General features: G+C 41.2%; 2 protein-coding genes across 3 annotated transcripts in view; one reads left to right on the top strand and one right to left on the bottom strand.

The window, feature by feature from the left end:
• Positions 1–1083, bottom strand: part of LOC100564556 (actin-binding protein WASF3) — a 53031-nt gene extending 51948 nt beyond the window's left edge. The window contains exon 1 of one of the 2 annotated variants that reach the window (XM_062964109.1): positions 802–1083. The gene's annotated coding sequence lies outside the window, so the exon portion shown is untranslated. The remainder of the gene's footprint in view (positions 1–801) is intronic. The other variant, XM_062964108.1, reaches the window with a different exon arrangement.
• A 24421-nt stretch (positions 1084–25504) lies between these two features.
• On the top strand, positions 25505–129831 carry slc16a2 (solute carrier family 16 member 2). The gene is made up of 6 exons (XM_062964099.1): positions 25505–25935; positions 102364–102508; positions 110771–111233; positions 116665–116808; positions 119012–119240; positions 120433–129831. The coding sequence occupies exons 1-6, from the start codon at positions 25584–25586 to the stop codon at positions 120651–120653; spliced, it is 1554 nt and encodes a 517-aa protein (XP_062820169.1). The 5' UTR covers positions 25505–25583; the 3' UTR covers positions 120654–129831.
• Positions 129832–144179: the final 14348 nt, after the last annotated feature.

Below are 144179 nucleotides of genomic sequence, written 5' to 3'. Positions count from 1 at the left end.
AATCTAATGCTTATATTGTGCTATGCTAATAATATATTGTATGTTCATTTGATCTGTAAGCCGCTCTGAGTCCCCTTCGGGGTGAGAAGAGCGGGATATAAATATAGTAAATAAGTATGTAATATTACTAATAATATTACCATATAATGATATAGTACAATATAGTAATCTAATGCTTATATTGTGCTATGCTAATAATATATTGCATCTTCATTTGATTTGTAAGCCGCTCTGAGTCCCCTTCGGGGTGAGAAGAGCGGGATATAAATATAGTAAATAAGTATGTAATATTACTAATAATATTACCATATAATGATATAGTACAATATAGTAATCTAATGCTTATATTGTGCTATGCTAATAATATATTGCATCTTCATTTGATTTGTAAGCCGCTCTGAGTCCCCTTCGGGGTGAGAAGAGCGGGATATAAATGTAGTAAGTAAATAAATAAATAAACTCCTAGGCTTCTGCTCTCCTCAAGCGGAGGCTGTGGAACATGAAGAATAGCCTTACAATAATATGGGGAGAAAATGCCTATTTTCCAAGCAGAGGGAAGAAAAAGACATGCAAGAAGGGACCCAATGCCTCTCCCATCCCAATTGCAAGGCTCCAAATGCCATGATTCGATGCTTCAGATGATGCCATGATGCATGCTCTGGTTCTAGATCAGTGAATGGCACTCCCTATTGCATTTAGATAATATAATAATAATAATAATATATTATGATATTATATTATTATAGTAATAATAATATCCACCTCCTTGCAGGTGTAGATGACAGAAAACCTCCGACCCACCTGGCCTTTCCTTCCTTGCAGCCTTGGCTCCTGGTGAGGCTGGAGTGGGGATGATGGGGCTTCAAAAGGAGCCTCTGCTTCTGCTCTGGACGCCCCCTCTCATGCTCCCCACCCAGGGTTTGGGGGGCTTGCAGAGACTGAGCCCCACCGCCTGCTTCGGCTGCTGCTTCTGCTGCTGCTGCTGCTTCTTGCTGCCTCCTCCGAAGCGCGCGCCCGCCTCCCTCCCCGCGCGTGCACGAGCGCCCCCCCTCCTTCTTGCCTGGTCCTCGCGTGCACGCGCGCGCACGCTCCCCTCCTCCTCTTCCTCCTCCTGGATGGAGTGCTCAGACTCCGCAGTGCGGCGAAGGGCGCATGCGCCTCCATCCTTCTGGCTGAGAGGAGGAGGAAGAAGAAGAAGAAGAGAGGAAGAAGGGAAGGAAGAAGAGAGGAAAGAGGAGAGGAAGAGGGTGAAGGGGAGGGGGGAGGAGAAGGAGAGGAAGAAGAGCAGGCGGGGAAGAGAAAGAAGGAGGAAACAAGGATATAATATTATATTATTATTATTATTATTAATAACATATAATATTGATAACAATATTATAATGGAATACAATATTATACTACTAATAATACAATATAATAATATTAATTATATATTAAATATTAAATGTAATATTACTACAGTAGAGTCTCACTTATCCAAGCCTCGCTTATCCAAGCGTCTGGATTATCCTAGCCATTTTTGTTGTCAATGTTTTCAATATATCGTGATATTTTGGTGCTAAATTCGTAAATACAGTAATTACTACATAGCATTAATATGTAATGAACTACTTTTTCTGTCAAATTTGTTGTATAACATGATGTTTTGGTGCTTAATTTGTAAAATCATAACCTAATTTGATGTTTAATACACTTCTCCTTAATCTCTCCTTATTATCCAACATATTCGCTTATCCAACATTCTGCCGGCCCGTTTATGTTGGATAAGTAAGACTCTACTGTATATAAAAGGGTAATGAAATTTCGGCCTAGGACAAAACAACAAAACTACACATCCCAGAAACACTTCACTTGGCAGCACAACCTGTCATCCATGCCTCTACGTTCATACAACAAAAAGAAAAGAAAAATAAAGTCCTAATTAGAGGGAGAGGAATAATTGTTTCTATCCAATTGCTGCCAGTTAGAAGGCTAAGCTCCGCCCACTTGGTCTCCTAGCAACCTACTCAGCCCAGGGGACAGGCAGAGTTAGGCCTCACTTAGGCCTCTTCCACACTGCCTATAAAATACAGATTATCAGATTTTAACTGTATTACAGTATATGGCAGTGTAGACTCAAGGCCCTTCCACACAGCTATATAACCCATTTATAATCTTATATTATCTGTTTTGAACTGGATTATCTTGAATCCACACTGCCATATAATCCACTTCAGTCTGCATTTTATACAGCTGTGTAGAAGGGGCCTTATATAATCCAGTTCTAAGCAGATAATAAATGATTATAAATATAATATGTAATAATTACTGTGATATAATAATACAGAACTATATAATCTCTGAAATCAGGACAGTAAATAAAGAACAACACTCTGAAAGCATAAGCCACAGCAATGCGTGGCCGGACAAAGCTAGTCTATATATAAAAGGGTAATGAAATTTCGGCCTAGGACAAAACAACAAAACTGCACATCCCAGAAACACTAAACTTGGCAGCACAACCCTTCATCCATGCCTCTACGTTCATACAACAAAAAGAAAAGAAAAATAAAGTCCTAATTAGAGAGAGAGAAATAATTGTTTTTATCCAATTGCTCCCAGTTAGAAGGCTAAGCTCCACCCACTTGGTCTGCTGTCAGTTAGAAGGCTAAGCTCCACCCACTTGGTCTCCTAGCAACCCACTCAGCCCAGGGCCACTTTATTTCCCATACCACCATACTTCGCCACAGCAACGAGTGGCCGGGCACAGCTAGTAATATTATAATGGAATACAATATTATATTACTAATAATACAATAAGTAAAAGTAAAGGTTTCCCCTGACGTTAAGTCCAGTCGTGACCGACTCTGATGGTTGGTTCTCATCTCCATTTCTAAGCCAAAGAGCCGGCGTTGTCCATAGACACCTCCAAGGTCATGTGGCCATTGGCATGACTGCATGGAGCACCGTTACCTTCTCACCGGAACGGTACCTATTGATCTACTCACATTTGCATGTTTTCAAACTGCTAGGTTGGCAGCTCTAGTTTGTAGTGTGGCTTTCTTGTACTGGTTTTTTGTCTGCTGTGCTTTGAGGAGTTTCTGATTTTTGACTTCAATCAAAGCAGGTTCTTCACTTTGCTTTCCATATTCTGCCAGGGCATGTTCTTCTTCTTTGACTGCTTGTTTGACTTGTAAGAGTCCTCTGCCCCCTGACCTTCCAGGCAGATATAGCCGGTCAACATCACTGCGAGGGTGCAGAGAATGATGAATGGTCATGAGTTTTCTTGTTTTTCTGTCCAAATTGTCCAGTTCCATCTGTGCCCAGTTTATAATGCCAGCAGTATATCTTATGACAGGTATGGCCCAGGTGTTTATGGCCTTGATGGTGTTGCCTCCATTGAGCTTGCTTTGGAGAATTTTTCTGACCCTTTGTGTGTATTCTTTGCTGACCACAGTCTTCACATGTTCATGCTTGATGTTGTCCAGCTATAATATGCCCAGATATTTATAGGCCTCTGGCTGGTGACACTTTATTGTTTGGCCATTGGGCATATTTATGCCCTCACTTTCAATGATTTTTCCCTTCTTCGATGCCACTGTTGAACATTTGTCCAAACCAAACTCCATGCTGATATCAGTGCTAAAAATTCGGAGAGTGTCAGTCAGAGACTGGATTTCAGTTTCCGTTTTCCCATACAGCTTCAGGTCATCCATGTACATCAGATGCGAAATTTTGTGAGAATTCTTAGATGTCTGATAGATTATTATTATTATTCTCAAATCTGCAAAAGTCAACACCACAAATGTGGAGGGGCAGCTGCCGGTGTCCTGCTGGGTTTCCTGTCTCTTGTAATGTTTGTGCCAAGACAACCCAGGGCCATTCAGTTCTCCTGGATTTTGAGAGCCATGCCATCCTGAATATGGGATGACTCTGATCTGCTCCCTTTTCATAATGCTACAGGATCCCAATGCTCCAAAATGCCACATTACTTGTATGGAAAGGATACTGTATCTATTCAGAGAACAGTGTTGTTTTTCAGTTGGATTTTTTTATTTTTTTCAGAACTTGTAAGCAAAATGTTTTTGCTTCAGGACAAAACGGCACACCAAACACACACAAGGCTCCCCTTTGTGTTGGGAGGGAGGGAGAGGCTTGGATCACAGCATATGCTTCGCCCAAGGCAGGTCCCATGCTCAGCACACCTCAAGCTGGAGAGATTTGGAAAGAGATACTTCTCATGTTCTCCAAGAATCCTCAAAAATTATTGCCAGCGGCTCTGAAACAACTCCTGCTAGATCCTTCAATTCTCTTGAATGAAAGGGGAAAGATGAGGAAAATATTTGTTTATTGTTTTGGGATGGTAGTTCAGATTGGTATTAGAAATAAGATGATAATAATAATAATAATAATAATAATAATAATAATCTATATATATAAAAGGGTAATGAAATTTCGGCCTAGGACAAAACAACAAAACTACACATCCCAGAAACACTAAACTTGGCAGCACAACCCCTCATCCATGCCTCTAAGTTAATAATAATAATAATAATAATAATAATAATAATAATAATAATAATAATAATAATCTATATATATAAAAGGGTAATGAAATTTCGGCCTAGGACAAAACAACAAAACTACACATCCCAGAAACACTAAACTTGGCAGCACAACCCCTCATCCATGCCTCTACGTTCATACCACAAAAAAGAAAAGAAAAATAAAGTCCTAATTAGAGGGAGAGGAGTAATTGTTTTTATCCAATTGCTGCCAGTTAGAAGGCTAAGCTCCGCCCACTTGGTCTCCTAGCAACCCACTCACCCCAGGGGAAAGGCAGAGTTAGGCCTCACTTAGGCCTCTTCCACACTACCTATAAAATACAGATTATCTGATTTCCCATACCACCACACTTCACCACAGCAACGCGTGGCCGGGCACAGCTAGTAATATATAAATAATAATAATATAATCCCAGGTGACAGTCGCATTGACGAAAAACAACAGGAAAAACTCAGCCGCTATCAGGACCTCAAGATTGAACTTCAAAAACTCTGGCAGAAACCAGTGCAGGTGGTCCCGGTGGTGATGGGCACACTGGGTGCCGTGCCAAAAGATCTCAGCCGGCATTTGGAAACAATAGGCATTACCTTCCTGCCAGAACCTATTGATCTACTCACATTTGCATGTTTTCAAAGTGCGAGGTTGGCAGATGCTGGGGCTAACAGCGGGAGCTCACTTTGCTCCCCCGATTCGAACCTGCAACCTTTCAGTCTGCAAGTTCAGCAGCTCAGCGCTTTAACACACTGCGCCACTGTGGGCTCCAAATATTATTATACAACCTGCAAATGAATTGCTGAGGTTTACGGTGGCGCAGTGTGTTCAAGCACTGAGCTGCTGAACTCGCAGACCAAAAGGTCGCAAGTTCGAATCATGGGGAGCAGAGTGAGCGCCCGCTGTTAGCCCCAGCATCTGCCAACCTCGCAGTGAGCGCCTGCTGTTAGTATTTAATCTAGTATTTAATCTTTGTTCGTGCAAAACTCAATTTTGCAATACTTGGCTGGACGCACTAGGGACTGGGCTCTGTTCTTTGCTGCGTCTGCATTGTAGAATGAATGCAGTTTGACACCACTTCAACTGCCGTAGCTCAATGCGATGGAACGTTGGGAAGTGTAGTTTGGTAAGGCAACAACACCCTTTTGCATACAAGACTGTACGAAGCTGTAACTCCCAGGTTTCCATATCATTGAGCCACAGCCATTGCGGTGGTGTCAATCTGCATTCGTTCTGCAGTGCGGATGCAACCCAAGGCTCTTGGCTGAAACAGAGAAACAGAGAGAGGTCATGAAAGATAAACCGTGGGGTTTTGTGTTTCTGCGTGTGGGCTTTCACGGGCCTCTTCCTCTCCGGTTTGATCCCATTTGCGCTCCTGCAAGATTCATCTGCGACGGGAGGGTTTTCCAGTCCCCGGCTTTGCATTATTGATCGGCCCCGGGAAGTGCTTGCGGAAAAACGAGTTCTCGTCACCAATTATTCAACAGAAGGAACTCTTCAATGGCAGGAGCAAAGTGGGTCACTCCGAAAGAAGCCCAGGGAACATGAGAGGTGGATACAGTTTCTTCTTTCACTCTGAATAAACCACATAAAGGATTGTCCTCATAACAGCCTTACCTACAAAGACCTTCCAAATATAGAAACAGCTGTGTTTATCTGTCGAGCAAAAGCACAGGTAGGTCTTTTGTAAAGCTAACAGGCCTTGGCTGTGCTAAAGAGTTTGTCAAACTACAACTCCCACAATTCAGTAGCATTAATTCTACAGTGTCGCTCAGGCATGGGCCAACTTGGGGCCTCCAGGTGTTTTGGACTGCAACTCCCACAATTCCTAACAGCCGGTAGGCTGTTAGGAATTGTGGGAGTTGCAGTCCAAAACACCTGGAGGCCCCAAGTTGGCCCATGCCAGCTGTTAGGAATTGTGGGAGTTGGAGTCCAAAACCTGGAGGCCCCAAGTTGGCCCATGCCTGGTGTAGCTGCAGCCTTGATCAAGGACACAGCATATACGAGGGTTGAATGAAAAGTAATGCCTCCACCTTCGTTACTTGGGTTTGGTTGGGAATATTTTAATAAATGCAGAAATAATCCTTAGAATGTGCTCTTTAATGACCACTATTCACTTTTCCACATCATCACCAGACAATCGGATACATTTCTGCCAACGATGAACAAGTTTTCTTAAGCCGTCACGGAAGAAGTCGACACTCTGTTTCCGCAACCATCATCTCACAGTGCACAGATTTTCCGAAAGCCAAGCAAAGCAATAATGTGACCACACATTCTCTTGCAACTCTATGATTCTATGATTCTGTGATTCTTGTGAAATGCTGATTATGCTTGACATTTCTCTCTGAGTGATACGGCGATCGTCCTGAATCAATCTGTCAACCTTTTGCTTGTGAAACGTGGTGGTTGCTGTCACAGGACGTCCAAATCTTTGTTTGTCACGCAACTCAGATGTTCCCACCTCAACATCTTTAAACTTACTCGCCCAATGATATACAGGACTCACATCAACATAATCACCATAAACAGCTTGCATTCTCTGATGAATCTCCTTTGGGGTGACACCTTCTGCTGTCAAGAATTCAATGACTGCATGTTACTTAGGTCGCATTGACCGACCGTCTGCGCAGGGTTCCATACTTCGCACTTTAACAACACAACCGTTCAATGCTAAGGCTTCCCTGTTTGCGCAGGGTTCCATACTTGGCACTTTAACAACACAACCGTTCAATGCTAAGGCTTCCCTGTTTGCGCAGGGTTCCATACTTGGCACTTTAACAACACAACCGTTCAATGCTAAGGCTTCCCTGTTTGCGCAGGGTTCCATACTTCGCACTTTAACAACACAACCGTTCAATGCTAAGGCTTCCCTGTTTGCGCAGGGTTCCATACTTGGCACTTTAACAACACAACCGTTCAATGCTAAGGCTTCCCCGTCTGCACAGGGTTCCATACTTGGCACTTTAACAACACAACCGTTCAATGCTAAGGCTTCCCCGTCTGCACAGGGTTCCATACTTGGCACTTTAACAACACAACCGTTCAATGCTAAGGCTTCCCGCTAAATGGAACTGTGGAGGAGAGTCTACTGAACAAGCCATACTAGGACTGCCATCTGTTGAGGAGTTACGAAGGTGGAGGCATTACTTTTCATTCAACCCTTGTACTTTTACATAGAAAATACTTTTTGGATTGCACAATGTGCATCATGAAAGCAACCATTCGATGCCTTTTAAAAAAACTTTCTATCATTTGTGAGCACATTGAATCCACTTCTACAGGCCAATGAGTATGCATTCTACCACATCAAAAGGGCTGCAACACCAAGAACAAGCCACAATGAATTCTATGAATAGAAAGATGGAGTCACCATGGGGAGTCCTCTCAGCCCGGTCATAGCAAATTTCTACATGGAACACTTTGAAAAACAAGCCCTGGAAACTATATGGTTCAGACTATATGGCGCAGGCTGGTGAGCAGCCAGCTGCAGCCAGTTGCAACAAATCACTCTGACCAAGAAGTCATGAGTTCGAGGCCAGCTCAGAGCTGCGTTTGTCTCTGTCTTTGTTCTATGTTAAGGCATTGAATGTTTGCCTTATATGTGTAATGTGATCTGCCCTGAGTCCCCTTCGGGGTGAGAAAGAAGGGCGGAATATAAATACTGTAAATAAATAAATATGTGGATGACACCTTCACCATTTGGAGGTATGGAGAAGAAGAACTCAACATGTTCCTACCGGCTGTTAGGAATGGTGGGAGTTGAAGTCCAAAATACCTGGAGAGCCCAAGTTTGCCCATGCCTGGTCTAGGTGGAAGAAAGGGACAGTTGTCAGTTTATGCCAATTTAATCAACACAGTTTTAAATAGCTAGGTTCAAGTGCCAGTTAGCACCTCCCAAACAAAGGATACCTCCAGGCAACAAGGGCCAGGCTACCTCTGTGCAGATACCCTCAACTGAGTAGCAGCTTCATGGCTAACTCAGTGCTAATCAACCTTGCTAATTGCAACATTCACACTTGCTTCAAACAGACAAGAATGCTTTCTCCCACCCTGGACATTATTCCACAGATAGATACAGATATGCACACACACTCCACTTGCCTCACTGCCAACAGACTTCTGAGGATGCCAGTCACAGGTGCAGGTGAAACATCAGGAGAGAATCCTGCCATTCAGTCCCGAAAACTCACAGCAACCCGAATCCATTTCTCATTGTGGAAAATCTCATTTTGTGGAACCAAAACTATGTTTTCAGCCTAAAAATGCTTCAAGGAGACTTCTCATGCCGCCAGATGGCAGAGTTGCATTACAGGAAGAAAACATGGCTGGGAATTTAACATTTCATCCCCCAAAAAATATTAGTTTCACCCCAAGAAGGGAACTAAGAAGGTGTTCCTTAACAAACAGTTCTGTGCCCAAAAGACTGACTTATTGTTCCAATGGAGAGAAATGGATTTGTCTTACACTGGGCAGAAAAAAAATCCTCTATGAACTTTCCTCACCAATATTGCTTTTTAAGATGAACACATGGGATCTAGTATTAATGCTTCTATTTTGATATCCAACTTGATATGGGTATATATTATGCCTAGCAAATAGCACCTGCTTCTCAGGTGGTAAGGTACATCTATAGTGTAGAATCACTGTAGTTTGGCACCACTTTAACCTCAGTGACTCAATGCTACAGAATTATGAGAAATATAGTTTGATGAGGCCAAATAATTTATCACAGGATGTAGTATGTAAATTACGGAGTTGTGTCAGTTAAATAGTTCTACACATGAGTCTATTGTATCATCAAAGACATAGTTTTTATATTTTATATCTATATATATAAAAGAGTGATGGCATCACAGCGACCCACAAAACAACAAAACTACAGGCCCCCCAACCTCGAAATTTGACAACATAAATCATCATCCACGCCTCTAGTTTGATACAACAAAAAGAAAAGAAAAATAAAGTCCTAATTAGAGAGAGAGGAATAATTTTATCCAATTGCTGCCAGTTAGAAGGCTAAGCTCCTCCAACTTGGTCTCCTAGCAACCCAATAAAAATAATAAAAAAACACTAAAAATAATTTAAAACACTAAAAATTAATACAAGAAAATAATAAAATATAATAAATAAAAAGATAACTTACAATATAATTAATTAAAAAATACAAATAACGTCAAATAAAAACGACACCACAATTTTTAACCAATACCACCACCACTTTGCCACAGCAACGCGTGGCCGGGCACAGCTAGTACATATATATAATTTTATATACATACTAGCTTTGCCCGGCCACGCGTTGTTGTGGCTTATGGGAATCCTTTGTTGGTCAGGTGGATTAGCAGTGAATAGCCTTGCAGTCTCAAAGCCTGGCCGTTTTCTGGAGTATCTGGAGCTTTTTGTTGTATGAACGTAGAGGCATGGATGAGGGGTTGTGCTGCCAAGTTTTGTGTTTCTGGGATGTGTAGTTTTGTTGTTTTGTCCTAGGCTGAAATGTCATTACCCTTTTATATATATAGATATATAGTATACAATAATTTATAAATATACAATATATTGTATGTACTTATAATATTGATAATAATATTATAATGTAATACAATATTATACTAATTAATAATACAATATAATATTAATTAAATATTATATATTAAATATAATATTACTAATAATATTACCATAAAATTATATAGTACAATATAGTAATTTAATGCTTATATTGTGCTATGCTAATAATATATTGTATGTTCATTTGATTTGCAAGCCGCTCTGAGTCCCCTCCGGGGTGAGAAGAGCGGGATGTAAATGTAGTAAATAAATAAATTGAGAGAGAGGGGGTATCATTATACACTAGCGGTTGGATGGGCATCTTTCAGGAGTGCTTTAGCTGTGTATTCCTACATGATGACCATAGGTAATATTTTCTTCTTAAAAATACGCCTACGATGCCACCGAATGTCCATTTGCAGCCTTTCTGTCCATATTAGCCTCAAGGAGCCTCTCAGGACTCTGGAAAATGGGAAAGATGTAACAAGTCCGTGCTTTGTCACCATTATGTTCTCAATATATTCCCCAAAGCACGGCTTTTGCAACGCGAAGCATCTCGCAAGTTTAAAGCCATGCTGCTTCGATGTTGACGGGCGCATCATGTTCCTCCAATTGGCACCAGAAAGCAGAGCTTTTCTTTCCGGATTCGACTGACAGTCTTTGAGTTCAGGGCTGCCATGCCACCTCTCATAATTTTTGCATTTGTGTGCCTTGCTTCTTTAAAAAATAAATAAATATACAACCAGTCCACTTCATTGCTTTGTACCCAAAGCGGCATTTTATAATTTATGGCAATGAAAACACAGCGGAGGCGGCACTAAAAGGGTTGCTTAAAATTGCATGACGGCCCTCTGTCTTGGCGCTGAGCATCAAATGGAGACCAACCTCTCCTTACAATCTGGACAAAAGTGTAGCCATCCTGTTGTCAATCACAACTCACCCCTAATAAAAGTGAGACATAGTTTGACCATAGAATAAAGTTATAGTTTCCTAAGGACAGTGAATTAGAACTCCAAGAGCAGCAAACCCCAGCCGTATGATGTCCATTTCCCTTTCCACGTCCACATTTTGGCTCAGCGCTTTAATCTAAGCTGGGGCCGGGCTGTGGCACAGGCTGGTTAGTAGCCAGCTGCAATAATAATAATAATAATAATAATAAATAAAACTTTATTTATACCTCGTCACCATCTCCCCGTGGAGACTCGGGGCGGCTTACATGGGGCAGAGGCCCAAACAACATAGGACAAAATATAGGCAACATAATACAAATCACACTATAAAAAGATAAAACAGTAATACAATATATCAATTAAAACAAAAATACAGGATAAAAAATTGCATTTAAAATACATAAATGGTAAATCACTATGACCAAGAAGTCATGAGTTCGAGGCCAGCCCCTGTCGCAGTGAGCACCTGACCATTAAAATAAAAAATTAGCCCTGCTCGTTGTTGACCTAAGCAACCTAAAAGATAGTTGCATCTATCAAGTAGGAAATGTAGGTACCACTATGTGGGGAGGCTAATTTAACTATCGTATATACTCGCATATAAGCCAACCTGAATATAAGCCAAGGCATCTAATTTTACCACAAAAAACTGGGAAATAATTGACTCAGGTACAGTAGAGTCTCACTTATCCAAGCTAAACAGGCCAGCAGAAGCTTGGATAAGCGAATATCTTGGATAATAAGGAGGGATTAAGGAAAAGCCTATTAAACATCAAATTAGGTTATGATTTTACAAATTAAGCACCAAAACATCATGTTAGACAACAAATTTGACAGAAAAAGTAGATCAATACGCAGTAATGTTATGTTGTAATTACTGTATTTCCGAATTTAGCACCAAAATATCACAATATATTGAAAACTGACTACAAAAATGGCTTGGATAATCCAGAGGCTTGGATAAGTGATAATAATATCACTTTTCATAATAATAGAGTAAAATAATACATGTAATAATAATAATAATTGCAGGAAAATAATACAAGTAATAATAAATAGAGTAGAATAATAAATGTAATAATAATAATAAGATCAGAGTGAAATAATAAATGTATTATTAATAATAATAAAAATAGAGTAAAATAAATGTAATAGTAGCAACAATAATAGAGTACAATAATAACTGTACTGCGTATTGAATTACTTTTTCTGTCAAATTTGTTGTATAACATGATGTTTTGGTGCTTAATTTGTAAAATCATAACCTAATTTGATCTTTAATAGGCTTTTCCTTAATCCCTCCTTATTATCCAAGATATTCACTTATCCAAGCTTCTGCCGGCCCGTTTAGCTTGGATAAGTGAGACTCTACTGTACCAATAAAATTACATTAATTGAAGTAATCAGTAGGTTCAATGTTTTTGAATATTTACATAAAGCTCAAACTTAAGATAAGACTGTCCAACTCTGATCAAATCATTATTCTCCTTTTCTTCAATGTAAATGTGCTTATGTATCCTTTTAATAAAAATAGAGTAAAATAATACATGTAATAATAATAATAATAAATACAGGAAAATAATACAAGTAATAATAAATAGAGTAAAATAATAAATGCAATAATAATAATACATCACACAGTCCTAAACACTTGGGAAGTGTTCGACTTGTGATTTTGTGATATGAAATCCAGAATATCTATCTTGTTTGCTGTGTCATACAATAAAATAATAATAAGATCAGAGTGAAACAATAAATGTCTTAATAATAATAATAATAATAATAATAATAGAGTAAAATAAATGTAATAGTAGCAACAATAATAGAGAAAAATAATAAATGTAATAATACCAATAATAATAGAGAAAAACAATAAATGTACCATATATTCTCGAGTATAAGCTGATCCAAATATAAGCCAACCAGGACCCTCACCCGAGTATAAGCCGAGGGGGGCTTTTTCAGGCTTAAAAAAAACGGCTGAAAAACTAGGTTTATACTCGAGTATATAGAGTATTTAATCATTCCCAGAAATGTTAGGCCTGAATTTTAATTATTTGAAAGACTGTGCCTCCTGCCATGCATCTGCTCGGTTTATAAAATATTTTAGGGAGGATTTTATCTCCGTAATTCCCTTTGTTTGTCTTGTGTGTATCATTATATGTGATTGTAACAAAGCACTGAATGTTTGCCTGTGTCTATTCATATGCTGTAATCCACTCTGAGACCCTTTGGGGAAAAGGGCGGAATATAACTAAAGTGTATTATTAGTATTGTTATTATTATTATTATTTAACCCAGATATGGGCAAACTTGGGCTCTCCAGGTGTTTTGGATTCCAACTTCCACAAGTCATAAGTCTCTCGCCTTCTGATCCAATTTACAATCCAATATTATGTGTGTTACATCCTCAATTTTAGGTGCTACTGAAATTAATATTCTTATATTGGAAGTAAGGAGCCTCGGTGGCGCAGGGTGTTAAAGCGCTGAGCTGCTGAACTTGCAGACCGAAAGGTCCCAGGTTCAAATCCTGAGAGCGGAGTGAGCACCCGCTGTTGCTCCAGCTTCTGCCAACCTAGCAGTTCGAAAACATGCCAATGTGAGTAGATCAATAGGCACTGTGTGATGTATGCTCGGATGATGTGCACAGATCCCAGTAAAGCAAAGTGAAGAACCTGCTCTGATTTAAGTCAAAAATCAGAAACTCCTCAAAGCACAGCAGACAAAAAATTAGTACAAGAAAACCGCACTACAAACTAGAGCTGACAGCTGGCACAACAAAACATTGCATGGAAAGTTCCTTGACAAAATTGAAGGAAAAGCTGATAAGGAGAAGACCTGGCTCTGGCTCACGAATGGGACCCTGAAGAAGGAGACAGAAGGCCTGATCCTTGCAGCCCAGGAGCAAGACATCAGAACAAAGGCCATTAATAATAATAATAATAATAATAATAATAGAAGACCTGGCTCTGGCTCACGAATGGGACCCTGAAGAAGGAGACAGAAGGCCTGATCCCTGCAGCCCAGGAGCAAGACATCAGGACAAAGGCCATTAATAATAATAATAATAATAATAATAATAATAATAATAATAGAAGACCTGGCTCTGGCTCACGAATGGGACCCTGAAGAAGGAGACAGAAGGCCTGATCCTTGCAGCCCAGGAGCAAGACATCAGGACAAAGGCAATGAAGGCCAAGATCGAAAAATCTGCTGATGACCCAAAATGCAGACTGTGCAAGGAAACCGACGAAACCATGAATCATATCCTCAGCTGCTGTAAGAAAATCGCACAGACAGACTGCAAACAGAGGCACAACTATGTGGCCCAAATGATTCATTGGAACTTATTCCTCAGGTACCACCTCCCAGTAGTAAAGAACTGGTGGGATCACAAACCTGCAAAAGTTATTATTATTATTATTATTAACACACTGTGCCACCAGGGGCCCAAACCCTAATTCCTGATCCCTAATCCTGGTTCATTTTCAGGGCTACCATTATGTACAAGGAGGAAAGTTTGCAGAAAGTAAACCATCCATCAGAATCGGCTCCTATTTTTGGAAGATTTGGAAATGTCGGGTGTGGGATGCTCCTTCCTTCTTTCCTTCCTCCGAGGAGTAAACAAAGCGAGTGCAAACACGTCCGGAGCAAAGCAGCCCCGGGGTTAGAGAAGCAATTCCTGTCTCCCCGCCCTGCCTTCCTGCCCCCCCTTCCCCCCCCCCCCCCCCAAAACAAAGGCAAAGACTCGGTTGCATCTGTGCGCAAGACAGAGACACAGAAGACCTTCCCACGCAGCTGTGTACAATCCACATTCAACTGGATTATAGAGTTGGAAGAGGCTACGTGGGCCATCTAATCCAAGCCCCTGCCATGCAGGAAAAGCACCATCAAAGCACCCCCAACAGATGGCCATCCAGGCTCACAACCTCTGAGGATGCCTGCCATAGATGTGGGCGAAACGTCAGGAGAGAATGCTTCCCGAACATGGCCCTACATCCCGGAATACATACAACAACCCTATCCCTGTGTTGCGCGAAACGTTGGAATTGTTATTGTCACACTTTAAGACTTCCAAGGAAAGAGCTTCCACCAGACTCCGAGGCAGAGAGTTCCACTGCTGAACAGCTCTTCTTACAGTCAGGAAGTTCTTCCTCTCTGGAATCTCCTGTCATTTCAACCCATGGCTCCATTGAGTCCTATTTATTTATTTACAGTATTTATATTCCACCCTTCTTTCTCACTCCAAAGGGGACTCAGGGCGGATCACATTATACACATATAAGGCAAACATTCAATGCCATATAACATAGAACAGAGACAGACGCAGAGGTAATTTAAACCTTCTCCAGCTTCCTGAGGGTATGCTTGATTCCGGCCACAGGGGGAGCATCTGCTTCATCATCCACTGCGACGGCAACTTCCTCATTCCAACGGCGGCTGGGTGATTTTTATGGTGTCGTAAATTAACCTCCCCACATATAAGTGATACCTAATTTTCCTACTTGATAGATGCAACTATCTTTCGGGTTGCTTAGGTCAGCAATGAGCAGGGGCTATATTTTATTTTTAGTTGTCGGGTGCTCACCCCGACACGGGCTGGCCTCGAACTCATGACCTCTTGGTCAGAGTGATTTATTGCAGCTGGCTGCTAACCAGCCTGCGCCACAGTCTGGGTTAGACTGGATGACCCATGAGGTCTCTTCCAACTCTGTGATTCTATGATAATTCACCTCATATGATGATGTTTTGTGCGATCCTAAGGCAAACATATTACAGAATTTGTTTTTTTCCCTGAGGTTGAGAGTATGTGACTCTTTCAAGGTTACCATGGCAAAGCAGAGAATCGGACCCTGATTGCTTTCCTGATATGAAATCAGGTATATAAGGATATGTTTACATTGTGGAATTAATGCGGTTTGACATGCTATAATAATAATAATAACTATCTTTCGGGTTGCATAGGTCAGCAATGAGCAGGGGCTATATTTTATTTTTAATTGTCGGGTGCTCACCCCGACACGGGCTGGCCTCGAACTCATGCCCTCTCGATCAGAGTGATTTATTGCAGCTGGCTGCCAACTAGCCTGCACCAAAGCCCGGCGCAGATCACACTTTGATGGGACTTGGTCCCAAGGCATCCCAGTTCTCGTCTGTAAAAACATTGCATAGTATTACATAGTATGTACACATGTGTCCACCCAGTTTGAGTTTAGACAGGTTTTCTGCCTCGACCTTTTCTTTTTCCCCGGGCTCTGGTCTCTCCCTTTGGCCCTTGTTCCTGATCACTTAATCCCAATGTGTGTTTGGATGCCAGACAGATGGTGTGTGGGTTGAAAACATCCAGATCTGTGAACCTTGAACCGTTTCCCAATGCCATGGCTTCCCACTGGCAGCAACCTAAATGTCACATTCGCTGCTCCAGAAGGCCGGTGTTGAAACAAAAAAATATATAGTTTCACCAGCACAAGGCTAAATATTCCAATAGGATAATAATAACAATAGACATTGACTGGGTGCCGTGCCAAAAGATCTCAGCCAGCATTTGGAAACAATAGACATTGACAAAATTACGATCTGCCAACTGCAAAAGGCCACCCTACTGGGATCTGCACGCATCATCCGAAAATACATCACACAGTCCTAGACACTTGGGAAGTGTTCGACTTGTGATTTTATGAAACGAAATCCAGCATATCTATCATGTTTGCTGTGTCATAATATAATAATAATAATAATGGTAGAAAAAGGAAGAAAAAGGAGGCGATAGGGCCATTGCAAGGAGAAGATGGGGTGATGGCGACAGGGGATAGGGAAAAGGCAGAACTACTTAATGCCTTCTTTGCCTCGGTCTTCTCAGAAAAAGAAAGCCATCTTCAACCTCAGCAACACGGAATGGACGAAGGATTGGGGGAAATCCAACCCCAAATAGGGAAACAAGTTGTCCAGGAACACTTGGCCTCTCTAAACGAATTCAAGTCCCCAGGGCCAGATCAGCTACACCCAAGAGTACTGAAGGAACTAGCGGAAGTTATTTCAGAACCACTGGCAATCATCTTCGAGAGTTCTTGGAGAACGGGAGAAGTCCCAGCAGATTGGAGGAGGGCGAATGTGGTCCCTATCTTCAAGAACGACCCAAACAATTACCATCCGGTCAGCCTCACATCAATACCAGGCAAAATTCTGGAAAAGATCATTAAGGAAGTGGTCTGCAAACACTTAGAAACAAATGCGGTCATTGCTAATAGTCAACACGGATTCATCAAAAACAAGTCATGCCAGACTAATCTGATCTCTTTTTTCGATAGAGTTACGAGTTGGGTCGATACAGGGAATGCTGTGGATGTAGCCTACCTGGATTTCAGTAAGGCCTTCGACAAAGTCCCCCACGACCTTCTGGCAAGGAAACTAGTAAAATGTGGGCTAGACAAAACTACGGTTAGGTGGATCTGTAATTGGCTAAGCAAACGAACCCAAAGGGTGCTCACCAATGTGTCGTCTTCATCTTGGAAAGAAGTCACGAGTGGAGTGCCGCAGGGTTCTGTCCTGGGCCCGGTTCTGTTCAACATCTTTATTAACGACTTAGACGAAGGGTTAGAAGGCACGATCATCAAGTTTGCAGATGACACCAAACTGGGAGGGATAGCTAACACTCCAGAAGACAGGAGCAGAATTCAAAACGATCTTGACAGACTAGAGAGATGATTGGCCGAAACTCACAAAATGAAGTTCAACAAGGACAAATGCAAGATACTTCACTTCGGCAGAAAAAATGGAAATCAAAGATACAGAATGGGGGACGATGCCTGGCTTGACAGCAGTGTGTGCGAAAAAGACCTTGGAGTCCTCGTGGGGAACAAGTTAAACATGAGCCAACAATGTGATGCGGCAGCTAAAAAAGCCAATGGGATTCTGTCCTGCATCAAGAGGGGAATAGCGTCTAGATCCAGGGAAGTCCTGCTCCCCCTTATTCTATTCTGCCTTGGTCAGACCACACCTGGAATCACACTGTGTCCAATTCTGGGCACCACAGTTGAAGGGAGATGTTGACAAGCTGGAAAGCGTCCAGAGGAGGGAGACTAAAATGATCAAAGGTCTGGAGAACAAGCCCTATGAGGAGCGGCTTAAAGAGCTGGGCATGTTTAGCCTGCAGAAGAGAAGGCTGAGAGGAGACATGATAGCCATGTACAAATACGTGAAGGGAAGTCATAGGGAAGAGGGAGCAAGCTTGTTTTCTGCTGCCCTGCAGACTAGGACGCAAGGGAACAAGGGCTTCAAACTACAGGAAAGGAAGGAGATTCCACCTGAACATCAGGAAGAACTTCCTCACTGTGAGAAGGGCTGTTCGACAGTGGAACTCTCTCCCCCAGACTATGGTGGAGGCTCCTTCTTTGGAGGCTTTTAAGCAGAGGCTGGATGGCCATCTGTCGGGGGTGCTTTGAATGCGATTTCCTGCTTCTTAGCAGGGGGTTGGACTAGATGGCCCATGTGGTCTCTTCCAACTCTACTATTCTATGATTCTATGATTCTAATAATAATAATAATAATAATAATAATAATAATAATAATAATAATAATAATAATTCGGCCCTGGCAGAATATGTAAAGCAAAGTGAAGAACCTGCTTTGATTGAAGTCAAAAATCAGAAACTCCTCAAAGCACAGCAGACAAAAAATCAGTACAAGAAAACTGCACTACAAACTAGAGCTGACAGCTAGCACAACAAAACATTGCATGGAAAGTTCCTTGACAAAATTGAAGGAAAAGCAGATAAGGAGAAGACCTGGCTCTGGCTCACAAATGGGACCCTGAAGAAGGAGACAGAAGGCCTGATCCTTGCAGCCCAGGAGCAAGCCATCAGAACAAATGCAATTAAGGCCAAGATCGAAAAATCACGTAGTTGTGCCTCTGTTTGTAGTCTGTCTGTGCAATTTTCTTACAGCAGCTGAGGATATGATCAATGGTTTCGTCGGTTTCCTTGCACAGTCTGCATTTTGGGTCATCAGCTGATTTTTCGATCTTTTTTTCGATGTTTTGTTGTGCCAGCTGTCAGCTCTAGTTTGTAGTGCGGTTTTCTTGTACTGATTTTTTGTCTGCTGTGCTTTGTGGAGTTTCTGATTTTTTACTTCAATCTATTATTATTATTATTATTATTATTATTATTATTATTATTATTATTATTTGGAGATGGAGCACAATTCTTCCGCAGAACAAGCCTGGCATTATTGGAACGGAAAGTGCCTTGCGCTTAATTGGAAGGAAAAAAAGGAGCTTTCGCATTTAGGGCCTGCATTTGCAAGCGATTATCATCTCTGGGTATTTTATGGCGACTTTAAAGGCCATGGAAACAATCCGAGAGTGTACCGAGGCCTGTTTGCTGATGAAACCATTATGCAGGGCATATTTGCTCAGAGCTAAGCTTAATTAAAGTGAACTCCTCAGTGTGTATGTAGGTTTGCAATGTTCATGAGTTGCGTTGCCATTTAACCACTCAGTGCCCATGGCGCAGGAAGTGGAAAAGGATCCAAGAAAGAGAAATGATTGCTTCCCCATTTGCATCATCTTCTTATGAATCCAGTATAGCATAGTGGTTAGAACTGGACTGATAGCTGGGAGATAACAGGAGATAAAGCCTTGCACCTGCTTTTCACAAATGCATCTATAGGCGAGGGCAACCAAGTGCTGAATCAAACAGAGGTCTGAAGTGATGAAAGTCGTAAATTACCATATATACTCGTGTATAAGCCTAGTTTTTCAGCCCTTATTTTAGGACTAAAAAAGTCCCCCTCAGCTTATACTCGGGTGAGGATCCTGGTTGGCTTATATTTGGGTCAGCTTATACTCAAGAATATATGGTACATTTATTATTTTTTCTCTATTATTATTGGTATTATTACATTTATTATTTTACTCTATTACTGTAGAGTCTCACTTATCCAACATAAATGGACCGGCAGAACATTGGATAAGTGAATATGTTGGATAATAAGGAGAGATTAAGAAAAAGCCTATTAAACATCAGAATAGGTTATGATTTTACAAATTAAGCACCAAAACATCATGTTATACTACAAATTTGACAGAAAAAGTAGTTCAATATGCAGTAATGTTATGTTGTAATGACTGTATATACAAAATTAGCACCAAAATATCACGTTATATTGAAAACATTGACTAAAAAAATGCGTTGGATAATCCAGAACGTTGGATAAGCGAGTCTTGGATAAGTGAGACTCTACTGTATTATTTTCCTGTATTTATTATTACTTGTATTGTTTTCCTGTATTTATTATTATTATTACATGTATTATTTTACTCTATTATTAAAAGGATACATAAGGACATTGACATTGAAGAAGATGAGAATAATGATTTGATTAGAGTTGGACAGTCTTACCTTAAATTTGAGCTTGATGTAAATATTCAAAAACATTTAACCTACTGATGCCTCAATTAATTGTCAGAGTAATGCGCACAGCGTAGCAGCAGATGAATGATGTCAGTTGAGCGCAGAACGAAGGAACATCAGAGACGATGTAAAAAGTATGTACAAAGTTTACTTGACAAGACAAACAGACTTGCAGACAATGGACATAGGACTTCCGCTCTAGACAAACAGCAGGCAGAAAATATCTCATTTGAAGCATTCAGCTATATACAAACACACTTGTAGTCTGGACACTCCTCTCTGTCTCCAGCCACATATCCAAGGTCAATACAGCTTCTTACCAAATTAACTCTTTACACACTATAGCATTTCCTGGATGATGCAATACATGCTAGACACAAATTTCATTTAAACACTATCTATACACAAATCCCACATTAACATTAATGTCATTTTATTGGTACAGTAGAGTCTCACTTATCCAACATAAACGGGCCGGCAGAACGTTGGATAAGCGAATATGTTGGATAACAAGGAGAGATTAAGAAGAAGCCTATTAAACACCAAATTAAGTTATGATTTTACAAATTAAGCACCAAAAGATCATGTTATACAACAAATTTGGCAGAAAAAGTAGTTCAATACGCAGTAATGCTACGTAGTAATTACGGTATTTACGAATTTAGCACCAAAATATCACGATGTATTGAAAACATTGACTACAAAAATGTGTTGGATAATCCAGAACGTTGGATAAGCGAATGTTGGATAAGTGAGACTCTACTGGATCTATTTTTATTTCTGAAATTTACCACCCTCGGCTTATACTGGAATCAGTGTTTTCCCAGGTTTTTTTGTGGTAAAATTAGGTGCCTCGGTTTATATTTGGGTCGGCTTATACTTGAGTATATACGGTAGTTCTTCAGTAGGTTCGTTCTCCCATTCCATAGATTTATGGCTAAAAGTGGCTCGGCTGCATGCATCCCCAGCATTCGGATGGAGTGAAAAGAAAAAGAAATCAATACCAAGCTGCGAGAACGCTGAAGATGTCAATATCCTGGCCATCTGTATTTGACTGACGTCGAGACAATAAAAAAAGAACGAAAATCCTTAACACGCTTACAAAGCTTGGAAAACACAACTAGATGAGGAGTTGCAAAGGGATTGATTTTTATTCTTGGCTTTGCGTTAACTTGCAGAAGGTATTGAAACGGGGACGGGAACCATGCGGTTTGCCGACAAAATGGTCCGAAAAGGGCACCTTAATAGAGAAAGTAAACGTTTCCCTGGTAATTCTTTCTTTTAGTAGGAAATTTAGTCCCAAAAGGAAAGAATAGAGAAACGTCAAGAAACAGGAGAGCCTTTCAATGCGCTTCAAGCATTTCCGAATTCGGAATCAATAACATGCCTGGGTGGGTTGGGAAAACATTGCTTAGAAGTAAATAAAAACATTGTGATCCTTCCAGAAACAGCTTGAAGACTTCTTCCCAGATACGTTTGGGAAGGCTTTGTCAACTGAAATCCGTTCATTTGTCATGCCCAAGATACATAATTTAGGTCCCATTCACTTTACACCTTAGGAGCTGTATTACCGTATATACTCGAGTATAAGCCGACCCGAATATAAGCCGAGGCACCTAATTTTACCACAAAAAACTGGGAAAACATTGACTCTATAAGCACGATACCAATAAAATTACATGAATTGAGGCATCAGTAGTTTAAATGTTTTTGAATCTTTTTTTTTAGAAGAGTAATATTGTTTGTGACTTTTATTTTTTTATTTTAAAAAATATATTTTTATTGAAGTTTTACCTTATAAGATAACTAGCTGTGCCCGGCCATGCATTGCTGTGGCAAAGTGGTGGTGGTATTAGTTAAAAATTGCTGTGGAATTATTATTTGACATTATTTGTATTTTTAATTAATTTTATTGTAACTTATCTTTTTTATTTATTATATTTTATTATTTTGTTGTATTATTTTTAGTTAATTTGTTATTATAGTATTTTATTGTATTAATTTTTAGTGGTTTTTATTATTTTTATTGTATTATTTGTATTTATTTTATATTCTTTTATTAACACTAGGCTGAGTGGGTTGCTAGGAGACCAAGTGGGCGGAGCTAAGCCTTCTAACTGGCAGCAATTAGATAAAAACAATTATTTCTCTCCCTCTAATTAGGACTTGATTTTTATTTTCTTTTTGTTGTCGGAACCTAGGGGCAAGGATGGTGGGTTGTGTTGCCAAATTTCTAGGTTCTGGGGCTTGTACTTTTGTTGTTTAGTGGGAGGAACGGACACCATTACTCTTTTATATATATAGAAAGTAAATTAAGATCAAAAGAGTGAGAACATTTGATTGTATAGAAAGTAGGAAAACTGCGATAAAAAAGGATCAAAAAGGGAGAGAGAGAAAAAAAAAACCAAAAACCAAAACCAAAGCTAGTGTCCATATTTATATAAAAAATAAAAATAATAAATCTGAACAAATGGCGATATAAAAATGCAAAAGTACTTGGCAATGTTTTTGAATCTTTACATCAAATTGTAATTTAAGATATGACTGTTCAACTCTGATTAAATCATTATTTTCATCTTCTTCAATGTAAATGTGCTTATGTATCCTTTTAATAACAATAGAGTGAAATAATAAATGTAATAATAATAAATGCAGTAAAATAATAAATGTATTCATAATAATAAAAATAGAGTAAAATAAATGTAAAAGTAACCACAATAATAGAGTAAAATAATACATGTAACAATACCAATAATAATAGAGAAAAATAATAAATATACCATATATACTTGAGTATAAGCCGACCTGAATATAAGCCAAGGCACCTAATTTTACCACAAAACAACTGGAAAAACATTGACTCCAGTATAAGCCGAGATACCAATAAAATTACATCTATTGAGGCCTCAGTAGTTTAAATGTTTTGAATCTTTACATCAAATTGTAATTTAAGATATGACTGTTCAACTCTGATTAAATCATTATTTTCATCTTCTTCAATGTAAATGTGCTTATGTATCCTTTTAATAATAATAGAGTGAAATAATAAATGTAATAATAATAATAATAAATGCAATAAAATAATAAATGTAAAAATAAATAGAGTAAAATAATAAATGTATTAATAATAAAAAAATAGGGTAAAATAAATGTAAAAGTAACAACAATAATAGAGCAAAATAATAAATGTAACAATACCAATAATAATAGAGAAAAATAATAAATATTCCATATATACTTGAGTATAAGCCGACCTGAATATAAGCCCACCAGGACCCCCACCCGAATATAAGCCGAGGCACCTAATTTTACTAAAAAAACCTGGAAAAACATTGACTCCAGTATAAGCCGAGAATTTCAGAAATAGAAACCGATACCAATAAAATTACATTAATTGAGGCATCAGTAGGAAGGAGAGAGAGAGAGAGGGAGAGAAAGAAAGAAAGAAAGAAAGAAAAGGAGAGAGGGAAAGAAAGAGCGAGAGAGATAAAGAAAGAAATGGGAAGAGAAGGAGGGAGGGAAAGAAAGAAAGAGAGAGAGATAAAGAAAGTAAAGAAGGAGAGAAAAGGAAAGAGGGAAAGAAAGAGAGAGAGATAAAGAAAAGGGAAGACAGAGAAGGAAGGAAGGAAAGAAAGAGAGAGGGAGAGAGAGAGATAAAGAAAAAAAGTAAAGAAGGGGAGAGAGAAAAGGAAGGAAAGAAAGAGAGAGATAAAGAAAGAAATGGGAAGAGAAGGAGGGAGGGAAGGAAAGAAAGAAAGAAAGAAAGAGAGAGAGATAAAGAAAGAAAGTAAAGAAGGAGAGAAAAGGAGAGAGGGAAAGAAAGAGAGAGAGATAAAGAAAAGGGAAGAGAGAGAAGGAAGGAAGGAAAGAAAGAGAGGGAGAGAGAGAGATAAAGAAAGAAAGTAAAGAAGGGGAGAGAGAAAAGGAGAGAGGGAAAGAAAGAGAGATAAAGCAAAGAAAGGAAGTGAGAGAAGGAAGGAAAGAAAGAGAGAGGGAGAGAGAGAGAAAGAAAGAAGGGGAGAGAGACAAGGAGAGAGGGAAAGAAAGAGGGCCCGGGCTGTGGCGCAGGCGGGAGAGCAAGCCAGCTGCAATTAACTGCAATGAATCACTCTGACCAGGAGGTCATGAGTTCGAGGCCCGCACGGAGCCTATGTTTGTCTTGTCTTTGTTCTATGTTAAAAGGCATTGAATGTTTGCCTATATGTGTCATGTGATCCTCCCTGAGCCCCCTTTGGGGTGAGAAAGAAGGGCGGGATATAAATGCTGCAAATAAAGAAAGAAAGGGAAGGAAGGAAGGAAGGAAAGAGAGAGGGAGAGAGAGAGAAAGAAGGGGAGAGAGAAAAGGAGAGAGGGAAAGAGATAAAGAAAGCAAAGAAGGGAAGAGAGGGAAGGAGAGAGGGAAAGAAAGAGAGATAAAGAAAGCAAAGGAGGGAAGAAAGGGAAGGAAGGAAGGAGAGAGAGAGATAAAGAAAGAAAGAAAGAAAGGGAGAGAGAAAAGAGAGGGAAAGAGAGAAAGAGAAAGAAAGCAAAGAAGGGAAGAGAGGGAAGGAAGGAAGGAAAGAAAGAGAGAGAGGGAGAGAGAGAGAAAGAAAGAAAGGGAGAGAGAAAAGGAGAAAGAGAAAGAGATAAAGAAAGCAAAGAAGGGAAGAAAGGAAGGAATGAAAGAAAGAGAGGGAGAGAGAGATAAAGAAAGAAAGTAAAGAAGGGGAGAGAGGGAAGGAATGAAAGAACGAAAGAAAGAGAGGGAGAGATAAAGAAAGAAAGAAAGAAAGAAAGAAAGAAAGAAAGAAAGAAGGGGAGAGAGGGAAGGAATGAAAGAACGAAAGAAAGAAAGAGAGAGATAAAAAGAAAGAAAGCAAAGAAAGGGAGAGAGAGAAGGAGTGAGAAGGCAGAAAAGAAAGAGAGACCCAGAAAGGAGAGGAGAGGAGAGTGAGAGCGAAGGAAGGAAGGAAAGAGAGAGAGAGAGAGAGGCGGGCACGGAAGGGGAGGGGCGTGGGGCGGGGCGAGGGGCGGGGCGAGGGGCGGGGCGTGGGCGGGGCCTGGCGGAGAGGCTCCGGCAGCCCGAGGCGCGGGGTGGGCAGCGGCGGCGGCGGCAGCAGTCTTCGCAGCCGGAGCAGCAGCCGGAGCAGGAGCGGCGATGGTGCTGCGCGGGCCGGAGGCGTCGATGCCGGAGGAGAAGGAGGCTCTGGAGGAGGAGGAGGGCGGCGAGGAGGAGGGCGAGGGCGGCGAGGGCGAGGGCGGCGAGTCGCGGGCCGCGGGCTTGGCGGGCGGCTGCGGCCCCTCCTCGGCGGGCCCCCCGGCCTCCTCGCCTTCCTCGCCGGGCTTCTCCCCTCCGGAGGGCGGCTTCGGCTGGGTGGTGGTCCTGGCCGCCACCTGGTGCAACGGCTCCATCTTCGGGATCCACAACTCCTTCGGGATGCTCTACGTCCTCCTGCAGGACGAGCGGAAGGGCGGCGAGGAGAAGGACCCCGCGCTGGAGTACAAGACCGGTGAGAGACGCGCCGGCCCGGCAGGGCGCCCCCGCTGCCTCCCCTCTCGCCGCCAGGCTGCCCACCCGCCCCGCGCTCACCGGGACTCGGGTTCCTCAGGCCAACAGGGGCAAAGGCAGGCTCACCGTCCATCAGAATAGCCGTAAGAGTGATGAGAGGAAGGGTAGCAAGAATAGGGGTGAGAAGAAAGATAGCAAGAATCACCAGAACCATCAGAACAATAACAACAACAACAATAATAGCAATAATACTCAGAATCAGAATAGCCATAAGAGTGATGAGAGGAAGGGTAGCAAGAATAGGGGTGAGAAGAAGGATAACAATAATTACCAGAACCATCAGACCAATAATAATAATAATAATAATAGCAATAATACTCAGAATCATAATAGCAATAATAATACCCATAAGAGTGATGAGAAGAAGGGTAGCTAGAATAGGGGTGAGAAGAAAGATAGCAAGAATCACCAGAACCATCAGAACAATAACAACAACAATAGCAATAATACTCAGAATCAGAATAGCAATAATAATACCCATAAAAGTGATGAGAAGAAGGATAGCAAGAATAGGGATGAGAAGAAGGATAGCAATAATCACCAGAACCATCAGACCAATAATAATAATAATAATAATAATAATAATATAATAGCAATAATACTCAGCATCATAATAGCAATAATAATAATGATAGCAATAATACTCAGAATCATAATAGCAATAATAATACCCATAAGAGTGATGAGAAGAAGGATAGTAAGAATAGGGGTGAGAAGAAGGATAGCAAGAATCACCAGAACCATCAGACAACAACAATAATAATAGCAATAATACTCAGAATCATAATAGCAATAATAATAATACCCATAACACCAGAACCATCAGACTAATAATAATAATAATAGCAATAATACTCAGAATCATAATAGTAAGAATAATAATACCCATAACAGTGATGAGAAGAAAGATAGCAAGAATAGGAATGAGAAGAAGGATAGCAATAATCACCAGAACCATCGGACTAATAATAATAATAATAACAGCAATAATAATCAGAATCATAATAGCCATAACAGTGATGAGAAGGATACCAAGAATAGGGATGAGAAGAAGAATAGCAATAATCACCAGAACCATCAGACTACAACAACAACATAATAGCAATAATACTCAGAATCATAATAGCAATAATAATAATAATACCCATAACAGTGATGAGAAGAAGGATAGCAAGAACAGGGATGAGAAGCATAGCAATAATCACCAAAACCATCAGACAACAACAACAATAGCAATAATACCTGGAATCATAGAAGTAGGAATAATAATACCCATAAGAGTGATGAGCGGAAGGATAGCAATAATCACCAGAACCATCAGACCAATAACAACAACAATAATAGCAATAATACTCAGAATCATAATAGCAAGAATCATAATACTGATAAGAGGAAGGATAGCAAGAATAGGTATGAGAAGAAGGATAGCAATAATCACCAGAACCATCAGAACAATAATAATAATACCGTATATACTTGAGTATAAGCCAACCCGAATATAAGCTGAGGCACCTAATTTTACCAAAAAAACTGGGAAAACATTGACTCCAGTATAAGCTGAGGGTGGTAAATTTCAGAAATAAAAATAGATACCAAGAAAATTACATTAATTGAGGCATCAGTAGGTTAAATGTTTTTGAATATTTATGTAAAGCTCAAATTTAAGATAAGACTGTCCAACTCTGATCAGATCATTATTCTCATCTTCTTCAATGTAAATGTGCTTATGTATCCTTTTAATAATAATAGAGTAAAATAATACATGCAATAATAATAATAAATACAGGGAAATAATACAAGTAATAATAAATAGAGTAAAATAATAAATGCAATAATAATAATAATAATAATAATAATAATAAGATCAGAGTGAAATAATAAATGTATTAATAATAATAATACAGTAGAGTCTCACTTATCCAACATAAACGGGCTTGCAGAATGTTGGATAAGTGAATATGTTGGATAATAAGGAGAGATTAAGGAAAAGCCTATTACACATCAAATTAGGTTATGATTTTACAAATTAAGCACCAAAACATCATGTTACACAACAAATTTGACAGAAAAAGTAGTTCAATACGCAGTAATGCTATGTAGTAATTACTGTATTTATGAATTTAGCACCAAAATATCATGATGTATTGAAAACATTGACTACAAAAATGTGTTGGATAATCCAGAACGTTGGATAAGCGAATGTTGGATAAGTGAGACTCTACTGTAATAATAATAATAATAATAATAATAGAGTAAAATAAATGTAATAGTAGTAATAATAATAGAGAAAAAGAATAAATGTAATAATACCAACAATAATAGAGAAAAATATTAAATGTACCATATATTCTCGAGTATAAGCTGACCCAAATATAAGCCAACCAGGACCCTCACCCGAGTATTAAAAAAGTATTTAAAAAGTCTTTTAAAAAGGGCTGAAAAACTAGGCTTATACTCGAGTATATACAGTAATTATTGTGCCATTGAGTTGACTTGTATTGGGGGATAATAATAATAATAATAATAATAATAATAATAATAATAATAGCAACAATATCAACTGGCCTGGCTCCAATGAAAATCGTCCCATTGGTTTAAGGGGATTGACTTAACTTGTTTTGCCATTGAGTTGTATTGGGGAATATAAATAATAACAATAATAACCATAATAATAATAAATCAACAATATCAGCTGGCTTGCATTCAGTAAAATGTGTCTCATAGGCTCAATGGGATTGACTTAACTACTCTGCCATTGACTTGTATTGAGGATGCTGGTGCATGCAGTCCAAATCACCATGACACTGGCCTGCTTCTCTCTCATTTAAAATAATAATAATATGGGATCCATGTTTTCCTTGTTATTGCAAACCATATTCATCATCCATCTGCCTGTGTTTGAATACAACCGGCATGCTATTCTTCAGTCCCAATGGGAGTAAATCTATTTAATCAACTGTTGAATACTGAATCCACTTGTAAGGAAGTCCCGTTGATTTAATGGGTCCGATCTGTTCAGGAATAACAACCGGGTTTAGCTTATATCCAAAAGCTGTCACAATTCAGTATAGAGACAGGTGAAATGCCAGATACCACTGAAAAACCATGGATTTGCATAATGTCTCATTTATATTCATCCAGCAACAGCCGTGATGGAAGAAAAGGAGTAAATTTTTCATAACATCCCCACAAAAGGCACTGGATGGATCTACCCTGCCATATAATGCAGGTTGAAACCACATTGTATGCTTAGTGTAGATCCATATAATGCAATCTACATACCGTATATACTCAAGTATAAGCCGACACGAATATAAGCCGAGGCACCTAATTTTACCACAAAAAAACTGGGAAAACATTGACTCCAGTATAAGCCGAGGGTGGTACATTTCAGAAATAAAAACAGATACCAATAAAATGACATGAATTGAGGCATCAGTAGGTTAAACGTTTTTGAATATTTACATAATAATAATAATATACTAATATTAAAATATATTGTACAGTAGAGTCTCACTTATCCAAGCCTCACTTATCCAAGCCTCTGGATTATCCAAGCCATTTTTGTAGTCAATGTTTTCAATATATCATGATATTTTGGTGCTAAATTCATAAATACAGTAATTACAACATAACATTACTGTGTATTGAACTACTTTTTCTGCCAAATTTGTTGTATAACATGAAGTTTTCGTGCTTCATTTGTAAAATCATAACCTAATTTGATGTTTAATAGGCTTTTCCTTAATCCCTCCTTATTATCCAAGATATTTGCTTATCCAAGCTTCTGCTGGCCCGTTTAGCTTGGATAAGTGAGACTCTACTGTATCTACATACCGTATATACTTGAGTATAAGGCGACCCGAATATAAGCCAAGGCACCCAATTTTACCACAAAAAAACTGGGAAAACATTGACTCCAGTATAAGCTAAGGGTGGTAAATTTCAGAAATAGAAACAGATACCAATAAAATGACATGAATTGAGGCATCAGTAGGTTAAACGTTTTTGAATATTTACATAATAATATATAATAATATTATACTATACTAATATTAAAATATATTGTATATACATATAATATTAATAATAATATTATGATGTAATACAATGTAATAATAATTATAATTCACTATTATAATTGTACAGTAGAGTATCACTTATCCAACATAAACGGGCCAGCAGAACGTTGGATAAGCGAATATGTTGGATAATAAGGAGGCATTAAGGAAAAGCCTATTAAACATGAAATTAGTTTATGATTTTACAAATTAAGCACCAAAACATCATGTTATACAACAAATTTGACAGAAAAAGTAGTTCAATACGCAGTAATGCTATGTAGTAATTACTGTATTTACGAATTTAGCACCAAAATATCACGATGTATTGAAAACATTGACTACAAAAATGCATTGGATAATCCAGAACGTTGGAAAATTTCAGAAATAGAAACAGATACCAATAAAATGACATTAATTGAGGCATCAGTAGGTTAAACGTTTTTGAATATTTACATAATAATATATAATTGATTGCAGCTGAACTATATATCCCAGTAGCTATAACTCCCAAATATCCAGGCCAATTCCCCTCCAAACCCACCAGTATTTAAATTTGGACATATTGAGTATGCATGCCAAGTTTGGTCCAGATCCATCATTGTTTGGGTTCATAGTGCACTCCTATAAATCCACATACACACATACATATTTTCACTTTTATTATGTTAATAGATATTTATATATCCTATTATATGTATTTCCAGTTTCTCAACCTCTTTCCCAAAAGCTGGGTTTTCAACCCATTTAAACGGCATCTATAGAGGCCTGGGAGTTGTAGTTCAGTGAGGCAGAGAAGGCGAAAGACCTTGTAAAACTGCAACTCCCATAGTATTGAGCCTTGGCAATTAAAAGTGTGGTTTTTGAATGGCAGTAGTGCAATCCAGTTACAACAGCACTTCATTAAAACTGTATGGGATTTCTAGTCTAACCGTACCAGACTGTGTCAACATGGAACATTTTTGGAATAGAGTTGCCCTTAGTGTCCCAATTCCGGCTCGTATTGTTTTGCTTAGGGCTTGTTGCTTTCGTTCTTTGATGATAATATATCTTTCATTTCGATCCCGTAGCGCTATACAAGGTCTCCTAGGATTTGTAGTTTCCGACTTGCGGCCAGAAAGCGCTGGCTGAACTACAAATCCCACAGCAATTCAAATAAGACTCTTGTAACAATGAGACAGAGATCCGGTCTCTTTACGTGTGGAATAAAATTAGGAAAAGATTTGTTTTGCGGTTTTGGGGTGAGCTTGCATGGATTAATGGGGGAAACGTTAAATATGGGTGTTGATGCCAACACAGCTGTGTTTTGATCAAAACAGTGTGGCTGTTGCAACAGAGCGACTTAAACTGTTGTTGTTATTGTTGTTATTGTTGTTTGCCTCCATTTATTCCCCAGCTTTTCCCCCTCAATTGGCTGCATCTACGCGGTGGGATGAATGCATTTTGAGCCTTTTTTAACAGCTATGGGAATGTGGGATTTGTAATTTGGCGAGGCATTAGCACTCTTTTGACTGAAGGCCTTGGGAAACTACAACTCTCAGGATCTCATAGCATAGTCTGGACTAAGGTTTATGTACAAGGTTTTGTGGATGAATGGCTCAAGTATTTTGTATTGTTTTATTTTATTTATTTATTTATTAAACTTGTATACTGCTACTCCCAGTTTGGCTCGGAGCGGTTTACAGAAATAGATTAAAGCAATACACTTGGCTTTAAAATAACAATAAAAACAATAAAAACAACAATAAAAACAGACATAGCCCCGAGTTTTTCACCCATTGAAAGCTTGTCGGAAGAGCAAGGTTTTGCAGGCTTAAATCTGTATTTAACTGCTTATGTTTTTATTCTTTTGTATTGTTGTGTATTGGCATCGAATTCTGCCAGTTTTGTAAGCCGCCCTGAGTCCCTTTGGGTGAGAAAGGCGGGATAGAAATGATGGAAATAAATAAGTAAAATAAATAAATAGTCATGGCAATGGCATCAAACTGCATTAAACCCACAGTGTAGATGCACCATATGGCTCAAGGGTTTTGCAAAATGGGGCTCCCATGGTGTGCATAAATGTCACACTTCACTATCTAAGAGCGTGCAAAAAAGTGTTGAATTGTGGCTTTTGATAAGCCCAGTGGGTTGACAAACGCTTTAACAAAACTGATCCAAATCTAGCCTCAAAATGCCAACTCTGAGCTCAGGAAACGGTGCCAAAGAGGAGCGCCGAGGATGTGCATATTCATAATTATACACTCAGCATTATTTATTTCTGTTGGGTCTGGAAGTTCTATGAATGGCACTGACTCCATCCTGTGGGATCTTTGGAGTTGTAGTCTGGCAAAGTAACAACAATATCAGCAACATAGCAATACATTTTATGTGTAACTTGCCTCTCTTTGCATCTCAAGGTGGGACAAAATACATCACCATAATAAAATGGATATAGTCAAATGCATATGTTAAACACACATTACACTAGCTGTGCCCAGCCACGCGTTGCTGTGGTGGAGTATGGTGGTATGGGAAATGAAGTATTGAGAAATTGGTGGTACAGTAGAGTCTCACTCGTCCAAGCCTCGCTTATCCAAGCCTCTGGATAATCCAAGCCATTTTTGTTGTCAATGTTTTCAATATATCGTGATATTTTGGTGCTAAATTCGTAAATACAGTAATTACAACATAACATTACTGCGTATTGAACTACTTTTTCTGTCAAATTTGTTGTATAACATGATGTTTTGGTGCTTAATTTGTAAAATCATAACCTAACTTAATGTTTAATAGGCTTTTCCTTAATCCCTCCTTATTATCCAAGATATTCGCTTATCCAAGCTTCTGCCGGCCCGTTTAGCTTGGATAAGTGAGACTCTACTGTAGTTAAGGTAAAGCGTAAAGGTTTTCCCCTGACATCAAGTCCATTATAAATGGGTAATATAGCTGTGTGGAAGGGCTTTGAGTCTACACTGCCATATAATCCAGTTAAAATCAGAAAATCTGTATTTTATAGGCAGTGTGGAAGAGGCCTAAGTGAGGCCTAACTCTGCCTGTCCCCTGGGCTGAGTGGGTTGGTAGGAGACCAAGTGGGCGGAGCTTAGCCTTCTAACTGTCAGCAATTGGATAAAAACAATTCTTCCTCTCCCTCTAATTAGGACTTTATTTTTCTTTTCTTTTTTGTTGTATGAACGTGGAGGCATGGATGAGGGGTTGTGCTGCCAAGTTTAGTGTTTCTGGGATGTGTAGTTTTGTTGTTTTGTCCTAGGCCGAAATTTCATTACCCTTTTATATATATAGACACACACACACACATATATACACACACACATACATACATACACAGTAGAGTCTCACTTATCCAAGTTTCACTTATCCAAGCTTCTGTATCATCCAAGGCAGTCTGCCTTCTAGTAGTCATTGTTTTTGTAGTAAATGTTGGAATGTTTTGGTGCTAAATTCGTAAATACAGTAGTTACTACATAACATTACTGTGTATTGAACTGCTTTTTCTGTCAGTTTCTTGTAAAACATGATGTTTTGGTGCTTAATTTGTAAAATCATAATGTAATTTTATGTTTAATAGGCATTTTTCTTAATCCTTCCTTATTATCCAAGATTTTTGCTTATCCAAGGTTCTGCCGGCCCATTTAGCTTGGATAAGTGAGATTCGACTCTACTGCATAATCAAATGCATATGTTAAACACACATTACATACATATATATATATATACACACACAGACATAATCCAACCTTCGCTTATCCAACATTCTGTATTATCCAACACAGTTTGCCTTTTAGTCATCAATGTTTTTGTAGCCAATGTTTTCAATACATTGCAATGTTTTCGTGCTAAATTCATAAATAACAGCAATTACTACATAAAGTTACTGTGTATTGAACTGCTTTTTCTGTCAATGATGTTTTGGTGCTTAATTTGTAAAGTCATAACGTCATTTGATGTTTAATAGGTTTTTCCTTAATCCCACCTTATTATCCAACATATTCGCTTATCCAACGTTCTGCCGGTCCGTTTATGTTGGATAAGCGAGACTCTACTGTATATTTAAATACATGGTGCAAAGATTAAGGTACAGTAGTAATAATGGGATGGTTTCAGATTCATGGTTGAGAATTGACTGGGAAAACAAGTGGTTTCAGATTCCAGCAGAGAGTTGGCTCCCTTTGCAAAGTCACACTCTCTCAGCCTCAGAAGAAGCCTTAGAGCCGAGAGGCTTTAAATATTGAGTCTGCAGGACCCGGGTTCGAGTCCATGCTCACTGCCCATGTCACCTAAGAGACCTGGAACAGCAAACATATCAGAAATCCAGACCAAAGGCAGAGTCAAGCCGTGGCAGCTAAGTGCGGAGGGAGCTCACTCTTGACGTCTTTGCATTTTTCTGCTGCAAGAATGTCTCTCTGATAACAATCCTGAGAATCCAGTTTTGTAGGACTCCCTCTGTTCAGCAGCATGGGACGCTTTCCACCCCAAATCTTGGTAGTTTCACTGCTGGAAGTTTCACTTTCTTCCCTATTTTGCTGGAGCCAAATGGGGAAAATATTGGTTCCTTTTGTGCATGGCTTGCAAATGCGTCTTAGTGTCTTTGTTTCCCATTCGTTCTGCTGACAAAGACCGATCAGGCTGCAAAGTTCAGACTGTTGCTACCTGAAGGTCAAGGCTACATTCTTGTCCTGTTGTCCAGCCTGTGGGTGAATTTATTGCTATTTTCCTTGCTGCAATATTTTGTTGCAGTTTCCATTTGCAAAGGCACAAAACTTCTTTGCCAAAGGATAATAGGATGCCATTGGCAGGTTGGATGGGACGAGTTGTTTGTTTGGCCTAAAAGGACAATGGGTTCCCCTAAACTATGAAGACCAAAATCCACTGCTTGTGGTAATATGAAAATAATCAAACAAACTCAATGTATATCCAAAAATCAATGTCTATCCAAAAAACAGGACTGTCCCAATCGCATATAAGTAGAAATCAGCAGTTCTTCTCTTGAAGTATAAGGACAAGTTTTTCATGTGAGTAAATGTCCTGTTCTTTATTGTATGAGTAGACTCCAGTTTCCATATAACTTGACTCAAACCTGCAACCGGTTTCGACTCACAGGAGTCTTCGTCTTCGTCTGCTGATTTCTACTTATATGCGATTGGGACAGTCCTGTTTTTTGGATAGACATTGATTTTTGGATATACATTGAGTTTGTTTGATTATTTTCATATTACCACAAGCAGTGGATTTTGGTCTTCATTGTTTGTTTGGCCTCCATTGTTTTGTCGAAGGCTTTCATAGAAAAAAACAAACAATCTACAAGTCTCGGGATTCCATAGCATTAAGTTGTCAAAGTGGTGTCAAACTGCATTAGTCTTGCGGTGTAGATGTACTCCATGTCTGGATGGCAGTCTGTCAGGAGTGCTTTGATTGTGTCCTGCCTGGCCAAAGGAGGTTGGACTGGATGTTCCTTCCAACTTCTGTGATTCTGGAGTTCTCTTTATGTCTATTTTTTGGCAAAAAGGTGTGTTGGACCCCACCACCTAACAGCCTGCCTTTCTTAATGGATTGAGCGCTTGGGACATTCTTTGGGGCTTACGTGCGGCTTACTCCTGCGGACAAGTTGTACCGCTGCAAAAATAGGTCGGAAACATCAACAAATAACAAGGTGCAAACTGCAAATCCAACCCAAACAATGACAGAAGGATTAGGTTATCAACTTCTTGAGGTTGCTTTCGAGGCTTGGTTTTGATCTCTGAGGAGGAGTTCAGATCTCGCCCTGAATCTACAAACCGACTTCTTAAAAAACACGGTGAAGTCAATGTGTTTCTTTGTTTACATGTCCTACATGATATATTCATTATGCACTAACTTTCGGAGACAGTGCAGTTAGTGAAACCTTGGCCTTTTTTTTTTCTTACTTTTTATTAAGATTTTTTAAAAATACGATAATAATATAATAGCAATAAAGAAGAAAAAGGAAAAGAAAAAAGAGAAAAAGAAAGGTTAATACAGTAGAGTCTCACTTATCCAACACTCGCTTATCCAACGTTCTGGATTATCCAACGCATTTTTGTAGTCAATGTTTTCAATATATCGTGATATTTTGGTGCTAAATTCGTAAATACAGTAATTACAACGTAACATTACTGTGTATTGAACTACTTTTTCTGTCAAATTTGTTGTATAACACGTTTTGGTGCTTAATTTGTAAAATCATAACCTAATTGGATGTTTAATAGGCTTTTCCTTAATCCCTCCTTATTATCCAAGATATTCGCTTATCCAAGCTTCTGCCGGCCCGTTTAGCTTGGATAAGTGAGACTCTACTGTATATACATATGAAAAAAGGGACATAAGTAGAACAGATTTAAGACTGCAAGTTATAGTATCTATTTTACTATGTATATTACCTACACTAAATTGTTTATATTCTGGAAAAAATTAATTAAGAGTGAGACCTTGGCCTTTTAATGTTGTTTCGATTGCGGCCCTGAACTTTGGTTTGTGCAAAAAGAGACACATTTAACAGTATTGAAGTTTTTCCCTCAATTCAGACTACCCTGCCAGCCTGTAGCCACAAAATCTGATTTACTGAAAATTTCAAACTCCATAAAATATTTGCTCTGAGCTTTTCTTTTTCAAAGGGGAGAGTGGGAAGCGATGATGGATGATAATAATGGCTCGGTCACAACAAGGACAGCAATGTCGATCCATCACTTGGGATTTGTAGTATTGCTCCCTCCAGGCTTGCAATAAATTCTGCACTCAAGTGATTCTATCTGGCATCAAGGCATTGCTGCTTTTTATGATTCTTTATCACAGGAACTTGAAGGCACAACAACAACAACAACAATCCTACTTGATTATCTCATTGGCCAGAAGCAGGCCCACACTTCCCATTGAAATCCTGATAGGTTTACAGTATGTTGGTTAAAAATATTTTTATTTGTAAATATTGGAGTGTTCTTTCATTTACTAATATTGCAAATGAAATATTGTAAATGAATGATATGGTAATAATATAATATATTGTGTATACATATAATATTTATTTATTTATTTATTTATTACAGTATTTCTACCCCGCACTTCTCACCCAATAGGAGACTCAGGGTGGCTAATAATAATAATAATAATACAATACTATAATATTGTAGAATATACCGTATATACTCGAGTATAAGCCGACCTGAATATAAGCCGAGGCACCTAATTTTATCACAAAACTGGGAAAACCTATTGACTCGAGTATAAAACGAGGGTGGGAAATGCAGCAGCTACTGGCAAATTTCCAAAATAAAAATAAACATAGATACTGTACTAATAAAATTACATTATTTGAGGCATCAATAGGTTTTTGAATGTTTACATAAAATTGTAATTTATGATAATAATAATAAGACTTTAATAATCTAAGTCTGATTACCTATATACTTGAGTATAAGCAACCCGAACATAAGCCAGCCAGGATCCTCACTTGAGTATAAGCTGAGGGGAGCTTTTTCAGCCCTAAAAAAGGGCTGAAAAACTAGGCTTATACTCAAGTATATACAGTAATAATATTAAATATATATTATATATTAAATGTAACGTTACTAATAATATTACGGTATAATGGTATAGTACAATATAGTAATATAAAATGCTAATATTGTGCTATGCTAATAATATAATATGTTGTATATAATAATAATAATAATAATAATAATAATAATAATAATAATAATAATAATAATTTTATTTTTATACCCCGCCCTATCTCCCTGAAGGGACTCGGGGCGGCTTACATGCGGCCAAGCCCAGGCATCAAACAATAGAAAAACAAAGCAATAGAACAAATCAATCAACAATAAAACAAATCATAAAAGATCACATACAATAAATATAATGATAAAATCTTAGGTTGGCTCCAAAAGAAACTGGGCCAAAAGTGCAAGTTGTGTCGGTATCAGATCCAAATAGTATTCCAGGGGCTCTTTCATCTATCCTGCTTTTTGGAGTTTGTTTTCAAGCTTTGTAGATATGGGATTCAGAGTATGCACAAATCACAGATTCTGGCATTGTTAGGAGCAAACTTTGTGTAGACTTGTTTGCCAGGCTGGTTCTGCTTTTGCATGGCTTCAATATGGGTCAGGACTGAGTCTTGAACCGGTGACCGATAGGATTAAATCTGGGGACTTTTGCCCGGCTCAGACCCAACGAATGAAGGCTTTGTGCTTGTGTTTGCCGACGAACGGGAAAGCCTCTTAGGAGCAGCCGGTGGTCATGTGGGTTTCCTTGGCCCCGTCAATGGGGCTGAACCGGGGTCTGGGCAATGAGGACTCTTTCTGCTGGGTTGTTGTGCCTTTTCCGGGCAGCATGGCCATGTTCCAGAAGCATTCTCTCCTGACATTTCGCCCACATCTGTGGCAGGCATCCTCAGAGGTTGTGAGGTATATGGAGAAACTAAGCAAGGAAGGTTTATATATCTATGGAAGATCCTGGGTGGGGGGAAGAACTCTTGTCTGTTGGAGGCCAGTGTGAATGTTGTAATTAATCACCTCAATTCGCATTAAATGGCCTTCCCAGCTTCACCTTTAATATCTTTAATGCAGCTTTAATACTGGCTACCAGTATTAAAAAAAACTCCAAAATCACAACAGTAAATAAGAAGCAACACTCTAAAAACAGAAGAATTCCAGACAGGAATCAATCAGGGGCAGCTAACGACTCTGCACAAAGGATTCCCCCAGGCCAGGACGTGAAGCTTGGAAGGCCATTTAATACTAAAACTAATATTAATTTAGCCTCCTACAAAAGAATATTTATTTAGAACATTATCTGACTATTCCAGTTCCGTTGCCCTTAAGAAGAATATAGACCAGGGCCAGGTTTGAACAACTTGGTATTATGATGCAAACCGGTCGCTACTGTAACATCCAAAGAAATGAGAAATTTTGTGTCTGGGGAGAACAAATAGTGGAAGATAACAAACATTTTTTGATTGACTGCCCAGCATATGCTAAACTTTGACACAGATATTTACATCCATTACTATCTAATTTTAGTTCCCCCAACAGAAATGATCTTTTGACAGTCCTTTCACAAGGACGAGAAACTGCAAGTTGCTTCTGGTGTGAGAGAATTGGCTGTCTACAAGGACATTGCCCAGAGGACGCCCAGATGTTTGATGCTTTACCATCTTTGTGGGAAGCTTCTCTCATGTCCTTGCATGGAGCTGGAGCTGACAGAGGGAGCTCACCTGCTCTCCCTGGATTCGATCCAGCGACTTTCAGGTCAACAACCCAACCTTCAAGTTTAGCAGCCAGCGTCCAAGTCACTCAATGGGGTCTCGAGAGTTGTGATTCCCAAAGCATTGTTAGCTCTTCTTGGGAGCACAGACAGGATGAAACGCACCAAACATCGGTTGGACGAATGAAATTTTTTTTCTTGGGATGCGCCTCCACCTTCTTCTGAGAAATTGCAAAATGGGAATCCTTGGTTGGGAGGTGTTAGCTGGCCCTGATTGCTTCTGGAACATGGCCGTGCAGCCCAGAACACTCACAGCAACCCAGTATTTCTATATTGATTGCAAAACTACCACAAACTGGGCTGGAGTTCAGCTCTTTCCTTTGTTCTGAGCCCACCGAAACTGGAGAATGTACATCCTTGGGTGCATCTACATTGTAGATTTAATGCAATTTGAGACCACTTTAACTGCCATAGCTAAATCCTGGGAAATGTAGTTGGGTGAGGACTCAGCACTAATGTAGACTCGGGCCCTGAGAACTGTGAGTCTATACAGGCTGAAACATGTCAATTTGGGGGGGAAAAACTTAATAAAACAACCTTCTTTTGGGCAATTTGAGACACGTCTCTTGTTTCTCCCCTGGAAGTCATTGGGTTCAGGTTCAGCTTTGTTCCTGGTTTGTTTGCAACCCGGTGTTTTATTCGGAGCAGCCAAATGAGGCAAAGGCGAGGCCTGAATGCCCATCGCATTGGCACTCGCAGCATTTGGCGTCATCTCAGGGCCTGGATTCTTCTCCGGTCCAGTTGATGCTTTTTGCACGTTGGAAACAGGGCCAGAAAAGAGGCCGCGATTATCCCCCTTTTCTTCTCCGCATTCATTCCTCGGCGCTTTTTCTGAGCAAAAATGGCGTTCGGTAATTAAGTGGCGCGGACGCTTTTGTGAGCAATAAATGGCCTGCCTCTTGCGAGGCGGCAAAGAGGATGCGCTGGAAGAAAGCTTGCTTGCGATGTGCCAAGGCAAAGGGCCCCTCGGGAGGCCAGGTGCAACCGGGTGCTGCATTGAGAGATCTGTATCAGCCTGGCACATGGCAAGAGCGCAACAGGTTGCAGGAAAAGGCTGGGAAGGAAGCGAGAAACGTGCCAAGGAACCCTGCGTTGGCAGGCAAGACGACAGCCAGGCATTCCTCTCTCTGCAAGTCTATGGCAGTCTTGCATGCAAGGCTCCACTCCGCCCTCCGTAAAGATGAACGAGCGTGTATCTTTTAAACCACCTTCTTACTCCTGTTGCATTGCCTTGCGCCTAACATTTGTTTGGTGTCCTGACTTGGAGACCACCCAGCCCAAGAAAGCCTCCAGGGGCCAGTCACACTCTCTCAGCCTCAAATCCTTTTCATGAAACCTTGGAATCCTATAGTTGGAAGAGAACCCAAGGGCCATCCAGCCCAATCCCCTTCTTATCTATATATATATAAAAGAGTGATGGCATCACGGTGACCCACAAAACAACAAAACTACAGGCCCCCCAACCTTGAAATTTGACAACACAACCCATCATCCACGCCTCTAGGTTGATACAACAAAAAGAAAAGAAAAATAAAGTCCTAATTAGAGGGAGAGGAATAATTGTTTTTATCCAATTGCTGCCAGTTACAAGGCTAAGTTCCGCCCACTTGGTCTCCTAGCAACATCCTCAGCCCAGGGGACAGGCACAGTTAGGCCTCACTTAGGCCTCTTCCACAGATTATCTAATTTGCACTAGATTATATGGCAGTGTAGACTCAAGGCCCTTCCACACAGCTATATAACCCATTTAGAATCTTATATTATCTGCTTTGCACTGGATTATCTTGAGTCCTAATTAGAGAGGGAGGAATAATTGCTTTTATCCAATTGCTGCCAGTTAGAAGGCTAAGCTCCTCCAACTTGGTCTCCTAGCAACCCAATAAAAAATAATAAAAAACACTAAAAAAAATAATACAATAAAATACTATAATAACAGAAAATAACTAAAAATAATACAAGAAAATAATAAAATATAATAAATAAAATATAACTTACAATAAAATTAATTAAAAATGCAAATAACGTCAAATAAAAATTACACAACAATTTTTAACCAATACCACCACCACTTTGCCACAGCAACGCGTGGCCGGGCACAGCTAATTTATTATATTACCCTGTTTCCCCTAAAATAAGACATCCCCAGAAAATAAGACCTAGTAGAGGTTTTGCTGAATTGCTAAATATAAGGCCTCCCCTGAAAGTAAGACCTAGCAAAGGTTTTGTTTGGAATTATGCCCGCCAAACAGAACACCAGAGCATGCAGGATTGGGAAATGTACATATCATAGATTGCTGTACATGAAAATAATGGTAGTAACAAGAAATTCTTGATAGGATTCACAGTTTGTCTGGTTATGCTGTTTTGTGATGATATCTACTGCACAGTCTATATATATAAAAGAGTGATGGCATCACGGCGACCCACAAAACAACAAAACTACAGGCCCCCCAACCTCGAAGTTTGACAACACAACCCATCATCCACGCCTCTAGGTTGATACAACAAAAAGAAAAGAAAAATAAAGTCCTAATTAGAGAGAGAGAGGAATAATTGCTTTTATCCAATTGCTGCCAGTTAGAAGGCTAAGCTCCTCCAATTTGGTCTCCTAGCAACCCAATAAACAATAATAAAAAACACTAAAAAAATAATACAATAAAATACTATAATAACAGAAAATAACTAAAAATAATACAAGAAAATAATAAAATATAATAAATTAAAATATAACTTACAATAAAATTAATGAAAAAATGCAAATAACGTCAAATAAAAATTACACAACAATTTTTAACCAATACCACCACCACTTTGCCACAGCAACGCGTGGCCGGGCACAGCTAGTTTATTATATTATTGTATATTACTAGCTTGGGGACCCAGCGGTGCCCGGGTTATTTGAAGAAGGCATTGTTTGTTTTGGGATGTTAGGTAATACCAATGAAGTTTAGTCTGATGAGCAGATCTGGTCGAAGTCGGCCTTTCATGGTGTTGTCGAATAAGAATAGACCAATACTAGTTTTGTATAAAGAGCAATGTATTCAGAGGACTTGTGCTGTATTAATAAATAGTGTGCCCAGCCCAGTGCCATACAACTTGTCTTTTTGCTCAGTGATGCAAAATGCGTGCATTGCAAAACCCTTTGATATTCATATTACATCAGCGGAAAAGGCTTGGGTTGCTAAATAGGTTCTGAGTTGGGCGGAGAGTATATTTGTTCAGAGTTGTTAGCTGCCCCTGATTGATTCATGTCTGGAACTCCTCTGTTTTCAGAGTGTTGTTCCTTATTTACTGTTCTGATTTTAGAGTTTTTAATACTGGTAGCCAGATTTTGTTCATTTTCATTGTTTCCTCATTTCTGTTGAAATTCCCTAGAAGCTTGTGGATTTCAATGGCTTCTCTGTGTAGTCTGTCTTCTCAAATAATATACTGTGTCCAGGTTGGTTCATCAAGTGCTCTGCTTTGGCTGACTTCTCTGCTACAGATGTGGGCATAACGTCAGGAGAGAATACTTCTGGAACATGGCCATACAGTTTGGAAGACACACAGCAACCCCATTTACGCAAGGTTTGGCGCAGTTAGCATTGATTTGGGAGAGGGTAAATAAGCCGAAATAGGCCAGGTTTTCTGGACATTTGAGCCTGGATTGGAAGGCCAGACTCCCAAGTATTTCCGCCCATTCAGTTCAATATTTTCTTGAGCAGTTTGGGGGTGCCTTGGCAGGGCAGGCCCAAGGTAATTTTCAAGTGTAGGCGAACAGAATTTTGGTGCCCCCCCCCCAAACCAATAACTGAAAAATAAAAACGTTGGATAAGCGAAAATGTTCAATAGTAAGGCGGGATTAAGGAAAAGCCTAAATAAAGAACAACACTCTGAAAACAGGGGAATTCCAGACAGGAAACAATCAGGGCCAGCTAACACCTCCCAACCAGTCTCTGGGCCCGCTAAGCTTCGGCCTGTGAGCGGGCCCAGACCAAAGCCGAGAGGAGTCGGGGTGTGCGTGCGCATGCATGCACGCATGCGCACGCACCCGGGATTGCCTCAACTGCGCCCCCAACAGAATGGCGCCACAGGCAAGTGCCTGGTTCGCCTGCCGGTTGAACCGCCTCTGCGCCTTGGGTTGGTTTCAGGGTGCAAAACCACTCCAAAAGTGGACCCCAAAATGAAATTGGAGCCCCATGAAGTCAATTTGCCAGCCACTGCATTTGGGAGTTCTTTTAAATGGGAATTCAGTCCAAAGGAGGAAACGATTGGTAACATGAAACTCTATGGAACAAATGGCTTCTGGTGGACGCATGCCGTAGAGTTGTGGTGGAGGACTTAGGAAATGAATAGAGAAGAGTGGAAAAAAATCTCTGGGAATGGGTTGCTATGTCGTCTTGTGCTCGTGCAAAATAGAAACAATGATAGGAGGTGGCAATCCCTCTTTTGCACCGTTGGCAAAGGTGCTGAGGGCTGTGACCCCAAGGAGACCCGAAAGTTACATAATCCGTCTCCGATGGAGCCAAGGAGCGGGAAATGGAAGAGCTGAGAGTGCTACGCCAACTCTTTCCTTAAAGATGTAGCATTTGGCAGCAGATTATTCATGGAGCTGTCTCTGCTAATGTGCCTTCGCTATAAATCACCCAAAGGGTGTGTTCTCTCCTAAGCCACGTCCCGAACTCCAAATGCCGAGGGGCGTTTTGGATGCTTTAAAACCCATCAACTCAGCCTTGTTGCCTTGTCATCGCCAGAGTTTTCTTCCTCTTCTCTTTCTCCCCCTTCTCCCCACTTTTTTCTTCTTCTCCTGCTCTCCTGCTTTTATGTGGGTCCCATCTCCGAGACAATGCAAATACATCATGCAAAATCTGATACACACAAAACGCTTTTCAAAGACAGGACACTCAAGGTGAAAACATTAGGAAAAACTTATTCGTGCTAAGATCTGTTTAATGGTAGAATAGATTGCCCCAAAAGATGGTGAGAGGTAGGATGGGCCTCTTTGAGGAATGCTTTAGGTGTGCATTAGTGGTGTGCATTTGTACGGAATCGCTGTTTGTTTCATTGAGTTTCATTTGTTTTTTATCCGTTTTGTATTTGTCCCCCTTTCCGAAAACAGGTTGCCTATACGAATAGAATTTTCATCTCACAAAAAAATGAAAATTTTCAGACCATTGTTCTTATTTGACAACACCATGAAAGGCCAACTTCGAACAGATCAGCTGTCACGGGGAAGCAGACCTCTCTCAGACGCAGCTTGGGGTTCCAGAATAACTATTGCTATTAATATTAATATTATTATTAACACCCATTGGTGCATATCAGCTGTCATGGGGAAGCAGACCTCTCTCAGACGCAGCTTAGGATCCCAGAATAACTATTGTTATTATTATTAATATTATTATTAGCACCCATTGGTACACATCAGCTGTCACGGGGAAGCAGACCTCTCTCAGACGCAGCTTAGGGTTCCAGAATAACGATTGTTATTAATATTAATATTATTATTAGCACCCATTGGTACACATCAGCTGTCACAGGGAAGCAGACCTCTCTCAGAGCCAGCTTAGGGTTCCGGAATAATTACTGTTATTAATATTAATATCATTATTAACACCCATTGGTACACATCAGCTGTAATGGGAAAGCACTCCTCTCTCAGACGCAGCTTAGGGTTCCAGAATAACTATTGTTATTAATATTAATATTATTATTAGCACCCATTGGTACGCATCAGCTTTCACAGGGAAGCAGACCTCTCTCAGAGCCAGCTTAGGGTTCCGGAATAACTACTGTTATTAATATTAATATCATTATTAACACCCATTGGTACACATCAGCTGTAATGGGAAAGCACTCCTCTCTCAGACGCAGCTTAGGGTTCCAGAATAACTATTGTTACTAATATTAATATTATTATTAGCACCCATTGGTACACATCAGCTATCACGGGGAAGCAGACCTCTCTCAGAGCCAGCTTAGGGTTCCGGAATAACTACTGTTATTAATATTAATATCATTATTAACACCCATTGGTACACATCAGCTGTAATGGAAAAGCACTCCTCTCTCAGACGCAGCTTAGGGTTCCATAATAACTATTGTTATTAATATTAATATTATTATTAGCACCCATTGGTACACATCAGCTTTCACAGGGAAGCAGACCTCTCTCAGAGCCAGCTTAGGGTTCCGGAATAACTACTGTTATTAATATTAATATTGTTATTAACACCCTTTGGTACACATCAGCTGTAATGGGAAAGCACTCCTCTCTCAGACGCAGCTTTCATGGGGGTCTGGTTAAATGCAGAGTGCTGACTGCAGAGGATTTAAAAGGTTTGCAGGCTTTCTTTTTGGGAAGACTGTGCTTGTGATCCAGATGCTGGCTGAGCCAGACGGAGGGCTATTCCAGGAGGAAGGAGCAGCTAATCCCAACAGGAAATACCTGTCGGCAGCCTGCATCGCCTGCAGCCGTCTGGGCCGCCTCGTTGCGCCTTTCCTTTCCCTTCCCGGCCTCTAAAATTAGTGACCTGGAAACCACGTCCCCCTCCGCTGCCGCAGTGGGCCCCCCACTTGTGCCTGTTATTCGGAGGCCTTGGCCTGGAGCCAGGGGTCAGGGACTAGAATAACAGGCAGGCCGTTCTCCTCCTCCTCCACCTCGGCGCAGAATGTATAATGTTATGCTATAAATACTGCTAAACCAACACAGCATGGAAACGCCGGCCAGGTTGTTTAGGAGAGCCAGTCCTGACGTGTTATTGAGATCTGTTTTAGACCTCTTTCCATCTCCATCTTTTCCACTTTGAGGACTCCTGGATGTGAAAAGATATCTAAGGCACGTATCCTCAGAGGATGCCAGCCATAGATGTGGGCGAAACGTCAGAAGAGAATGCTTCTGGAACATGGCCACACAGCCCGGAAAACACACAACAACCCAGTGATTCTGACCCTGAAAGCCTTCGACAACACATGTCAAAGAACTTCCTGGCTTAGTTTCTCCATACCTCACAACCTCGGAGGATGCCAGCCATAGATGTGGGCGAAACGTCAGAAGAGAATGCTTCTGGAACATGGCCACACAGCCCGGAAAACACACAACAACCCAGTGATTCTGGCCCTGAAAGCCTTCGACAACACATGTCAAAGAACTTCCTGGCTTAGTTTCTCCATACCTCACAACCTCGGAGGATGCCAGCCATAGATGTGGGCGAAACGTCAGAAGAGAATGCTTCTGGAACATGGCCACACAGCCCGGAAAACACACAACAAACCAATGCTTCGTTGTCTGGATATTTCTGGCTTTCTTTTAAAAATTATAGAGTTTTAAAGAAGTCAAACCTGGATGCAGTCTGTTTCAAAAATGGAAAATGCAAACGGAAAACCTGGTCGGGTTGTGACGCTGAACAGAACTGGGTCCAGGACCGAACCTTCTTCATGGCACCCAAATAGTCACTTCTTCCCAGGGAGAATCGGAGCATGCATGAGGTACCGAAAAACACGCGAATGAAATTTTTCAAAGAAAAATGACACAAAATAAAATCACAATCTATATATATAAAAGAGTGATGGAATCCTGGCGACCGACAAAACAACAAAACTAAACACCCCACAACCTCGGAAATTGACAGCACAACCCCTCATCCACGCCTCTAGGTTGATACAATAAAAAAGAAAAGAAAAATAAAGTCCTAATTAGAGGGAGAGGAATAATGGTTTTTATCCAATTGCTGCCAGTTAGAAGGCTAAGCTCTGCCCACTTGGTCTCCTATTAACCCACTCAGCCCAGGGGACAGGCAAAGTTAGGCCTCACTTAGGCCTCTTCCACACTGCCTATAAAATACAGACACCACCAGACAATGCCACAGCAACGCGTGGCCGGGCACAGCTAGTAATTAATAAAACACAAGTTAAAACACAGCAATAAAGTCATAAAAATGAACTGGACCCAATAAGGTAGCCATATTATTCTGTAACCCACCTCAAGCCAGAAGGAGAGGCGGGTAAGAAATAAAATTATTATTATTATTATTATTATTATTATTATTATTCCCATCTCCTTGCTTCCACAATGTATCAACCCATGTAGTTCTTTAACTAGGAAAAATCACCAAAACCACGCTCTCCCGTGTCCGCACCAAGCCTAGGAAGGAATAATAATAATCATCATCATCATCATAAATCCTGCTTTTATCTTGATAGAGATACAAAGAAATCACTCCCATGAAGATCTTAAAGTCTGGCTAGACCCATATAGGTAGGCATTCTGCCAAATAAAAATATCGCCTCAAAGGGATACACTTGACGGTGTGTTCCAACATGGACAAAGGATAGACTAGATTGTCAGAGTATTTGCAGCGCAGCAGTAGTTGGATGGAAGCAGTGGAACGCAGAACGAAGAGACACTCAGAGATGTTGGTAAAACTATTTACAAAGTTTTACTGTATGCAGCAATAATCAACACAATCAGACTTGCAGACGACAGACAAACACAGGACTGCTCTGTTGTCCAACAGAACTTGACTCGAACTCTAGGCAGACAGAACTCAACTGAACTGATGCAATCGTTATGCACAAACACTTGTGTCTAGATACTCCCTAGTTCCAGCCACACATCAAGGTCATCACAGCTTCTTGGCAATTAACTCTTTCCACACTATGGTACATTCTGGATGATGCAATCAGTTGCAATACAAGCATGGCACAAATTGCATTTAAACACTATCAATGCACAAATCCCACATTAACATAGATGACCTATGAAGTCCCTTCCCATTGTATAATTCTCTCATCTCCATGGGAAGAGCCTTCCAACGTTGGAAGAAAAGCTCCCAAAAAAGGCAACACTCAACGCTTGGCATAATGTATTCTATGCAGGCAACAGAGGAATTATTCTATGTAGGCAACAGAGGAATACAAAACATCGATATTGCACATTGGTTCATACGCATCCCTCTTCAAGCACATTGTTGCAGAAAAGCCATGCATGCCCTGATTCCCTGGGAAAATGGGCTGAAAGCGCAAGGATTCTGGGGCATGTGCAACGAAGCCTGGCATGATATCATCTGTATACAATTTTCCCATCCCACACAGCCTTTGATGCCCCCAAAAGTCGTCATGACACGCAATGGCAAATCTGAATTTATTTTTTTTCCCCTAGAGGAAAAGATTCCTGCGAATCCTTGTGGGCGATGTGTCGTTTGCCTCCCCTGAGCCGTTTTGGAGAGGGATTAGGCTGTTGCAAAACAAACAACAACCGAATTGGGAAAGGGACAGAGAGAGGAAAGACACAAAAGCACTGTGCAAGTTTGGCACCGTTGTGACACTCTTTCCAAATCCCAAATATCCTGGAGTCACCTAGTTTAACAGGTCTGTCCTGGTGCTTTAGTAAGCAGATGTCTCTTTGTGTTGTGTGCGAAAAAAGTAGAGCAGTGTGCACCCAAATCCCAGTGCAGTGTGTGTCAACACTTATGTAAATCCCATTGATTCAATGAACATGCTCTCATTGAGCATGGACAGGAATGCTCTCATTGAGCATTCAGTCTTCTGGTTCGTGTCGGACTATACTTCCCATCATACTGAATGATATACTGCCAAAGGGAGTTGTTTTTGTTAATGTGGGATTTGTGTATTGATAGTATTTAAATGCAATTTGTGCCATGCTTGTATTGCAACTGATTGCATCATCCATAATGTACCATAGTGTGGAAAGAGTTAATTGCCAAGAAGCTATGATGACCTTGATGTGTGGCTGGAACTAGGGAGTATCCAGACACAAGTGTTTGTGCATAACGATTGCATCAGTTCAGTTCTGTTCAGTTGAGTTCTGTCTGCCTAGAGTTCGAGTCAAGTTCTGTTGGAGAACAGAGCAGTCCTGTGTTCGTCTGTCGTCTGCAAGTCTGTTTGTGTTGATTACTGCTGCATACAGTAAAACTTTGTAAATAGTTTTACCAATGTCTCTGAGTGTCTCTTTGTTCTGCGTTCCACTGCTTCCGTCCAACTACTGCTACGCTGCAAATACTCTGAGAATTTTTTCTCCTAATTTTGCTCTCAACTGAATCTAGCCAAGAGTGTATCTACCGCAAAGACGGCAACAGTGAGTTTGTTATCAACTGCTATAGCTTGGTGAGAGGCCTTAGCACTCTTTGGCACACTGGAAGGCTCAGGACAGAGCTGACCCAAGGTAATTTTCAAGTGTAGGCGAACAGAATTTTGGCGTCCCCCCCCCTCCCAAACCAATCGAGCATCGTATTGTTGCCAATTGTGAGGCCACCCTGAGTCCTCTTCGGGGTGAGAAGGGCGGGACACAAGTATGGGAAATAAATAAATAAATAAATAAATAAAATCAGGACAGTAAAAAAAGAACACTCAAAAACAGGGTTCTTGTTTACTGCTTCCCTGCAGACTAGGACACGGAACAATGGCTTCAAACTTCAGGAAAGGAGATTCCACCTGAACATCAGGAAGAACTTCCTGACTGTGAGGGCTGTTCGACAGTGGAACTCACTCCCCCGGGCTGTGGTTGAGGCTCCTTCTTTGTAGGCTTTTAAGCAGAGGCTGGATGGCCATCTGTCGGGGGTGCTTTGAATGCGATTTCCTGCTTCTTGGCAGGGGGTTGGACTGGATGGCCCATGAGGTCTCTTCCAATTCTACTATTCTATGATTCTATGATTCTAGGGGAATTCCAGACATGAAACAATCAGGGCCAGCTAACACCTCCCAACAAAGGATCTCCCCAGGCAGGAAGCAGCCAGCCTGGGTAGGCTGTTGCCATGGAGACCGTCTACGATGGCGGCAGCAGCGGGAGGAAGAGTGGAGCCGCTGGAACAAAACGGTGCTGGTGGCCAGGGTGGTGGGAATGGCGGACATAAGTGGCCGGGCCCAGGCCAGCCCGAAGGCCCGAAAGTGGGTGGCGGGCCCTGACTAAAGTTCCGAAGGAGGAGGAGGTGGGGTGCGCATGCGCGCGCACACCGAAGCGCCTCAACTGCGCCCCCGGGAGGATGGTGCCACAGGCAATTGCCTAATTTGCCTCGCGGTTGAACCGCCCCTGGCTCAAGACCTTGGGCAACTGCAACTCCCTGGATTCCCAGATCCGTGTATTCATCTCCTGTTTTTAACATCTTATTTTGTATGTTGACCTTTTATGACTGTTTTAGTGATGCTGATGTTTTATTGTTGAGTAATTTGTTTTATTGCTGTTGTTATTATATTGTTGTGTTTGAGCATGGCCCCATGTAAGCTGCCCCGAGTCCCTTTGGGGAGATGGGGCGGGGTATAAGAATAAAGTTATTATTATTATTATTATTATTATTATTATTATTATTATTATTTCCTGGCATAAAGTGGGTTCAAACTGCTTTAATTCTGCAGTGTATTTGCACCTTTGGACTACAAGGCATTGTAGTCCAACGCTGTTCCAACGCATGCACAAGAACGCAAGGACTCCTTGGGTATGATGTTTATTATTGCATAACCAGCAATTCCAGCTCCTGCAATTTCCTTGGCGAAGGATGAAGAATCAGCAGCGGTTGCAATGTTCCTGAGGCTGAGCCAGGAATTAATCTTTAGCAAGGAGAAAAGGTCTAATTTCTCAAGCTTTGCGTAAACAATGGCTGCTGGGATGGCCAAGCAGGAGGGAAGAGACTGTTGCGGGCCCAGAACAAACAAGAGAGACTTTACAATGACATTCTGATGGGAAGAAGGTTGCAAGGATGGAGAGGGGTGACCAAGTAAACAACTAAGTCCTTTTTACAAAGAGAGTGCTCTTGTCCTCGGTTCGGAGAGTGTCCACTGAGTGTCCACCCCAGGCTTGTGTTGCTTTTAAAAGGAAACCAAGTCTCATCTCCAAGGAAAACAAGTCAAACTATGGAAAGAAAACAAATTCAAGGCAACCTCTGCGAACACTAGGCCTGTTTTGGATGGAAGAAGCTAGGCTAAAAGCAACAATATTTATCTGCAAAGTGCTATTCAGGGGCCAGTATTGGGTTAAAGTGAAGTGGAGGGGAATGGAGCAGTGCCCCACTGGATTGCAGCACCCAGCGTTCTTGTATTGATTCGACCTAGATGTGGAAATTGGCATCCTTGTGTCATGCTTTCTACTGTCCATCTTTATGAGCTTTCACAGATGGTGCTTACAGTCCCCTGGGATGATGCACAAGGCCTCCTTGCCCCTGTTCCAATGGGGATGATGGTGCTTACAGTCCCCTGGAATGATGTGCAAGGCTTCTTTGTTCTTGTTCCAATGGGGATGATTGTGCTTACAGTCCCCTGGGATGATACACAAGGCCTCTTTGTCCTTGTTCCAATGGGGATTATTGTGCTTACAGTCCCCTGGGATGATGCACAAGGCCTCCTTGCTCTTGTTCCAATGGGGATGATAGTGCCTTACAGTCCCTTGGGATGATGTACAAGGCCTCCTTGCCCTTGTTCCAATGGGGATGATGGTGCTTACAGTCCCCTGGAATGATGCGCAAGGCTTCTTTGTTCTTGTTCCAATGGGGATGATGGTGCTTACAGTCCGCTGGAATGATGCACAAGGCCTCCTTGCCCTTGTTCTAATAGGGATTATGGTGTTTACAGTCCCCTGGGAAGATACACAAGGCCTCTTTGCCCTTGTTCCGATGGTGCTTCCAGTTCCCTGGGATGCTACACAAGGCCTCCTTGCCCTTGTTCTAATGGGGATGATAGTGCTTATAATCCCCTGGGATGATGTGCAAGGCCTCCTTGCCCTTGTTCAAATGGGAATGATGGGATGTATAGTCGCCTGGGATGATGCGCAAGGCCTCCTTATGACCTATCCCATTACTGTCACCATGGTGGCCTTCTCGGAGGCATTCCCTCTCTGTGTCCATTAGCCAAGAGCCTAATTGGGTTACGGAAAGTTGTCGAAGTCTGGAGTCAGGCTGCATTAGTAAAGGGCTCTAAAGCAGTTGCTAATGAGCACGAACAATGTCAGTTCCCTTTGCAGCGCCGGGGAGATGCCGCCTGGCGGGGTTTGCAACCTCAAGAGAGCTCCAAGGAAGAGCACATCGTCACCAAAGATCAGTGCGCTTCCTTTTCTGGAGAGAGCGGGGCCTTGGCGGAGCTCTGCCGTGGTTCACAGCCTCCTACAAAAGGAAGGAAGAGCATTGACTTACGAAGCATGCATCTACATTGTAGACTTTTAACTGCCTGGCTCAATGCTATGGGATCCCTGGAGCTGTTGTTTTGCAAGGTCCTTAGTCTTCTCTTCTTTGGTTGATGCCTCACCAAACTGCAACTCCCAGGATCCCAGAGCATTGAGCCAGGGCGGCACAAGTGGCATCTCTGCCTTGCACTTGAGTCAAGATTTAGGGCCGTGTTTTTAAAAGCGCTGATTTGTAGTTTTCGTGCTGTTATTCTTGCGAGCAAGAAGGTTTCCCTCCCCTCCCACGTCCTTTTATTAAAGTGTTTCAACTTAATGCAGTTTTATGCAAGCTGCCAAAAGCGATGAGAAACAAACATGACATCTTGGGTGTAAGATTACAGGTTTCAAGAGAAAGGACCCTGTAATTGCCCTTCAAGCGGGATTCGCTTTTATTCGTTCTCTCTCCCTTCTCCAGAGGCAGCCGAGACAGAGAATCCCCGACCATTCATTTCCATGTCAGTGGGGCTGTGAATCCAGCCCACATTTATTTTTTTTAAAGGAGCTAACCATGATGCCAAAATGGCACGAGATTCAGCACCTTGGAGAGTAGCTGTGAAAGTCAGGCTAAAACCCAAAGTGCATTCATTGCCCCATGGATGTGGGAGTTGGCATCCACTGCAAGCTATCCCAGTGTTGTGTTGTCGAAGGCTTTCATGGCCTCACAACCTCTGAGGATGCCTGCCAGAGGTTGGGGAAAACTGTCTAGAGGGTTTTCAGAAGGCTCCTTAGATCAGGATGCTCCTGTGTCTCAAACAGGACAGTGACTCCACTTTAAGTCTGGATTCTCTAAGGGATTGAACCCTGCCTTCCTTAGAACTAGCTTGAGTTCCTTGGAGAACTTCTTTCCAGCTTGGACTAACAACCAGGGAGGATCCACTACCTTCTTCATCTTGATCTGAGCTCATTCCTTTCTTTGCTTATCCATTTCTTGTCCCTGAGCAGTCTCCAAATGCGGCTGGCTTCCCCTTCCTCTCATGTCAGATGCCGTGGTGTTTCTCCATAAAGGCTCTGATAAAGGAAGCCCCTTCAACCTCCTCTATCAGCCCCACTTTGTCTCTACCGCTGCAAATTTCCCAATGTTTGCTCTGTCTCCGCGGGGTCCTTCCTGGCACACCGTGCCTTGACTCTGTGTACGAGGGACGGAGAGCAAAACATCAGGGCATGTCGGGAGCAGAGGGAACATGTTGGCCCCTGCGTGTTGCACGTAGGAAGACATGGTCAGGGAATCATGGGGGGGGGGGGGGGGCTCAAAGGTGACCCTTTGGGAAACCCGAGAGGGAGAATCCCAAAGTGAGGGAAATATCTCCAGAAGACCCAACCGTCGTGTATATTCATGCATAGAGTGTGACACACCTTAGGTTAGCTTCACCTTGCTAAAGACACCAGACTGCACACAGATCGTAGTCTTTTGTAGTTTACTAGCTGTGCCCGGCCACGCGTTGCTGTGGCGTTGTCTGGTGGTGTTGGTGAGAAATTGTTGAGGTAGTGGTGGTATTGAATGTCTGTTGTATGGTTGTCTTTATGTTTAGTATGCACACTGAAGTGGATTATATGGCAGTGTGGAGTCAAGATAATCCAGTTCAAAGCAGATAATATAAGATTCTAAATGGGTTATATAGCTGTGTGGAAGGGCCTTGAGTCTACACTGCCATATAATCCAGTTAAAATCTGATAATCTGTGGAAGAGGCCTAAGTGAGGCCTAACTGTGCCTGTCCCCTGGGCTGAGGAGGTTGCTAGGAGACCAAGTGGGCAGAGCTTAGCCTTCAAACTGGCAGCAATTGGATAAAAACTATTATTCCTCTCCCTGTAATTAGGACTTTATTTTTCTTTTCTTTTTGTTGTATCAACCTAGAGCCGTGAATGATGGGTTGTGTTGTCAAATTTCGAGGTTGGGGGGCCTGTAGTTTTGTTGTTTTGTCCGCTGCCCTGATGCCATCACTCTTTTATATATATAGATTAGGAAATAAGGAAAAGATAGTTCATAAAAGGTAAAAGTTCAGTTCCAAAAGATAGTTACAAAAACAAGGCTATAAGAACAAATCCATGGAAACCTTAGGCATGAAGCAAGGTCCTTAAAACGAAACCAAAGTCCCAGAAACGAGGATACATCCAGGCTATAAGATAATACAGGAAAGCAGACTTAGTTCTTGATTCAAGCGAGGAATTGCTTTGACGAAGATTTCCCTCTCAGCAGACTGTTTCAATAGCATACCATGAAGGCATTTCTTTGCCCTTTGAACTCCCTCTTATTTGCTATTCTGAGGCTTCTACGCAACCCCCGAAATTCCAAAGAGACGCGACCTCATCATCTCTTTCAAGGCCACAGGGCTTGTTAGTGTTATCAGGCTGGGAGCTATTCTCCCTTTCTGCTTCTTGCACCTGAAAACCATCACCAGTAACAACATCATTTCTTTCCATTGGAAAGCCTCCCTGCTCCTCATCTCCCATAGCAGGGACATCCTGCACCTGAGTCCCATAATTTCCATCAGAGTCATCTTGAAACTCATCCTGAACCTGAATCCCATCATCTTGAAACTGCATCCCAGAATCCTCATCAGAGTCACACAAAGGCTGAGTCACAACAGAGTGGCCTTTCTAAATTGGATCCTTAGATCTTATGGAGACGTTTCCTTCACTTTCAGACATCAAGGAGAGCAGAAGCTTCCATAAATTATTCCTTATTTCTTAACCCGCCTGGCTTCCCATATTGCACATGTGTCAAAGTCGAGCACCGTAGGCCTAATTCAGCCCTCAATGTCGTTTTATGTGACCATTCTCCAGATGCCGAACTACAACTCCTGTATTCCGCATCATGAGATATCATGACAAGAGCTGATGGGAGTTGGGATTAGGGGTCTACGTTTTGGGTAAACCCCGTTCCGTTTTCAGTGTCCGATTTTCAGGTGCTACCGTTCTGCTTTTTTCGGGAGCTGCCCGAATTCAGGAAGGCACACAACTCTAGAAATGAGGTCTAAAACAATGCTCTAACCACTCTGGACTTTCGTGGCAAAGAATCTTGTCAGGACATATAAAATGTTAAATAGTGTTGTGACTCAGCTGGAACCTCAGATTGACTCTGATGAGGATGATGGGATTCAGGTTCACAATCAGCTTCAAAATGTCCCTGTTGTAGAAGATGAGGAGCAGGGAAAGCTAGTTCATTTTCCCACAGCCAGGAATGATGTTGTTGATACTGAAACTAGCCAGGTGCAAATAGACTTGGAAAAGGAGGACAGTTCTCAGTCTGATAATGAGGTTCAACAAACTAACAAGCATGCTGACCTTGACAAAACAGGTTCCTTAGATCGAACTGACCGTTTGGAATTCAGGGTTTGGAGGAGTGTGAGAATTGCAAACAAAAGGGAGGCTAGAGGCCAGAGAAATGCTTTCATGCTTTGCAAAGGGTATTAAAGCAATGTGTTTGGAGACAAACCTTTGTCAAAGCAACTTTCGTTCAACCAAAAGCAAGTTCTCATTTTCCTGGATTACCTTGCAGCTTTTGTGTTCATGTTCTTGGGACTTTGTCATGCTCTATTGGGACCCTCGATGGATTGTCACCTTGCCGTGGTGAGGGGGCTTGCGTGTTCCGATGAACCTGTGGGCACTGGAGTGATGCACTCCCAGGAGTGGCCGCAGGGGAGGTTCCAGACCAAGCACAATCCGAAGACCCAAAGACCTCAACGGCGGAGCAGGCGGAGGATAACATGGTACATGTTACAACGGCTGTGAAGGCGGAAGAAGGCTGCAACAGACTGAGAAGCCACTGTCGTTGTGTTAACCACACCACTGCTGGAACCTCACTCTGTGAAGACTGTGTGTTGACCGGCCGTGCACCGACCTCCACACATTAAAAAAAATCACGCACAGGCGTCTTCCAACAAAAATAAAAACAAACCTACAAAAGTCCCATGGCGATCAGCGAGTGGCGACGGGGGCAGGACTGTGAAATCTGGAAGCCCCTAGTCACAGACTGGCACATGGGCGGTGGATATGGACTCAGTCGTTCTACCTCAAGGACCGAGGCAGTTGAGTAGTCCGGCAGCTGTATCCATGACTGAGCAGCCCTTTTTAGGATCCGCTCTGCTCACCCCACACGGGGAAGGGGCTAGAAAAGGTGCCCTAAACATAGTCTGCCTCTCCTACCCTGACTGGACTGCCGCGTCCAGAGGGGTCACCACTCTGCGGCCAAAAAAGAAAAATGAACTTTGGAACATGGAACGTACGGACATTGTTAGATAACACTGACAGCGAGCGCCCCGAACGCAGGACTGCTCTCATTGCAAGAGAGCTGGGACGCTTCAAGATCGACATAGCAGCCCTTCAGGAGACCCGGAGAGCAGGAGAGGGGCAGCTGAAGGAAGAAAAGGGAGGCTACACCTTCTTCTGGAAGGGACTACCTGAAGAAGAGCGAAGAAGAATACACGGAGTTGGCTTTGCTATCAGAAACGACCTGGTGAAGCACCTGACTGAAGCACCCACTGGCATCAACGAACGACTTTCAACCCTCCGAATTAACCTTGCCAAAAACCAACAGGCAACCATCATATGCGCCTATGCACCAACTCTAGATGCTGACGAAGACATCAAGGAAAAATTTTACTGTCAGCTGGATACCATCCTATCGGAGATACCTAAGGAGGACAAAATCATCCTCCTGGGGGACTTTAACGCAAGAGTCGGAAGGGACTCTGACCTGTGGCCAGGGATCATAGGAAAAGACGGGGTCGGAAACAGCAACTCGAATGGCATCTTGCTTCTCACCAAATGCGGAGAGCACAACCTTGTCATCACCAACACGCTCTTCCGCCAGAAAAACAAGCTCAAGACATCATGGAAGCACCCTCGGTCAAAGCATTGGCACCTCCTGGACTATGTTATCACACGTGCCAGAGACCGCCGCGATGTGCTTCTCACAAGAGCCATGACAGGTACTGATGACTGCTGGACAGACCACAGGCTAATCCGATCCACGATGGCTATCAAGATCGTCCCCAAACGCAGACTCCAAGGAAGGAAAACAAGGCGAAAAATGAACACCCAAGCCCTTCAGGTGCCCTCCAAACGAGCCCTTCTCCAAACAACACTCAAAGATCATCTACCCACAGAACACCCCGAAAATGTTGAGGAACATTGGAACAAACTGAAGACCTCCATCATCACAGCCTGCGAAGAAAGCATTGGATACCTAACTAAGAAACATCAAGACTGGTTTGATGATAACGACAAAGAGATCCAACAGCTGATTGATAACAAAAGGAAAGCCTTCCAAACATGGCAGAGAGACACCAACTGTGCTGCCAAGAAAAAGATCTATGCCAGTGCAAAAGCCGAGGTCCAAAGAAGGACCAGAGAACTCAAGAACATCTGGTGGACAAAGAAGGCTGAAGAAATCCAACACCTTGCAGATACCCATGACGCTCAGGGATTTTTCAAAGCCACAAAGATCATTTATGGACCAAGAAACCATGGCATACAGCCCCTACGCTCATCAGATGGAACCAAAATTCTGAAGGACAAAACATCAATTGCACTACGTTGGAAAGAGCACTACCAGAACCTGCTGAATCGCAGCTCCAATGTGGCCGAAGAGACCCTCTCACAAATCCCGCAACAACAAACCAGGGATGAGCTTGCAGCACTGCCTAGTTTGGAAGAAGTCAGCAATGCCATCAGCCAACAAAAAAACAACAAAGCTAGCGGACCTGATGGGATTCCCGCTGAAATCTTCAAAGAGGGTGGACCTGAGCTGATGCAACAACTCCACCAGCTTATTGAAAAGGTGTGGATGACCGAGAAAATCCCAGCAGACTTCAAGGATGCCACCATCATCACCCTTTTCAAGAAAGGGGACAGAACAGACTGCGGGAACTATCGTGGTATCTCCCTTCTAACCTCCGCCGGGAAAATCCTCGCAAGAATCCTTGCAAACCGCCTTCTCCCTGTCTCAGAAGACACCCTCCCAGAATCCCAGAATGGCTTCCGCCCCTCCAGAGGAACAGTGGACATGATCTTCACTGCTCGACAGCTCCAAGAAAAATGCAGGGAACAAAACCAACCTCTGTACATGGCATTCATTGACCTTGCAAAGGCATTCGACACAGTGAATCGCAGCGCTCTCTGGACCATCCTCCAAAAAATCGGGTGCCCTGACAAATTTGTGAACATCCTGCGGCTCCTCCATGATGACATGATGGCAACAGTCTTGGACAGCAACGGCTCCCAAAGTGACCCATTTAAGGTTGAATCAGGTGTCAAGCAGGGATGTGTTATTGCCCCCACCTTATTTTCCATCTTCATCGCTATGATACTTCACCTTGTTGATGGGAAGCTTCCCACCGGAGTGGAAATCATCTATCGGACAGATGGCAAGCTATTTAACCTCAGCAGACTGAGAGCCAAAACCAAGGTCACCACAACATCTGTTATAGAACTCCAATATGCTGATGACAACGTAGTCTGTGCGCGTTCAGAAGAAGACCTACAAGCCACTCTAAACACCTTCGCAGAAGCATACGAGAAGCTCGGCCTCTCACTGAACATCGAGAAAACCAAAGTGCTCTTCCAACAGGCACCAGCTAATCCCTCTGCAAAGCCAGGAATACAGCTTAACGGTGCAACATTAGAAAATGTTGACCATTTCCGCTACCTTGGTAGCCACCTCTCCACAAAAGTCAACATCGACACTGAAATACAACACCGCCTGAGCTCTGCGAGTGCAGCATTTTTCCGTATGAAGCAGAGAGTGTTCGATGACCGGGACATCCGTAGAGAGACCAAGGTGCTTGTTTATAAAGCCATTGTCCTCCCAACCCTGCTCTATGCCTGCGAAACGTGGACTGTGTACAGACGTCACACCAAACTCCTGGAGCGTTTCCATCAGCGTTGTCTCAGGAAAATCCTGCAAATCTCTTGGGAAGACAGGCGGACAAATGTCAGCGTGCTTGAGGAAGCAAAGACCACCAGCATTGAAGCGATGCTCTTACGCCATCAACTCCGTTGGACTGGCCACGTTGTCCGAATGCCCGATCACCGTCTCCCAAAGCAGCTCCTCTACTCTGAACTCAAGAATGGGAAACGGAATGTTGGAGGGCAGGAAAAGAGATTTAAAGATGGGCTCAAAGCCAACCTTAAAAACTGTGGCATAGACACTGAGAACTGGGAAGCCCTGGCCCTTGAGCGCTCTAATTGGAGGTCAGCTGTGACCAGCAGTGCTGCGGAGTTTGAAGAGGCACGAACGGAGGGCTTAAGGGAGAAACGTGCCAAGAGGAAGGAGCGTCAAGCTAACCCCGACCGGGACCGCCTTCCACCTGGAAACCGATGTCCTCACTGCGGGAGAATATGCGGGTCAAGAATCGGTCTCTTCAGTCACCTAAGAACACACGCCCAAGATACCAAGGTTGGAAGACCATCGTCCTCGAACGTCGAGGGATCGCCTAAGTAAAGTAAGTAATTGGGACCTTGTTTATTCCTCGTTATTTCTGGATTTATTCTCTATGGCTTTGTTTTGTAACCATTTTGTGTAACTTTCCTTTTGCTTTTAAAGAACCTTTTATCTTCTATTTTCTAATAAACTAAAAAGACTTCAACCTGTGTGCAGTTCGGTGTATATAGCAAGGTGAAGCTAACCTGAGGTGCGACAAATAGTTTATCAAGTTTCGGGCTGAAATATGGAGTGGATTCACCACCCCGTGGAAGCCACCGGATTAAGTTATTGCCTGATGGGTGTTCATTGAGACCCTGCCTTGGTTGGGTTTTCTTATGGAGGAAATATCACTGTTCACAGCAAAAAGGTTTATTGGAGGAAATGAGCTGCGAGGGATGGGACACAGAGCTGGCAAATCTTCTCTGTGTTTTTAGTCTGAACTTTAAACATTGTTGAAGGCAATGGCAAGGGTGGATTTCTGGGAGTTGTAGTCCAGAAGAGTCATTCTTCCGAGCTCTGGTTTCCTGTAACCCATGAAAACAAGCCAACACTTGCTTAATTCTGTATAGTTTGTGTATTTTGGCAGGATCCAATTGCCTTTGATGCTTCGCTTGGCCCAGAACGTTGACTTATTCTCCAAAGCCAAGCTCTGATTTCCCTCGGCTGCTTTCACCATTGGTTTTGATTACTTCACAGATACATAAAAATACCTCTAAACGGGAATGATAGCAAGCCAGTTGAACTGTGTGATACAGAGGCCTTGCTTGTAAGGAGAAGAGAGAACTCTTATACATAGGTACAAGTAATTTATTTGGGGGAAGAAATAGAGCTAAGTCCCAGACTGGAGATCTGACCATAGGAATGTTATTTTAAAACCTCTGAAATGCTGTTTCCCTCTTTGCGGAGCCAAAAGAAACAGTTGTTTGCTGTGTGGGTGGCAGCGATGGCAGGGGCAAGGGGTGATATTTTTTGCAAACATCATTTTCCTTTTGTCTGGGATCCAAAGCATGTTAGGAAAGGAAAGGAGACCACAATTGAAAGAGAGAAAAGCTATTTCATTGCCTTCTTTACTCGGGGCTATATGTATTCCTTCTGTTAAGATCAAGACCCTTAACATACAGAAGCACTTTAGGCAAGGTGAAAAGATAACCAAAATGAGTTTACTGAAAACAAAATGAATAAAGGGTTAACTCCACCTGGGAATATTATAAGATAGCTTAGGACAATACATTACAAAAGGAGATTTTGCTGGTTGCAGTCATCTCTCTGGAGTCTTTGAAAGTCTTTTGCCTCTGATGCAAAGCTATGGTTTACATGCTGGTACTTGTAAGCTGTCTCAATCTTCTACTTTGTGAAACTTAGTCTGACCAAAAACTTTTGTTGTCTCTGGGACTGGTGGTATATGAATACTGCTGAATGCAGGTGCTAAAGATGCTTGTTTTGGATTGCCTGACAATGACCAAGCCTCAAGTCTCTGTAACTCTACTGCAGAAAAAAGGAGGAGTCTAGCAAGAGAGCTCTATACAGGCAAATGGAATAAACCAACTAAGGCTGGCCTCTAAGAGGTTTGTATGTTTCACACAAAACTAATACAAAGTGTGAAGTATGGAGCCCTGTGTAGACGGTCGGTGAATGCGACTTAAGCAATGTGCAGTCCTTGAATTCTTGACCGCAGAAGGTATCTCACCCCAAAGGATATTCATCAGAGAATGCAAGCTGTTTATGGCGATTGTGTTGATGTGAGTCCTGTGCCTCGTTGGGCGAGTAAGTTTAAAGATTTTGAGGTGGGAACATCTGCTGTCAAGAATTCAATGACTGCACGTTGCTTCAGTCGCATTGACCGACTATCTGCACAGGGTTCCATACTTTGCACTTTAACAACACAACCGTTCAATGCTAAGGTTTCCCGCCAAATAGAACTGTAGAGGAGAGTCTACTGAACAAGCCAGGTCTGTCATCTCTTGGGGAGTTACGAAGGTGGAGGCATTACTTTTCATTCAACCCTCATATATAGTATTAAAGTGGTGTTGAATTAGATTAATTTGACTGTCTAGACACACCCCAAAGTAACCTCAAGGAGTACGCTTTCAACATCTAGACAGAAACCAAGAGTACTGTGTCCAAGCTTCTAGAGTTTGGTTCGAGGGAAGTTCTCATCCCAATCTCTTCTGCTTTGGTCAGAACTTTTCACCTGGAATAATAGCCCTGGAATAATAGTTCTGGGCAAAGCCATTCCAGAAGGAGATGGGCAAGAAGGAAAGTGTCCAGAGAATGGCCACCAAAATGCTCCAAGGTCTGGAAGCCATGGACCCCTATGAGGAGTTGGGTATATTTAACTTGGAAATTAATTTAATTAACGAATGCCTTAGCCAGGCTTTGGAGGGATGTCTTTTGAAGGCTGGCTTGCTCTCCTTTTGTTTAGTTTTTCCTTTGCCCCGAAGCTGTCTTTGCAAACTGGGAACTCTTAATTAGTATTTGCTTCAGAAACTTTGGCTACCTTTATGGGGAAAATAAAATAGGCTCCGTGCTGCTATGAAACAAAGAGTGAATATGATTAAAGACTGTTTATGTGTGAGAACTTGTGTGGTGGAGGATCCTTCTTTGGAGCCCTTTAAGCAGAGGTTGGATGGCCATCTGTCGGGGGTGCTTACAATGCGATTTTCCTGCTTCTTGGAAGAATGGGGTTTATTTATTTATTTACAGTATTTATATTCCGCCCTTCTTTCTCACCCCGAAGGGAACTCAGGGCGGATCACATTGTACACATATAAGGCAAACATTCAATGCCATATAACATAGAACAGAGACAGAGACAGACGCAGAGGCAATTTAAACCTTCTCCAGCTTCCAGCTTCCTGAGTGTATGCTCGATTCTGGCCACAGGGGGAGCAGCTGCTTCATCATCCACTGCAATGGCAACTTCCTCATTCCAACGGCGGCTGGGTGATTTTTATGGTGTTGTAAATTAGCCTCCCCACATATAAGTGGTACCTAAATTTCCTACTTGATAGATGCAACTATCTTTCAGGTTGCTTAGGTCAGCAACGACCAGGGGCCATATTTTATTTTAAATTGTCAGGTGCTCACCCTGACATGGGCTGGCCTCGAACTCATGACCTCTTGGTCAGAGTGATTTATTGTAGCTGGCTGCTAACCAGCCTGCGCCACAGCCCGGTCCACAATCTGGGTTAGACTGGATGACCCATGAGGTCTCTTCCAACTCTGTGATTCTATGATAATTCACCTCATATGATGATGTTTTGTGCGATCCTAAGGCAAACATATTACAGAATTTGTTTTTTCCCCCTGAGGCTGAGAGTATGTGACTCTTTCACGGTTACCATGGCAAAGCAGAGAATCGGACCCTGATTGCTTTCCTGATATGAAATCAAGTGAATCGAGATGTGTTTACATTGTGGAATTAATGCGATTTGACATGCTATAATAATAATAATGGGGCCCCTGGTGGCACAGTGTGTTAAAGCGGTGAGCTGCTGAACTTGCAGACCAAAAGGTCCCAGGTTCAAATCCCGGGAGTGAAATGAGCACCCGCTGTTAGCCCCAGCTCTTGCCAACCTAGCAGTTCAAAGACATGCAAAATGTGAGTAGATCAATAGGTACCGCTCCGACGGGAAGATAACAGTGCTACATGCAGTCATGCTGGCCACATGACCTTGGAGGTGTCTATGGACAATGCCGGCTCTTCAGCCTAGAAATGGAGATGAGCACCCACCCCCAGAGTCGGTCACGACTGGACTTCACGTCAGAGGAAACCTTTAATAATAATAATAATAATAATAATAATAATAATAATTAAAAAATCCAGTATATCTATCTTGTTTTCTGCGTCATACAATTAATAATAATAATAATAATAATAATAATAATAATAATCCAGTATATCTATCTTGTTTTCTGCGTCATACAATTAATAATAATAATAATAATAATAATAATAATAATAATAATAATAACAACAACAACAACTTCATTTTTATAGGCCGCCACCATCTCCCCAAAGGGACTCGGAGCGCCTTACACAGAGACAAGCCCAATCAACATTTACATCATAAAATAAACAATTAAAAACATCAGTCTCAAGCTAAAAGCAGATTAAACAAACCATAGTTAGAATACCATAACTATAAAAACGTAATTTTAAAAAATTTACCACTCATCCATGAACCGTTTGCAGGTCCAATCCTAGGGCATAATGGGCAAGTAACAAAAAAATAAAAATAAAACTGATGTATATATAGAAGTAAAAATACATGAGGTAGGCAACGCAGGTAGGGAAAATAATCCTGAGATGGAAAAGGTGGCAGGGCAGGTTTCAATATGAAGACTTAGTATTTTCTTAGTATTATGTATGGAACTAGCTATGCCCGGCCACGTGTTGCTGTGGCGTTGTCTGGTGGTGTTGGTGAGAACTTGTTGAGGTAGTGGTGGTATCGAATGTCTGTTGTATGGTTGTCTTTATGTTTAGTATGCATTTGGTTGTTTGTGTACTGTGAAAGTGGTGAGGGTAGAGGGGGTCTCTGTCCCTTTGTAGTATTGTATAGTATTTATACGTTGTCCATGTGTTGTGAATGCGTGGATTGTGTCCTGCTGCATAGTAGAAAGGGTTGGGCTGGATGGCCCTTAGGGGTCTCTCCAAACTCTTGGATTCTATGCTTCTATTATTATTATTATCATCATCATCATCATCATCATCATCATCATCATCGTCATCATCATTATGTAGAGGCTGGATGGCCATCTGTCAGGAGTGCTTGGATTGTGTCCTCCTGCATGGTAGAAGGAAGTTGATCTGGATGACTCCAAACCTTAGGATTGTATGATGATATTATTATTAGTATTAGTATTGAGAGGCTGGATGGCCATCTGTTGGGAGTGCTTGGCTTGTGTCCTGCATGGCAGAATTGGGTTGGGCTGGATGGCCTTTAGGGGTGTCTCCTAACTGTCTGATGCTATGATTCGATGTGTATTATTATTGTGCAGATATTGGATGGCCATCTGTCAGGAGTGATTGGATTGTGTCCTCCTGCATGATATAAGGAAGTTGAACAGGATGATCCTTAGGGGTATCTGCTAACCTTAGGGCGGAACTTAGCCTTGTAACTGGCAGCAATTGGATAAAAACAATTATTCCTCTCTCTCTAATTAGGACTTTATTTTTCTTTTCTTTTTGTTGTATCAACCTAGAGCCATGAATGATGGGTTGTGTTGTCAAATTTCGAGGTTGGGAGGCCTGTAGTTTTGTTGTTTTGTCCGCTGCCCTGATGCCATCACTCTTTTATATATATACTAGCTGTGCCCGGCCACGCGTTGCTGTGGCGAAGTGTGGTGGTCTGGGAAATAAAGTACTGAGGAATTGGTGGTAGTTACGGTAAAGGGTCCCCTGGGCTGAGTGGGTTGCTAGGAGACCAAGTGAGCAGAGCTTAGCCTTCTAACCGGCAGCAATTGGATAAAAACAATTATTCCTCTCCCTCTAATTAGGACTTCATTTTTCTTTTCTTTTTGTTGTATCAACCTAGAGGCATGGATGAGGGGTTGTGCTGTCAATTTTCGAAGTTGTGGGGTGTTTACTTTTGTTGTTTTGTCCGCTGCCGTGATGCCATCACTCTTTTATATATATAGATAGATCATGGGAGTTGTAGTTCTGCAAAGGCTTTAGCCTTCTTTGCCAGAGAGTGCTGAGCCATCACCAAACTACAGATCCCAGGATCCCAGAGCAGTTAAAGTGATGTCAAACTGCACAGTGTGGACCCAGCCGAGGATTGCGCTGTAAAGCCTTTCCGGAGGCCAGGCACGACTGACGCAGTCCATCAGGAATGGGCTTGTTCCTGGGATTTAGCTCCTTGCCGTCTTAATTAAATACGTTTATTGACCCCCTGAAGAACTGAAGGTCTTTTAATCGTGAGCATCAGACCCAATCCGATTTGAGGCGGATTAGAGCCAGTACATTCCCTCCTCTCTTTGCGGCCCCTTCCCCAAATGTAAGATCCAGGAATTCTTGGCTCTGGATGACGATTAAGAGGTGACCTTTTTTTTTTTGGAGGTTTTTGGACTTTTTGAGATTGGGCGCACGCTAAAAGCATTCAGGCCCAGACAGAGAAATTTCCTTCTTACGTTCTGCAAAATCTCTTGCTTCTCAACCAGGTACAAGGTGCTGTAGTCAAGAAGTGTGGCAAGTTGCTATTTTCAATGTGTTTGAATATAATATTCAAATCAAATGTGCTGAACCAGATAGCATTTATTTCCAGGAAATTTTCTGAAAGAAAAATCCAATTCTATTCTTTCCCCAGAAAATCCACGTCTCACTGGGTAATAGAGAATCCTATAACTCCAAGCTTGTTGGTAAACTGGTTTAGAATTAGATTCCTCCAGTGGGCTTACTGGATTTCAGCTTTTGGCTCCATGATAAAGTACAGAGGAGATTGTAATTTTTTTGGTTAAGTATATTAGACTGAATATGATGGCTGTTATTTTTTTTCAATTTACTGCACTTTGGAAATAGCCCAATTGACTAATTATTACCTTAGCCTGAATATTTTAATAAAATTTTAACGGAATAGTTCTATCCAAAACCTTTTGGATCCAAACCTTGCCGCCGGAGAAAAAAGGACCCATTTTCCCCAGATTTGTTTTCCATTCGTTATGACAGCAGGCAGGATTCCTGCAGTGTGTTTAATAAAACAATCCCTAAGAACAATATTTGTAAAATAAGGATATAAGCCATGGTTTGAGGAATATCTTCCACATATTTATTATTTATATTTATTTATTTAATACATTTATATCCCGCCCTTCTCACCCCAAAGGGGACTCAGAGCAGCTTACAAATTAAATTTACATACAATATTATATTACAGTAGAGTCTCACTTATCCAACATAAACGGGCCAGCAGAACGTTGGATAAGCGAATATGTTGGATAATAAGGAGAGATTAAAGAGAAGCCTATTAAACATCAAATTAGGCTATGATTTTACAAATTAAGCACCAAACTATCATGTTATACAACAAATTTGGCAGAAAACGTAGTTCAATATGCAGTAATGCTACGTAGTAATTACTGTATTTATGAATTTAGCACTAAAATATCACAATGTATTGAAAACATTGACTACAAAAATGCGTTGGATAATCCAGAACGTTGGATAAGCGAATGTTGGATAAGTGAGACTCTACTCTATTAGCATAGCACAATACTGGCAATAAATTACCATATTGTACTATATCTATATAGTGTAATATTATTAATAATATTACATGTAATATATAATACAGTAGAGTCTCACTTATCCAAGCTAAATGGGCCGGCAGAATGTTGGACAAGCGAATATGTTGGATAATAAGGAGGGATTAAGGAAAAGCCTATTAAACATCAAAATTAGGTTATGATTTTACAAATTAAGTATCAAATCATTATGTTATACAACAAATTTGACAGAAAAAGTAGTTCAATGCGCAGTAATGTTATGTTGTAATTACTGTAGTTACGAATTTAGCACCAAAATATCATGATATATTGAAAACATTGACTACAAAAATGGCTTGGATAATCCAGAGGCTTGGATAAGCGAGACTCTACTGTATATAATTAATATTATTATATTGTATTATTAGTATTATATTGTATTACAAAATAATATTATTAATATTATATGCATATACAATGTATTGGCCAGCTACTGTCTTAATACACACAGCAATGCTTTACATTCAGCCTGAGCAAGAAGTGTTACAAAACTAAAATGACTACCGTATATACTCGAGTATAAGCCGACCCGAAGATAAGCGGAGGCATCTAATTTTACCACAAAAAAAACTGGGAAAACATTGACTCCAGTATAAGCCGAGCGTGGTAAATTTCAGAAATAAAAATAGATACAGTAGAGTCTCACCTATCCAAGCTAAATGGGCCGGCAGAATGTTGGATAAGTGAATATGTTGGATAATAAGGAGGGATTAAGGAAAAGCCTATTAAACATCAAATTAGGTTATGATTTTACAAATTAAGCACCAAAACATCATGTTATACAGCCTGCTTTCTTAGGTGTTCCATCCAAACTGGGTGACCTTTTTGCTTAGCCATGGATGATGGAAAGTGTTGTCCCTTACAGTTTGAGGGCAGGGGGTTGGGGAAACTGGCACTCAGCTTTTTTTGCTGAAAGTGGCGCATTTCCAGTCTTAAACAAGCCTTTTTGGAGCACATTTCCTAGCATAACTCGGGTCCAAAAATGCAACTTGTCCTTCTCTTAAGGCATAAGATGTGGATGCTGTTGGTACAAAAAAGAAAGATCCCTTTAGTTTCACCGCTGCCTTTTCCCTGCATCTCCAGCTCAAAGGCTGGCTTTCCAGTGTGTGTGTGCATCTCCTGACAATGTATTTCCTCTGTTCGTGGAGATGGTGCCTATTATTGTCAAACCAGGTGGAGGCAGGGAGATGCATTATATGAATCCCATGGAAACCTTTATCTACGCTCGCCTTCATTGCCTGGCTGCCTGGCTTCCTCCGTCGTACTGCAACGATCCACCTTTCCTTCTGCATCCGACACGGTTTTCTCTTTCATCTCCTTTTGCCAGAATCTCTGCCAAAACATCCTCATTAGCGGCACCGCCTGAAATGACTCCCAAGTGGCAGAGAACGGATTGCTGCCTGTCAGAGACACAGCCGTTGCCTCCATCATGAAACAGATGGAGACCAAGCATCGCTATTTACCTGTGGATTTAGGTCACCTTTGTGCGGTTTGCTGCATTGCAATTGCCATGCGCATTGCCTGCTTTGAAGTGCACAAACAAATGCACCGGATTGGGTGCCTCTACATTGCAGAATTCATGCAATCCCAGCACCGCTTTAACTACTGTGGCTCAATGCTATAGTCTCATGGACCTTTTAGTTTAGGATTTTTTTATGTTGGTTTGTTCCCGGATTACAAATGTCAGTTCCTCATTGCTTCTATTGCAAAAATATGGGGAAAGTTGATTACACGGCAAAAACTTGTTTGTATGTCACAAACTTTGATAAATAGATGGATGGCAATGTCCCACTTGCCATGATAAAGTTTTTGCTGTGTAATCAGGTTTTTATGATAGAACCAATGAGGAACCGACATTTATAACCCGGGAACAAAATTTGTACAAACGATGCGCATATTCGCATCATCCATATGCATTAAAAAAATAATCAGATGAAGACAGAAGCTTGGGTGTGATGGAACAAAATGGAAAAAATGTGCAGTAACTGTGAAAAAAGGAATCCCAGGTGGGGAAATCATTAGGAAAGGGGTTGCAACAACAACAACAACAATCTTAAAAGCAAGCTCAATGGAGGCAACACCATCAAGGCCATAAACACCTGGGCCATACCTGTCATAAGATATACTGCTGGCATTATAAACTGGACACAGGTGGAATTGGACAATTTGGATAGAAAAACAAGAAAACTAATGACCATTCATCATTCTCTGCACCCTCGCAGTGATGTTGACCGGCTATATCTGCCTAGAAGATCAGCTGGCAGAGGACGCTTACAAGTAAAACAAGCAGTCAAAGAAGAAGAACATGCCCTGGCAGAATATGTAAAGCAAAGTTACAAACCTGCTTTGATGGAAGTCAAACATCAGAAACTCTTCAAAGCACAGCAGACAAAAAACCAGTACAAGAAAACCGCACTACAAACTAGAGCTGACAGCTGGCACAACAAAACATTGCATGGAAAGTTCCTTGACAAAACTGAAGGAAAAGCTGATAAGGAGAAGACCTGGCTCTGGCTCACAAATGGGACCCTGAAGAAGGAGAGAGAAGGCCTGATCCTTGCAGCCCAGGAGCAAGACATCAGGACAAAGGCAATTCAGACCCAAAATGCCGACTGTGCAAGGAAACCGACGAAACCATTGATCATATCCTCAGCTGCTGTAAGAAAATCGCTCAGACAGACTACAAACAGAGGCACAACTCTGTGGCCCAAATGATCCATTGGAACTTATGCCTCAAGTACCACCTCCCAGCAGCAAAGAATTGGTGGGATCACAAACCTCAAAAGTCTTGGAAAATGAGCACGCAAATGTACTGTGGGACTTCCGAATCCAGACTGTCAAAGTTCTGGAACACAACACACCAGACATCACAGTTGTGGAAAAGAAAAAGGTTTGGATCATTGATGTTGCCATCCCAGGTGACAGTCGCATTGACGAAAAACAACAGGAAAAACTCAACCGCTCTCAGGACCTCAAGATTGAACTTCAAAGACTCTGGCAGAAACCAGTACAGGTGGTCCCGGTGGTGATGGGCACATTGGGTGCCGTGCCAAAAGATCTCAGCCAGCATTTGGAAACAATAGACATTGACCAAATCACAATCTGCCAACTGCAAAAGGCCACCCTACTGGGATCTGCACGCATCATCCGAAAATACATCACACAGTCCTAGACACTTGGAAAGTGTTCGACTTGTGATTTTGTGATACGAAATCCAGCATATCTATCTTGTTTGCTGTGTCATACAATGTTTTTCTGTCAATAATAATAATAATCCTCCAATCTACGGAGACACATAGTGTAAATCCCTGCAATGGGAAACCGTTTCTGTTTTAGTTCCAACGGGAGAGGATCAAATAGGTTGGCCTATGTCAGGAGTGACTCAATTTCCAGCGGACATCCCGCGGTGACGGTCTTGCGGGTTTCTAAATCCTTGAACAAAGCATCAGGTCTGAATGTCACAGGCACAAATCCAGGGACCAATAGGTCTGTGTGCTTACATGCTCTCAGGTCTCGTTTTTTTGTCTTACCTATTAAACCCGCGATTTACTGCCATCTTGAAGCACCCTGAATCCGCACTGCCGTATAACCCAGTATAAAGCAGATAATGTGGGATTTTATACAGCTACTTGTTGTGTAATTTTTATTTGATGTTATTTGCATTTTTTATTAATTTTATTGTAAGTTATATTTTTATTTATTATATTTTATTATTTTCTTGTATTATTTTTAGTTATTTTCTGTTATTATAGTATTTTATTGTATTAATTTTTAGTGTTTTTTATTATTTTTTATTGGGTTGCTAGGAGACCAAGTTGGAGGAGCTTAGCCTTCTAACTGGCAGCAATTGGATAAAAGCAATTATTCCTCTCTCTCTAATTAGGACTTTATTTTTCTTTTCTTTTTGTTGTATCAACCTAGAGGCGTGGATGATGGGTTGTGTTGTCAAATTTCGAGGTTGGGGGGCCTGTAGTTTTGTTGTTTGTGGGTCGCCGTGATGCCATCACTCTTTTATATATATAGAAGATAGAAGATGTGGAAGCTGATAAGGCTAGGTTTGGCAGAATAATAATAAGGATGATGATGGAAAGACAAAAGCAGCAGCTGCTCTTCACTGGATGCAATTGCGGCTTGAGAGTGAGACAACTGGTGCTGGTTTTAATCTCTTCCCTCTGTCTTGGAATTTCAAAAATGTTGATTCAACAGAGAGCTTTATCCATTTGTTTTTCCACTCTCTGACTCAGCCTTTGCTTTATAAAGTTATGCACTTGCCATCATGTTGAGCACCAATGTTGCATTTTTTCCTTCGGTTCCTCCAAGAGTTATTTCTTGCAGAATTCTGTGTCGCCACAGAATAAAAAACTGGATTTTTGGAGGTCACGAGCACTGTGGAATGAGTACAGTGTGACACTACTTTAATTTCCTTGGCTCGGTTATCTTTCTGCAAGGTCTTTAGCTTTCTTTGCCAAAGAGAAGCGTGCTTGCGCAGGAGAGCTGTGTGCAAAAAAGGGCCCGACTTCGGCCCATCGCATCCATTGCTTTGATGCATCGATGCAAAGAGACCACTTTCAAGACGACTACCAGCCACTTGAAAGGCCCATCTGATCTCATGCTGACTTTTGAAGACAAACGGACACAATTTGCATCATTGTGTAAGCCATTACTGTGCTTCAGAATCCATGGCAACCCATTATCGTGCTTCAGAGGCCACGGCTTTGATGCTCAAGGCATCTGAGGATGCAGATTGATATCCATAAAAGCTCACGCTTAGATCCATCGTTGGAAAGGTGCTGCTGGATTCCGTCTCCTTGAAAACTACGAGAGTAAGGCTTCAGCCTACTTAAGCATGGGGAATGTGTCTCTGTGTGTGTGTATAGGTGTGTGTGCAAAGCCTGTTGTTTGCACAGCTCCCTACGCGGCGCTAGGCAACCAAACCCAGTGACCCACTTTCCTGCAAGGCCTGCTTCGGATGCTGCAGAGCGCCTTTGTTTTTGCCGGCTGCTTGGAAGATAGTCAAATGCGCTCGCCACATATCTACACCGTGGGATGAATACAGTTTGGCAGCACTTCAGCCGCCATTTCTCAAGGCTTTGGGATTGTGAGAGCTTCATAAATCACTCCCATAAGTCTACTCTCCCAACGACATTTTCTTTCCATCCCCAAATTACTAGCATTGCATAGCCTAAGCTAGAGCTTTCCAAACTTTCCCCATAAACAAAAGTGGCCAGGTGAAGGAGGAGGAGTGTGAGGAGGAAGAGACCTCCAAAGGGTATGGAGTCCACCCCCTTTCAGCCAGGCAGAAACTCACAATCAAAGCATTCCCAACACATGGACATTCAGTCTAGGTTTAAGAATCTCCATAGAGGATTAATCACTACCAGGGCCAGCCCTAGGTAATTTTCAAGTGTAAGCGAACACTTGAAAATAAAAGCGTTGAATAAGCGAAAATGTTGGATAATAAGGAGGGATTAAGGAAAACCCTATTAAACATCAAATTACATTATGATTTTACAAATTAAGCACCAAAACATCATGTTTTACAACAAATTGACAGAAAAAGCAGTTCAATATATGGTAATGTTATGTAGAAATTACTGTATTTGTAAATTTAGCACCAAACATTGAACTGGGATATATATACAGTAGAGTCTCACTTATCCAACATTCGCTTATCCAACGTTCTGGATTATCCAATGCATTTTTTTAGTCAATGTTTTCAATATACAGTAGAGTCTCACTTATCCAAGCTAAACGGGCTGGCAGAAGCTTGGATAAGCGAATATCTTGGATAATAAGGAGGGATTAAGGAAAAGCCTATTAAACATCAAATTAGGTTGTGATTTTACAAATTAAGCACCAGAACATCATGTTATACAACAAATTTGACAGAAAAAGTAGTTCAGTACGCAGTAATGTTATGTTGTAATGACTGTATTTACGAATTTAGCACCAAAATATCACGATATATTGAAAACATTGACTCCAAAAATGGCTTGGATAGTCCAGAGACTTGGATAAGCGAGGCTTGGATAAGTGAGACTGTACTGTATCGTGATTTTTTGGTGCTAAATTCATAAATACAGTAATTACTACGTAGCATTGCTGCATATTGAACTACTTTTTCTTTCAAATTTGTTGTATAACATGATGTTTTTGTGCTTAATTTGTAAAATCATAATCTAATTTGATGTTTAATAGGCTTTTCCTTAATGCCTCCTTATTATCGAACATATTCACTTATCCAACGTTCTGCCGGCCCGTTTATGTTGGATAAGCAAGACTCTTCTGTACATCCTTTGTACACCTTTGAAGGGGTTGCAATCAAACTATGCTTTTGCTCACTCGCACCCCTTTTGCCATTTCATAATCCCTTCTTCCGATAATGTGCAAAATGCGCTGTCTGGTTTTTGACTCTAAGACTGTGGATTATAGAAAAACGAACCCATGGCCTTTTCCAAAGCCAGGTTATTTGAGATTGAGAATGACCTCTCGGTTACTTTGCCTCCGGTTACTGACTGTTGCATCCAAATTAACTTGTTCGGAGAAATGAAAATATGTGTGTGCCTCTGAATGCTGAGCCTTGTGGGGTGAGTTCAGGACAAAGCGATTCTGCAAAAGCCCCAATGGCTCACTTACTCTGTCTTTAACCTGGACTGAAGTCCACTTGTCTTCTGGGAAGAAAGCAATTGTTTCGTGCTAATATGTGGACAGTTCTGGAAGGGGGAAAAAACGTGACTTAACCCAACAGGTCATCTTGCTCTTCCTGCAAATGAAACACAGCTGGGCCGCCATGAATTGCAGGTTTTCATTTGGTGCCGCAGTGACAAACAACTCTCTTTATTCACAATTATTTTGAAGAAGAGTGAAGCTGATCACAAACATAGTCTTTTTTAGGCCAAGCACTAAGCCTGTGCGATCAATGAAAAAAAAAAGTTTCAATACTCATTACTAAATTAGGGGTGGTGGTGAATTGTTTCTAAAGTGTTTCTAAAATACCATAAGGAGTCCGTATCGTAACTATAATATAATGAAAATTTCGTTACTTTTTCATTATGTAATTGTGCAAAGAAGGGAAGCTTCCAGGGCTCTGCTCTCACTCATTTTTTGAGCTATCGGGATGAAATTTGCTGTGGAGGTAGAACACATTTACCACTGTTATCTCCCCAAGTTTCAGAATGTTTCACTCATCCACTGATTTTTGGGAATTTTTTTTAAAAAATGAACATGTTTTAAAACTATGAGCTATTTTCTTGAATTTTTATTTTCAATGATGCGACATAACTAGGACGTCATTCCTAATAAATATTTGCACATACGCTGATTTTTAGGGAATTTTAACCAACATAAACTTAACAGTACTATTTTACTGGAAGACCCCAGGGGCCATCCAGTCCGATTCTCTTTATTCTGCCAGGCAGGAAAAACACAGTCAAAGCACTCCAAACAGATGCTCATCCAGCCTTTGAAATAACAACAACAACAATAACAACAGGAAACCTACTTGGTAAACTTTGGAGTTACTGCCTCTCCACTTTGCCTCGCTCACAGGATTGATTCAACTCCCAACAATCCCCTTTTTATCTCGAAATCCCTTTAGAGAATGAACACAGAGGAAGAGGAGGAGGAGGCACAAGTTGGCAAGCAGAATTCTGGGAAATGTAGTTTGGGAAGGCGAGGACCCAAGCCCTTTTGATGGAGAAGCAGCGCTTGCAATGGAGAACTGGAGCCATTCATGAGACTTCCAAAACTCTTCCAAAAATCATAAGTTTTGAATCTTAATTTTTGTTTTGCATGGCCTGGGCTGCAAGGATCAGGCCTTCTGTCTCCTTCTTCAGGGTCCCATTCGTGAGCCAGAGCCAGGTCTTCTCCTTATCAGCTTTTCTTTCAATTTTGTCAAGGAACTTTCCATGCAATGTTTCATTGTGACAGCTGTCAGCTCTAGTTTGTAGTGCAGTTTTCTTGTACTATTTTTTGCCTGCTCTGCTTTGAGGAGTTTCTGATTTTTCACTTCAATCAAAGCAGGTTCTTCACTTTGCTTTACATATTCTGTCAGGGCATGTTCTTCTTCTTTGACTGCTTGTTTTACTTGTAAGAGTCCTCTGCCCCCTGATCTTCTAGGCAGATATAGCCGGTCAACATCACTGCGAGGGTTATTATTGTTATTATTATTATTATTATTATTATTATTATTATTATTATTATTATTATTATCTCTTTGGCAGAGAAGGTGAAAGCATCAGACTACCATTCTCAGGACTCTGTAGCATTGAACGAACGCTCAGTTAAGTGGCACCAAATTGCATTCCTTCTGTAATGGAGTAAGGAAGAAGCCGTTGGATCTGTTTATGTCTTCAAAGCTTTGGAGCGGAGAGTTTGTAAACTCCAACCAGCCGATGCTCTTTCCCATTGTGAACTTGGAAAGTTCGCCAACAAAGCCCTCCTGGATCCAGCCATGTGGGCAGCGCTCATTTTGGGTCAATGGGGTTGTGACATTCATAGCTCAATGCCCATGGCACGTAATCCTTGAACAGAGCACTTTAAAGGCGGATTTCACGAGTCTCCTGCAAGAGGCTGCTCTTTGTTGTCAACACACACACATAAACACAAGCGGCGAATGTGGGTCTCATTTAGCCTTGCGCTGAAACAGTTTCCGGAGCCGTTCTTCCTGTGCACAGTTATGCCTTGGTCTTTCTTGTCCAGGCAGCTGAACTTCAAAATCCTACTGGGATTTTTTTCCCCCTAAATTATTTGTGCCGGTTTGGACATCTGTTCTGCATTAGCACCTTCTGGCATCTTCTCTTCCTGAGACGGAAAGATTTCCTTGGCGTTTCTGCCACTCTGCAGGGGAGAAGCACAAGAGGGATCAAGGCCCAGATGGCTCTCGGTTTGTCCTGAAATGGTTCACAAAGCTCTGGGACAGCAAAGCATAAGTATGGTAGACATCTGTCAACTCTGGGACTGAATCCACTCTGGTCCAAACTCTCATTCTGAGAGAAAAGCGGAGTACAAATGGAGTAATCCTAAAATAAATACCCAAAGTTCAAGGCTTTTTTGAATATCCAAGCTCATGTCCTGAATCACTCCTTCAAAATTCAGAGTAAAATCCACAACTGTGATGGCTAAGTTGATGGAGGAATGGATGGGAATCCTGAAGTGTAGCCAAGGCTGGGTCTACACTGCCTAATAATAATAATAATAATAATAATAATAATAATAATAATAATAATAGTGCAGCCCAGGAGCAAGCCATCAGAACAAAGGCAATTAAGGCCAAGATCGAAAAATCAGCTGATGACCCAAAATGCAGACTGTACAAGGAAACCGATGAAACCATTGATCATATCCTCAGCTGCTGTAAGAAAATTGCACAGACAGACTACAAACAGAGGCACAACTATGTGGCCCAAATGATTCATTGGAACTTATGCCTCAAGTACCACCTCCCAGCAGTAAAGAACTGGTGGGATCACAAACCTGCAAAAGTCTTGGAAAATGAGCACGCAAAGATACTGTGGGACTTCTGAATCCAGACTGACAAAGTTCTGGAACACAACACACCAGGCATCACAGTTGTGGAAAAGAAAAAGGTTTGGATCATTGATGTTGCCATCCCAGGTGACAGTCGCATTGATGAAAAACAACAGGAAAAACTCAGGACCTCAAGATTGAACTTCAAAGACTCTGGCAGAAACCAGTGCAGGTGGTCCCGGTGGTGATGGGCACACTGGGTGCCGTGCCAGAAGATCTCAGCCGGAATTTGGAAACAATAGACACTGACAAAATTACGATCTGCCAACTGCAAAAGGCCACCCTACTGGGATCTGCGCACATCATCCGAAAATACATCACACAGTCCTAGACACTTGGGAAGTGTTCGACTTGTGGTTTTGTGATACGAAATCCAGCATGTCTATCTTGTTTGCTGTGTCATATAATAATAATAATAATAATAATAATAATAATAATAATAATAATAATAATAATAATACATCACACAGTCCTAGACACTTGGGAAGTGTTCGATTTGTGATTTTTTGATACGAAATCCAGCATATCTATCTTGTTTGCTGTGTCATAATAAAATAATAATAATAATAATAATAATAATAATAATGGAGCTCCTCGCATTCGAACTACCGACCATTTAGCCAGCAAGTTCAGCAGTTCAGTGCTTTAACACGCTGCACCATAATAATAATAATAATAATAATAATAATAATAATAATAATAATAATAATAATAATAATAAAACTTTATTTATACCCTGCCACCATCTCCCCAAAGGGACTCGGGGCGGCTTACATGGGGCCCTGCCCAGGACAATACAAAATAACACAACAAAAAAAACAACATATCATAATACAATTAACCAATACAATTGATAAAATATACAGTACAGCACAGAATCAAGAAAGCAATCTAACAGGGGCACCACCGTGGGCCCCAGTAGAACTATAGTGTCGAAGATATCTGCTCCGACCTTCATTGTCAGTTTAGCATCTGTTAGCACTGTTAGATATTATGTGTTTTTTTCTATTACAATTTCTTAACAATTGACCCATCGGATGGCATCCATCTCTTAAGTTTTAACATACTAAATACCAGGGGTCCCCAAACTAAGGCCCGGGCAGAAGGGGGTTGGATTAAATGGCCCAAGGGGTCTCTTCCAACCCTCTTTATATTATTATTATTATTATTATTATTATTATTATTATTATTATTATTATTAACATTGAGGCTGGGTGGCCATCTGTCAGGGATGCTTTGCTTGTGCTTTCGGTGCACAAAGGCAGAAGGGGATTGGACTCAATGGCCCTAGGGGTCTCTTCCAACCCTCTTTATATTATTATTATTATTGTTATTGTTATTGTTATTATTATTATTATTAACATTGAGGCTGGGTGGCCATCTGTCAGGGGTGCTTTGCTTGTGCTTTCGGTGCACAAAGGCAGAAGGGGATTGGACTCAATGGCCCTAGGGGTCTCTTCCAACCCTCTTTATATTATTATTATTATTATTATTATTGTTATTGTTATTATTATTATTATTATTATTATTATTATTATTATTAACATTGAGGCTGAGTGGCCATCTGTCAGGGATGCTTTGCTTGTGCTTTCGGTGCACAAAGGCAGAAGGGGATTGGACTCAATGGTCCTAGGGGTCTCTTCCAACCCTCTTTATATTATTATTATTATTATTATTATTATTATTATTATTATTATTATTATTAACATTGAGGCTGGGTGGCCATCTGTCAGGGGTGCTTTGCTTGTGCTTTCGGTGCACAAAGGCAGAAGGGGATTGGACTCAATGGCCCTAGGGGTCTCTTCCAACCATTATTATTATTATTATTATTATTATTATTATTATTATTATTATTATTAACATTGAGGCTGGGTGGCCATCTGTCAGGGGTGCTTTGCTTGTGCTTTTGGTGCACAAAGGCAGAAGGGGATTGGCCTCAATGGCCCAAAGGGTCTCTTCCAACACTCTTTTTTGTCGTTGTCGTTGTTGTTGTCGTTGTTGTTGTTATTGCTCGGTGGTCAACTACAGTCCGGCCCTCCAACGGTCCGAAGGATCGTGAACTGGCCCCCTGTTTAAAAAGTTTGGGCACCCCTGCTAAATACAGAAGATAAGCAGATATGATTGATTTTATTTTTAGTTATCAAATCCTGCCGTGGTCGTCTCCTTTTGGTTTTTCACAAAGTCTATATAAAAGGTTCCCATTCTTCTCGTAGATTCTGCAGATTAGTTTGCTGTCCCGCTTTCTCTGTTCTCCTTAATGGCCATTTTCCGGCCGGGGTTCTTATCTGGCCCCAGCAGCCCAGAGCGGATTGCCTCTGCACCCTCCTGCCCGGCTTCCCAGCCCCGTTCCCATTCCCAGCGTCTCCGGCCTGGTCCTCGGTCCCTCTTGCGCTATTCATTTTCAGCGCCTGAGACCGCGGAGGGGAAGGTGCCCCGCGGTCTTCTGTCCTGCCCGAGACAATGTGGAAATGGTTTCCCCGGAGGCCCAGAGAGGACTCCAAAACAGGAAGGGCCGGCTTGGGACTCAAAAGGTGAGACTTTGGCAGGAGCGGATGTTTGGAGAAAGGAGGAAGCGGCCACCCGGAGAGAGGCCTCCGATGCCGCCCAGAAAGGAGAAGGAAGGAGAAATCTTTGGGGTCACTGCAGAGAGCCAGATTGCGGCCCATATTGTCTCCTCGTCCCAAGAACTGGTGTTGAAGGACATTTATTGCCAGAAGAATGGGCACAAAATTGGAGAGGAATTACAGGTGGCACACATGGAGGATGGTTGTTCACACAGGCTTTTGAATAATAATAATAATAATAATAATAATAATAATAATAATAATAATAATAATAATAATAATGGCACTGGGTGCCGTGCCAAAAGATCTCAGCCGGCATTTGGAAACAATAGACATTGACAAAATTATGATCTGCCAACTGCAAAAGGCCACCCGACTGGGATCTGCACGCATCATCCGAAAATACATCACACAGTCCTAGACACTTGGGAAGTGTTCGACTTGTGATTTTGTGAAACGAAATCCAGCATATCTATCTTGTTTGCTGTGTCATACAACGTCGTTGTGTCAATAATAATAATAATTATTATTATTACACACATCACAGTGGTGATGGGCACATTGGGTGCCGTGCCAAAAGATCTCAGCCGGCATTTGGAAACAAATAGACATTGACAAAATTACGATCTGCCAACTGCAAAAGGCCACCTTACTGGGATCTGCACGCATCATCCGAAAATACATCACACAGTCCTAGACACTTGGGAAGTGTTCGACTTGTGATTTTGTAATATGAAATCCAGCATATCTATCTTGTTTGCTGTGTCATAATAAAATAATAATAATAATAATAATAATAATAATAATAATAATAATAATAATATTCTGCCCTGGCAGAATATGTAAAGCAAAATGAAGAACCTGCTTTGATTGAAGTCAAAAACCAGAAACTCCTCAAAGCACAGCAGACAAAAAACCTGTACAAGAAAACCGCACTACAAACTAGAGCAGAATCAGTACAAGAAAACTGCACTACAAACTAGAGCTGACAGCTGGCACAACAAAACACTGCATGGAAAGTTCCTTGACAAAATTGAAGGAAAAGCTGATCAGGAGAAGACCTGGCTCTGGCTCACGAATGGGACCCTGAAGAAGGAGACAGAAGGCCTGATCCTTGCAGCCCAGGAGCAAGCCATCAGAACAAAGGCAATTCAGGCGAAGATAGAAAAATCAGCTGATGACCCAAAATGCAGACTGTGCTAGGAAGCTGACGAAACCATTGATCATCTCCTCAGCTGCTGTAAGAAAATTGCACAGACTGACTACAAACAGAGGCACAACTACGTGGCCCAAATGACTCATTGGAACTTATGCCTCAAGTACCACCTCCCAGCAGGAAAGAACTGGTGGGATCACAAACCTGCAAAAGTATTGGAAAATGAGCATGAAAAGATACTGTGGGACTTCCGAATCCAGACTGACAAAGTTCTGGAACACAACACACCAGACATCACAGTTGTGGAAAGGAAAAAGGTTTGGATCATGGATGTTGCCATCCCAGGTGACAGTCGCATTGACGAAAAACAACAGGAAAAACTCAGCCGCTCTTGGGACCTCAAGATTGAACTTCAAAGACTCTGGCAGAAACCAGTACAGGTGGTCCCGGTGGTGATGGGCACATTGGGTGCCGTGCCAAAAGATCTCAGCCAGCATTTGGAAACAATAGACATTGACAAAATCACGATCTGCCAACTGCAAAAGGCCACCCGACTGGGATCTGCGCGCATCATCCGAAAACACATTATTATTATTATTGTTGTTATTATTATTATTATTATTATTATTATTATTATTATTATTATTATTATTATTATTATTATTGCCACCAGGTGCAGAGTCACATCAACGATGTTGAGGCAGGACTATCTGCCACAAGGTTGGACGATCTTTTCTCTCATGTCCTCTTTTTGAATATAATAATGAGGCTCTGAACAGACTTCGCTCTGATACCACGAGATGCAGAGCCAATGTGTTGTCGAAGGCTTTCATGGCCAGGACCACAGGGTTGGTGTATGTTTTCTGGGCTGTATGACCATGTTCTAGAAGTATTCTCTCCTGACGTTTTGCCCACATCTATGGCAGGCATCCTCAGAGGTTGACTCGGGGCAGCTCACACGGGGAACAACCCCAACATAATCATATAAAATCATAGAATAACAATTTAGACATCAGACAACACAATTTAAAAACAATTGAAATAGGTCATAGTTAAAATTGGAATACAGTAGAGTCTCACTTATCCAAGCTAAACGGGCCAGCAGAATAAGCGAATATGTTGGATAATAAGGAGGGATTAAGGAAAAGCCTATTAAACATCAAACTAGGTTATGATTTTACAAATGAAGCACCAAAACTTCATGTTATGCAACAAATTTGACAGAAAAAGTAGTTCAATACGCAGCAATGTTATGTTGTAATTACTGTATTTACGAATTTAGCACCAAAATATCACGATATAATGAAAACATTGACTACAAAAATGACTTGGATTATCCAGAGGCTTGGATAAGCGAGGCTTGGATTAGTGAGACTCTACTGTAGTTAAAATGTTAAACAATCATCCAGGCATTAAAGGTCCAGTATAGGATAACATCTGGGCGAAAATCAAAACTGATTTAGGGAGTGTCTATTACAAATTCGACATACATCAAATAGATACAAGAGGTAGGGAAGATAAATCTGAACGGGAATCAAACTAAAAAGCAAACAGGGCAAGTTTCAGTGTAGATATGGACCGTAGATAACGGACTTGACAACAGAACAGCCATGTTTTTAATTTCTTCCGGAAGACAGTGAGGGTTGGTGCTAACCTAAACAGGTGAATAGGAGTTTCCATTGCCCACATCAAGCACGATGGCCGTTCTGTTGCTGATGGAGAACGGAGGAGGATTGCAAAGCCAAGCAGAGCTTCCATGGTGTGTGTTTATGTGCAAACCTCTTATCGGCAACAGACCCGGCTGAAGGTCAGCGGCCCAGACAGTGGCTTTTCCCCTACATCTGCCACTGACTGAGATGGCAGTGAAAGCCTGCTTTGAAAAAAGGAAACGAACCTTTACCCTGGAACGAGAGGATTTGGTTAATTAGCAAATGAGAGCCCTCCTTTGTCCGCTTCAAAGGTTGCCAAAATATTAAAAGCCAATCTCTTTGGATGGAAAAAGCGACCCAAGCAATTGGCACTGAATGCATCTGGGTTTGGCTTGCTGTTCTGTAGAGACCATTCATTTTTTTCCCCATTTGGATCAACTTCATCATATTCATTTATACCACATTTAAATTATTATTATTATTATTATTATTATTATTATTATTATTATTATTATTATTATTATTATTATTACAATATTTATATCCCGCCCTTCTCACCAAATAGGGGACTCAGGGCAGCTTACAATAAAACACATATATAAAATTGTACAATACATTTTGAATCAATTAAAAAGTTATTAAATTACATCAGACATTCATAAAAACACTTATAAAATACAGATGGGCATGTTTGAGTCTAAAAGACTGGGTCCGTCAATTGAGTTCCAGCATACATAATAATAATTAGTGCTGTTAATTGTTATTCGAAAGCCGCTTATACAGCATACATAAACATATATCATAATACCAAACTCCAATATCAATTCTACAGATCAATTCTTTGAAAGAAAATAAGCACAAGTAGTATAGGTGAGTCAAATGAAAGCCATACTGTATTCTAATGCTCACCTTTTTTGGACAAAATTACCTTCCCAAAACTAGGGTGCACATTAGATTCAAGTAATACAGTAATACTTTTTTGGGTTTTGGGGTTTTGGAAACTGAAGTGTGCATTAGATTTCATGGCACATTCAGCTCAAGTAAACACTACAGTTGTGCATAATTTTTTTAAATTTGTATTACATATCAAATTTGTTAAATTCGTGCATACAAATCGATATTAGAAACTCCAAATACTCTTTTTCAGTTTCGGGGTTTTGAAAACTGAAGTGCACATTAGATTTCATGGCACATTCAGCTCAAGTAAATACTACGGTTGTGCATAATTTTGTTTTTAATTTGTATTTTGTATCAAATTCATAAAATTTGTGCATACAAATCAATATTAGAAACTGTAAATACTTTTTTGGGTTTCGGGGTTTTGGAAACTGAAGTGCACATTAGATTTCATGGCACATTCCACTCGAGCAAACACTACGGTTGTGCATCATTTCGTTTTTAATTTGTATTTCGTATCAAATTCGTAAAATTCGTGCATACAGATCAATATTAGAAACTGTAAATACTTTTTTGGGTTTCGGGGTTTTGAAAACTGAAGTGCACATTAGATTTCATGGCACATTCAGCTTGAGCAAACACTACGGTTGTGAATAATTTCCTTTTTAATTTGTATTTCGTATAAAATTCGTAAAATTTGTGCATACAAATCAATATTAGAAACATGCAGTTTTAAATACTGATTTGTTTCCTAATAAGTCCAAAATAGCCTCGGTAGGTGTCCCACATGAGCCTAGGTTTTTTGGCCCTGTTTTTAACCATTTTATGCCGTGCACTGACTTTTATAACTGTTTATTGATGTTATGTTTTTATTGATGCGACATTGTTTTATTGTCGATCTTGTTTTATTGTTTTATTGCTGTTATTGTATTGTTGTGGGGCATGGCCCCATGTAAGCCGCTCCAAGTCCCTCCGGGGAGATGGGGCGGGATATAAAAATAAAGTTATTATTATTATTATTATAGGTTCCCTTGTAAGTTCTCAACTGGAGCCATTGAATCAATTACTGGGCAAATTTATATTAGGAAACGGAATAAATTCAGTGAAATGAGCACCAATGATCAGACTGAGCTTCTTGTGAAAGGATTCAATTGCAGAACATTTGTACAACCAGGAGCGGAACAGACCTCTAAAAAGGACGATCGCATGACTCAATGGTTATGGGACCAAAGATCAGAAGCTTTGCACTTCAACCAAGCTGTGGGATTTGGCTTGGGGAGGGCTGGAAAAGGTTGAGCGGTCACTCGATTGCAACCCTTTGACCCTCTTCCGACTAAGCAATGGTTGCATCATATTGATGGTTAATCATATTCCAAAGATGAAAACGGCTTTTCCTAGAACTTGGAAGAGGCCAGGATCCTATATTGCTGATTCAAGCTGTTTTGCAGTTGGAAGGTGGGGGAGATAGAGTTAATTATTAGGTGTCCATTTGGCTCTGGACCTCTCCAATGTGGACTATTGTCCTAAGATGGGTTCATCTGCTTTCCATCCAATCGATTGTGTTGTGAGGGCAAGCGATGGATCTTGCAAGCCACTGAGCTTGGTGAGTTTGTTGCCTTACAAAAGACGTTATGCTGATTTAAACATAACCAATATATCGTATATACTCGAGTATAAGCCGACCCGAATAAAAGCCGAGGCACCTAATTTTACCACAAAAAACTGGGATAACTTATTGACCCGTGTATAAGCCGAGGTGGGAAATGAAGCAGCTACTGGTAAATTTCAAAATAAAAAATAGATACAGTAGAGTCTCACTTATCCAAGACTCGCTTATCCAAGCTTCTGGATTATCTGCCCATTTTATAATAGCCCCATTCTTGAGCTGTTGCCAATGTTATATTGCACTTTTGTCCATTTTAACTGTGAAATTACCTTCCCCATGTCGGCACATTCTGCACTTTGCCTGGGTTCTATGAATTAGTCTCCTGTTTTAATATTGTATGTTTCATGTCGATTTTAACGATTGTTTTTACTGATATTGATGTTTTTATTGGATAATTGTTTTATTGCTGTGTTTTGATATTTGATTGTTTTATCGGGCAAGGCCCCATGTAAGCCACCCCGAGTCCCTTCGGGGAGATGGGCCGGGGTATAAAAATAAAGTTATTATTATTATTATTATTATTATTATTATTATTATTATTATTATTATTATTATTATTACTATCCAAGCCATTTTTGTAGTCAATGTTTTCAATGTACCATGATATCTTGGTGCTAAATTTGTAAATACAGTAATTACAATATAACATTACTGCATATTGAACTACTTTTTCTGTCAAATTTGTTGTATAACATGATGTTTTGGTGCTTAATCTGTAAAATCATAACCTAATTTGGTGTTTAATAGGCTTTTCCTTAGTCCCTCCTTATTATCCAACATATTCGCTTATCCAAGCTTCTGTCGGCCCGTTTAGCTTGGATAAGTGAGACTCTACTGTACCAATAAAATTACATTAATCAAGGCATCAGTAGGTTAAATAATGTATATGTATGGATATAGATATACAGGTACATGGATCTATATGGGCTGCAAGGATCAGGCCTTCTGTCTCCTTCTTCAGGGTCCCATTCGTGAGCCAGAGCCAGGTCTTCTCTTTATCAGCTTTTCCTTCAATTTTGTCAAGGAACTTTCCATGCAATGTTTTGTTGTGCCAGCTGTCAGCTCTAGTTTGTAGTGCGGTTTTCTTATACTGATTTTTTTGTCTGCTGTGCTTTGAGGAGCTTCTGATTTTTGACTTCAATCAAAGCAGGTTCTTCACTATTATTATTATTATTATTATTATTATTATTATTATTATTATTATTATTATTATGTAAATGGAGCAACAAAATGCAATCTCTGTTTCACGTGTCCAACTATGTTTCTGGATCTTGGAGAGGAAACTGATTATAGCAAATGTGTGATATTTTCCGGCTTTTGTTATATCAAGGTGATGGAATACCCTTGATTTTGTCCCTGTATGCATGCATCTACACTGTAGACTTAATGCAGTTTGGCACCACTTTAACCACCATAGCACAATGCTATGGGACTTGGAGTTTGACAGTGTTTATATGCCAAACTCTAAATCCCAGGTTCCCGTTGCATTGAGCCATAGCAGATAAAGTGGCATCAAACTCCATTACAGTAGAGTCTCACTTATCCAACATAAATGGGCCAGCAGAACGTTGGATAAGCGAATATGTTGGATAATAAGGAGAGATTAAGAAAAAGCCTATTAAACATCAAATTTGGTAATGATTATAGAAATTAAGCACCAAAACATCTTGTTATACAACAAATTTGACAGCAAAAGTAGTTCATTACACATTAATGCTATGTAGTATTTACTGTATTTACGAATTCAGCACCAAAATATCACGATGTTTTGAAAACATTGACTACAAAAATGTGTTGGATAATCCAGAACGTTGGATAAGCAAATGTTGGATAAGTGAGACTCTACTGTAATAATAATGTAACTGGGGCAACAAATGTTTCTGGATCTTGGAGAGGAAACTGATTATAGCAAATGTGTGATATTTTCCGGCTTTTGTTATATCGAGGTGATGGAATACCCTTGATTTTGTCCTGGCATCTACACTGTAGACTTAATGCAGTTTGGCACCACTTTAATCACCATAGCACAATGCTATGGAATCCTGGGACTTGGAATTTGACAGTGTTTATATGCCAAACTCTAAATTCCAGTTTCCTATTGCATTAAGCCATAGCAGATAAAGTGGCATCAAACTGTATTACGTCTACACTGTAGATGCATAGGACATCTTTATACCCTGAAATGTATGTACTAAGATTCTCACCATGCTCAAAAAAAATATATTATACTCTCCCTTAAGGCACAAAAGGGAGACGAGTTAATTTAAGAACGCAATATGTCTGATCATTGAAAGCATGAGTCAGTTGGAGCTGGGTGAGCACCACGGCTGCGAGGTTGGCGCATCGGCCAAGCAATAAGTGGCCACCCCGGGCAGGGGCATCACATCTTTCCTCATTACAAACAGACAGAAAGGATGTTGCAATTCCACGCTCAGCAAGACCGATCACTAGCGGAGCATTTGAAGTCTTCCTTTTATTTCCCTGAGTGGAGATGAACCAGCGAAATCTTGCTTGCAGCACCGCTGTGTCTCCAAGGAGACTGGCGCACGGCTCTTGCCAAAAAGACCGAGTTCAATAGGATGGGGCGTAGAGCCGTCAAAGGGAACAAAGGCTGCGCTAAAGTTCGGAGCCAGCGCCGTGTCCGTCTCCAGCAGCAAAAATTGCACAAAACGTCTCATTGCACCTCTGAGATGAACACATGTATTGCAGGGTAGACCTTTGGAGTCTGCTTCAGATGATGGACAATTTGTGGGACCGGATGCCCAAATAAATGGGGTGAGGTGTGATTCCCTGTCACGTTATGTGACTTTGTGTGCATTTAAGTCAGGGGTCCCCAAACTAAGGCCCGGGGGCCGGATGCGGCCCTCCAAAGTCATTTACCTGGCCCCTGCCCTCAGTTTTATAATATAATATTTTTATATCAGTTTTAATAATATAATATATTGTATATTCATATAATATTGATAGTAATATTATAATGTGATATAATGTAATGCTAATAATAATACCATATAATAATATTAATTATATATTATATATTACATGTAATATTACATATAATATTACAGTATAGTGGTATAATTTAATATAGTAATATATAATGCTAATATTGTTCTATGCTACTAATATAATATATTGTATATAGATATAAATTGTAAGCTGCTCTGAGTCCCCTTCGGGGTGAGAAAGACAGGATATAAATGTAGTAAATAAATAAATAATAAATAAAAAAATTTTTTGACTTAGGCTCGCCCAAAATCTGAAATGACTTGAAGGCACACAACAACAATAATCCTAAATAACTTGACTATCTTGTTGGCCAGAAGCAGGTCCACACTTTCCATTGAAATCCTGATCGGTTTGAGTTGGTTAAAATTGTTTTTATTTTTAAATATCGTATTCTTCTTTCGTTGTGTTGTTGTTGTTGTTGTTGTTTTAGCACAACAAATAAGACATATGCAGTGTGCATAGGAATTTGTTCGGTTTTTTTTTTCAAATAATAATTCGGCCCCCCAACAGTCTGAAGGATTGTGGACCGGCCCTCTGCTTTAAAAGTTTGAGGACCCCTGATTTAAGTGGTAGAATTAGTGAAGTTTGACCCCAGTGGGGCTGAGAGAGTGTGACTCACTGACAGTCACTCAGTGGGTTTCCATGACAGTGGGGAGTCGACATCTGGGTGCTTACCTGATATTCAGTCCCATTAAATTCAGTGAAGGTTGACATGTTTAGGGGTGCATCTTGTAGTTCTACAAGGTCTTTAGTAGGGCGGTGAAAATTTTTCGTTAGTCGTAAATCGGATGAAATTAGTTAAATTTCGTAATTACAATGCAATCTCTGACTGTTGGGTTATTTAGCAATCATGAATGCATGTTCAATGTGGATGGTTTATGTAGTTTGCCCCAGGTGATCTTCTCCTGAGGAGGGCAGTCATGATTTCAATGCCTCACCTTTCCAGGTTTTGAAAAGCCGCGACTGAGTTTGGAGTGTTGAAGGGATCGGCTGTTTGGATCCAATTTTAGTTTCTCCGTGAGCTATTTGGAGTCACGGGGCGCTTTCACACTTCCTTGGGACTGTCAGATACGAGCAGCATCAGCCACATGCTACGTTCCTGGACAGTTGGGTTTAACATTTTAGGCAGAAAATTGTGTCCCACTTCTGCAGATCTTGATGCATTTGAGGCACACGTGGGATATTCTCTTAGGGTCAACTGTCCTGGTGTATAAAACTAAACTGAGCCTTTGGGGGAAAGGCATGATGTGAATTACACCTCCAGCGCTGCATGAAATCCTTCCTGGTAAATAGAAGGGTATCAACGTGCTTTATGGGTATCATGGTGCTTTATCTGCAAGCACTTTATCTGCCTTAACACTCCGGGAAAACCCTGACAATGGAGAGGGGCCCTGGCAGGATGTGTTGATCCATACACAATCGCACTTTTTTGTCCAGTGGTCAATTGCTTGAACAGATGCTTTCCTATTCTTTCTCTGAGGGTTAATGGAAAGACAAGGCTTAAGGAACTCCTCTGAGCACAGTTTCGAATGGTGTTTTTGCAGCCGCGTTGCAAACCAAGAGTAGGAATTAATGCCCAAGGGGACTTTGGAATTTGGTCTTCAAACAATACCTTCCTCTCCCCTTTTTGTTCCTCTTCCTGGGAATAAAGATAAATGATTTTCGATTGTAGAGGTTGCTTGCCTCATTGAACAGGGCCTTTGCGTTCAAAAACATTCGCTCCGATTTTAATATTTTTTTTATTATTAACATACAGTAGAGTTTCACTTATCCAACACTCGCTTATCCAACGTTCTGGATTATCCAACGCATTTTTGTAGTCAATGTTTTCAATATATCGTGATATTTTGGTGCTAAATTCGTAAATACAGTAATTACAACATAAAATTACTGAGTATTGAACTAATTTTTCTGTCAAATTTGTTGTATAACATGGATGTTTTGGTGCTTCATTTGTAAAATCATAACCTAATTTGGTGTTTAATAGGCTTCTCCTTAATCTCTCCTTATTATCCAACATATTCGCTTATCCAACATTCTGCCGGCCCGTTTATGTTGGATAAGTGAGACTCTACTGTAAATGATTTTCGATTGTAGAGGTTGCTTGCCTCGTTGAACAGGGCCTTTGCGTTCAAAAACATTCGCTCCGACTTTAATATTTTTTTATTATTAACATACAGTAGAGTCTCACTTATCCAACACTCGCTTATCCAACGTTCTGGATTATCCAACGCATTTTTGTAGTCAATGTTTTCAATACATCGTGATATTTTGGTGCTAAATTCATAAATACAGTAATTACTACATAGCATTACTGGGTATTGAACTACTTTTTCTGCCAAATTTGTTGTCTAACATGATGTTTTGGTGCTTCATTTGTAAAATCATAACCTAATTTGATATTTAATAGGCTTTTCCTTAATGCCTCCTTATTATCCAACATATTCGCTTATCCAACATTCTGCCGGCCTGTTTATGTTGGATAAGTGAGACTCTACTGTATATAGAAATAGAATACATTGAAAGAGTGAGAACAATTATTGAATAAAAAGTGAAGGAAAAAAGAGGGGGAAAAAGGAGAGATAATGAAAAAGGGAGGAGAACTATAAAAAAGAGGGGGGAAATATATAAAAAGAAAAACATTAAAAATAAATAGAAGAAAAAAAATTGAAAAAAATTGGTCTTGACTTCCTTCCAGTCCTTTGTGGTTTGGTTCTTTTCTAATTCTGCTGAATATTGTTATATTACTGTACCTCTCCCAGTAATTATTTGTTTCGTCTTCTTCTAAAATACTTTTCTACCTGATCCCAGGTTGTTTGTTTTATAGGCTTACCCGAGTTCTTTTTAATCAGAACAGTCAATTTGTCCATGTCCTTAATGACCATCAATTTAATTCTCCATTGATCCAGGTCTGGCATTTCTTCTAGTTACCAATACTTTGCATAGGTGATCCTGGTTGTTGATGTCATATAAGTGAATTAAATGTCCTAATTTTGCGACATTATAAAGTCCTTTAATATTATCTATCAGTGCTGTTACTGTTATTTATTTAAGTACAGTAGAGTCTCACTTACCCAACATAAACGGGCTGGCAGAACGTTGGATAAGCGAAAATGTTGGATAATAAGGAGGGATTCAGGAAAAGCCTATTAAAAATCAAATTAGATTATGATTTTACAAATTAAGCACCAAAACATCATGTTATACAACAAATTTGGCAGAAAAAGTAGTTCAATACGCAGTAATGCTATGTAGTAATTACTGTATTTATGAATTTAGCACCAAAATATCACAATGTATTGAAAATATTGACTACAAAAATGTGTTGGATAATCCAGAACGTTGGATAAGCAAATGTTGGATAAGTGAGACTCTGCTGTATTTATATTCCGCTTTTCTCGCCCCGAAGGGGACTCAGGGCGGATTACAATGCACATATACATGGCAAATATGTGAGTAGATCAATAGGTACCACTCCGGTGGGAAGGTAACAGTGCTCCATGGCCACATGACTTTGGAGGTGTCTACGGACAATGCTGGCTCTTCGTCTTATAAATGGAGATGCGTACCAACCCTCAGAGTCGGGCAGCACTAGACTTTATCTGCCATATAAAATCCAGATTATCTGCTTTGAACTGGAGTATATGGCAGTGTAGACTCACACAATCCAATGTGGATTATCTGCTTGGATAATCTGGATTATATGGCAGTGTGGAAGTGGGCTTGGACTGATGGTGACCCTATAAATGAGAGACCTCCAAATCACCCTGTTCGGGTCTTGCAAAATCAGAACTGCCATGAGCAAACTGGGACCTTCTTCCACTGCTGGTGGTCCTGTAATAAAATTAAAGTGTTCTGGAAAGAAATACACACCAAAATTCAGAAGATGTTACAGATTAGAATAAATATGGACCCCAAAATTATGCTATTGGGAATGTTAGATATAGAATAAATAAATAAAGAAGTTCTATTTAATTATTTAATTACCGCAGCAAGGATGACCGTAGCCAAGTCTTGGAGAAATAAAGATATTCCGGAAACAAAATGCTGGATTAATAAAATCCTAGAAATAATGAATATGGACAAATTGACGTACCTGCTAGGAAACAATCAAGGTCGTCCAAGAAAACAAACGAACTGGGAAATGATTAAAAAAAATACTTAAAAGAGGAAAAAATGAAGATTTTAATTTGAGATCTAAGAAAATTAGATTATGTACAAAACCCCATAACAGGAGAAAGGAATGATCTGGGTTATCAGGATGAATTCAAGAACTCAGGAAAGGGGGAAAAGATGAGACCCAACGACACCATGCAATAGTTGGAAGTTTATTTTATATTTTACATGTTCTTTTTTGGCTGTTTATTGGTTTATTTAATTTGTACCACTTTCTTCTTTTTTATTTTCTTCCCCTTCTAATTCTTTTTTCTTCCCTTTTTTCCCTTTTTTTTCTTTTCTCTCAATTCTGTAATTTCTTCTATTGTATGTTTTTGTCTGTGTTTATGTTGAAAAGAACACTAATAAAAATTTATTTATTTATTTATTTTAAAAAAAGAACTGCCATGGATTCCTACACTGAGACAATCCAGGTTTAGTCCCCGTTCCGGTTGCCTTCCACTTTACCATGCGTTGTTGTCCTTTTCCATTTGACACATCATCACATGATATTTATAAGTACAATAGCCTCTATTGAATCTGATCTACTTCGAGACCCTTTCATTTGCCTTTGGTTTCTGTAGAATTCAATTTCTTTCCATGGTATTCTACATTGTCTGAGAGCTGTCCAAGGTTCTGAACTGTATCCCCAAACACATTCAGCACCTTGGAGAGCTCCCTGAAACTGGCTCACAACCTCACTGAAATGGAAGCCACTAAATCAGGCAAATGTGTCCTATAGCGTCTAAATGAATTAATCGTGGCAAATGAATATTTATTTATTATTTACAGTATTTATATTCCGCCCTTTTTTCTCACCCCAAATGGGACTCAGGGCGGATCACATTGCACACATATAAGGCAAACATTCAATGCCATATAATATAGAACAGAGACAGAGACAGACGCAGAGGCAATTTAAACCTTGGGGTTGTTGTATGTCTTTCGGGCTGTGTGGCCATGTTCCAGAAGCATTCTCTCCTGACGTTTCGCCCACATCTATGGCAGGCATCCTCAGAGGTTGCCTGCCATAGATGTGGGCGAAACGTCAGGAGAGAATGCTTCTGGAACATGGCCACACAGCCCGAAAGACATACAACAACCCTGTGATCCCGGCCATGAAAGCCTTCGACAACAAATTTAAACCTTCTCCAGCTTTCTGAGGGTATGCTTGATTCCGGCCACAGGTGGAGCAGCTGCTTCATCATCCACTGTGATGGCACTTCCTCATTCCAACGGCGGCTGGGTAATTTTTATGGTGTCGTAAATTAGCCTCCCCACATATAAGTGGTACCTAAATTTCCTACTTGATAGATGCAACTATCTTTCAGGTTGCTTAGGTCAGCAACAAGCAGGGGCTATATTTTATTTTTTTAATTGTCGGGTGCTTACCCCAACACGGGCTGGCCTCGAACTCATGAGTGATTTATTGCAGCTGGCTGCTAACCAGCCTGCACCACAGCCCGGCCCCAATACTAAAGGCCCATTGTGTGGAAACACTTCCATGTCTAGAAGTCTCTCATTTTTCTGTCTTCTTTTCAAAGGGGATTTTTTTTTTTTTTTCGTGTCAGGAGTGACTTGAGAAACTACAAGTCGCTTCTGGTGTGAGCCCCCGGTAGAGTAGTGGATTAAAGCCTTGTGACTTGAAGGTTGGGCTGCTGATCTGAAAGCTGCCAGGTTCGAATCCCACCCGAGGAGAGCGCAGATGAGCTCCCTCTCTCAGCTCCAGCTCCATGACATGAGAGAAGCCTCCCACAAGGATGGTAAAAACATCAAAACTTCCGGGCAACATCCCCTGGGCAACGTCCTTGCAGACGGCCAATTCTCTCAAAGGGGAATAAGAGGGAAACAGAGCTTTTTGAATTCCAGGCCAGCTTTTATTTTTTTTCCCCCCATCCATCTTTGTTCCTCCTTTTTTCCCCCCAGCTCTTTTCTGTAAGCCCAAACTTATGGCCCGATTCCAATGCGTAGCCTCCATGTGTAAATCTGCCTTAATTGCATTTTGACTCCAAGCCATTAAATTTAATATTTGCTCAAAGCTTTGGGAATCCGTGCTCCCCGTTCCCCCGGCTGCCAATAACTCACGGTTATGAGTAAATTGCAAATGGTCCGGAGGCCGTGTCACATTTTCGGGAAAGCTTTTTTTTTGGAAAGATTCCGTTTAATGAGTCTGTTTCACCTTGGCTCCTGGCTTCTTCCCCACAACATCCACTCAGATGTGTGTGAGTGTTTGTCTTGGTTCTTTGGGAACGGCTCTCGGCTCTTTGGCGTCCTGCCATGTCGTCCCATTGGAAGGGCTTGTTTATACCGTGCGCCTTTCTTCGTCCCGCAAGAATCCCGGCTGTAGTGGGATCCCCTATTTTCCCATCTCGTTTGGTTCCCAAATCCATTGGCATGAAGCCGATCTCAGAGACTTCCTGCTGAGTCTCAATTGCTGCTGCTCATTCGTTTAGTCGTCTCCGACTTTTCGTGACCTCCTGGACCAGTCCACACCAGAGCTCCCAGTCGGCCGTGGCCACCCCCAGCTCCTTCAAGGTCAACCCAGTCACTTCAAGGATACCATCCGTCCATCTCGTCCTTGGTCGGCCTCTCTTCCTTTTTCCTTCCATTTTCCCCAGCATCGTGATCTTTTCCAAGCTTTCCTGTCTCCTCATCCTTTTCTAAATCATATATCACTTTTATTGCATTGGTAAATTTTTCTCCCATATCAAATTTTGTATTAATGTCTTTTTAAAAAAATCCCAATTTAAGTTATCAAATGCCTTTTCCGTGTCCAAAGCCAATATGGCAAATTCTTTCCGATGGTTCAGTTCATAATATTCTATTAAATCTAATACAGTAGAGTCTCACTTATGCAACATAAATGGGCTGGCAGAACATTGGATAAGTGAATATGTTGGATAATAAGGAGAGATTAAGAAAAAGCCTATTAAACATCAAATTAGGTTATGGTTTTACAAATTAAGCACCAAAACATCATGTAATACATCCCATTTGACAGAAAAAGTAGTTCAATAGGCAGTAATGCTACGTAGTAATTACTGTATTTACGAATTTAGCACCAAAATATCACAATGTATTGAAAACATTGACTACAAAAATGCATTGGATAATCCAGAGCGTTGGATAAGCGAGAGTTGGATAAGTGAGACTCTACTGTACTAGCCTTATGTTATCCTTCATAAATCTATTTGGTAAAAATCCTGTTTGGTCTTCTTCAATCCATCTTCTTAAAAAAATTTTAAACTCTTTCAGCCAGGATATTCGCCAGAATCTTATAGTCAGTATTAAGGAGTGAAATTGGTCTATAATTTTTAATATCCATTTCGCATGTTCCATCTTTATGAATCAAAACTAACAAAGCTTTCCTGTCTCCTCATGATGTGGCCAAAATACCTCATCTTTGCCTCCAATATCCTTATTTATTTATTTATTTATTTCCAGTATTTATATTCCGCCCTTCTTTCTCACCCCGAAGGGGACTCAGGGCGGATTACAATGAACACATATATGACAAACATTTAATGCCAACAGACAAACAACATATATAGACAGACACAGAGGCATTTGACATTTTTTTCCAGCTTCACGATTCCGGCCACAGGGGGAGCTGTTGCTTCACTGTCCACTAGTGGCTGTACTTCCTCATTCCATTCCTCGTGTTTTGCTGGCAGTTTTATGATGTTGTAAAATAGTTAAATTAGCCTCCCGCATAAAGCGTACCTAAATTTCCCTAATTGACAGATGCAACTGTCTTTTGGGGCTGCATAGGTCAACAGCAAGCCGGGCTATTTATGGTCGGGGGCTTAACCTGACCCAGGCTTCGAACTCATGACCTCTCGGTCAGTAGTGATTTATTGCAGCTGGTTACTAGTCAGCTGCACCACAGCCCGGCCCTCCTTCCCTCCAATGAGCAGCCACTGGGCATTATTTCATGGAGGATGGACTGGTTGGATCTTCTTGCCAAGGTCCAAGGCAATCTCGGGATTTTCCGCCAGAATGAAAGTCCAAAAGCTGTCAAGTATGGACTGATTGGATCTTCTTGCAGTCCAAGAACCAGACATCCTGAGGAGTGAGGTTGAATGGGCCTTAAGAAGCATTGCTAATAACAAGGCAGCAGGAGACAACGGGATCCTAGCTGAGTTGTTTAAAATCTTGAAAGATGATGCTGTGAAGTATGGACTGGTTGGATCTTCTTGCCAAGGTCCAAGGCACTCTCAGGATTTTCCTCCAGAACCAGAGTTGAAAAGCGTCTCTCTTCCTTCGCTCAGCCTTCCTTATGGTCCAGCTCTCGCATCTATAGGTCACTATGGGGAATACCATTGCTTTCACTATGCCAGTGTGATGTCTCTGCTCTTCACTATTTTGTCAAGGTTGGCCATTGGTCTCCTCCCAAGAAGGAAACGTCTTCCGATTTCCTGGCTGTAGGAATCTTCACGCCTAGAAATACAAAGTCTGTCACTGCCTCCACGTTTTCTCCCTCTATTTGCCAGTTGTCAATAGGTGTTGTTGCCATGATCTTGGTTTTCTTGACGTTTAACTGCAGCCTGGCTTTTGCACTTTCATCTCTCACCTTGGTGATAAGGCTCCTCAGCTCCTCCTCACTTTCGGACATCAAAGTGGTATCGTCTGCATATCTGAGGTTGTTAATGTTTCTTCCAGCAATTTTAACTCCAGCCTTGGATTCCTCAAGCCCCGCACGTTGCATGATGTGTTCTGCGTACAAGTTGAATAGGGAGGGTGAAAGTATGCAGCCCTGATGTCCGCACTCCTTTCCCAATCTGGAACCAGTCTCCTGTTCCGTGGTCTGTTCTGACTGTGGCTACTTGGTCTTTATTCAGATTTCTCAGAAGACAGACAAGGTGACTTGGTCTCCCCAGACCACCAAGAACATGCCATAGTTTATTATGATCCACACAGTCAAAGGCTTTAGAAGAGTCAATAAAGCAGGAGTAGATGTTTTTCTGGAACTCCTTGGCTTCCTCCATTATCCAGCGGATACTGGCAATTTGGTCTCTGGTTCCTCTGCCTTTTCTGAATCCAGCTTGGACATCTGGAAACTCTCACTCCATGTCTTGCTGGAGTCTGCCTTGCAGGATCTTGAGCATTACCTTCCTGGCATGGGAAATAAGGGCCACTGTACGGAAGTTTGAACATTCTTTAGCATTTCCCTTTTTTGGTATCGGGATATAAATCGATTTTTTCCAATCTGATGGACAATCTTGTGTTTTCCATATTTGCTGGCATATGGCATGCATCACCTTGACAGCATCATCTTTCAAGATTTTAAATAGTTCAGCTGGGATCCCATCGTCTCCTGCTGCCTTGTTATTAGCAATGCTTCTTAAGGCCCATTCAACCTCACTCCTCAGGATGGCTGGTTCTAATTCATTCACCACACCGTTTTTGGCTTTGGACCGAAAATGGCTATCTGGCTGCCCACCCGTTTTCGGAAGTTGGGAGAAAACAGATATGAGGGTCTACTGGTATCCAGTCAGAGTGGTATCATCTGCATGCCTAAGGTTGTTAATGTTTCTTCCAGCAATTTTAACTCCGGCTTTGGATTCGTCAAGTCCCGCACGTCGTATGATGTGTTCTGTGTACAAGTTGAATAGAGAGGGTGAAAGTACGCAGCCCTGATGTCCGCACTCCTTTCCCATTCTTGAACCAGTCTGTTGTTCCGTGATCTGTGTCTCAATTACTCTGTCCTTTTTAAAGGTCCTGCTCTGAGCTCCGTTTTATGACAAGGTGGCCTTTGAAAAAATTGGTTTTTGGAAATAGAATTTGTTTGGAAAGATCGTCTGTTCTCGCTGCCGAGGGTTTTGTTTCTGAGTTCTTGGGAAAGGCTCAGGAGGAAAGGATCGTTGGACTTGGCTGCGTTGCGCTTCTTTTTAATGCTTCTTTTGTGCAAAGGTTCTCAAAGCACTCACTGTGCAAAGGGAAAAGTAAAAGCTTTTCTCCTTATAATTGGAAACTCAGACAAACTAAAAAACAAGGCCCCTAAAATAGTTTTATTTGCGATGTCTTTGGCACTGACTGTTGGCAACTCCATTGAGTGGGAGTCCTACAAAAAGACATCAACATTTGCAAAGTTCAAGTTGTGGAAATTCAGGGCAACGGTGGCTTTCTTGTCTCAATCTATCCATCCATAATACAGTAGAGTCTCACTTATCCAAGCCTCGCTTATCCAAGCTTCTGGATTATCCAAGCCATTCTTGTAGTCAATGTTTTCAATATATTGTGATATTTTGATGCTAAATTTGTAAATACAGTAATTACAACATAACATTACTGTGTATTGAACTACTTTTTCTGTCAAATTTGTTGTATAACATGATGTTTTGGTGCTTAATTTGTAAAATCATAACCTAATTTGATGTTTAATAGGCTTTTCCTTAATCCCTCCTTATTATCCAAGATATTCGCTTATCCAAGCTTCTACCGGCCCATTTAGCTTGGATAAGTGAGATTCTACTGTATTGCCTTCCTTTGTTGGAAGACTGAATTAGGAAACAGGAAAAAAAGGAAGGCTGTTTTATAGAGGGATTGAGTCAAGAAAGGCCCAGTGTTGCTATCGTCTGACAAATATGGATAATAGGCTCGTGCATAACTTTGTTTTTAATTCATATTTCGCATCAAATTTGTTCAATTCATTCATACGAATCAATATTAGAAACATTCAGGAAAGGTGGAGGGGAATTTAGAAATTGAAACACTCACCGATAATTTTTGTTAAGATTCTGTTACATTCAGATGCCTCCCAAGGTCAGTTTAATTTTCAGTATAAGCATTAAGCAACTTTGGTAAAGCCAACAGAACAGAAAGTGCTTTAAAAACCAATATTTTTTCTTTGTCCTGATTGCCATAAGGAAAGCACTGCATTCTGGGAAATGTAGTTTGGGAAGGTGAGGCCTCCTATGGCTGAGAATGCAAAAGGCCCTGCCCTAAACTACATTTCCCAAAATGCAATGCTCGACATCTGAAGGATCCAATGAGGGCTGCTGTGAACACTGCCAATCGTTTAGAGTCAGTCTAATAATCTATATATATATAAAAGAGTGATGGCATCAGGGCAGCGGACAAAACAACAAAACTACAGGCCCCCCAACCTCGAAATTTGACAACACAACCCATCATCCATGCCTCTAAGTTGATACAACAAAAACAAAAGAAAAATAAAGTCCTAATTACAGGGAAAGGAATAATAGTTTTTATCCAATTGCTGCCAGTTTGAAGGCTAAGCTCCACCCACTTGGTCTCCTAGCAACCTACTCAGCCCAGGGGACAGGCACAGTTAGGCCTCACTTAAGCCTCTTCCACAGATTATCAGATTTTAACTGGATTATATGGCAGTGTAGACTCAAGGCCCTTCCACACAGCTATATAACACATTTAGAATCTTATATTATCTGCTTTGAACTGGATTATCTTGACTCCACACTGCCATATAATCCACTTCAGTGTGCATACTAAACATTAAGACAACCATACAACAGACATTCAATACCACCACTACCTCAACAATTTCTCACCAACACCACCAGACAACGCCACAGCAACGCATGGCCGGGCACAGCTAGTAAGAAATAAAATTATTGAATCTGCAAATAGGACTTAAGTAAGTAATAGTATAAATCTGTGATAAATTGAAGTTGTGTGGTTGTGTGTCATAAAGACAGCCAAGCAGAAATGTATCCAATTGTCTGGTGATGATGTGGAAAAGTGAATAGTGGTAGTTAAAGAACACATTCTATGGATTATTTCTGCGTTTGATTTATTAAAATATTCCCATCCAAACCCAAGTAATGAAGGTGGAGATATTACCCTAGTGATTCAACCCTAGTGAATTGGAAACGCCCCAGGATGGATGATGCAAGCTTTGGAACTGAATGATAAATCTTCTTGCTTATCTAGTGCTTTCCTCGCTGCCCTCCCGAGTCTTATCTTCCTCCTGATTTCTTCACTGCCGGTCTCCGTTTTTATTTGTGACTTGGCAAGGAACAGAAAATCTTCATGTTGATGCCTTCATCATCCATTTTTCAGATGCGTAAATCACAGATAAAGCTGTTCTCGTAGAGTTTAGATCTAGGTTTAATTCTTTCCCCCTCTATTTCAGCTATTTGGTGTGATCTGGTCCATTTCAGCCTGACTTCATGTAACATTATTATTATTATTATTATTATTATTATTATTATTATTATTATTATTATAATATTGTATGACACAGCAAACGAGATATATATGCTGGATTTCATATCACAAAATCCCAAGTCGAACACTTCCCAAGTGTCTAGGACTGTGTGATGTATTTTCGGATGATGCGTGCAGATCCCAGCAGGGTGGCCTTTTGCAGTTGGCAGATCGTAATTTTGTCAATGTCTATTGTTTCCAAATGCCGGCTGAGATCTTTTGGCACGGCACCCAGTTTGCCCATCACCACCGGGACCACCTGCACTGGTTTCTGCCAGAGTCTTTGCAGTTCAATCTTGAGGTCCTGAGAGCGGCTGAGTTTTTCCTGTTGTTTTTCGTCAATGCGACTGTCACCTGGGATGGCGACATCAATGATCCAAACCTTTTTCTTTTCCACAACTGTGATGTCTGGTGTGTTGTGTTCCAGAACTTTGTCAGTCTGCATTCGGAAGTCCCACAGTATCTTTACGTGCTCATTCTCCAATACTTTTGCAGGTTTGTGATCCCACCAGTTCTTTGCTGCTGGGAGGTGGTACTTGAGGCATAAGTTCCAATGAATCATTTGGGCCACATAGTTGTGCCTCTGTTTATAGTCTGTCTGTGCAATTTTCTTACAACAGCTGAGGATATGATCAATGGTTTCATCGGTTTCCTTGCACAGTCTGCATTTTGGGTCATCAGCTGGTTTTTCGATCTTGGCCTTAATTGCATTTGTTCTGATGGCTTGCTTATTGTTGTTGTTGTTGTTGTTGTTGTTGTTGTTGTTGTTGTTGTTGTTGTTTGATTACAAACAGCTAAGTCAACCAATGTTCATTTTTCTTTTGTTTTTGTGTTTTTTCCTTTTTTTTCTTTAACTTTTTTCTCTCTCCTTTCTTTTCTCTTCACTTTCATTGTGCTCCCACTTTTGTTGTATACATTGTTGAAATCTCAATAAAAAATTAAAATATTATTATTATAATTAATAATAATAATAATAATATTTTGCCCTTCTCCCCGAGGGGACTCAGAGCGGATTACAGCATGTAAACAGACACAAGCAAACATTCAATGCCTTGTTACAATTACATACAATGAAATACAAAGGCAAAGGCTTCTCCTTTCATTTCCGGCTCTGGAGGCAGCGCTCATCTCCATTTTCAAGCCGAGGAGCCTGCGTTGTGTCAGGGAATCGCAGACCCCGATATGATGGATGAGCCAGGTCCCACCTTTGCTCACCCTGTCAGACCACTTTGCAAACGGCAAAAAGCATCACTGACAAAACACGACACCTTCACTGATTTATGTCTGCTGAAACTCAGCGGCTCTGAAAGCTTTATTTTACAATATTTACAATGCTAAACTCCAAAACTATCCAGACACATGTTGCATGTCTGTCTCACTCAAAGTCCATTCTCTCTGTGCGCATGTGCACAGAAGCACCTCCTGCATTCCACAGTCTGTGATGCATCTTCCTGTCAAGTAGCTCAAACAGAAGTCCTTGCCATTTGCCCATCCAGCAATCTATCAGGGTTGGCTGCAATTAACTCCTTGACTGCTGGAATGCTTGCCAGAATGAAATACATACATATCACAACAACAATAGATTACACATTTCACTCCATATCAACAAAAACACTCTTACTCTCTCTCTTAGGCGATCCCTCGTAGTTCGAGGATGATGGTCCTCTATTTCTTGGAAGATGCCTGTGCGTGATTTTTTTTTAATGTGTGGAGGTCGGTGCATGGCCGGTCAACATACAGTCTTCACAGATTGAGGTCCCAGCAGTGGTGTGATTAACACAACGAGAGTGGCTTCTCAGTCTGTTGCAGCCTTCTTCTGCCTTCACAGCCGTTGTAACATGTACCATGTTATTCTCCGCCTGCTCCGCCGTTGAGGTCTTTGGGTCTTCGGATTGTTCTTGGTCTGGATCCTCCCCTGTGGCCACTCCTGGGAGTGTGTGACTCCCGTGGTTGTGCCCTCAGGTTCATTGGAATACGCAAGCCCCCTCACCACGTCAAGGTGAAAATCCATCGAGGGGGTGTCTATGGACATGTTGTCCGTAGACACCTCCTGGTCATGTGGCTGGCATGTCAGCATGGTGTCTTTTTGCCTTCCCTCCGAAGTGTTGAATCTACTCTATTGATCTACTCAAATTTGTGTGTTTTTAAACTGTTAAGTTGGCAGGAGCTATGGCTAACAGTGGGAGCTCACCCCATCCTACGGATTCGAACTGCCAAACTTCAGGGCAGCAATTCAGCAGCACAAGGGTTTAACCCATTGTGCTACCGTGTTTCAATCATCCACTCACACTCTTTGTCATGGGCAGTGTGTCTCTTTTCCCAGACCAGTCCTGCCTCAGTTTCCCTCTTGTTGAACACGTAGGTGATGGTTCTCCTTCTCTTTCCAGCCTTGGTCGGCTCCATCGGCATGGGCATGGTCTTCCTTTGCTCTCCTGTCGTCAGTATCTTCACCGACCGGATCGGATGCAGGACCACGGCGGCCTCCGGAGCAGCCATTGCCTTCATCGGACTCTTCTCCAGCTCCTTCACCAAGTAAGTTTGGATGCTTGGACTTTTTTTCAGATCCTATAACCTTGCAACAAACTTTTCCCGCATTTCCTTCCAAAGTGGTTCGTAATTTGCCCAAAGAACATCAGCTCCGGGGGACTTTCGAGCTTTCCTTTGTAGTCCTGCTTTTGGTCCACTCCCACCTCCACTTAATGTGTGTTTGTATTGAGAATTATTATTATTGTTATAGTTATTTTTATCTTATTTTCTTCACTTAGATGAGAGTCAACAGTGGCAATTATGGGGAAAGAGGCAATTTTGAAATCGTAGTTGTGTGTCCAAATGGACCCCCGACTCTCTCTTAATGGAGGCTAAATGGGACCTCTTCTCAGCAGCCTTTTAATTCAAAGACATCCGTAACAATCTCTTAGCAAGTTTTCAGTCTCTATATATATACACACACATATCAGGCAAAGTACATGGGTTGGAAAGTTCTTGTTGAGTTTTGCGCGAAACATTTTTCATGGGCCTTCGGGGAAACAAATTGCTTTTCTACGACTTATCGCTCCAAAGAGTTCAATCCATCAAACCGTTGTTACGGAACCAGTTGTGTAGATTGGTTTTCTCCAGATTGGTGGCTTCCCAGATGGGGTGCAGGTAGTACCATTCATTGGATATGCTGGTTGGGGATGATGGGCACTGCAGTACAAAGCATTGGGACCATACTAGAGAAGAGATGATAGGCATTCCAGTCCAGTTATTGTACCCATACTAGAGTAGAGAAGGGATGATAGGCATTGCAGTCCAATACATCGAATCCATACTAGAGTAGAGAAGGGATGATAGGCATTGCAGTCCAATACATCGAATACATACTAGAGTAGAGAAGGGATGATAGGCATTGCAGTCCAATCCATCGAATCCATACTAGAATAGAGAAGGGATGATAGACATTGCAGTCCAATGCATTGGGACCAGAGTAGAGAAGGGATGATAGGCATTGCAGTCGAATGCATTCAGGCCAGAGTAGAGAAGGGATGATAGGCATTGCAGTCCAATGCATTGAAATCATACTAGAGTAGAGAAGGGATGATAGGCATTGCAGTCCAATGCATTGGGACCAGAGTAGAGAAGGGATGATAGGCATTGCAGTCCAATGCATTCAGGCCAGAGTAGAGAAGGGATGATAGGCATTGCAGTCCAATGCATTGGGACCAGAGTAGAGAAGGGATGATAGACATTGCAGTCCAATGCATTGGGACTAGAGTAGAGAAGGGATGATAGACATTGCAGTCCAATTCATTGGGACCAGAGTAGAGAAGGGATGATAGGCATTGCAGTCCAATGCATTCAGGCCAGAGTAGAGAAGGGATGATAGGCATTGCAGTCCAATGCATTGAAATCATACTAGAGCAGAGAAGGGATGATAGGCATTGCAGTCCAATGCATTGGGACCAGAGTAGAGAAGGGACGATAGACATTGCAGTCCAATGCATTGGGACTAGAGTAGAGAAGGGATGATAGACATTGCAGTCCAATTCATTGGGACCAGAGTAGAGAAGGGATGATAGACATTGCAGTCCAATGCATTGGGACCAGAGTAGAGAAGGGATGATAGACATTGCAGTCCAATGCATTAAGACCAGAGTAGAGAAGGGATGATAGACATTGCAGTCCAATGCATTGGGACTAGAGTAGAGAAGGGATGATAGACATTGCAGTCCAATGCATTGGGACTAGAGTAGAGAGGGAATTATAGACATTGCAGTCCAATGCATTGAGCCTAGAATAAAGGATAATAGGCACTGCAGTCCAATGCATTGGAACCAGAGTAGAGAAGGGATGATAGGCATTGCAGCCTAGTGCATTGAATCCATACTATATCAGAGCGAGGATGATAGGCATTGCAGTCCTATACATTGAGACCATACTAGAGTTGAGAGGGGATGATAGGCATTGTGGTCCAATGCATTTGGACTGTAGCAGTGTAGGGAAGGGGTGATAGTCCTTGGAGCCCAGTGCACTGAATCCATACTAGAGTAGAGAAGGGATGATAGGCATTGCAGTCCAATGCACTGAGACCAGAGTAGAGTAGCAAAGGGATGATAGGTATTGCAGTCCAGTGCATTGAGACTATACTAGAGTAGAGAAGGGATGATAGGCATTGCAGTCCAATGCACTGAGACCAGAGTAGAGTAGCAAAGGGATGATAGGTATTGCAGTCCAGTGCATTGAGATTATACTAGAGTAGAGAAAGGATGATAGGCACTGCAGTCCAGTGCATTGGAACCAGAGTAGAGATGGTCTTTGTGTTTTTCCCTTGGCCCAAGCAATCTCTGGGTGTTTTGTTTGGCCGATCTGCACCAAAAAAGGAAACATAATCAAGATTTTAAAATGGGTTTTAAGAAAAGGAGGCATTTCCTCCGTTCTGAACCTTTTGTTTCCCTACGCATCATGTTGTTGTTCCGAGCAAAACACTCCGCCATGAATCCATTTGTTTTTGTCTATGGTTTTAAAGTCTCTGTTTTGGATTTTCAACCGCTCTCTGCGCTGCCACAATTAAAGCCATTCATGCCTTTGAAGACTTTGTGAGCAGTTCAAAAAAATAAAATCTGTTTTTAATGCCTTACAACCTGTAAGTTCTCTCGCCAAATGCCATATTCTAAGTCACGGCTCCAAACAAACAATGTGCTGGAAAAAAGGATGGCTAGGGGAAGCATTAAATAAGGCCATTTACTTTTAAAAGGTACATACCGTCCAGCCACCCCGATTTTGCAAGAGTTGAGTCCCAACTACTTATCTTTCATCTCAGCCTTTGAGCTGCTTCTCAACTCTCCCATTTCCAATTACAGAATTCAAAATGATACGAAAAGAGTCTAAACATTCGGAAAAGGTACATATTGTAAGAGCTGTTCAAACGAGATTGGGAATACCATCAAAATAGTATGAGGGTTGAATGAAAAGTAATGCCTCCACCTTCGTAACTCCCCGAGAGAGTCTGCGGCAGGTACTGGCTTGTTTAGTAGACTCTCCTCTCCAGTTCCATTTGGCAGGAAGCCTTGTCATTGAACGGTTGTGTTGTTAAAGTGCAAAGTATGGAACCCTGCGCAAACATGGAAACCTTAGCATTGAACGGTTGTGTTGTTAAAATGCGAAGTATGGAACCCTGCGCAAACAGGGCAGCCTTAGCATTGAACGGTTGTGTTGTTAAAGTGCGAAGTATGGAACCCTGCGCAGACGGAGAAGCCTTAGCATTGAACGGTTGTGTTGTTAAAGTGCCAACTGTCACCTGGGATGGCAACATCAATGATCCAAACCTTTTTATTTTCCACAACTGTGATGTCTGGTGTGTTGTGTTCCAGAACTTTGTCAGTCTGGATTCGGAAGTCCCACAGTACATTTGCGTGCTCATTTTCCAAGACTTTTGAGGTTTGTGATCCCACCAGTTCTTTGCTGCTGGGAGGTGGTACTTGAGGCATAAGTTCCAATGAATCCTTTGGGCCACATAGTTGTGCCTCTATTTGTAGTCTGTCTGTGTGATTTTCTTACAGCAGCTGAGGATATGATCAATGGCTTCGTCGGTTTCCTTGCACAGTCTGCATTTTGGGTCATCAGCTGATTTTTCGATCTTGGCCTTAATTGCATTTGTTCTGATGGCTTATTATTATTATTATTATTATTATTATTATTATTATTTTATATCTTGCGCATTCTCCTCATGGCTCGAGGCGAGTTACATCAACTGTAGAGGCTTATGAGTTGCCTTGGAAATTAATGAGCTCTTCTTCTTTGGAGACTCACCTACTTTGGACTAGATGCTCCTTGGGAGTGATGTTAAGTCTACTAAATCATGGCCTGCCTTGGAGTGAAGGTTGATGGACTCTCCTTTTGGTCTAGATGACCTCTGGAAGCCCCTTCCAACTCCAGTGGCTTATGGGCTGTCTTGGAAGTTGGTGAGCTCTCCTTCTTTGGAGACTCACCTTCTTTGGAGACCTTTAAACTGAGCATCTTTCAGAAGTGCTTTCTTTGAACCTTCTTGCACAGCAGAAGGGAGTTGGACTAGATGCTCTTTGGGACGCCTTCCCACTCTATAATTCCCATTAAGAACGTAGATTGCTGTCTCACTAAGCGATTGCTGCTTGCCCATCGCAAAGCTGTCTCCTTTCAATTCAGGAGATGAAAATAATTTCGTGGTGGAGCCTCTTTGAATAACAGCATAGCAGCCTCATTCTGCTTTCGGCTTGACGCACAGAAGAAATAGACCCGGTAATGGAAAAAAACACGCACTTGTCGACATTTCCTCCATTTCCAGCTGTTTCTTGCGGGCAAGGCGACCCACACCTGTTTTTCAAGGACCAGCATGAGTTTCAAAATAATATATGTTTTTTCATATTCTCTTTCCACAGAATATTAAAAGACTGAACAAGAAGGGCTTTGTGAAGTTCTCTAAAAAAAAAAAAATAGGCAACTTTGTAGAGATGCTTTTTTTGGTCTGATGTCACTTTGGCATCTGTTTTAATGTTCCTTTTGGGGGATTTGTGTGTGTGTGTGTGTGTATTTCTTTACAATGGAACCTGGTGGAAAAAGAGCTTGATTAAGTCTCCTTTAAGAAAATGGGATAATAATACAGTACAGTCTCACTTATCCAACATAAACGGGCCGGCAGAATGTTGGATAAACGAATATGTTGGATAATAAGGAGGCATTAAGGAAAAGCCTATTAAACATCAAATTAGGTTATGATCTTACAAATGAAGCACCAAAACATCATGCTAGACAACAAATTTGGCAGAAAAAGTAGTTCAATATGCAGTAATTCTATGTAGTAATTACTGTATTTATGAATTTAGCACCAAAATATCATGATATATTGAAAACATTGACTACAAAAATGCGTTGGGTAATCCAGAACGTTGGATAAGCGAGTGTTGGATAAGTGAGACTCTACTGTAATAATAATAATAATAATAATAATAATAATAATAATAATAATAATAATAATAAATATTATTAATAATTTGTCAGTCTGGATTTGGGACTTCCAAATCCAGACTGACAAAGTTCTGGAACACAGCACACCAGACATCACAGTTGTGGAGAAGAAAAAGGTTTGGATCATTGATGTCGCCATCCCAGGTGACAGTCGCATTGACGAAAAACAACAGGAAAAACTCAGCCGCTATCAGGACCTCAAGATTGAACTTCAAAGACTCTGACAGAAACCAGTGCAGGTGGTCCCGGTGGTGATGGGCACACTGGGTGCCGTGCCAAAAGATCTCAGCCGGCATTTGGAAACAATAGACATTGACAAAATCACAATCTGCCAACTGCAAAAGGCCACCTGACTGGGATCTGCGCGCATCATCCGAAATTACATCACACAGTCCTAGACACTCGGGAAGTGTTCGACTTGTGATTTTGTGATATGAAATTCAGCATATCTATCTTGTTTGCTGTGTCATAATAAAATAATAATAATAATAATAATAATAATAATAATAATAATAATAATAATAATAATAGATCGGGGGCAGAGGACTCTTACAAGTTAAACAAGCCGTCAAAGAAGAAGAACATGCCCTGGCAGAATATGTAAAGCAAAGTGAAGAACCTGCTTTGATTTAAGTCAAAAATCAGAAACTCCTCAAAACACAGCAGACAAAAAAACAGTACAAGAAAACCGCACTACAAACTAGAGTTGACAGCTGGCACAAAAAAAAACATTGCATGGAAAGTTCCTTGACAAAATTGAAGGAAAAGCTGATAAGGAGAAGACCTGGCTCTGGCTCATGAATGGGACCCTGAAGAAGGAAGGAGACCGAAGGCCTGATTCTTGCAGCCCAGGAGCAAGCCATCAGGACAAAGGCAATTCAGGCCAAGATTGAAAAATCAGCTGTTGACCCAAAATGCAGACTGTGCAAGGAAACCCACGAAACCATTGATCATATCATATCAGCGTGGAAACTGCAAGAGGTACCATAGATTGTTGTACGTGGAAATAAGGGTAGTAAATAGTTTTTGATTTAATGAATAGAGTTATATATAAGAATTATATATTTTTGTTATTTAAACTATACATATTGCGAAATTATGGTTTTTTTTCTCGAAGTGACACACCACCCAAGTCATGCTAGGTTTTTTGGTGAATTTTGACACACCAAGCGCAAAAGGTTGCCCATCACTGTTCTAAACCGTACTGAGTCTTTTGGGTTGAAACAGTTAAAATTTAACAGAAACGAGGGCCAAAAAAACTAAAGGATGTCTGGGAGCAGAATGGGTATCTATCCAGCACTTTGGAAGGTCTGTTGATTGAGAAGTGTTCAAAGGATGCTTCAGGTTTCTTTTGAAATCAGTGAATCAGAATGGAATTAAACTTGGGCAAGATCATGCGCCATAGCTATCAATTGCAATCAACAACAGATAAGCATTCAAAAAAAAATCTTGCATAATACAGAAGTGATTTTTTTTCTCCCAATCATAAAAAATAATAATTTGATATTGCATCATTTGTCTTGAAAAACTTTTCCAATGCGGTAGAGAAAGTAGACAGGAAACATAATGCTAAAACCCGGCGGAGACTGAAACCGACCAATGATCAGATTCAAACAGATCGTAATAATGGTTCGTGGATATTCATTGTTTCCTGTTTGCACCCCTGAATGAATGCAGTTTTGACCCCACGTGAACTGCCATGGCTCAATGCTAGAGAATACTGGGAGTTGTAGTGCCGCAAGGTCTTTGGCAAAGAGAGCCGGTGTCTCACCAAATTACAAATCCCATTATTCCACAGCATTGAGCCCATAGCAGTTCAAGGAGTGCAAAGCTCAATTCGTTCTGCAGTTGTTTAGATGCATTAATTCTGCAATTCAGATGCATTAATTCTACAGTTTCGATGTATTCATTCTGCAGTATATGGATACATTCGTTCCGCAGTATAAATGCATTCATTCTGCAATTTAGATGCATTCATTCTACAGTTTCGATGTATTCATTCTGCAGTATATGGATACATTCGTTCCGCAGTATAAATGCATTCATTCTGCAATTTAGATGCATTCATTCTACAGTTTCGATGTATTCATTCTGCAGTATATAGATACATTCATTCTGCAATTCAGATGCATTCATTCTGCAGTTTGGAAACTTATTCTGCAGTATAAATGCTTTCATTCCGCAGTTCAGATGCATTCATTCTGCAGTTCAGATGCATTCATTCTGCAGTTCAGATGCATTCATTCTGCAATTCAGATGCTTTCATTCCGCAGTTCAGATACATTCATTCTGCAGTTCAGATGCATTCATTCTGCAATTTAGAAACTCATTCTGCAGCATAGATGCTTTCATTCCGCAATTCAGATGCATTCATTCCGCAGTATAAATGCATTCATTCTGCAATTTAGATGCATTCATTCTGCAGTATAGATGCTTTCATTCCGCAATTCAGATGCATTCATTCTGCAGTTCAGATGCATTCATTCTGCAGTTCAGATGCATTCATTCTGCAGTTTAGAAACTCATTCTGCAGTATAGATGCTTTCATTCCGCAATTCAGATGCATTCATTCCGCAGTTCAGATGCATTCATTCTGCAGTTTAGATGCATTCATTCTGCAGTTATGAAACTCATTCTGCAGTATAGATGCTTTCATTCTGCAATTCAGATGCATTCATTCTGCAGTATAGATGCTTTCATTCCGCAGTTCATATGCATTCATTCTGCAGTTTAGAAACTCATTCTGCAGTATAGATGCTTTCATTCTGCAATTTAGATGCATTCATTCCACAATTCAGATGCATTCATTCTGCAGTTAAGAAATTCATTCTGCAGTATAGATGCTTTCATTCCGCAGTTCAGATGCATTCATTCTGCAGTTTAGAAACTCATTCTGCAGTATAAATGCTTTCATTCTGCAATTTAGATGCATTCATTCTGCAATTTAGATGCATTCATTCCGCAATTCAGATGCATTCATTCTGCAGTTTAGAAACAGTAATACATTCCATTGATTCTCCAGTTCTTTAGTTTTTTATCTGAGCAGAGTCTCCATTGAAGTTGATTGTAGTGGAGTGGAGTGATGTCACTGTTGGATCTTCCTCTTTGTTACAAAGTGGAATTGATTCAACGATATTGATCAGTGGTGTCCAACGTGTGGGCCTTCGACTCCCAGAAGCCTTTATTGGCAGCTTGTCCGATGGCCAGGAATTCTCGTGTTGGACACGTTGGACACCTCTGGTGTAGATGCAGCCAGTGTCCCACCTGACGTCCTACAGACTGAGTATCGTGGTTCCCTTTTGTGTCCTCCCGCAGGTCCCTGGAGGTGCGCTACTTCACCTACGGCGTGCTCTTTGGCTGCGGCAGCTCCTTCGCCTTCCAACCTTCGCTGGTCATCCTGGGCCACTACTTCAAGCGCCGGCTGGGCCTGGCCAACGGCCTGGTGACGGCCGGCAGCTGCCTCTTCTCCATGAGCCTGCCCTTCCTGCTCAAGATCGTCGGCCAAGCCATCGGCCTGTCCCACACCTTCCAGGTGCTCAGCGTCCTGATGCTGGTGCAGATCTTCTGGTCGCTCACCTTCCGGCCCATGTTCCCCGCGGCCTCCGACCCCCACGACGTGGACCACCTCAAGCTGGACAGCCGCAGCTGCCGCCAGCAGTGTGCCTCCCAGATGCGGAAGTACTTCAACATGAGGGTCTTCCGCAAGAAGACCTACCGGGTCTGGGCTTTCGGCATCGCCACCGCCGTCTTGGGATACTTCGTCCCTTACACCTACCTGGTGAGACATCATCTCTCTCTAATAATAATAACAACAATAATAATAGTAGTAGTAGTAATTTATTTACCATATATACTCGGGCTCGGGCTGTGGCGCAGGCTGGAGAGCAGCTGCAATGAATCACTGCAATGAATCACTCTGACCAGGAGGTCATGAGTTCGAGGCCCGCTCGGAGCCTATGTTCGTCTTGTCTTTGTTCTATGTGTCAGGACCCAGGCTGCAGAGCACCAATAACTTTACACAGAGGCCAGAATCTATCTTATATCTTTATTATAGAAATATATACAGTCAATAAAAACAAGTGAAGAATATAGTTCAGAAGCAGACCTTTCAGATGAGGTCAAATATAGTCCAGAAATGTATTGTCCAATATAAGATATTAGAGTTCAAAGTTTTAATCCACTTGACCGAAACACACACTTTGCCAAGCAAAGTGTGAGGAAATGACAGGGTCCTTAAAGTCCAAAGTAGCTTGACAACAAGGCTGGAAAATAGACTTGATTCTTGGCTAGATCAAAACTTGAAACGAGGCAAACATGAAACATGAACTGAGTCCAAAGAAGTCCGTGAAACAAGGCAAGGCTGGAAACTTGATCCGTGAAACAAGGCAAGGCTGGAAACTCGATCAGGGAAACAAGGAACTGGGGTACGAAGTCCACACACGATCTCTCTCCTCAAGCTGAACAATTGACTCCGCAAGGTTCCCCTTGCGGCAAAACTCCTATATAGGGTCTTGTTTTCCCGCCAACAGAACACTTTCCCTGGAGAACAAGAAGCGAAACCCAACTCTGTCCAGATGCATGACTCCTTAGAATTTCCCAAGGGAAGCAGACCTAATCAGCTAGTTGTCTGGCTGCGATTCTGAGACTCCGGCGATTAGCCTCCCTGATTCCTCCATCCCTAATATAATTGTCCTTTCGGGAAAACGGGGGAGAATTCTGCCCAAGGCTTGTTTGGTTAACTTCCTGAGGACAAACATCCTCCAGGTGGAGAGGCTCCGATTCAAGCTGAACCGGTGGAAATCCCATGGTTTCCTCCTCGTCTGCCACAATAGCACTAGGAACGGGACTACAAGGCCCATGAGACATCACATATGTTAAAAAGTCTTTGTTCTATGTTAAAATCATTGAATGTTTGCCTATATGTGTAATGTGATCCACCCTGAGTTCCCTTCGGGGTGAGAAGGGCGGAATATAAATGCTGTAAATAAATATATACTCAAAGATAAGCCAAGTTTTTCAGCTCTTTTTATGAGCTGAAAAAGCCTCCCCCGGCTTATAAGAGGGTCAAGCCAGCAGCGAAGCCCGGAGGCCGTTGCTTGCAATATATATTTATCTCTCATCTTACCCTCCCTTATCAGTGTTTACTTTTCCAAAGCCTCCCTCGCTCTTAACCAAGGGAATGTTTTGAAAAGAGAAAGACGCCCTTGCAGTCAGGAAGAAGAATTATAAGATTAATACATACATTATCTTATAAAAGCATTTTCCCCTGAAATATTTGTTAATGTCTGCTATAGATATATAGGCATTTCCCTTTGCAAGCCTTTGCAATCCCTATGTGCCTTTATATTTGTATCTATCTATCTATCTATCTATCTATCTATCTATCTACATTAATTTTATATATGAATCTCCCCCTCATATGTTTGCAAGTCTTTGCAAATCCTATACAGATATAATTATCTATATATATTGAGAAAGATGTCTAGATAGATATATATGAAATATAATATGAAAATATTGTAAATATTGCACGTGAAACGCGCACACACACATATTTATAGACAGATATAAACATAAATATTTAGGGCTTGCAAATATTGCAAGAGGAAAATGCATATATAAAGAGAGAGGATTTGCAAATATTTCAGGGGAAATGCATATGTGAAATTAGTATATATAATGATAAATCTATATCTAGCTCTGCATTGTTTATGTAGGCATTGAATGTTTGCCTGTTCACATGAGTCCTCATGGGGAGATAAGGCAAGATACAAATGAAGTTGTTGTTGTTGTTATTATTATTATTATTATTAAGTTATTGTTAATACCATATTGTTTTTGTTGACCCTACTTTTCCACATACAGAGCTAGTTTATTGTTTTTCTTTGAAATACGGTAAATATTCAAAAACCTTTAACCTACTGATGCCTCAAAATAATTTCATTGGGATCTATTTCCATTTTGAAATTTCCCAGTAGCTGCTGCATTTAACTTTCTCCAGTTTTTTGTGGTAAAATTAGGTGCCTCGGCTTATATTAGGGTCGGCTTATACTCGAGTATATATGGTATATCCCATCCCCTCTCCAAACAGGACTCAAGGTGGCTTACAAAAAGTAGAAACTCAATGCAAAACACAGAAATACAACATAATAATAAAGGTAAAGGTTGACATTAAGTTTAGTTGAGTCTGACTCTGAGGGTTGGTACTCATCTACATTTCTGAGTCAAAAAGCCATAAACACCTCCTAGGTCATGTGGCCGGCATGGCTGCATGAAGCGCTGTGACCTTCCCACCGGAACGATACCTATCGATCTACTCACATTTGCCTATTTTCGAACTGCTAGGTTGGCAGAAGCTGGGGCTAACAATGGGAGCTCACCCCATCCTGCAGATTCAAACCTCTAACCTTCCGGTCCACAAGTTCTGCAGCTTAGCGGTTTAACCCGCTGCGCCACCAGCGGCCTCATATACAGCATGATATGTAAACGATAATATCAAAACCTAACAAAAAATAAACCACAATACAAAACCAAGGCAGAAATACAAACATAATATATAACGACAGTATCAAAAACCTAACAGACTGACATAGCAGTAGCACAATAGGAAAATAATGCGAATTTGAAAAAAAAAATTGCTGGATTTAAACATGTTGTCCTACCAGCTGTTAGGAATTGAAGTCCAAAACACCTGGAGGGCCGAAGTTTGCCCATGCCTGTTGTAGAGAGTAGGTGTGCCCTTAAATAACATTCTGAACCAGTCCTGGTTGATTTTCTTCTTGTCCTGTCTGGACTTCCAAGGAGCTATCCAAGGTGCTGAAAGCTTGATCCAGATGGAGAAAACACTCTGGACAATTCCTTTAAGCCCTGGATAATTCCTTTAGAGTTTCTTTAAACCCTTTTGAAACCCGCCGTGGCCTTTTTGTCCCATAGAGAGGAAAGCCACAGCCGGCAAGAAAGAATCGGTGGTACGTTGCCAGTGAATGAAATGCCAGTGATATCAGCCAGTGACTCAGACCCTTTTCGGAGACTTCTCTGTTATTTATGAGTCACCGGAGTGGTTCACTGAAAGATCCGAAAGCGGGAAAAGGCAAGGGCTGCTGTGAAACCCACAACTAGAGAACATGATATTCTCTGAGGAACAGAATATCCAACACTGTACGTAATGTTAAGATAGACAGCTGCCTTTTGCTGTGGCTGAGTGACAGGAGGCGCTGGAGAGGGAAAAAGAGATAACGGTTTCTGAGTCATCCAGTGATCTAGGAATTTTTTTTGAGAACAAACTGCAAGTTGCTTCCGATGTGAGAGAATTGGCCGTCTACAGAAACGGTGCCCAAGGGAGGTTCAGATGTGTTACCATTCTGCTTGGAGGCTTTTCTCATGTCCCCACAAGCTAGAGCTAACCGATGGGAGCTCACCCGATTTCGCAGATTTGAACCAGCAACTTTCGAGTCAGCAGTTCATCCGGCTCAAGAGTTTAACCCTTTGCACCTCTGTCAATGCAGTCAAAGGAAACCCTTTCTGAAGACTTCCAACTCCAAGTGCCTAGGGTTTCTAGAACGTGGTTTTGCTACAGAGAGGCAACACAAGGTATTGTTCCTAAAGCAAGAATGTTTGGCCTGTGACTTGCAAACCTACAACTCTCTTAATTCTATAGCATTGAGCTACAGCAGTGAAAGCGATGTCAAGTTGCATTCATTTTCCAAACAGAAAAAAGAAGGAACAGTGTCTTGGAGTGCATTTACACTGGCGAATTATTAATGCAGTTTACCGTAGCTCAATACTATGGAATCATAGGAGTTGTAGTTTGGTGAGGCACCAGCAGTCTTTGGCAGAAAAGGTGAAAGACTTAGTCAAACTACAACTATTAGAATTCCATAGCATTGAGCCATGGCAACTAAAGTACAGTAGAGTCTCACTTATCCAAGCCTCGCTTATCCAAGCCTCTGGATTATCCAAGCCATTTTTGTAGTCAATGTTTTCAATATATCGTGATATTTTGGTGCTAAATTCGTAAATACAGTAATTACAACATAACATTACTGCGTATTGAAATACTTTTTCTGTCAAATTTGTTGTATAACATGATGTTTTGGTGCTTAATTTGTAAAATCATAACCTAATTTGATGTTTAATAGTTTTTTCCTTAATCTCTCCTTATTATCCAAGATATTCGCTTATCCAAGCTTCTGCCGGCCCGTTTAGCTTGGATAAGTGAGACTCTACTGTATGTGTAAACCGCATTAATTCAACCACCAGGCACACATTTTGTGAAGGTTCTTATTTTGGACTATATTGCCTAGAATTATTCAGCCCACATCATCATCATCATCTTTATTATTATTATTATTATTATTATTATTATTATTATTATTATTATTGACACAACAACATAGTCTGACACAGCAAACAAGATAGATATGCTGGATTTCGTATCACAAAATCACAAGTCGAACACTTCCCAAGCGTTTAGGATTGTGTGATGTATTATTATTATCATAATTATCATAATTATTGACACAACAACATAGTCTGACACAGCAAACAAGATAGATATTCTGGATTTCGTATCACAAAATCACAAGTCGAACACTTCCCAAGCGTTTAGGATTGTGTGATGTATTATTATTATTATTATTATTATTATTATCATAATTATTGACACAATGACATAGTCTGACACAGCAAACAAGAAAGGTATGCTGGATTTCGTATCACAAAATCACAAGTCAAACACTTTCCAAGCGTTTAGGACTGTGTGATGTATTACTATTATTATTATTATTATTATTATTATTATTATTATTATTATTCCCCACTTCATCTCTCCCGAAGCGACTTAACATAAAAGCATTAGCATACAATTTAAAATAAACGAATGTGAAAACCCTAAAACCAAATTAAATATAAACAGTATTTTAAAATTCACAGTTGCAATCCATGAAAAACATATTCAGAGTTAAGATCCCCAGCAGATGAGAAATGAATGTTTCCCATCCACATGGACTGACATAATGAGCTGTTGTCCCTAAAAGAAAACTTTTATCTTCGATTCAGTGCAACAAAACCCTTCCGAGAGCCCTGTTTTTATGGGGCCGGCGGGGCCTCTTCCATCCGTCTGAGCTCCACGTAAACACTGGTCCATCTCCAAACATTGGTTGTGCTTTAGAGCTGCACTGTTGTAACTAATTCCCGTCTTGCTTTCCCAGGTGAAGTACGTGGAGGAAAGGTTCAAGGAAAAGGACACGGCATGGATTGTGCTGCTTTGCTTGGGAGCCATGTCTGGCGTTGGGCGCTTGGCTTCGGGACCCATTGGAGACCTCATCCACGGGCTGAAGAAGATCTACTTGCAGGTACAAGTAGAACCGCCTCGGCTTTTTCAGTTTTAAAAAAAGCGCTGAAAAACTAGGCTTATACTCGAGTATATACAGTATATTTTGACTGTTACCATTGTTCTATTCTGTATATTAGCTTTTAATCTCGCAACCCTGGCAGACAGTTTTGAGGATTTCAAAACCCAGAATGATACATGTGCGTTCAGGGCAACCTTTCAGAGTGCCTTAATGAGGCCTTCTAATGCCGTTAACGCACAATTGGTTTGCCTGCCCCAAAGGCCGGGGAGAGATCTTCTTGCCTTCCAGCTGTCTTTGTGGTTTCCAAGAAATTTTCATTTCATGAAATCCAGCCTCGTCCACAAGGTCTTGCTTTTCCAGAACATGTCGTTCCAGGCAAGAGGCTCCCTGGTGCCAAGAACGGAATAAGCTGCCTATTTGCGGGGGGAACGGGGGCATTTGGAGAAGCTTGGTCATCAGCCATGGGGACAAAGAAGGCTGGTCCAGACAGCTGCCTCAGGTGGCAAGTGCATGGATCCACATGCTTTCCCACCCAGGACAGCTGGTGGCCACTATGTCATTTGGAGTGGTATTCACTTTTGGGTTCACCTTTAAGGAGCTGGTTCTGAATCTTCTCCCTAAACAAAGCCCAGTACCTTGGATGCTCCCCTCAAAGTCGGATAAAAAGCTATCATGCAATCATGCAAGTGAACAGAAAAGTAATAACAAAAATTTATAAACAACTAGCTGTGCCCGGCCACGTGTTGCTGTGGCGAAGTACGGTGGTATGGGAAATAAAGCATTGAGATATTGGTGGTAGTTAAGGTTAAGGGTAAAGGTTTTCCCCTGACGGAGCTTAGCCTTCTAACTGGCAGCAATTGGATAAAAACAGTTATTCCTCTCCCTCTAATTAGGACTTTATTTTTCTTTTCTTTTTGTTGTATGAACGTAGAGGCATGGATGAGGGGTTGTGCTGACAAGTTTAGTGTTTCTGGGATGTGTAGTTTTGTTGTTTGGTCCTAGGCCGAAATTTCATTACCCTTTTATATATATAGACTAGCTGTGCCCGGCCACGCGTTGCTGTGGTGAAGTATGGTGGTATGGGAAATAAAGTATTGAGGAATTGGTGGTAGTTAAGGTAAAGGGTAAAGGATTATATAGCTGTGTGGAAGGGCCTTGAGTCTACACTGCCATATAATCCAGTTAAAATCTGATAATCTGTATTTTATAGGCAGTGTGGAAGAGGCCTAAGTGAGGCCTAACTCTGCCTGTCCCCCGGGCTGAGTGGGTTACTAGGAGACCAAGTGGGCGGAGCTTAGCCTTCTAACTGGCAGCAATTGGATAAAAACAATTCTTCCTCTCCCTCTAATTAGGACTTTATTTTTCTTTTCTTTTTTGTTGTATGAACGTGGAGGCATGGATGAGGGGTTGTGCTGCCAAGTTTAGTGTTTCTGGGATGTGTAGTTTTGTTGTTTTGTCCTAGACCGAAATTTCATTACCCTTTTATATATATAGATTACTAGCTTTGCCCGGCCACGCATTGCTGTGGCTTATGGGAATTCTTTGTTGGCCAGGTGGAATAGCAGTGAATAGTCTTGCAGTCTCAAAGCCTGGCCATTTTCTGGAATAGCTGGAGCTTTTTGTTGTATTAACGTAGAGGCATGGATGAGGGGTTGTGCTGCCAAGTTTAGTGTTTCTGGGATGTGTGGTTTTGTTGTTTTGTCCTAGGCCGAAATTTCATTACCCTTTTATATATATAGATTATTGGAATGGGAGACGAAAGAGACTGAAAAATCTTATATGACAAGATGGAGAGAAAATATAGGTAGGAGTATAAAAATGGAAGAATGGCAAAAAATATGGGAGATAAAATTAAAGTACAGCTACGCAACGGACTTAAAGGAAAATTGGTATAAGATGGCCTTTAGGTGGTATATGACGCCACAAAAATTAGGAAAGTATTATAAAAATGTAAGAAATAAATGCTGGAAGTGTGAAGAATATGATGAATTTATCTAAAGTGTGAACCACAATTTACAGAAGAAATTATCTTTATTACAGTTTTCCATTATTTTTTTTAAAAAGTTGGATAAAAAGCTAGAGTGGATTTAACACCAGTCAGTGGCTTTGTGATATCCGAGTAGCTGTAGAACATGGAAACGCTTCTTTGGAATGTATGGATTTGCTCCATGTTGACTTCTGAATATGCTTTATCCTGCTTTAGGTTGCCTCCTTCATCGTCTTGGGCATCATGTGCATGATGCTCCCACAGTGCCAAGAGTTCTGGGGTGTCATCGTCGTCTGCCTCTTCCTTGGACTCTGCGATGGGCTCTTCATCACCATCATGGCGCCCATCGCCTTTGAGTTGGTGGGCCCCATGCAGGCGTCTCAAGCCATTGGCTATCTCCTTGGACTTATGGCCATTCCAATGACGGCGGGTCCCCCAATCGCAGGTAAGCAAACTCACGCAGTATGAGGATGAGAAATGAGGATAAGGTTTTCCAGATGTCCAAGAGGCACATTCACCTTGGGTGGGTGAAAGTACTAAAAATATGCCAAGAATGCCCTCCAACCACCTTAGAGGGTCTTTGGGGCCAAAAAAATGATTCTTTTCATAAGTGGGGTACATTCCTACAAGATCTTTTTTGGAGCTGGCCTCATTGTCTACCATTGAGAGTTACCACCATTGTCTTCTGTTGAAGGTTGGCCACCATTGTCTTCCACTGATAGCTGACCCGCATTGTCTTTCGTTGATGGTTGGCTACCATTGTCTTTCATTGACAGTTGACCATCATTGTCTTCCATTGATGGTTGGCCACGATTGTCTTCCACTGACAGTAGGCCATCATTGCCTTCCATTGACAATTGGCCATCATTGTCTTCGGTTAATGGTTGACCACTATTGTCTCTCCATTGACAGTTGATTACCATTGTCTTCCGCAAACAATTGGCTACCATTTTCTTCCATTGATGGTTGGCAAATGCAAATACATTTTATTAATTAGCCTATTGGCCATATCAAAACATTTGACAAGCACGTTTAACAACATATAACCCACATTATAACCAAAGTAAAAATAAACAAACTGTTAGCAAGGGTTCAAGATCCTGAATCAGATCAAATATCTGCATCACCCCTGCAATTTACACCGATCGTCTCCAAATATGCAGTTCTCAGCTGAGTTGCTTTAATTGTCTTCCACTGACAGTTGACCATCATTGCCTTCCATTGACGGTTGACCATCATTATCTTCTGTTGATGGCTGGCCACTATTATCTTCCACTGACAGTTGACCATCATTGCCTTCCATTGATGGTTGGCCATCATTGTCTTCTGTTGATAGTTGACCACCATTGTCTTCCATTGATGGTTGGCCACCAGTGCCTTCCATTGATAGTTGACCACCATTGTCTTCTGTTGATAGTTGACCACCATTGTCTTCCATTGACAGTTGACCACCATTGTCTTCTGCTGGTGGTTGGTCACATTGTCTTCCATTGATGATTGATCACCATTGTCTTCTGTTGACAGTTGACCAGCATTGTCTTCTGCTGATGGTTGGTCACATTGTCTTCCATTGATGATTGATCACCATTGTCTTCTGTTGACTGTTGGCCACCATTGCCTTCTGTTGTCATTTCCAGGACTCCTCCGTGACCATTTTGGGAATTACCACTTCGCCTTCTACTTCGCCGGCATCCCTCCGATCATCGGAGGCCTTGTCCTGGCCCTTGTCCCTCTGATCCACCAACGGCAGCTCAAGAAGAAGCGTCTGGACTCTGGGAAGGACAAGATGTTGGTGTCGGAGACGGTGCTGAATGGGGAGCTCCTCCCCGGCTCTCCCGCCATGGAGGCGCATATCTGAAGCCATCCTCCTCAAATCTCCTGATGCCTTTTGGGCAGACAAACTCTTCTCACCACCAGCAGCACCTTCTGGTACTGGATGAGCCCAGCCTTTCCTTATGAGGAGCCGGACCTCTTTGATCGCAGCTGGGGAGCGAGTGCCCGGTCGGTAACGGATAGGCAACTTGGACTGGAAAGCTTGCTTTCAAGTTGATTTGGAGATTTGTACTTTTCCTCCAGCAGTAAGGAGCTTTGATAGCACTCTAATAGTTGGATTATATTTCCTGCCATGATTTTATTAATGGACACAAACAAGCAGATAATCCATAGCTGGCTACTTAAAGGTTTTTCATAGAGATTGTACTGGTTTTCTTGGGGTTCCCCTTTGTATCCCCAGGGGGAAAATATACAAGATTCTGTAAGTCAGTGTAGATATTATTGCCTTGAGAGAAGAACTCCTTTGGGAGTTGATTTTGTAGCAGCCAAATTCTCAGTATTTGTTTCAAAACGCTCATGGAGGGACGGGCGAAAGAAAAAGAGCAGAAAGGGTGAATTCAGAATCAGATTTTGCCCCTTTATAACATGTTTCTTTTTCTTTTTTTCCCCCCTCCTGACTTCCTTTGGATTTTTTTTCCTTGCCTCTAAAACTGTGATGAGTTACTTGGTTTTTAAAATGCCAAGCTGCCATGCATTGTGATTTCTGTACCTTTGTCTGCTAGATGTATCTCAAAAGGAAAACCAACCTTCTTCTTCCCGATCCTCAGACCTCCTTTGGAGACGTTGCTCATCTTAAGTCCCAATAATGCCGTAATAATGGCACCACCATCCATTGCAAAGTCCACCGAGAAGAGCGATACTATAAAGTTATACCCATTTGGCACCACGTTAACTTCCTTACAAAATCCTAGGTCATTTGGTGGCAATCTATTCTGGCTTCTCTTTTGGAGAGCTCTAGTTCTGCCCCCTTTGCTGTTCAATACTAGACTCCCTGGCAGAAAATCCTAAGGATTTCTCTATACAGCGAATCCCAGGCTTCCGTGGGATGTAGCCATGGCAGTTGGAGTTGTATCATTCCTCTGTCCACGTAATGAAAATGGATTTCAAGTCTAAACCCAAGGAGACTCACTTGACCCTCCAAATCATTTAACAGTGCCTTCTTCAGTTTGGCAAAATGTCTTTTCTTGTTCTTTTTCAAGATCTGTAGTTTCCAAGCCATGTTTTTGATGCTCAAAAGGCCAGATATTATCACAGCATGAGTTGGTTCTTCTTGGCCTTCCACCTAAACTATCTGAGATAGTTTCTGTAAGTCATCTGAGATAGCTTAGGTGGAAGATATCTTAGACAGTTTAGCTGGAAGATATCTGAAACATCTTCCACCTAAACTGTTGAGCCTTTTTCCTGATCGAGATTCCGCGATATTTGTACGGACCCAGGTTTCTGGATGAGGATGGCTCAGTGTTAGATGCTTCGAAATCTACTGCCATGGAAAGAAAGCCAACAACTCAATCGCGTACGTGCAACACATAGAAACTGGGTTGATACTTTGTGCTCCTTATTTGAAAGGCCAAACTCAACTTTTTCCCCTTTGAGTGACATGTTTTCCCGTCTTTTTAGTGGCCAGGCTTCCAAGTTAAAGGTGTGTCTTGCAAAATGCAACATGCGGCTTCGGAAAAGGATGTGCTAGGATAGACCTACGTCTTTTACCACCCGAATGAGCAGTTTTTCCAGATACAACAAGGCCTTCCTAACAGTATTATCGACTTCGACCTGATAAGCCTGAGGTTTAGTGTTACAGAGACCGAAATTCAGTTTTCACTCCTGCCTAGAGTAGGTCCTTTTGATCTATAGATCTTCCATATACGCTGGCTTAGCGAGTTCTTCTTAATTCCATAGGGCTAGTCTAGATGGTGTGGACACACGGATGCCACGATTGCCTTGAATTGGCAAGACTTGAGCGGATCTGTTGAGGACTTTGTGACTTCATGGTCCCTCCAAATGTTTGCTTTGGGGGGGACTACATCTCCCACAATCCACTGGATGGCAACTTGTGGGAGTTGTAGTCCCCCAAAAGGTAAAGGCTCCAAACTCTGATGTCTTGGCTCATAATTTTGCGAGCATAGAGTTCCTACATGGAAGTCATGGCAGGGAATTGTTTTGGAAAGCATTCCTCTCCTTGTAGGCCATCAATGTCCTAAAACTTCCTGGATTTTGGACAAATGAAGCTGATCTCTGTACGAAGCTGGATGCAAGTCTCTTCTCAAATCCTATGTAGGCTGTGATTCCATAGTATTCAATATTTAGCCGGAGAAGGGTTGATCGGATAATATACATGCCCAAGAAGAACCTTAACCTGAAGCAAGGTGACCTCTTCCAACTACTATTTCCTGGTGTCTCTCTCTGTGTGTGTTTGTATGCATTTTTACTTCTGGCTCCCTAGTGTCTTTTTCAACTTGTGTGCATCGTGGTATAGGGACCAAAACCTACCCTAATGGCGATTTTTAGCCTTCGGGGGATATATTCTTCGCTTCGAAGAGGAAAAAATAGCCCTTGTTTGTTAAGTGCCTCAGAGTAGCCAGAAGGGTAGACGTGATGCCAGAAAGGATTGGCTTAACTAGAACTGCCTGCCGCCATATTTCCCCAGCGGACCAAACGTCAGCCCCGGATTTAGCAATTCCATCTTTTTTGCTTGTTTTAGTCCCTCAGAATTTCTTGTCTCGTTGTTTGTGCGTGGATTTATTCCAAGTGGCATTTGGTGCCTCTTACATTAGTGGGGTAGGGAAACCTAATTTGGGTTTTTTGTCTGAATGTTGAAGGATGAACCTTATCCCCCCCGAGGGGTGCAAAGCATTGACGTTGGGGCTGAATCACCAACCCATTGACTCAGAATCCATTAACCACGACTGCCGTGGAATGGTTGGGATCCACACTCCTGCAGATCAATAGGAGACGATCCCTAAAAAGTGCAAGCTGTAGCCAAGAAGACCTGACGAATCCTTGGTTTCCTAAAAAATTAGGCTGATGTTCTACATGAGCAGTTTTGTTATAGATTTCCTTTGCCCAATTCAGCTGCTGGCTCTTAAGGTGGGCTTTTATTGCGAATGGACTTCCTTTGCCCAATTCAACTTCTGGTTCTTAAGGTGGGCTTTTCAGGATTAATAGACCTCCTTTGCCCAATCCAACTGCTGGCTCTTAAGGTGGGCTTTTCTGGGTGAATAGACTTCTTTTGCCCAATTCAACTCCTGGCTCTTAAGGTGGGCTTTTCATGCCAAATTGACTTCTTTTTCCCAATCCAACTACTGGCGTTTGAAGTGAGCTTTTAGCGCCAAATAGACTTCCTTTGCACAATTCAACTGCTGGATCTTAAGGTGGACTTTTAACACGAAATAGACTTCCTTTCCCCAATTCAACTGCTGGATCTTAAGGTGCGCTTTTAGCATTGAATAGACTTCCTTTGCCCAATTCAACTGCAAGATCTTAAAGTCTTTTTTTAGCGTTTAATAGACTTCCTTTGCCCAACCTAACTGCTGGCTCGTAAGGTGGGTTTTTCAGAATGAATAGACTTCCTTTGCCCAATCCAACTGCTGGTTCTTAAGGTGGGCTTTTAATGCCAAATAGATTTCCTTTTCCTAATTCAACTGCTGGCTCTTAAGGTAGGTTTTCCATGATGAATAGACTTCCTTTACCCAATTCAACTGCTGGCTGTTAAGGTGGGTTTTTCAGAATGAATAGACTTCCTTTGCCCAATTCAACTGCTGGTTCTTAAGGTGGGCTTTTAATGCCAAATAGATTTCCTTTTCCTAATTCAACTGCTGGCTCTTAAGGTAGGTTTTCCATGATGAATAGACTTCCTTGACCCAATTCAACTGCTGGCTCTTAGGGTGGGCTTTTCAGAATGAATAGACTTCCTTTGCCCAATCCAACTGCTGGTTCTTAAGGTGGGCTTTTAATGCCAAATAGATTTCCTTTTCCCAATTCAACTGCTGGCTCTTAAGGTGGGTTTTCCATGATGAATAGACTTCCTTGACCCAATTCAACTGCTGGCTCTTAAGGTGGGGTTTCCATGATGAATAGATTTCCTTTGCCCAGTCCAACTGCTGGTTCTTAAGGTGGGCTTTTAGCACCAAATAGACTACCTTTGCCCAATCCAACTGCTGGCTCTTAAGGTGGGCTGTGGGGGTATTTAAGTATTCTTACTGCAAGACTGTATACGCTTGCTAAGTACAGAGCAAATGGCGATCCGCGAGTGCAGTACAGAATGTCAGCCAGGACTTTTTAATGCAATGACATCCTGGTTTTATGGATTCGGCTCTTTCCCATCGTCAACCTACCTTTGCATATCACAGCAAGCTCATTTCAGGGAAACAAAACTTCTGCACAAGTTGACAGGGTTTGGTTCCCATTGTTCCAAGAGGAAATAAATATTTTATATACATATAAGTAGTCAAAATAGCCAATGCAGTAGCCTACCTATATGATACACTTTACCCCTCTTCTCTGTTGTTCTCTTTGGGGCTGTTGATGTTATTCTTGTTCTTTGCTGGTTGTTTTCTTCTTTTCTGCTGAAAGATGCTTTGGCGTTCTCCTTGGGGATGGAGGCGGTCAATGCTTTGCATTCATCTTTAATAGACAAAAAAGGACATGAGCTGGACATTTTTTGAATGATTTCCTGAAGAAGCTGCCTATCAAATGCATTCACCCACAACTTCCATCACCTCCACCTTAAAGGGATATGCTTCTCTGTGGAGATGTGATTTGTAGTTCAACATATAATAATAATAATAATAATAATAATAATAATAATAATAATAACATATTATTATTATTTATAGTCCATCCTTCTCCTCAAAGGAACTCGAAGTGAATTACAACATATAAACAAACATTCAATACGTTAATAATAATAATAATAATAATAATAATAATAATAATAATGATAATAATAATAAAACTTTATTTATATACCGCCCTATCTCCCAGATGGGACTCAGGGCGGTTTACAGTCATAAAAGCAAACACAAACATTACATAACAACATAATACACATTATTAAACAAGTAAAACAATACAATTATAACAATAAATCACACTTACATGACCAGATCAAGGGGACGGGAACCATAAACCCAATATATTAAAATGTATCATTTTAGGCTAGGGAAATCTTGTGCAATATATTCAGGCCCAGAAATCGGCGGTAGTCCAACGTTGTTACAAATGGAAATACAGTGAAACACAAATACACAGACAAAGGCTTCTCCTTTCATTTCCGGCTCTGGAAGCAGTGCTTATTTCTGACTCCAAGCCCAGGAGCCTGCATTGTCGTAGACACCTCCTGATCGCGCCACCGGCAAGATTGCTCGGAGCATCTCTTTGCATTTTCCCGCCGAAGCGGTACCTATTGATCTACTCACATTGACATGTTTTCGAACTGCTAGGTTGGCAGGAGCTGGGGCTAACAGCGGGAGCTTGCCCTGCCTCGCAGATTCGAACTGCCAACCTTCTGGTCTGCAGTTCAGCAGCACAAGAATGTAACCCATTGCTCCACCCATTGCGCCACTTCACTTAATGGGGGCGGGATATTGCTCTATAATGCAGTACGGTGGTGGAGAAGCGTTCAAGCTTTTCCTATCCCCCTCCCACCGCCTAAAATGGGCAGGCTCCTCCATGATGCTTACATAGTGCAAATGTACACTCACATAAGGCTGCTCTGCCGATCTATATATATAAAAGAGTGATGGAATCCTGGCGACCGACAAAACAACAAAACTAAACACCCCACAACCTCGAAAATTGACAGCACAACCCCTCATCCACGCCTCTAGGGTGATAAAACAAAAAGAAAAGAAAAATAAAGTCCTAATTAGAGGGAGAGCAACATTTGTTTTTATCCAATTGCTGCCAGTTAGAAGGCTAAGCTCTGCCCACTTGGTCTCCTAGCAATCCACTCAGCCCAGGGCACAGGCAGAGTTAGGCCTCACTTAGGCCTCTTCCACACTGCCTATAAAATACAGACACCACCAGACAACGCCACAGCAACGCGTGGCCGGGCACAGCTAGTGCTTACATAGTGCAAATGTACACTCACATAAGGTTGCTCTGCCTTTTGAATTGCATCACGGTGCAACCTGGTGCATAAAATAAGTCCGATATTTCTTCAGATCTTGTGGAAAAAGTGGCATTTTGAAGGCATCCGTTCATCCTCCAAACGTGCGCAACTCCCATTTCAGTGGACTGGTGCGACCAGAATATGGGAGGTTTAACCATGAGCAAAACAAAGACAACGGCACAGGGAAGAGAAGCCAGATATGCATCAAACGCCAGCAGCATGCCATTTAGGACGAAGGGCACTTATTGGCGAAAAGAATGATTTGATCACTGGGGACCAAGTGGAAATTGGTGGCAAGAAAAATAGTGCTTTAAGCAGGAACGGCTCATTTAGTTTTTCGATCATTGCAAGATGTTTGGTTCGGTTCCCAATGGAAATCCATCCCGTTCCTGCCGTTATTCTCGCCAATGTGATTGCAAGCAAAACAGGAGCCATCGGGGCCAAACCATGTTTTTCGTAGTCCTTCTTCCGGAGCAAAATCATTGTGAGCTGTACTTCCAAAACTATCCCACTCTCTTCCCCAAAATGTGCCATGTCCCTTACTTTGGGAACCAAGCTAAGGAGAATCGGCATCACTTTCCCCACGTCCATTGTTTCTATGTGTCCTGCCCCCCAAATGTGTCTTGTTAACACTAACTATTTTAATTCACTCGCAGGCCTGAGATATTTTAGCTTTGGGTTGCTGTGAGTTTTCCAGGCTGTCTGGCCATGTCCCTGAAGCATTCTCTCCTGATGTTTTCGTGCTTAATTTGTAAAGGTAAAGGTTTCCCCTGACATTAAGTCCAATCGTGACCGACTCTGGGGGTTGGTGCTCATCTCCATTTCTAAGCCAAAAGCCGGCGTTGTTCATAGACACCTCCAAGGTCATGTGGCCACTGGCATGACTGCTTGGAGTGCCGTTACCTTCCCCCGGAGCAGTACCTATTGATCTACTCACATTTGCATGTTTTCGAACTGCTAGGTTGGCAGGAGCTGGGGCTAACAGTGGGAGCTTACTCCGCTCCCCGGATTCGAACTGCCAACCTTTTAGTCAGCAAGTTCCAACAGCTCAGTGCTTTAACACACTGCGCCACCAGGGGCCCCAAATTTGTAAAATCATAAGGAAAAGCCTATTAAACATCAAATTAGGTTATGATTTTTTAAAATTTGTAAAATCATAACCTAATTTGATGTTTAATAGGCTTTTCCTTAATCCCTCCTTATTATCCAAGATATTCACTTATCCAAGCATCTGCCGGCCCGTTTAGCTTGGATAAGTGAGACTCTACTGTATATCAAGCCCACTTGCCTAGTTTCCAACAGACATCACAACCTCTGAGGATGCCTGCCATGGATGTGGGCGAAATGTCAGGAGAGAATGCTTCTGGAACATGGCCATACAGCTCAGAAAATTCACAGCAACTCAGTGATTCCAGCCATGAAAGCCTTCAACAACATATTTTAGCATTACCATTGGCCATGGTAGCTAGGGCGGATGGGAGTTGCAGCCCAACGATATCTTCAATTCCCATTATTATTATTATTATTATTATTATTATTATTATTATCATCATCATCATCATCGCTTCACTTCACTTTATTTCTTAATTAGTCACTCTCCACCAGAGTGCTCCGAGCGACTTACAATTTAAAATATCATTCCACAATATAAAAACATTCAACATAAAAACATTCAACAGTGACTATTTGGCAAATTAGGTCTAATTTACTTAAATGCACAACCAAACAGCCAAGTCTTGAGCGCTTTTACAAAAGGTTGCAACTCCGACATTGCTCTAATATACGGAGGCAATGAGTTCCACAGAATATCGAGAAACGGCCCATCTGAGATCCTGAAAGTCAGCCTTTGCCACGATATGTATTGTATTTCATGCAAAAGTATAGATTTTCCATCGTGCTGTGCTTCCTGCTGTTTGCCAACCATTGTTTGATCCACATTCTGGATTTCTTTGAAAGAGCCATCCAATATTTCCGAATGAATTCCTGCAGAAAGGGGAATGGTGTGACCAAAAATATATATCTTTTTTCACAGCAGCACATTCACACAATAGAATTAAATACTATTAAGACTATTAAGAGAGACAAGCCATAGACAAACGTCACCCCAAGGCTAAGATGAACGGCACATGGTGGTGGCTAAGATCGAAGCGAAGTGAAAATCTATATATATAAAAGAGTGATGGCATCACGGCAGCGGACAAAACAACAAAAGTAAACACCCCACAACCTCGAAAATTGACAGCACAACCCCTCATCCATGCCTCTGGGTTGATACAACAAAAATAAAAGAAAAATAAAGTCCTAATTAGAGGGAGAGGAATAATTGTTTTTATATATAAAAGAGTGATGACATCACGGCAGCGGACAAAACAACAAAAGTAAACACCCCACAACCTCGAAAATTGACAGCACAACCCCTCATCCATGCCTCTAGGTTGATACAACAAAAAGAAAAGAAAAATAAAGTCCTAATTAGAGGGAGAGGAATAATTGTTTTTTTATCCAATTGCTGCCAGTTAGAAGGCTAAGCTCTGTTCACTTGGTCCCCTAGCAACCCACTCAGCCCAGGGGACCCTTGACCTTAACTACCACCAATTCCTCAATACTTTATTTCCCATACCACCAGACTTCGCCACAGCAACGCGTGGCCGGGCACAGCTAGTAACATATATAAGCCAGCGTTGTTTTGTTCCAACCACCACCCTTAAAGTACCCATAATATTTCCTTGGGAAGAGCTGTTTGAACAGAATAAAATTCAAACGGCGTGCATCGCTTTCTCGCCCTTCTTTCTGGTGTTTCTTTTCCAACCTTGTGTTGACATTCCTCCTTCCCAAAAGCCTTTTTTTCCCCGGTCGCTTTCTGCAACTTTTTCTGCCTGCCAGGACAATCATTATATGTCAAAACGTCCAATGTAATTAATTGTTCATTGCTATCGGTAATTCTTCTGTGATACGGAATGATATGTTTTTGTACAGTTTCTTCCTTTCTTTTATGTAGATCTTGTGTAAAAGGGGGAGGGGAGAGTTATTTTCCTGATATGTTTTATCTTGATCATCACAGCTGGGGATGAAATATAATTTGTTAAGACTTTGAGACTCGGTGTGAACCTTCTTTTTTTGGCTTTTGCTCCACTTCCAAGAGCTGGGGAAAAAATTAACTTTTTGGCTGCACATTAAATCGAATGCAAAACTTCATCCGTTTGCAACTGACGTTCCCAGTGTATCCAGTTTCAGCCAACGCCTGTTCTTTTCTCTAATGGGATTCGTGAACAAGTAAAAAGAAATGTTCGAGTTCTTTGGAACTGAGCCGCATGTCAACATAGTCTCTTTCCCCCTTCCAAGCCCACTTCTATGAAGGTTAAAAGAGCACAGTCACTTCTTAAACTATAGATATAGTTATACCGTATATACTCGAGTATAAGCCGACCTGAATATAAGCCGAGGCACCTAATTTTACCACAAAAAAACTGGGAAAACATTGACTCCAGTATAAGCTGAGATACCAATAAAATTACATTAATTGAGGCACCAGTAGTTTAAATGTTTTTGAATCTTTGCATCCAACTGTAATTTAAGATATGACTGTTCAACTCTGATTAAATCATTATTGCTTCAAAGCACATGAGAAGCATCCAGTTCATATTAGAAGTGTCCAAAGCATACCAGGAGCATCAGATGCACATTAGAATGGTTTCAAAGCACGTGAGAAGCATCCAGTTCATATTAGAAGTATACAAAGCATAGCTGGAGCATTCAATGCACATTAGAATTGTTTCAAAGCATGTGAGAAGCATCCAGTACATATTAGAAGTGTCCAAAGCATACCAGGAGCATCAGATGCACATTAGAATTGCTTCAAAGCACATGAGAAGCATCCAGTGCATATTAGAAGTGACCAAAGCACATCAGAGGCATCCGATGCACATTAGAATGGTTTCAAAGCACATGAGAAGCATCCAGTGCATATTAGAAGTGTCCAAAATACATCAGGAGCATCTGATGCACATTAGAATGGTTTCAAAGCACACAAGAAGCATCCAGTGCATATTAGAAGTATACAAAGCACATCAGAGGCATCCGATGCACATTAGAATTGCTTCAAAGCACATGAGAAGCATCCAGTTCATATTAGAAGTATCCAAAGCATACCAGGAGCATTCGATGCACATTAGAATTGTTTCAAAGCACTTGAGAAACCTGCAGTGTGTATTAAAAGTGTCCAAAATACATCAGGAGCATCTGATGCACATTAGAATGGTTTCAAAGCATATGAGAGGCATCTGATGCATATTAAAAGTGTCCAAAGTACATCAGAAGCATCAGCTGCACATCAGAAGTATTCAAAGCACATTGGAATTGCCTGAGCCACTAGAGGCGCATTAGAAGCCGCAATGCACACTGGTGCTCCCTTATTGGTGCTCAGGTGTGTTTCAAAGCACATGAGAAGCATCCAGTGCATATTAGAAGTGTCCAAAGCTCATCAGGAGCATCCAGTGCATATTAGAATTGCTTCAAAGCACATGAGAAGCATCCAGTGCATATTAGAAGTGTCCAAAGCACATCAGAGGCATCTGCTGCTCATTAGAATTGTTTCAAAGCACATGAGAAGCATCAGTTCATATCAGAAGTATCCAAAGCATACCAGAAGCATCTGATGCACATTAGAATGGTTTCAAAGCACATGAGAAGCATCCAGTTCATATTAGAAGTGTCCAAAGCACATCAGGAGCATCTGATGCACATTAGAATGGTTTCAAAGCACACGAGAAGCATCCAGTTCATATTAGAAGTGTCCAAAATACATCAGGAGCATCCGATGCACATTGGAATTGTTTCAAAGCACTTGAGAAGCCTGCAGTGTGTTTTAGAAGTGTCCAAAATACATCAGGAGCATCTGATGCACATTAGAATGGTTTCAAAGCACATCAGAGGCATCCGATGCACATTAGAATGGTTTCAAAGCACATGAGAAGCATCCAGTGCATATTAGAAGCGTCCAAAGTACATCAGAAGCATCCGCTGCATATCAGAAGTATTCAAAGCACATCGGAATTGCCTGAGACACTAGAGGCGCATTAGAAGCCGCAATGCACACTGGTGCTCAGGCGTGTGCCTTTGCCATTCTGCAAGAGCGCCTTGTTGCAACGTAGCTGCGGATTTGTCTAATGACGAAACGTGGTTTCACCTCCTAGCCGTCCTTAAATCCACAGCGGCCTTTTGTGCACGTTCTGCTCCAACAGGTTTTTGGAAAACACCTGAGCTGCTTCCAAGGGATTTGCTTCCTGAAAAGGAGCCCGGTGTGCATGTACCGCGCAAGCAACGCAAAGCAAACCCGACTGGTTCTGCAGTTTGGGAGCACAAACACCTCCCGCCAAACCCACAAGAAAAGCCTGGGATTGAGGCTGAATTATAAGGCCAACCGGGTGAGCCGTTTGACAGAAAGCTGTGGTCGGTTGAGGATTATTTTCTTACATTTGGTCTGTCTGCCGGATCAGGGTTTCGTTCAGAGGAGGCCTTTTTGCCGGCTTGTTTTTGTACTCAAAACTCTCTCTGTGTTATTTTACTATTTTTAAATACAATCGTCTTACTCAAATGTGAACCAGACATGTTTTTGAGGTGGTTTTAAAAACATGCCTTTTCCTCCTCCTCCTCCTTCCTCCCTTCTTTTTTGTGGAGAAGAAATAGGAGGCTTCAGGGTATGGGTTTATTTTATTTTTTTTCTTTCCATAAAGGCAAACAAACCACAAATGTCTGAGATTTGCAAAGCAATGTGTTTATTTGTCTTTGTTTCATAACTTGGTGCAATGGTTGGTCCGAGCGGTTTCTCCAAAAAAACATGAGCCCAAAGCTAAGAACGATCCGGGACCCAAAGAAAAACAACCAGGTCAAATCATACCGGGCCAGTTAACACCTCCCAACAAAGGATTCTCCCAGGCAGTAAGCAGCCAGGTTTTGAAGCAGAAAGGCTATTCAGTGCTAATAAAGGTGGTCAATTGCAATATTCACACTTGTCTCAAACTGATAAGAGTTATTTCTCCCAAGGTAAAGGCTTTCCCTGGACATTAAGCCTAGTCGTGTCTGACTCTGGGGGTTCATGCTTTCATGCTATGCAAAGGGTATTAAAACAGTGTGTTGGGAGACAAACCTTTGTCAAAGCAACTTCTCGCTCAAGTCCAGAAGCAAGCTCTCGTTTTCCTGGATTATCTTGCAGCCTTTGTGTGTTCATGTTCATGGGACTTTGCGATGCTCTATTATTATTATTATTATTATTATTATTATTATTATTATTATTATTATTGACACAACAACATAGTATGACACAGCAAACAAGATAGATATCATTGTGTCAATAATAATAATAATAATAATAATAATAATAATAATAATAATAATAATAATATACTTCTTATAACCCGCCTCCATCTCCCCGAAGGGACTCGTAGCAGCTCACATGGGGACAAGCCCTAAAACACATCAACTTGGTGTCCAATTAAAATTATTATTATTATTTTATTATGACACAGCAAACAAGATAGATATGCTGGATTTCGTGTCACAAAACCCACACAGCTGGATCATCAAGTGCCTGGACACCATTGGGATTAGTAAAAACGTTGCCACCTTTATTGAAAACATGATGGAGCGCTGGAAAACTGAACTGTTTGTTGGAAATGAAAGCTATGGACTTGTCAACATCAGAAGAGGAATTTTCCAGGGAGACTCATTGTCCCCTCTGCTTTTTATTATTGCCATGATCCCTCTGAATAGTTATTCATTATTATTATTATTATTATTATTATTATTATTATTATTATTATTATTATTATTATTATTATTATTTTATTATGACACAGCAAACAAGATAGATATGCTGGATTTCGTATCACAAAATCACAAGTCGAACACTTCCCAAGTGTCTAGGACTGTGTGATGTATTTTCGGATGATGCGTGCAGATCCCAGTAAGGTGGCCTTTTCCAGTTGGCAGATCGTAATTTTGTCAATGTCTATTGTTTCCAAATGCCGGCTGAGATCTTTTGGCATGGCACCCAATGTGCCCATCACCACCAGGACCACCTGCACTGGTTTCTGCCAGAGTCTTTGAAGTTCAATCTTGAGGTCCTGATAGCAGCTGAGTTTTTCCTGTTGTTTTTCGTCAATGCAACTGTCACCTGGGATGGCGATATCAATGATCCAAACCTTTTTCTTTTCCACAACTGTGATGTCTGGTGTGTTGTGTTCCAGAACTTTGTCAGTCTGGATTCGGAAGTCCCACAGTATCTTTGCGTGCTCATTTTCCAATACTTTTGCAGGTTTGTGATCCCACCAGTTCTTTGCTGCTGGGAGGTGGGACTTGAGGCATAAGTTCCAATGAATCATTTGGGCCACATAGTTGTGCCTCTGTTTGTAGTCTGTCTGTGCGATTTTCTTACAGCAGCTGAGGATATGATCAATGGTTTTGTCAGCTTCCTAGCACAGTCTGCATTTTGGGTCATCAGCTGATTTTTCGATCTTGGCCTGAATGGCCTTTGTCCTGATGTCTTGCTCCTGGGCTGCAAGAATCAGGCCTTCTCTCTCCTTCTTCAGGGTCCCATTTGTGAGCCAGAGCCAGGTCTATTATTATTATTATTATTATTATTATTATTATTATTATTATTATTATTATTATTATTAGGTCCCATGTTGCCAGATAGGTGGGATATAAATTAAATATCGAATCCCACATCTACACAAACAGACACATAATACAGGGCTTTCAAGAGGAGCATTAACAATACTCTGGTTCAGCGCAAAGCCGAAGCGGTTGAGCAGAAGGAAAGGCCCACCAGCTAGAGAGCTTTCGATGTCACATTGAATTATTCAGGGAAGCACTTTGCTCCAAATACTGCCAGGCTGGGCAGCTTCTTGTATAACTGCAACAGGGAACGCAAGCAAGCACTTTCCCTTGCCTTCTTGCACACTTGGTGTCACCTCAGACCCGGCCCAGCTTCGTTCTTCTTGGTCCTTGAGCATCTCGTCCTTCGTTTCAAAATGCTGCAAACTCTGTGCGTTCAGTCCCTCAGATGCAAGAGATATCACCTCACATTTCCACCTTTTCCAAGTTAGTTTGGGGGTGCTGAAGGAGTCAACGAGTCGCTTTAGCTGTTTGATTCCTGCTGTGAAGTAAACAGCTTATTTGGAGTTTTTTTCAGCCATAAAGTTAAAGGTAAAGATTTCACCCTGACATTAAGTCCAGTCGTGTCCAACTTTGGGGGCTGGTGCTCATCTCCTATTCCTAGGTTGAAGAGCCGGCGTTGTCCATAGACACCTCCAAGGTCATGTGGCTGGCATGACTTCTCGGAGCACTGTTACCTTATTACAATATTCACTCGTTGCACTTTGCCCACTTCGTTTTACCCCCGCAACTTGGGTGCCAAATCCATGTTTTTACTATAATAATAATAATAATAATAATAATAATAATAATAATAATTAAAAAAAAAACTTTATTTATATACCGCCCTATCTCCCGGATGGGACTCAGGGCGGTTTACAGTCATAAAAGCAAACACAAACATTACATAACAACATAATACACATTATTAAACAAAGTAAAATAATACAATTATAACAATAAATCACACTTACATAACCAGATCAAGGGGACGGGAACCATAAAACCAATATATTAAAATGTATCATTTTAGGCTAGGGAAATCTTGTGCAATATATTCAGGCCCAGAAATCGGCGGTAGTCCAATGTAATTACTTAAAAACCTGCCGACACCACCAGGTCTTCAGTTCCTTATGGAAATTGGATAATGTAGGGGATCGTTTTATGCTTTTACTATGTTCAGAGTGTTAAATTTTAATGCCTGTGTTTGTATTTCTTGATGTTATTTTATTTTGGTTTGCTGTTTTATCCGGGCTTGGCCCCATGTAAGCTTCCCCGAGTCCTTTCGGGGAGATGGAGGTGGCGTATAAAAAGTAAGTATTATTTTATTTTATGACACAGCAAACAAGATAGATATGCTGGATTTCATATCACAAAATCACAAGTCGACTTCCCAAGTGTTTAAGACTGTGTGATGTATTTTCGGATGATGCGTGCAGATCCCAGTCGGATGGCCTTTTGCAGTTGGCAGATCATAATTTTGTCAATGTCTATTGTTTCCAAATGTCGGCTGAAATCTTTTGACACGGCACCCAGTGTGCCAATCACCACCGGGACCACCTGCACTGGTTTCTACCAGAGTCTTTGAAGTTCGATCTTGAGGTCCTGATAGCAGCTGAGTTTTTCCTGTTACTTTTCATCACATTATTATTATTATTATTATTATTATTATTGTTATTATTATTATTATTTTATTATGACACAGCAAACAAGATAGATATGCTGGATTTCGTTTCACAAAATCACAAGTCGAACACTTCCCAAGTGTCTAGGACTGTGTGATGTATTTTTGGATGATGCGCGCAGATCCCATTATTATTATTATTATTATTATTATTATTATTATTATTATTATTATTATTATTATTATTGACACAAAGACAGAGTATGACACAGCATATATGCTCAGAGATTACCACAACACAGAGTAAATGTGTAACTGCAATAGATGAGCCTCAGTCCTAGTGGTCAGGGTTCCTCAAGCTGCACATTTTCAACCAAAATGGTCATTTTCTTTCCACCCCTACTTTGTAAGTCTTGAAAGAAGGCTTCATCAACACAGGGTTCAAATACAGTCCATTGCCCGCCCTTTTCCCATTGCAAACTATTCTTCAGGAGAGGACCATGGTTGGCTTAGCATCAAGCAGTGTAATTTTTTGCTTATATAAACTTCCTTCTGTTGAAAGAGGCGGCAACAACAGCCCTCTGGCAAAGGCACCTATGCACACTTATCGCTCATTACAGCACTTGAAGATTTGGGAGATGTTTGGACACGCTGCTTTTGACGCAGATCCAAGCCGAAACCTCTCCATCACACTTGAGCCCATCTGCTCCGCTCTTGCCTCATCCGTGCGCCAAAGCCAAGACGATGACACAACACAGCCCATCACGGTCCAGAAAACAATTGAGCAAACTCACCGTTACTCCTCTGCCCGAAAAACCAGCAACGGCACAGATGGGGTTGAGGACTCCGGACCCTCTCCCCCTTTATTCCATGTTGTTTCTTTGCATAAAGGACTTCAGTCTCAGCTTTCTGCAACTGGCATTGTGTTTTGCATTTCAAGATCTTGCTCAGTTCCAGCTTTCACTTAAAATTCCTTGGGCAAAATGTTTTGTTTTTTGGTGCAAGTGCTACAAGGTGACTATTTTGGCAAGTTGTTACGAGCAAGCAATCATCGCCAACTAATAATAATAATAATAATAATAATAATAATAATAATAATAATAATAATAATGTTCGACAGTGGCATTGAAGAAGGGGAAAATCATTGAAAGTGAGGGCATAAATATGCCTAATGGCCAAACAATAAAGTGTCACCATCCAGAGGCCTATAAATATCTGGGCATATTACAGCTGGACAACATCAAGCATGAACATGTGAAGACTGTGGTCAGTAAAGAATACACACAAAGGGTCAGAAAAATTCTCAAAAGCAAGCTCAATGGAGGCAACACCATCAAGGCCATAAACACCTGGGCCATACCTGTCATAAGATATACTGCTGGCATTATAAACTGGACACAGGCGGAACTGGACAATTTGGACAGAAAAACAAGAAAACTCATGACCATTCATCATTCTCTGCACCCTCGCAGTGATGTTGACCGGCTATATCTGCCTAGAAGATCAGGGGGCAGAGGACTCTTACAAGTAAAACAAGCAGTCAAAGAAGAAGAACATGCCCTGGCAGAAGATGGAAAGCAAAGTGAAGAACCTGCTTTGATTGAAGTCAAAAATCAGAAACTCCTCAAAGCACAGCAGACAAAAAACCAGTACAAGAAAACCGCACTACAAACTAGAGCTGACAGCTGGCACAACAAAATATTGCATGGAAAGTTCCTTGACAAAATTGAAGGAAAAGCTGACAAGGAGAAGACCTGGCTCTGGATCATGAATGGGACCCTGAAGAAGGAGACAGAAGGCCTGATCTTTGCAGCCCAGGAGCAAGACATCAGAACAAATGCAATTAAGGCCAAGATCGAAAAATCAGCTGATGACCCAAAATGCAGACTGTGCAAGGAAGCTGACGAAACCATTGATCATCTCCTCAGCTGCTGTAAGAAAATTGCACAGACAGACTACAAACAGAGGCACAACTATGTGGCCCAAATGATTCATTGGAACTTATGCCTCAAGTGCCACCTCCCAGCAGCAAAGAACTGGTGGGATCACAAACCTGCAAAAGTATTGGAAAATGAGCACGCAAAGATACTGTGGGACTTCCGAATCCAGACTGACAAAGTTCTGGAACACAACACACCAGACATCACAGTTGTGGAAAAGAAAAAGGTTTGGATCATTGATGTTGCCATCCCAGGTGACAGTTGCATTGACGAAAAAAAACAGGAAAAACTCAGCCGCTCTCAGGACCTCAAGATTGAACTTCAAAGACTCTGGCAGAAACCAGTGCAGGTGGTCCCCGTGGTGATGGGCACATTGGGTGCCGTGCCAAAAGATCTCAGCCGGCATTTGGAAACAATAGACATTGACAAAATTACGATCTGTCAACTGCAAAAGGCCACCCGATTGGGATCTGCACACATCATCCGAAAATACATCACACAGTCCTAGACACTTGGGAAGTGTTCGACTTGTGATTTTGTGAAACAAAATCCAGCATAACTATCTTGTTTGCTGTGTCATACAACATCATTGTGTCAATAATAATAATAATAATAATAATAATAATAATAATAATAATAATTTATTTATATGCCGCCCTATCTCCTGGATGGGTCTCAGGGCGGTTTACAGTCATAAAAGCAACAGAAACATTACATAACAACATAATACACATTATTAAACTAAGTAAAATATTACAATTATAACAATACTTTATAACTACTGCCACATTTTCCACTTCATCACACAACTTAAATTCCACTGAGTTCTACGCTTAAAATCTGGCATTCCATTGGGTCCGCCACATTCGTTTGGGTTAAAGTGCAGTTTTTGAGTCTTTTAAACGTTGAAGGCAGCATTTTTTCCCAACGTATCAGGAAGAGGTGAGGAAATGGATTTTTCTCAAAAATGCTTTGCCAAATTTATTTATTTACTGTAGAGTCTCACTTATCCAACATAAATGGGCCAGCAGAACGTTGGATAAGTAAATATGTTGGATAATAAGGAGAGATTAAGAAAAAGCCTATTAAACATCAAAATAGGTTATGATTTTACAAATGAAGCACCAAAACATCGTGTTAGACAACAAATTTGGCAGAAAAAGTAGTTCAATACGCAGTAATGCTATGTAGTAATTACTGTATTTACGAATTTAGCACCAAAATATCACGATATATTGAAAACATTGACTACAAAAATGCGTTGGATAATCCAGAATGTAGGATAAGCGAGTGTTGGATAAGTGAGACTCTACTGTATTTATTTATTTATTTACAGTATTTATATTCCGCCCTTCTTTCTCACCCCGAAGGGGACTCAGGGCGGATTACAATGAACACATATATGGCAAACATTCAATGCCATTAGACAAACAACACACAAACAGACAGACGCAGAGGCTATTTAACTTCCCAGCTTCTGGCTTTGTGAGTGTTTGCTCGATTCCGGCCACAGGAGGAGCTGCTGCTTCATCATCCACTGGGGCGACAAGTCCTTTTTGATGTAGTACTTCCTCATCCGGTGTTGCAAATCAGTTAAATTAGCCTTCCCGCATAAGCGGTTCCTAAATTTTCCTATTTGACAGATGCAACTGTCTTTCGGGTTGCTTAGGTCAACAACGAGAAGGGCTATTTTTTACTTTTTAATTGTCAGGTGCTCACTCCGACAAGGGCTGGCCTCAAACTCATAGTGATTTATTGCAGCTGGCTGCTAACCATTTCTAATGAAGTAGCCCTCGTTGCTCTCAAGTTAGGATCACCCAATTTGTGGGAGGAGAAATTGGGGAAGGAACCAAAATTTAAAAAATTTGGGCAATTTCCTTTTACTCCCCAAGCAGGAAGGTTTGCTTGTAAGCTTCCTCATCATAACTCTTCTACTTTGCAAAAAAATAAAATAGCCTTTTAGGGTACCTTTATTCCTTCCTTCCATGATTTGTCTGTGTCCTGTGTTGGGAGGGTTAGTGCTGTTGCCGTTCCAAACGGGTTTCCCTCCCATCCCTTTTCTCTCTCTCTTTCCCTGCTGTTGGGGATTGTGGGAGTTGGAGTTCCAAAAAGCACCGAGAGGGATGTTGGGCAGGGCCAAATGTCTGCAGTGTACAAAACTCTTCATTGAAAAATACGCAAGACAACTGAGTGCACTAAACAGTGTGATTAAAGGTAAAACTTTCCTCTGACGTTAAGTCCAGTCGTGTCCGACTCTGGAGGTTGGTGCTCATCTCCATTTCTAAGCCGAAGAGCCGGCGTTGTCCATAGACACCTCCAAGGTCATGTGGATGGAACGCCGTTACCTTCCCGCTGGAGCAGTACCTATTGATCTACTCACATTTGCATGTTTTCGAACTGCTAGGTTGGCAGAAGCTAGCGCTTAGAGCGGGCGCTCACTCCGCTCCCCGGATTTGAACCTGGGACCTTTCGGTCTGCAAGTTCAGCAGCTCAGTGCTTTAACACACTGAGCCACCGGAGGCTCTACTGTGATTAAAAGGTAGAGAAAAACTCTATTTTATTACAAAATGAAATTAGTAATAATAATAATAATAATTTACTTGTTTGACCAGTCATATGACCATTTCAAAGTGCAACATAAATAAAAACAAGGCAAAAAGGATGGGAGGACAGGCAGCTGACCATCTGTTTGCCGACAAAATCTTATTTTCTTGATTCTTTTTTCAGGAAATGTGCTCTTTTCTTGATAGCTTTCAGGATAAAGAGGCTTACTCTAATTATGGTGGATCTTTCTTGTCCTTGCAAGAGGACTGTCAGAAGATCATTTCTGTTGGGAAAAATGGAATTAGACTGAACTCTCTTCTTCTGAATACTTCCCAGAGTGCAGAGTTTAAAAAAGAGATTCAGTCTGTGATCTGATGAGACACAGGGAAGATTGATCCTAGGTTCAGGGAATCAAGGAGACTCAATTGTTCCTTTGTATGGGAGCAGCCATAGCATCCCTTCCCGGTGTTCCAGACTATTTGCAAATAAGCAAGGAGCTCCTTTGCTGAATTGGGATGGAGGCTCAACAAAGGCCCAGCCTCTCAGGGGATCCGGTCTCTGAACATTTCTGCAGCCCTTCAGCCAAAAGGAGAGTTACATAAGCGGCCTGGGAGAGTTCCAGTTCTCCCGAGTCCAAGGTCAGCAGGTCCAGAGACAGAGACATTTATAAGCCATTAAGGAGAGTAAGCAGAGGAAGAATGCAACAAGTCGTGGCTCCGTTGCCGACTCAGGCCACAGCGGCCAAAGCTCTGGTGCCAAATGCAACAGGCGCAAGAATCTAAGCTCCTACGTCTTGTGTTGACTCAGAAGAGGAGAAGTTAGCCTTCGGGAATGTTTCCAAAGGGAAAGGATTGATTTATTTTATTCTATATCATGCCTTTCGCCCCAAGTTTGGAACCCAAGATGGCTTACAATAACTTTAGAACAGATCAGGTTACCCTTTTCATTTGACAAACATTTAAAAAGCATGGAAACACAGCATTGTTTTAAAAACATAGCTGAATATTATTTAAGACAAACAGTAGAGTTGTGCTAGATGGCCAAAACGCTTAGAAATGTTCTCCTTGGGAATTTTCTAGGTTCCCCAGCACAGTTGTATGGTATGCTTCTGCTGGAAGCTGTTACTTTACTATATATATATTTTTATTATTATTTCATTTTTGTTGGCCAGCCAGAATCCTAAAATAACACACAAAACAGCCCTTTTCCTATTCAAAGCAACACAGCTGAGAATTGCATATTTGGAATCAATTGGGGTAAACTGTGGAGGTGATGCAGATATTCTTGTTAACAGCTTATTTTAACTTCTTTTGGACTGCGGGTTGTATGTTGTATGTATGTCTATGTGTTAAATGTTTTTAAATGTTTTGATACGGCCGATGGGTTAATCAATAAAACGTGATTTGAGTCTATTTTTATTATTATTGTTAATACGTTTATTATTTCAATCTGATCTTATTATTATTGCATTTATTATTTTACTCTATTTATTATGACTTGTATTATTTTCCTGTATTATTTATTATTATTATTATTATTACATATATTATTTTACTCTATTATTATTAAAAGGATACATAAGCACATTGACATTGAAGAAGATGAGAATAATGATTTGATCAGAGTTGGTCATCTTAAATTTGAGCTTTATGTAAATATTCAAAAACATTTAACCTACTGAAGCCTCAATTAATGTAATTTTATTGGTCTCACTTATCCAACATTCTGGATTATCCAACGCATTTTTGTAGTCAATGTTTTCAATGCATTGTGATATTTTGGTGCTAAATTCGTAAATACAGTAATTGCTACATAGCATTAATGTGTAATGAACTACTTTTTCTGCCAAATTTGTTGTCTAACATGATGTTTTGGTGCTTAATTTGTAAAATCATAACCTATTTTGATGTTTAATAGGCTTTTTCTTAATCTCTCCTTATTATCCAACATATTCGCTTATCCAATGTTCTGCCGGCCCATTTATGTTGGATAAGTGAGACTCTACTGTATTATTTTACTCTATTATTATTAAAAGGATACATAAGCACATTTACATTGAAGAAGATGAGAATAATGATTTGATCAGAGTTGGACAGTCTTATCTTAAATTTGAGCTTTATGTAAACATTCAAAAACATTTAACCTACCGATGCTTCAATTAATGTAATTTTATTGGTATCTATTTTTATTTCTGAAATTTACCACCCTCGGCTTATACTACAGTCAATGTTTTCCCAGGTTTTTTTGTGGTAAAATTATGTGCCTCGGCTTATATTCGGGTCGGCTTATACTCGAGTATATACAATACTTGCTGTGGGAGAGCAGCTCCAATGGAAATCCCCAAATCCTCCAGAATTCGAAATGGTCTACTTGATGGGACCGAGCAAAAGTCCTTAAAACTTGGAGTAGGTTGAATAAAAATAAAGCAGATGGACATCTTTAGACACACATTGAACAACTTTACCAGTGTTGCGGATCATATTATTTATGCTGCAATGAACCATGATACAAACAGGTGGAAGCAGCCGCGTCAGCAAAGGCCCTTCTCCTCCGGTGCAAGACCTCCCTCTGCTGACTTCCACAGATGCTGCAAGGCAGAAAGTGGTTATGAAACCAGTCAAATTACATAAATTCCCATTAAAATAAATTCAATTGCAATGAATCCCATTAAAAACCTGCAGGTACTTCCCCAGTTTACACTCTACCATGGCTACCAGGACCGAAGGAGAGGCAAGCCAACCAGCCTCTTTCTCAATGTGTTTCTACATCTTGTTGTTGACTTTGTTGTTTTGTGTTTTCAATTCATGTCACACTTAAAGTAAAGGTAAAGGTTTTCCCCTGACCGACTCTGGGGGTTGGTGCTCATCTCCATTTCTAAGCCGAAGAGCCGGCGTTGTCCGTAGACACCTCCAGGGTCATGTGGCCACTGGCATGACTGCATGGAGCGCCGTTACCTTCCCTATTGATCTACTCACATTGGCATGTTTTCGAACTTCTAGGTTGGCAGAAGCTGGAGCTAACAGCGGGTGCTCACTCCGCTCTCCAAATTTGAACCTGGGACCTTTCGGTCTGCAAGTTCAGCAGCTCAGCGCTTTAACACACTTCGCCACCGGGGCTCCATGTCACACTTATGACTACTCACAACCTCTGAGGATGCCTGCCATAGATGTGGGCGAAACGTCAGGAGGGAATGCTTCTGGAAAATGGCCAGACAGCCCCGAAAACATACAACAACCCTGTGATCCTGGCCATGAAAGCCTTCGACAACACACCAGGGTGTTGTGGCCCAAATTGTGTGGCTCCTCAATCCCTTGCACTCAAACAGAGATGGCTTCCGAGTCAGGCGCACTCCTATTTATTTATTATTTATTTACAGTATTTATATTCCGCCCTTCTCACTCCGAAGGGGACTCAGGGTGGATCACATTACACATATAAGGCAAACATTCAATGCCTTAACATAGAACAAAGACAGACACAAACGTAGGCTCTGAGCTGGCCTCGAACTCATGACTTCTTGGTCAGAGTGATTTGTTGCAGCTGGCTGCTCATCCCATTACCTTCTGTCATCCCATTAAGAAAGGAAGAGTTCAAATCAAACCTGCCAGGAACTCTGTAAGGTTGGTTCCTCTCCATTTCTCAATGAAAATCCAGACATGCTTGCCTCCAGGAATCATTTTT

This window comes from Anolis carolinensis, unplaced genomic scaffold, assembly GCF_035594765.1.
Source record: "Anolis carolinensis isolate JA03-04 unplaced genomic scaffold, rAnoCar3.1.pri scaffold_12, whole genome shotgun sequence".
In the NCBI taxonomy this organism is placed as follows: Eukaryota; Metazoa; Chordata; class Lepidosauria; order Squamata; family Dactyloidae; genus Anolis; species Anolis carolinensis.
Note: the sequence above shows the minus strand (reverse complement) of the source record. Positions and strands in the feature narration are given on the sequence as shown.

Excerpts from the sequence above, each read along its gene's own strand:
- slc16a2 (XM_062964099.1), top strand. The coding sequence starts at position 25,584 with ATGGTGCTGCGCGGGCCGGAGGCGTCGATGCCGGAGGAGAAGGAGGCT. Across the intron at positions 25,936-102,363 it reads CGCGCTGGAGTACAAGACCG|CCTTGGTCGGCTCCATCGGC; the intron begins GTGAGAGACGCG and ends TTCTCTTTCCAG. Across the intron at positions 116,809-119,011 it reads TGAAGAAGATCTACTTGCAG|GTTGCCTCCTTCATCGTCTT; the intron begins GTACAAGTAGAA and ends ATCCTGCTTTAG.